Source organism: Oryx dammah, unplaced genomic scaffold (genome assembly GCF_014754425.2).
Source record: "Oryx dammah isolate SB20612 unplaced genomic scaffold, SCBI_Odam_1.1 HiC_scaffold_2, whole genome shotgun sequence".
In the NCBI taxonomy this organism is placed as follows: domain Eukaryota; kingdom Metazoa; phylum Chordata; class Mammalia; order Artiodactyla; family Bovidae; genus Oryx; species Oryx dammah.
This window is the reverse complement of record NW_024070186.1, coordinates 175,157,837-175,302,015: the sequence shown is the minus strand read 5'-3', so window position 1 is coordinate 175,302,015 and position 144,179 is coordinate 175,157,837. Positions and strand designations below refer to the sequence as shown.

Genomic DNA, 144,179 nt, shown 5'->3' with positions numbered 1-144,179 from the left:
GAGCTTTGAGATTAATTAGAACAGATTTCATTGACCTGGCGTGAATAAAGGAAGATGGAAGATGTTTCAGGATGCAGAGTTGAGTCCAGTCTGTTATCACCTACACAACTCCCTGTGAGGATTCTGGGAGCCTGTTTGGAAGCAGATGGTATGTTCTTACCTCATAGTACATGAAGAGGCCTATGGGCCTGGTGGGCTTGATCCTGATGCCAATGTTTCCTTCCGTGTTGGGAGGCTGGATATTGCCCTTGTCATCAATGATCTGGAGCAAGAGATCTGTGAATCCCACCCTGCAAGGATCACCAACAGTCCTGCCCCACGCAAATATTGCCTGGCTTATTCATGTGACACAGTAGGGGTAACTGGGGAAAGGGGTTGTGATGGAGAAGCCCTCTCAGAAAATAATAAAACTGTCAGAAGTCATTGAAGCCAGCAAATGGTGAAATCCAAGTCATGGGTGAATCTGTTTGTTTCATAGATATATACACATCCCAAATGTGTCTTCAAGCGAGAAAATATGGATCAGGAAAGGCTAAAAGCACCAGTCGTGGAGAGAGCCTCCAGTGCCAGGATTTCTACTCTTTCTGCAGGCTGGGTGAGCAAGGCTTCTGGCCGTCCTGGCAAGCTGCACTCATGCCCAGAACATTGCAGTTCTCAACAGAAACCTCCCCAGGAAATTAGAGGAAATGTAGGCAGAGAGTAGAAAGGACAACTGGGATGCATGGCTGGTTCTGTCATCTCATGCCACACAATGGTCTAATCTTAGCCAAACACTAACTTCTCTCTGCCAATATCTTCCCCATCAAACCTGAATGTCAAAGGGTGGGATGGCCTTCCCCATGGAACCTGGCTTGATCTTCATCCCCCGGAGAGTGCCACAAGTTATTCCCTGTTAATAAAAGAAGAGAACTGGGGTTGGCCAAGAGTCTAGGCTGATCACAAAGCCACAAGAATCAAACACAGCATCCACGCTCACAAATGTCATTTAATGCTTGTGGGGAAGCTGGAAGGCATTGACCCAACTCTAGTCAGCAGGCATTCACTGCATCTGACATGAACTGGGACTGAGCCTGATGCTGAGTCCGATTCCAGTGGGAGAGGCCAAGAAGAAGCAGAAGAGTAAGCTCCAGGCTGGGGGCATGTAATGTAGGGTGTGGAGTTCACACTGTATGCTGGACACGTGTCAGTGTGCCAGGAGAAGGCCATGGATCCATTTAACAAACATTTACTTGGATCTGCCTCAACTTTTTCAGAGTTGTGTTGAAGTTATTCACATTGTTCATGTTGTTCCCTTTGCACTGCCCCACTGCTTCAGTCTTCCTGATGAAGCTTTTTCCTTCTTAACAATTCTCTAAAATATCATTCAGGCTTCCCTGGTGGCTCAGAGGTTAAAGTGTCTGCCTGTAATGCGGGAGATCTGGGTTTGACCCCTGGGTCAGGAAGATCCCCTGGAGAAGGAAATGGCAACCCGCTCCAGTATTCTTGCCTGGAGAATCCCATGGATGGAGGAGCCTGGTGGGCTACAGTCCATGGGGTCCTAAAGAGGTGGACAAGGCTGAGCGACTTCACTTTCACTTTCAAAATATTATTCTTCCTACAGTTAAGAGCTTTATATCCAGATAGACCACAGGTTGAATCTTGACTCCACCCTTCACTAGCCATGTACCAATTAATCCCCCTTGATGTCCTCTCTGTCAAAAGAGGATAATTATAACATTTATCACTTTGAGTGCTTTTGAGTGTGTGCCAGGCATATAGCAAGTATTCAATAAACAACTACTTCTAACTATCATTCAGGTCCCAAGAAAAGTAAGTTGGAAGACTCTCTTTCTGTAGTATTTTCCCCTATACTTCCATTGTTGCCAATAGGGCATTATATATTTTTTTGTTAGTCTGTTTCCCTCAGTAGATAATGAGCATTCAGAGAATAGAGATGGCCCACCCATTTTGCACCCCCAGCATCTGAATACAATAACTACCTAAAAACCAACAATGAAAACCATAAACGCAGTAAGAGTTGGGCACTGTGCCCAGAGATGTGTATAGTTTCTTTCATTTACCTTATCGCAACCTGGCAAGATTGGCATTGCATTTCCATTTTAGAGATGGGAAAGTTCAACTCTGCAAGACTCGGTAATTTGCCTACAGTCTTGAAACCTATACCTGGAAGGCTGAGATCTGGACAGAGGTCTGAGCTCCTGGAAGAAGAAGCATTTTCTCCTCTGCTGTCACTGCTCACACTATGGGCGTGTAGAAAATGTCGCACAGATGCGTGGACAGGTGTGAAAATGTTTGGTGAAATAAAGCACCATCTAGGTATTGGACAGTATTCTGTTATGAGTCATTGAGAAAAAGGGTCAAGTGTTGTGAGTGTAGTTGTGTAGTTCTAACCTCATTCTCCCTGTCCGAATATAAACTGTAAACCAGCAAGGACATACCTGGAGTCTTAACATTTCTCGGACCTGGAAGCAGACCCCCAAACTGATTATTTAATTTTTGTTTTGGAAAATAATGTCAAACAAGTGAATTGGGTCTAGAACATCTATTTTGCTACAGGTCCTGAGATGACAGGCATCCCTCGATAGGGAGGTAGGGGGAAATTGCTTGGTCCAGCATGGGAAATGGATTGAGAAAGTGTTGGAAGAAAGGTACTTGCTCACACTATCACGGATAAAGTCCTTGAGGTTAAGACACACATGATACTATGCACACCCTGCCCACCTGACTGGTCAGTGATCCTTTTGGGGATTACATTGTGTGTATATGGGGGTGTACATAGAAGTCTCTCCCCATGCTAGTGTCTCACAATCCAAGCTTTATGTTCTTTAAACAGGCAGAAATGAACTAGTGAACTTCTAGTACCAGTTCCTGCCTGCTCCTCTAGTTGCTGCCTAGGAAGGGATGGTGAAGTGGACAGGAGCTGTGGTGGTGGCCTGCATGTTTCTGGAGAATGCCATCTATCCAGCTGCCCCTCCTGGGCTCCCTTAAACCAATTATCACAGGTACAGTGACACCATGTCCTTAGACCCTTCTCTAAGTTTCCATCCAGTAGTTTTCAGCACGTTGGTCTTTTGACAAATGGATGGTCTGCAAATTGTCTGTTCTGTCAATTTGTTTGGGATAAATTAGCTAAGAGCTCTGGAGCCTCCCAGTGGCTTTGAGCAATGCTTGTACACATTGGTGCCTCTGCACATCCTCAGCATGATTCAGCTTATCTCCTGAGCTCAGTGGATAAGCACATCTTGACTGGTCCAGAAGGGACATTTCACCTACCGTTTCTGACTGTCCATAGGCCTGGTAGAGCAGAACACCTGTCTGTCTTTTCCACTGTTCTTGCTCCTCGGGCAGCAGGGCTTCCCCACCAGTACAGCAGTGTTCCAGAGTGGGGAACCTAAGACTGAGGGGAAGGCAAAGTGTCAACAGAGGCTCAGATTAGGCTTGGGTGCTCTACTTTAGGCCCAAGATGTTAAGAGAACACTGTCATCTGGATCATTCATCCTTCTACTTCTTCACTTTCTTACTTGCCTTCTGGGCATTTTACTAATGGTCAAATCCAAGTGGAAGGCACTCATTTCCGTTTGGTCCCTGTTAACTCCTCTAGAAGAAGGTAAGTGGTGATAGTCGTGAGTCTAATGGGTTAAATCACAGAGATCAGGATTGAATTTGGATGTTGATCTAATGGGAGTGGGGAGTGTGCTTAGGACTCATTCTAAGCATTCTGTGTAGCTAAAAGGGATATTTTATAAACCATAAGGATTGAGGAATAAGACCCCAAGTTTATGCTAGGATGATAATAAAACTATACTGCCTTCAGTGGACTTATATGAATTGAAGAGTTTTTGTCTATTCTCTGGCTGAAGAACACGAATTAGGGGTTGGAAATGAATTACTCAGGACATCAGGAAGATTGAGCTTTCTGTAAGAAAAGAAAAGGATCACAGGTAGCAGCCCTGAAGGAAGTCTGGACTGAACAGAAATGTCTGCTGTGAACATTTGCAGTAGTTTGCCAGGTACGTTGTGTGTGAAAATCCTCTCATCCATTTCTCCATGAAAATGTCCATAAATAACAGAAACTATCACAAAATGATGGATTCCCTGAAGGAAGTGGGTAAATGTGATTGAGGTCTTAGGACCAGTTGGCATGGTGCTGAGCTGGGACAGCTTCTAGGGATGAGGGAGGTGGCAGACTCCCTTATCACTCTCTCTTGGTACCAACACAGCCAGTACTAATGGACAGGATGACTGGTTTCATTGAGAGCATGTTTCTCATTCTTATTGAGCTTTATCCCAAATAAATAAAATGGGCAGAGTGTCCAATGGAGTCAATAGTTAAGTCCTGGTTGAATTTTAACTAGGTTTGGTCACCTTCTCAGGGTTGTCACAAGAAGAGACTGTAATATAAAATTTGAAATAAAGTTGGAAACATATTTCAACCAGATTGAGGGTTTGTGAATAAAATCAAGCTGTATTTCAGTTAACTTAATAAACTGAACTCCTTAATATTTTAACTCTTATGTCTAAAACATATTAGCTCTGATTTTGAAGTAGCCATTTCACTTTCAGAGTTATGTAAGTTAAATAAAAGTTATATAAATGACCGTAAGGTTCAAAGAACAGATTTCGAGTTAGTTAAAAAATAATCCACAAACATGTGGAAATGCAAAAACAAAACCAGAGAATACAAACACATTAGGTTGGCAAAATTTAAAACTTTGACAATAACTAATACTACCGAAAATATGAAACAATGGGACTTCTCCTACCCTCCCAGTGGGAGCATACATTGGTTCAATACTTTGGAAAACATAGTAGTAGCGTGTGATGTCAGTGTGACCTAACAATTCCTTTCCCAGAGAAGTTCTACAGAAATGTGTGTTTATGCATCACTATACATGTGCAAGAATTCGATGTAGCATGAATCAATAGCCCCCAAAGGAAACATATCCAAATGTCCATCAAGAGAATTCATTTAAAATGTGGTACTTTTATCAAATGTGATATTTTACAGTAATGAAAATTGACTCCACTATCAGGTAACAACGCAGACACATCTTAGAAACATAACAGTGAAAAACTAGGCCAGATACTGTAGAATAATGTACAATTACATGAAGTTCAAAAGCAGGTAAAATAGAACAATTTTTATGGGGATATTTCCTTAGGAGGACTTCTAAGGGAAAAATAAGGAAATGAACACCATAAAAGCCAAGATTGTAGATTCCTTTAGGGGAGATGGAGAGGCATGAGAAGGCTTTGGGGTGCTGGCAATGTTCTTTTTTTGTGACTTCAGTGAGTAGTTACACAGATGTTTTGTTTTCAACAACTCATTAATCTGTAAATGTGTATCTTATGTATTTTTCTGTATGTTTATTTCACAACAAAAATGCTTAAAAATGAAAAAGAAACAAAATGATGAAGGTTCACTGAATGTTTCATTTGGTTCTCTGAGTCCTGTGTAAAGAACTAAGTAGATTGGCTGCTAATTATCACCCCCAACACTTACCATACAAACACACGCACACAGAGTATCTGCAAAGAACCATAGTTAAAAACAGACTTCAGTGTATCAGAGTACCTAAAATGGTACCCAAATATTCTTGTCACCAGCCACAGCCACTCCTACCTTACCTGGTGAATTTCTGCTGCAAAATCATTCGATATACAGAGGGTGCAGCAAGGCATTGGGTAATTGGATATTTGAAAAATGTCTAGAAAGTGAGGAGAGAAGAAACTTTATTTTCACAGTTAAGATTTAAAATACAAATCTGTTATTAGCATTTTAATTCTGATCTTTCCTCTAGGGGAGCCCATTTATTCATTTGTTAATTCTTTCAATATATAAATTGAGCATGAATTTCATACATGGCACGTATCAGGTACTACTGGGGGAACACAAGAAAGCCTAAGTTGAGGTGTTGGTGAGAGAATTGATGGAGGGAAAGTTCTGTTTTGTGAATTTGAATAGTAATTTTTAAATTTCATATCTTTCATTTTAGTCACGATCTCCCATCTTCAATAAGAGAGATTGAAACTATTAATAAGTAAATTCAAAAGCTTATTATTAAACGTTCATGAAAGTAACAAGTATAAAATATAGTAAACAAACTTTCAAATGCAGTTTGGAGTAAATTTGTAGAATTAATACTTTGAAATAATTCAAGTCTAAAATATACTGAGACTTTAGGGACACCCCTTGTAGGGAAAGGAGAATTGGACCTGGTTGGGGAAGAGGAAAGGTAATAGATTCAGGTCGTTTGTGGAGATTTATGCCTCAGAGACTGGTAGAATGGAGACAGAAAATAATGAAGGAGAGGTAGATATTGATATAGGATCAGGGAAGGAGAAATGGAAGGTGCCGTTTCAGGTGCTGAAGGGATGATCAGATAGACCTAACCAACCAGCAGAAAGATGTGGTGAAACTCCCTGGGAGAGAAAAGACGAGGTAATTTCGAGAGCCACCTGAGTAGATGCGCCTGCTGGAGAAACTGAAGTGAAGGAAATTACTTGGAAGGGAGGGAAAGCTGAGGGCAGAGTCTTGGAAGAGTGCAATGTTCAGGAGTAAGCTGGGTAAAGAGGCTGTGGCTGTCGCAAGTGGAGAATGTTCCATGGAATAGTTTGACATTAAGGAAGGAAAGACAGGGTTGGTCCAATGTGTACCAAGGTGAAGGGAAGATATTTTTAGGATGAGGCACTTTGAATATGTTTATTGACTGAGGGAGTAGCGTCAATGAACAGCAAAAGATTGAAAATACAGGATAAAAGGTTTAGTGAGTTTAAGATTAATAGAGAGGGGCTCCAAATAGAGGGCAGGGAAAAGAACAAGGCCAGCAGCAGGTGTCAAGCGGGAGCTGGACTTTGAGAGGTGAAGAGGCAGGTCTGCCTCTGAGATATAAAGCAGGGGAGTGAGTGGAGACACAATTTTCAGGTGAAGAGAAATACAGTGAAGCTGTTCATGCAGGTGACCTCGATTACCGTCATAATGTATACTTAACAGCAACTGCTACCATTTATTGAGTATTTTCTATGTGCTACTTTCAGGGCTAAGCACACATAATCTCAGTATTCCCAACAATTTTGGAGATAGCAACCACTAAAACTCCCATTTTACAGATAAGTAAACTGAAGCTCAGAGTGCCACTAATAAATGTCAAACATGGGATAAGTAACTATATCTGCCACATTCCAAGACCTCTGTTTCTAAACACATCATTAAATTGAGTACACACACACACACACACACACACACATGCAAACACATACATTCACACTCCAGCTACCTGGCCCTGGTAGAGCCAGGGTCTATGAAACCTGAGCTTGCTTTCATTTCTCAGAAATTATATTCTGGTTTTCAAGTCCACAAAGTCTGATCCATAGGTCTAGGGAAAGGTTTGGAATGTGTGTTTTCTTCAAGGTTACATCTTGATGTAATTCTGATACAATGATTGATTTAGTGCTTCACACTTTAAGAAACCCAGAGCCAGGGTTGTGTTAAGAGACTTCTTTGCTAAATAAAATATTTCTCAATTGGGTCCAAATTTTGAGCTTGAAATGACTTTCTTCTGGGAGTTTGTTGATGTTGAAAGGTTAATTTTCTTACCTCTATAATGACCTTTGAGTCAAACTGAGGCAGATGATGAGCAAAGACTGTAGACCCCGCGGTCCATGGTTCAAGCAGGGACCCCATGGTAGCCAGAATCCAGCCTGTGTCTGACAGGCACCAGAAGACATCAGACATCTTCAGCTGCAACAATTTCCTGCTATCTCCAAAATACAGTTGGCTTCAGATACTATTGTGACTACTATCCTCCCCTTCTTTCCACCCTCGTTTCTCAGGATTTTGCTACTCAGTTTTTATCATTAGTACAGATATCAACTGTCTCCAAAAAGCCTTCTCCTCCCCTGGTTTGGTTGAAAAGTTAGAAAATATATAGAACATGGTTTGGTTTGAATATTATTAGTTGGAGGAGGGGAAGAAGAGGGAGAAGAGTTTGGTTTAATATTGATTAAATAGTTATCCCTGCTTCAGCTCTGTGTTTGTTCCAGACTAGGGAAGTGGCTTAGTGTGGCTTAGTTTCAGATATTATTTTCCCTAAGAGCTCATGATTGGGCTCCATGCCCAGTTTGTCCACAGTTGAGGAGGGAGAGGATCTGTCCCATAAGGTCACACTGCTGGAGCATTTTATCTTTCCCACCAAACCCTGGAGCCACTGACAGGGACACAGAGGCTTGTCATTTGTGTGGTTTTCAGAATGCTTTCTGTTTTCGCTCACTCCTTTACATCTCCTCTGAAGGTGCTTAGGTAGGACCCAAAGGTTCCTCTTTTGACGTTCAGAGGTCTCTGTCAGCAAACACTCATACCTAGCCTATACTCACACCCACAGGGGTCTGAACCAAAGACAGCAAAAAGAATAAACAGGATGGGGTCAATACCACCTAGAGTTCCTTTCCCAGTACATACACATGCACACTCCACCCCATATCTGTGGCCCAGCTTATAAGTTGGTGCCCTCTTTCCTACCATGCAGGGAAATAGGATCGTAAAGCGAATCCATGGTTGTGCTTTGCCATCTTGGGGAAGCCCGTGGTCCCACTAGTGAAGAAGATGACCATTGGGTCCAGGGTCTTTGACTTAATACAGACATGATCTGGGGAGGCTGATCTGCAAAGGAATTCAATACAAAAGGACAGAAGTCATGTTTCTTACTTTTTCATTCTCTGGGGAAGCAAAAGAAACAATATGAGGCTTTGAGTTAGAAAAATGGGGTTTGTAACTCCCAGTATTAGGCATCAAACAGTTTATGGGAGGCTCAGATAGGTGACCTGACATTTCTTCATTTAAAAAAATGGGGAAAATATGATGGATTATTTCTTAATTTAACAAACATTGAAATAGTATTGCCTATGATTCTGGACAAGGCTCTATATGATTTACAAGTAAGAATTCATTCACTATTCAGAGCAACCCTATGAGGTAAGTAATGCTTTTAGGCACCTTTTGTAGATGAGGAAATGGAGGCTCAGAATGATTAGGTAACTTACCTAAAGACATATAGCCAGCAAGTTGCAGAGCCAGGGTTCACTCAGTCTGATCCATACACTGTGCTTTCAGTCGCATTGCTAACCTTGTTTTTTACACAGACTAGCTTTGTTGCTGTTTAGTAGCTAAGTCCCATGTGTGCTCAGTCGTGTCTAACTCTTTGTGACCCCATGGACTACAGGCCACCAGGCTTCTCTGTCCATGGGATTTCCCAGGTAAGAATATTGAAGTCAGTTGCCATTTCCTTCTCCAAGCTATCTTCCTGACCTAGGAATCTGACCCATGTCTCCCTGAATCTCCTACTTCGCAGGTGATTTCTTTACCACTGAGCCACCTGAAAAGCCCCACAGACTACCTTTATAGGAATTTAACCTCATAAACTTGGTGTTGAGGGGTGGGGAAGAAAAAGCTAGGGAGAATGGAAGTTATATATATATATATATGACCTGGCATGAGTTTGAGGTGGTTGGGGTTAGGGCTAGGTTTAGGGTAGGCAGAATCTGTGCTGTGTGCTTAGTTGCCCAGTAATGTCTGTCTCTTTACAACCTTATGGACTGTAGTCTGCCAGGCTCCTCTGTCCATGGGGATCCTCCAGGCAAGAATACTGGAGTGGGTTGCCATCCTCCTCCAGGGGATCTTTCTGATCCAGGAATCAAACTGGGGTCTCCTGCATTGCAGGTGATTCTTTACCAGCTGAGCTACCAGGTTCCTTCATATCCCACATATCACTGCTTTGATATGTGGGAACTTTTCCTAGACTGAGAGTCTCTTTCTTGAGCATATTATGATGGTAAATGAAAGTTTCCTTGCAAGTATTCAATCAGAGAGACTGCAAGTAATCCCAGTGCTGGGGGAAGGATCCCACTGGCTCTTGTGGAGAAATGATACCATACTGACTTTGGGCAACTTAGGGGAGTTCAAATGAATATTCTTTGTTTAAGCTATTTTCATCTAATTTTCTTTATAATCTAGCATAAGATGTGATTTCACTAGTATATTTGCCTTGTGTGGTTGAAGTAAAGAGCTTTAAAAACTGTGGAGTTACTTTAAGAAAATAAATCCAGCATGATTTGTGTGTGATATGAAAAATGCCTGAAGGCTTGCATAATCAGTTTTGAGGGAGTCTTTGTTACCTCCAACACTTCCCTAACTTTTCCCTCAAGGTGTCCCTATTGGCACCTACCCTAAGAGATGGAAAGTGTTTGCTCCCAAAGCTGCCTGTCAACCACAGCCTCATTCTTCACTGTCTCAAGTTTCACCTTAAAAATTCATCTTAACTTTTCATTCAACTCCTGTAAATGTTAATCTTTATATAAAAATAATGTTTCAGATTCTCCACCTATAAGGAAAATGAAACACAATAACCCTCTGACGCTATGTATCTCTTTTGCACAAGGGTATATATTATTAGTATATATATATTGGTGAGAGAGGCCTAGAAACTCAATTTCCCTATTTTATAGATAAAAACACTTGCAGCTAAGAGAGGCAACTGAACTAACTGAGGGCTGCTTAGCAAATCAGTGACATAGCTGGGGAGAGAAGCTCAGACCTGGTGAGTTTCCTCCCACTGGCTGATTCTCTACCAGCACTTGGGAGTGAGTGGCCTTCTGCCATTCTTCAGAAAGTACATTTGTCAGAACAGAAACTTACTTAACCAGTGATCTGAAGTCCAGCCACCCTTCACGGCTGTGGTCAGACACCAGGAGCTTGGTTTTCAGAGAAGGACACTCAGATGACACAGACTCCACCTCTGGGGCAAGAGTATCTGTGGTCACGATGGCTTTGGCTCCAGACATTTGTAGTCGGTAGAGAATGTCCTTGGCCTTCATCTGGGTGGTCCCTGGCATGAAGATGATCCCTAGGTACGAGATATGAGAAGGAAACTGCTTGTTTCTGTTCCGCTTTCACAGCTTCACAACCATGGACTTCAGGCCTGGTTTATCTGCATAGAAATCCGCTAGCCTCTGTTATGCAAAGTATGGTCTAGAGTATCAATACCACCTAGGACACAGAATCTGACACCCCACCCCAAACTTACTGACTCAGAATCTGCATTTTAACAACATCTCCAAGTGACTTCTATGCACATTAAAAATTTGAAAAGCCTATCCTAAACTTTTCTACTGCAGATGCATCTAGCCAGTAGAGTCCTTCTTTACACAACTATCCATGCGATCTGGGAAAGATACAAGTGGACGGTGTCCCTGGTGCTGCATCTCTGCCCCCATTTTTTTCTCCTTTCCTTTCCTTCTCTGTCCATCTCTTGTGTCATCTTGAATTTCTTCTGTTTCCTTCATTCCTCATACCCTAAGTTAACCGCACTGTCCTTTGAACTTTCCTACCTTCCCTCTCCCATCATCAACAATTAATTCAAGTTTTGTGTGCTTCTATTGGATTCTAATTTTTCCACCAGGGGCCCTTTTCTGAGTCTTCCTACTACTCACCTTCCATATTACTAGCCTGTTTATGTTCCACAGAGCACTGACTTTTTCCCCTTCACAATTCTTCTCTTTGCTAACACCTGTGCTCTCTCTCCAGGAAGACCCTCTTCTCGTCATCCTGACATTGGAGTGAGCACTGCTCACTCTTCATCTTTCTCTCACACAACTCTATTCTCTATTTCAAAAGGACCATTCTTCATTTAGGCTACTCCTGACTCTTCAGTATTTTCATGTACTATGCCTCTTAGAACTTTCATCCTTTACTTCTAATCTTCTTTAATTCTTTTTATCCCAGAGGTCTCAACTCATGTCTTGGATTTCTCATGTGTGGGGAGAGAGCAAATTAGCCAAGACAGTGTGTTCAGGCTCTCTCGCCCCACGTTTTGTAAATAATGACTGTGTAGCAGCTGAGATCATTTATAGCATGGCACATGTGCGTCACGAGGTACCCTCTTGGTCAGGGGTTCAGTGCTGTATGCAGATAGGAGTTCCACCTAAAAAGCAGCAGCATTACTGCTGGATCACGGCTGTGTCCAGAGGGGTCAGCCATGAGAGGAGAGAAATTACATGTCTGCTGCTACAGCTGCTGTGCCAGGCAGGAGAGAGGTTGTGTTGTGTTAGGTTATGCTATGGGTGCTGCGTCAGCCAGGAAAGAATAAATGTGTCTGCAGTTCCTATGGCTCCTCGAGTCTCCTTCCAGCCTCAGCTCGTGCCTTGCCTACCCTAGGTTCACGGAAAAGTGTGGACAGTGTGAACAGGATCAGATATAAATCATGGAACATCTCTTAACAATACAGATGGCATGGCATCTCCAGACTCACTCGGCCATTGCTGTTAATTCTTGATCTTGATGGATTAAACAACTATTTGTGAGGAAATACGAGAGAGAACATATGAACGAGCATGACATACTGCATGAGCACGCATGACAGAACTGAAGTAGATTCAAAAAAGAATCCATGAGTCTCCTACTAATTATATAGGTCAATGCATAGACAAGCATTAAAAGGAAAGGAAAATCTCTACAGAAGAGTGCTGGCTAATAAGTGTAAAGGGTATGATGTAAATAGAAATACCTAATATAAAACCATCATTAAAATATTTAATTCAGTCAAGACTCATCAATGAATTTTCAAAGCATAAACCGAAAGACAGTTGGGGAAAGGATATTCACATAGTCCCATATTACATGACAGATTACTTACTAACTACAAAGGGAAAATGCACCTTTACAAAGGTGGATGCTACCTTTCTAAAGTGATAAAACAATGTCATTGATGTTAGGACAAACCAACTGCATCTATCCCCAATGTGGTGCACCAAGAAAGACACAAGTCCTTCTAGTACTTGTGCTAAGAATGTTCATCCTGAATATAATCATAAAGAAGGAAACAGAAATACAAAATCTGAGGGATATTCTGCAACAATCTGGCTTAGGCACTTCAAACTGTCATTGCATTGTCACAGAGACAATATAGTATGTAGAGAAACATTCTATATTAAAGAAGGCTGCGGAGAGACAACAACTAAATGCAACACATGACCCTCAATTGGATTTTATACAGTTGTTTGAAAAACAAAACAAAAACAGTTGGCTGTGTGGGATCTTGGTTCCCTGAAGCCATGACCCCTGCATTGGAAGCATGGGATCTTAACCATTGGACTTCCAGGAGAAATCCTGGGTTTTTGATTTAAGCACAAAAATAATCCTATAAAGGACATTATTGGGATAACTGAGGAATTTTGACTCTGGATGTACATCAGGTAACTATATTGAATCAGAGTGAGACTTCTTGTGTGGTTATGTGAAAGAAATGTCTCGAATCTTAGCAGATACATATTTCAGTATTTTTCTCGTGTTTATGGGTGTCACAGTATCTGCAACTGACTCTTTAATGACTCCCTGGGAGAGAGGGGATCCAATAAGGCAAAATGTTAATAACTGATGAATCTTATAAGGAAGTAAGAATGTCTGAGACTGTGTAAGAGAAAGTGTGTGTGTATGTGTGTGTGTGAGAGAGAGAGAGAGAGAGAGGAAGGGAGAATTATGACATTGTGCTTGATAAAGTGTGAGTATAAGGGAAACAGTGAATGAGAAGGATTAAACTAGTATTTAAAGGAATTTGACAGAAGCAAAGACTATTAAAAAGAAAAAAGTTAGGGGAAGAGGAAGCACCTAATATTTCAGGACCCATTAGCTCTAGGCCTATCCTAAGGTCTCTTTGGGTCACTAACCTGTTCGGATGCAGCCCACAGACACAAGCCACCACTCAGGCACTCGAGGCAAAATCAAGGCTAGACGGTCTCCCATCTGAAGGCCGCAGGTCTGTGTGAAGACGTTGGCTGTGCGACAGGTTAAGTCTGTCATCTCGCTGAAGCTCCACTTCACTTCATCCCCTTGATCATTCACCCACCACAGGGCTGGATTTGGACTTCTCTTGCCCTCCTGGTTAAGATCATATACCACATGTTAGTTCCTGCTTCAAAGGAAAAGGACACAAATTTGGTCAATTCACTACCATAGTCATATTCCTGTGTGAGTGTAGCTCAGGGTCTGAGACCCCATGTTAAAACATTTATAGAGCCAGGAGAAGTTGCGGGGACATGTGATCTGCCAACTCCTGGTCGACTGCAACCCTCTCCTCTTAAATCACATAAAACCATGAATAACCTTCATGTCACTTATTGAAGACTAAAAATTTTATTCTCCCATGTGTCTGCCTTTGTTCCACATGGACAGTAGGTTACTCTCTGTGCCTCAGTTTTCCCTTCTGTGGAAAGGGTAGAATAATACTACCCAGAATATAGTAAAGTTTAAATATTTTAGAAGGAAAAGTGCCTGGCACATAGTATGTGCTCAATAAAATTTGTTGTTGTTTAGTCGCTAAGTTATGTCCAACTCTTTGTGACCCCATGGGCTGCAGGGTGCCGGGCCTCCCTGTCCTTCACTATCTCCTAGAGTTTGCCCAAGTTCATGTCCATTGAATTGGTGAGGCCATCCAACCAACCCTAAACTTCATTACCCCTAGACTGTCCCTATAAGAAATGCTAAGAGGAGTTTAAGTTGAGATGAAAGAACTTTAGAGAGTAACTTAAATACAAAAATATAAAATTATTTAATAAAGATAGATATATAGACAACTATAAAAGAAGTATTGTTATAATTTTGGTTCATAGCTTCACCTTTTATTCTTTCACCATATGTAAAACACAAAGGCATAAAAAATAATTATAAACTATGTTAATGGGTACACAATATGTAAAGATGTCTTTTGTGAAGTCAGTAACATAATATGGGAAGGTGTAAGGGAACTGGAAAACAGTAGGGTTTTGGATGTGAATGAAGTTAAGTTGCTATTAGTTTAAAATAAATTGTTATAATTTAGAATGATATATACAGTCTCTGTGGTAAATAAATTATCTACAGAATATACACAAAAGGAAATGAAATTCAAAACATATCACTACAAAAAATCAGCTAAACACAGAGGAAGGCAGCAATGATAAACGGAGGGACACAAAAGCTGTGATATCAAGGTAACAACAATATAATGACAGTAAGTCATCTTTATCTATAATTACTTTAAATGTAATGAATGAAATGCCCCAGTCAAAAGATTTAGGTTGGTAAACTGGATAAAAAAATAGAATTCAGCTGAATGCTGTTGACAAAATTGTTATTTCTATGTAATGGGATATGATAAAACCAATAAAAAATGCTTTCAGAATGTTTCTGCAGTAAAAATCATACAATATAATATCAATTTAGAAAAGTAAGATTATATTTACATTGAGTCTAAAGTTCTATAATAGTATCCATCCTTTCATTCATTCATTTACTATATATCTGCTAAGTTCTCATTGTTTCTTGGGCACTGTTCTTAAACCAACATGATACAATGGTGTACAAGACATCCATCTGCACATGTAAATGAATGGTTTTAAGTGTTTATGGATAATTTTCATTTTCTTGTTTAAGTAAAATCTTAAATTTTACCTAAGTAAAATGATTTTTTAAGTTTTTTTAAATTCCCCAAAGAAAACACGTTCGGAGTAAAAGTTCAGGCAACACATAATTTTACTAAGAAAAATTTCTTCAAATTCCTTATCACAATTTCAGTTCCTGAATGTCAACACTGAAAACTGCTTGATGTATAATCTTCCAGCAATTCTTCCCACATAAGTGCAAACCTGATCATATCAGCTTTGGCTCATATACTTGGAACAATACAGTGTGGCTCACCTGATATTGCTTCGTATATTTCTTCTTCATTAATTTTTATTGCTGAGTTAGTAGGTTTCTTAAAAATCGATTTCTCAATTTCTCTTGGCTTCAAATCTCACTGCATAAAGTTTTAAATCTCATGTAAAGTTTAAAGGCTGTGTTTTATCTTCTTGATAACATGCTAATCTTAATATCATATTATCAGATTAATTCTGAGCACAAAACCCCACAACTGTTTAATCAAGATCTTCAAGTTGCTAGAATTCAGTCTGAATTTCTGTCTGAATTAAAACAACTATTGTTTTCACTTTGATACCCCAGAATTTTTATTATTTTATAAAATCTTACAGAAATGTTACATACTCTGTTCCGCTTATACAGAGAATGCACAACTAGTCATTTATATTTGCTGCTGCTGCTGCTAAGTCGCTTCAGTGGTGCCCGACTCTGTGTGACCCCATAGACGGCAGCCTACCAGGCTCCTCAGTCCCTGGGATTCTCCAGGGAAGAACAGTGGAGGGGGTTGCCATTTCCTTCTCCAATGCATGAAAGTGAAAAGTGAAAGTGAAGTCGCTCAGTCGTGTCCGACTCTTCGGCGACCCCATGGACTGCAGCCCACCAGGCTCCTCCGTGGGATTTTCCAGGCAAGAGTACTGGAGTGGGGTGCCATTGCCTTCTCCAAGTGATCGCAAATCAGTGGCTACCTGGGGCACCAGGTAGAGGCGGGTGGGTGTTGATTAGAAAAGGACAAAAGGAAATGGTGGTGATAGAAATGTTCTAAAACTTATTAAAATCTCATTTAAAATGTTTGAATTATATTATAGGCAAATAATAGATTAAAAGAGTTGATTTAAATAAATAAAAACTTACTCCTTGTTAATCTCTAACTAGAATATAATTTGAATAAGAAAATAGGAAAGGTAGACCAATTACTCATGTGATTGATGAATGATATGATTCTTTCTGAATGTTAAAACACATGAGTTTACTGACTATAAAAAGACTTGCCTCAGTTTTAATTAGAATAAAATAAAAGTGGAATTTATATAAATTAATGATAGACTGTGATAGATTTCATAGAATTTGAATCCTAATTCATATAGATAATACATTTCCCCAACAATGATATAGTTTACATTTTCTTCCATTGCCTTTGGAATGTTTACTAACAACCAGAAATTTCAAAAGTTTGAGTATGTGGTTTGACCACAATGGAATTTAGCTAGAAATCATTACCAAGAGGAGTAGCGCATCTCAACTATCAGGAAACTAGCCAATAAAAAGGCAAATAAAAATAGTCTGACCTAATGGTAATGAAATATGCCATATCAAAATTTGTATAACGTACCCCAAAAGAGTGTGATTAGTGGGAAATTTATATTTTAATGTATATATTAGAAAAGAGGAAGGCTGAAAGATAAGGACATAATCTTCCAACTCAATAAGCCAAAAAATTTAAAAAAGGAATAGAAAATTAAATCAAGGGAATGTACATGAAAAGAAATAATAAAGACAAGTGTAAGTATCAATGAAATGGAAAGGAAATACACAATACAGAATACCAGTAAAACAAAACCTGGTTTTGAAAAGATTAATAAAATTGGTAGATTCTTAGGAAGACTTGTCAAGGAAAAAAGACCATAAAAATATTTAAAATAACTAGGAATAAAAAGTGCACATTATTACAATAATTATAAGACATTAATATTAATATTTATAACCTCACATCTATTTTAAAAGTTAAATACATTACCAAAAGCTTTCTTACAATGAAAATCCCAGACTTTATGTCAAAATATTTTGCTATGCATATTAGTGTGTTAAGATTTTGACTTGAAAAACTGCTGCTTTTTGTTTTTTTAAGAAAACAGTGATTATTATATTTCAATCTTATCTCAATAAAACAACAAAAAATAGTGATGTTAAATTCTTTATCAAAGCACTTAGAAGAGCATCTGGTATAAAGCAAATGTATTGAATGAATAAATTTAAAAAAATTCTGGAATATAAATAAAGAATAATGAGGAATTCCAGGGTTAAATTAAATCTAAAGATGACCACAGTCAACAGTAGGCCAACACCAACTCCAGGTACTCCCTGTTGGGCACCTGAAGCTATCCCAGGATCCAGGCTGACCCACCAGTGTGCCGAGATCAGCCCTGGAACATATTAGGTCACATGGCTAACAACACCAGGAAACAGCTTTGCCCACCGGTTGGCAACCACTACATGTTACAGGCAATGTCAGCCAACAAGTCTAGGGGCCAACCTTGCCTACCAGCATACCTACAGTAGTTTGCCATGCCCACATGGCCCACAGAGGGGAGAACCACACCACATATCACTCTAGTGACCAGAGGGGAGTGTGCTGCTGAGGCCATAGGAAGTTTCCTACATTAGGTCACCAAGCGCAGAAACCATTTGTAAAGGTAGGCAGAAGGTTAAAATTCCATCACCTCCACTAGCTGTGTTCAAAGTAATGCTTCCTAAAGCATAGTTGACTTTACACTCCAAGATATCTGGCTCTAGTTGAGTGACCACACCATCATGGTTATCCAGGTCATTAAGATCTTTTTTGTATAGTTCTTCTGTGTATTTTTGCCACCTCTTCTAATCTTTTATGCTTCTGTTAGGTCCATACTGTTTCTCTCCTTTATCATGTCTATCCTTGCATGAAACGTTTCCTTCATATCTCCAATTTTCTTGAAGAAATAGATCTCTAGTCTTTCCCATTCTATTGTTCTCTTTTAATTATTGGCATTGTTCATCTAAGAAGACCTTCTTATCTCTCCATGCTATTCTCTGGAACTCTACTTTCAGTTGGGCATATCTTTCCCTTTCTCCTTTGCCTGTCACTTCTCTTCTCAGCTACTTGTAAGGCTTCCTTGGACTACCACTTTGCTTTCTTGCATTTCTTTTTCTCTGGGATGGTTTTGTCACTGCCTCTATACAATGTTGCAAACCTCCATCCATAGCTCTTCAAGCCCTCTGTCTACCATATCTAATTCCTTGATTCTATTCATCACCACCACTGTGTAATCGTAAGGGATTTGACTTAGGTCATACCTAAATGGCCTAATGGTTTTCAATACTTTCTTCAATTTAAGCCTGAAGTTTGAAATAAAGAGCCATGGTCTGTGCCACAGTCAGCTCCAGGTCTTGTTTTTACTGACTGTATAGAGTTTCTCCATCTTTGGATGCAAAGAATATAATCATTCTGATTTTGGTATTGGCCATCTGGTGATGTCCACATGTAGAATAGTCTCTTGGGTTGTTTTGAAAACAGTGCTTGCTAGATTGTAGCATGTTTTCTTGACAAAATTCTCTTAAACTTTGTCTAGCTTCATTTTGTACTACAAGGCCAAACTTGCCTGTTATTCTGGGATACACACACACACACACACACACACACACACACTCACACATGGAATATTACTCACCTATAAAAATAATGAAATCTTGACATTTTGACAAATAGATATCTAGGGTATCTTACCATAGTCGAAGAAAGTAAATACCATATGGTTTCTCTTACTTGTGAAATCTTAAAAAAAAGAACAAGTAAATGGCAAAAAAATAACAAACATAAAAAAACTCACTGATGAAGAAAACAAACTGATAGTTGCCAGTAGGGGTGGGGACGAATGAAATACTTGAAGGGGATTAAGAGCCACAAACTTCTAGCTATAAGATAAATGAGTCACAGGGATGAAATGTGCAGCATAGAGAATATAGTTTATAACATTGTAATAGCTATGTATTGTGATAGGTTGTAACTAGTCTTATCATGGCGATCATTTTGTAATGTATGAAAATGTTAAATCACCTATGTTGTACAGCTGAAACTAATATAGTATTGTAAGTCATCTATACTTCAATATAATATCTAAATATAAGATTAGACTTTATTTCTTTATATAAAACATAATTTATTTTTTAAAATTTCACAGCAATTAAATTTTCTGTAGGTAGATTATGGCAAACTTTATTTTAAATATTGTTACATATCAGATTGATTGTAATTTAATACACAAAGAAGGTGGTTTAAGTATAATTTAAAATCATAAGTGCCATGTTATACTTTTGTAAATTGTTGTTGACAATAAGTATGCAATGAGTATGCCCCTTACAGACTCATCAAATGATCAATATATGATGTGATATGTCAAACTGGAGACACAGTCATGGAGTATCAATTTCACATGCATTAACAAATTGATTGATATACAGACTTTAAACAAATTTATAAAAGAAGATTAAAGTTCTGGAAGTTAAACTTTTTGCATTATTTAATTTGGAAATAATATGTATTACATCAGTAATATTTAGATAAACTGAGACAATCATGTTTTTATCCCAGAAGTTGTAAACTCAGAGCCTATAGAAACTAAACAAATTATAAATGAGATAAGTCTGCCAGATTCCTCTGGGGCAAACTGGAGAGCCACGTGTCTCCCAAGGAGGCAGTAACCATTAGTTCTATGATTGCTGCCATATAGGAATGAAGGCTTTGTATTGTTAAAAAAAAAAAAAAAAAAGAACAGAACTTCAATTAAATAGAGTTAAGAAACCAGCTCTTTTGGGCTTCCAAGGTGGCACTAATGGTAAAGAACCCACCTGCCAATGTAGGAGACATGAGATGCAGGTTCCATCCCTGGGTCAAGAAGATACCCCTGCAGGAGGGCATGGCAACCCACTCCAGTATTCTTGCCTAGAGAATCTCTGGACAGAGGAGCCTGGTGAGCTACAGTCCTCAGGGTTACAAAGAGTCGGACACGACTGAAGTGATTTAGCATACACACAGGTAGGAGACGAGACAGGGGAGCTCTCAAATGCTGCAATGATAAGAGAGTCCAAAAGGGAAAAGACAGACTCTTCTTTCTTCACAAGCACTCAGCTGAAGCCATGGACTCTTTCTTGCTATAACCCTATAAATCCTTTTCCTCTCTAAAAAAGAATTATCTTCCCTTGCTGTATGGGGGCTTGCACACAGAATTAAATTAAAGGGCCAGAAAACATAGACTTACTGGCTCAAAAAAACCCCCCAAAAACAAACTAGGCAAACATGACCATAGTATATTAAGAAATTTAGAAATTTCTTCAACACTTAATTTATTGGGGGAGATATTATAGGACAAAGAGCCAGACATTATGTGGCAATAACACCAGGTGTTGCTTTCTTAAGCTTTGTGGTTAATAGATATTTGAGAATATTTCTTGAGCAATGTGCTTAGTTGCTCAGTCATGTCTTTGCATCAGGAGTTAGTAGGAAGAATTTGCTCCTGTCCTGATTTTGCCCGAACAAACACAAGTCAGTGTTGTAGATGTTGTATTCATCTCTCCTGAGACATGATGTGGAGAGTCATACTATCAAAATAGGAATGATGGAGAGGTGTATGTTGTTTACTTTTCTATCTGAATACATGATTTTGGACATGAATGTGATCTCTCATGAATAGACCTGGGAGGCTGCTCCAGCAATCAACTGGAATGTAATATCCTAGGACCCTAGAGAAAGATAGTAATATAAGGTTTAATTTCCAAGGATAGTCAGGAGTTATAAATGGTCTGAATGTGACTATATTCCATTAATGGACCTATGTTGCCTGACTTAGGCTAAAAAAAATTACATTAAAATGTTGGGTTTTTTTAAAATTTAAATTTATTTATTTTAATTGGTGGTTAATTACTTTACAATATTGTATTGGTTTTGCCATACATCAACATGAATCCGCCATGGGTGTACACGTGTTCCCAATCCTGAACCCCTCTCCTACGTCCCTCCCCATAAAGAAAATACCAATACAGTATACTAACGATAAAATGTTGGATTTCTAACAACATTTTTATAAATAAAATGTGTTGAAAATTGAGTCAAGTTTGCCGAAGAATTGGTGCTTTTGAATTGTGTTGGAGAAGACTCTTGAGAGTCCCTTGGACTGCAAGGAAATCCAACCAGTCCATCCTAAAGGAGATCAGTCCTGAGTGTTCATTGGAAGGACTGATGCTGAAGCTGAAACTCCAATACTTTGGCCACCTGATGTGAAGAGCTGACTCATTTGAAAAGATCCTGATGCCAGGAAAGATTGAGGGCAGGAGAAGGGGACAACAGAGGATGAGATGGTTGGATGGCATCACTGACTCAATGGACATGAGTTTGGGTAAACTCCGGGAGTTGGTGATGGACAGGGAGGCCTGAGTCAGACATGACTGAGCAACTGAACTGAACTGAAGTTCTGTCAATTTGTTGTGGTTTGGGTTGTGTTGTTGATTAGGCTATGGATCAGATTCTGAGTGATGCCTGTTAAGTTGTAAAGGGAGGCCCAGGAAGCCAGAGTGAACTGTAGTGACATGAAAGAGACTGAAAGAGATGGGAATACCAGACCACCTGACCTGCCTCCTGAGAAGTCTATATGCAGGTCAAGAAGCAACAGTTCGAACTGGACATGGAACAACAGACTGGTTCCAAATTGGGAAAGGAGTACATCAAGGCTGTATACTGTCACCTTGCTTATTTAACTTATATGCAGAGTACATCATGAAAAATGCCGGGCTGAATGAAGCTCAAGCTGGAAACAAGTTTGCCAGGAGAAATGTCAATAACCTCAGATATGCAGATGACACCAGCATAATGGCAGAAAGTGAAGAACTAAAGAGCTTCTTGATGAAAGTGAAAGAGATGAGTGAAAAAGTTGGCTTATAGCTCAACATTCAGAAAACTAAGATCATGGCATCTGGTCCCATCACTTCATGGCAAATAGATGGGGAAACGATGAAAACAATGACAGACTTTATGTTGGGGGGCTCCAAAATCACTGCAGATGGCGACTGCAGCCATGAAATTAAAAGATGCTTGCTCCTTGAAAGAAAAGCTATGACCAATCTAGATAGCATATTAAAAAGCAGAGACATTACTTTGCCAACAAAGGTTTGTCTAGTCAAAGCTGCGGTTTTCCCAGTAGTCATGTATAGATCCAAGAGTTGGACTATAAAGAAAGCTGAGTGCTGAAGAATTGATGCTTTTGAACTGTGGTGTTGGAGAAGACTCTTGAGAGTCCCTTGGACTGCAAGGAGATCTAACCAGTCCATCCTAAAGGAAGTAAGTCCTGAATATTCATTGGAAGGACTGATGCTGAAGCTGAAGCTCCAATACTTTGGTTACCTGATGCAAAGAACTCACTCCTTAGAAAAGACCCTGATTCTGGGAAAGATTGAAGGCAGGAGAAGGGAATGACAGAGGATAAGATGGTTGGATGGCATCACCCACTCGATGGACATGAGTTTGAGCCAGTTCTGGATATTGGTGATGGACACGGAAGCCTATTGTGCTGCAGCCCATGCGGTTACAAAGAATCGGGCATGACTGAGTGACTGAACTGAACTGAAGAATATCAGCAAAAAACTTGAAAAATATCTATTATTTAAATGAGGTAAAAAAATTTTTTTTAAAGCAGTTACTTCAAATGAATAAAAAAAAATATTTGGATGGTTGTTTAAAATGGGATAAATAAAATAGACATTAATGTGATTAAACAAGATTTGATATTACCTAACTGAGCCAAGAGTGACCTCCTACTGATCCCCAACATTAAAAGCCAAACAAGTCTATTATGTTTAAAGTTCAAAGTTATGTATTTAAGGGTTAGAAAAATTTAACCTGGGTTATCTGACCAACAGTTATATTTGGACTGTTAGGTCAAAGGCCCTGACTTCCTCAATTCTACTCAAATCTGGGGATCTCAGAGCACTTTATATAAAAGTAGGTAAAACAAACAGGGAACAAAAAGAAAAAGCTTTCTAAACTCTTGAAGGAGTCTTGGGGCCTAGAAAAGAAAACAACAGTCTCAAGGGTCCTTGTTGAATCATCTAACTTCAGAGAAAACAAAACCTGAAATTTAGGTACCGGCCTGATGCTCCAGGTTGTATCTCTCTGGGACTTATCACCCCCTGCCCAGAAGGCTTATCACCCCCTGCCCAACTACAAATGCCATCTCAGCTAAAGAATATCCAAAACATCCCACCTGACTTATCCCTTATCGCTTCCATAAACCTCCCTTTAAATCTGAAGCCTCCCTGATCCCTCTTGCAGTCAGCCTGATCATTAGGCTGACTGCCGCCCCTCCTTGCCTAAATAAAAGTAACCTACTTCCGTTGATGTCATCTCTCCTTCCTTTCTGCCTCGGGCCCGAACTATACCTTACAACTCTCCCATAAGATCAAAAGTTGTTGATTGGATCCTTAGGAAAACTAAAGTTTAATTTGGTGGAATTTAGATAAAGGTATATCAATTGATATTTTTAAATGGGTTTTCTTTAAGGTGGTTACAATTCTTATTTAATTATACTGTGGAATAAACAAGTGCTTAGATTGCCACTAAGGAAATATTAACTAAATGTACTGAGGAAACCAATAGTTACCTGAGTCATACAAAATAAGTAAACGGGGAACTAACATACAAAGATTAATTTAAAAACTAGTGATTTTGCTTTGGTTTAATTTATAAACTCAGACAGGTCTTTGCTAAATGCCTTGTACAAATCTTTGAAAACATGATAGATTAAAACTCTAAAGTTACAAAACATAGAACTTTGTAAATTAAATTTCAGTTTGATTAAAAATCTTGCCACTGATTTTAGTAACTTTAGGTGACAAAACTGTTTTTTGAAAAACTTAGCAACTGCCTTTGTCTCACAAATGTCTAAACCAGAATATGAATACAGGCCTTTAGGAGCTGAGACTAAGCCCAATTAAACAGGCAAGACCTGGGAAACCTTAAAAAGAGGGGGGGTGGGGAACGTGGCAGTTTTAAATCAAAACCGCAGAGAATGTTCCTTCAGCCAAAACTTACAGACAGTAAGCCATAATCATCTGAACAAGCAACTTTATCGTATTCCAACTGTTTGTTAACTGGCGACTTTACATCAATACTGTACTTCCTGGTTCATACCTAGTGAGTGAAAGTTGCTCAGTCATGTCTAACTCTGCGACCCCATGGACCACACAGTCCATGGAATTCTCCAGGCCAGAATAATGGAGTGTGTAGCCCTTCCTTTCTCCAGGGGATCTTGCCAACCCAAGGATAGAACCCAGGACTCCTGCATTACAGGTGGACTCCTTACTAGCTGAGCCACGTGGGAAGCCCAAGAATACTGCAGTGGGTAGCCTATCCCTTCTCCACCAGATCTTGCAGACCTAGGAATCAAAACGGGTTCTCGGGTTCATATTTAAGCTTTTAGTAAAGCTGTTAGGGGAAGCACACTGATTGAAACCACCCACCCTAGCCAGGCACTATAGTAACCATTTGCATGAGTTGTTTTATGACAGGAGGTCCTAGTAAGGAACACAGAACTAATAAACCTCCACCAACCAGAAGAGTTTGGAAAACGTCAAAAGGAGACACCACTTGTCTGACCACCTCCCAGAATCCTTCTCTCTGGCATCCATCTTGACTGAACAAGGCGTGCACCGCTGGGAAGGACTCTGAGTCAGAATGATTGGCTAAATATTACCCGGAAACTAATCCCATCACCATAAAACCCGAGACTGCAAGCCATGTGAGAGAGCTCTTCTCCTGGGTTCCCTTACCTTACTGCTCTCCAGCCAGGTGCCCTTTCCCAATAAAATCTCTTGCTTTGTCAGCACATGTGTCTCCTTGGACAATTCATTTCCGAGTGTTAGACAAGAGCCCAGTTTCGGGCCCTGAAAGGTGTCCCCCTTCCTGCAACAAAGCCATAAGGTCTCCAATTTGCTTATGTTTGTATACACATTATTCATATGAGATATCTCTACTTCTAAAAAATATCATTAGAATTGAATTTATAAATAACTCTACTTAATTTTAATAAAAATCACTACATTTAAAGAAAACTGGCCAGATGACTTTCAGGTTCAAGTGAACTGGAAAATATTCACTGTTAAGCTGATACCTGATATTAATGTTTAAGTTTGTGGATCTAAATTAATATAGATATCATGGGCTTCCCTTATAGCTCAGTCAGTAAAGAATTTGCAACCCATTCCAATATTCTTGCCTGGAGAATTCCATGGACAGAGGAGCCTGGCAGGCTACAGTCCATGGGGTCACAAGAATTGGACAAGACTTAGTGACTAAATCACCAGGAGTCATCAAAATTAAATATAATACTCTATGTTACCTAGGTTTAATAAAGACCTTACTAATCTCTTGCAAGAGAATAACTGGACATGATGAAGATTCAAGGTAAACGTAAATGAGATTAAAAACTTTGGGATAAAAGTTTTAAAGTAATCATATTTTAGAAATGTTTACTTAAAATGATCTTTCCAGTTGTTTGGTAACAAGATTCTAAAGCTGTGCTGATTTAAGCCATGTAATGAAAGTTTATTTAAAAAATACTGAGACATTAGTTACTAGATAGAAAAATTAAAGGTATTTGAAAATATGAATGAAAATGGTATTACCTAAGATGTTTTCTATAAAAAAGAAATGTTTTAAAAATTATTATTGATGTTTAAGCTCACCAATTTATAAAATGCCAATGTAAAGACAGTGCATAATTGCTTACTTCTTAGTTTTACTAAAATTAAGGTTTTAAGAGTTGAGCATTCTAATTTAAATTTGAAATTAAGGCTATTAGAAATAATACTCTAACTTTTCAGAATACAATAGGAAAGATAAGTTTTCAATAAAGAAGATATGACAAGTGGAATTACAATTTAGTGAGGAAAAAGGAAAATTGAGCTGGTTAATTTTACTTGGATGAAAAAGGAGAGACAAGCTGGACACAAAAAGGGATGAGAGATTATGAAAAGAACCCTGAGAAAAAAGCTTTACACATAGTCAAGAATTAATGAAATTTAGACTGATGTTAACTAAGTGTTAGGTAGTTAGAATAGGAAAAAGGAGTCCAGAATGGTGGTGGCTAAAAGACAAGGAAGGGAAAAGCCCGAGAAAATAGAACAAAGGAAGGTCCAAGGACCAGAGTGAGGACCTCAGGTAGAACAAAAAGCAGTCCTGGCTAGCCCAATTTACATAGGACAGACCCGAGGGGGAGGAAAAAACATATAAAAAGAGGAGTCAAAAGGCAGGGGGTCTCTCTCCTGTGCTCACACGCCCTCTCTGTCTCTCTTTCTCCCTCTCTCTCTCTTCTCTTTTAGTTCTGCATGCCCTCACACCTTGAAGATGTATTTTCATATTATTTTCTAAATAAAACTGAGCTGTTACATGGAGCTGTAACACTGATCTGTCCGGGAGCTATAATACGGTCTGTCCAAGAGCTGAGAGCTGTAACGTGAACTGTCCAAGAACTGTGACGTGCCGAGGGCTTTAACATCCATAACTTCAAATTTTTGTTGTGACGAGACAGAACTGAGGAAATTACATGCTCCCCACACATTTATGTTGCCTTGACTCTGATTTAACCTGGCTGAAACAACCTCTGCATGGCCCCCGGCAAGGAGGAGGCCAAGCACAGCAGGAGCCCGACTCAGCAAAAGCTCCCACGGTGGAAGCAGAAGTGAAGAAAACCCAGCACAGGGAAAGTAACAAGAAGCCCATTGTGCTGGAAACTGGGACAGTGAAAAACTAACTCAGGAAAAAGCTTACGCAACTCAGTCTCAGATTTGAGAAGACCTCCGGTTTAGTTAGGAGGTCCTCGCTCTTATGGGTGGAAGGACATATGCCTAATGAAATTTTAACTCCTTTACAATCTCTCATTTCTTGTTTCCTTGAACGCCTGGCAAACAGGAGAGTGGCCATGGGCAAAACTGAGGGACTCTGGAGAGGTTACTCCTCAGTATGTCCCAAAGGCACTATCTGCTGAGCCCCAGTAGCTGTTGCCCAAACTGGTGGGGGTTCTTCTGTCCTTAATCTTTGTGCCAAGGACCAGGCCAATGAAAATTCTGAGCACAGGTCAGGTATTTAGCAGATTTTCTGGCAGGCTATGAAGGGGATTCCTTGGCACATTTTGCCCACTGCTTTTTCCTCCTGTCCTTCAACTCCCCTCTCCTGGGACTTGAGCCCAGCCAAAACCCATGATGCCTGGCTTCAGGACCTAGTGAAGCTCAGGCTCTGATGTCTCATTACAAAAATTAAGTGTGAGACACAGTAATAGGTAAGAGGTGGATTTGCTAGGATTCAGAGAGAAGCACACTCTGCAGGGTGTGTGCCATTCCAGAGAGCAAGGGCTTAGGCCATGGAGTAAGCCATGGAATGTGGTCTGGCTAGGTTTTGTAAGTGGGGTGGTGAATTCATATGCTAAGGAGTAGGAGGATCATTTCAACCACTGGGGAACAACCTACTCTGTCTTTTTGACAGTGCCTTGGAACAGTTCTGTCATATCTGGATGTGTCATTTAGCTTACATATCAGAGCTGACTTGTCATCTTGGACCCAACTGATTTTAATTGGTTTATATTATGCCTTTGTGCTGGAGAAGGCAATGGCACCCCACTCCAGTACTCTTGCCTAGAAAATCCCATGGATGGAGGAGCCGGGTAGGCTGCAGTCTGTGGGGTCACAAAGAGTTGGACACGACTGAGCGACTTCTCTTTCACTTTTCACTTTCATGCGTTGGAGAAGGAAATGGCAACCCACTCCATTGTTCTTGCCTGGAGAATCCCGGGGATGGGGGAGCCTTGTGAGCTTCCGTTGATGGGGTCGCAAAGAGTCGGACACGACTGAAGCGACTTAACAGCAACAGCAACAGCAACAGCAACAGCATGCCTTTGTGCTGTGTTATTCTTTCAAAAGTTGTACTCTGCCCCATTCCCTCCTGTTTCACACTCTTTTCCTGAGCCCCGTCCAGGCCCCCAGTGTTGCCTCTACAGTCTTCTGGGGGGACAATCAGAAAATAGCTGGCCCTTGGGAGGGATATACTGTGGAATAGCCAATCCTTTTAGATATTCAGGCCTTCATCTTCCATGTTTCCTACAACATGTGCAACATCAGCATCTCTCAGTGAACCCACTAGGGCAGACGACAGGCACACAATGTCTGCCAGAAGTCTATCAGTTGGCATCCCTTCAAAGGCAATTGGTTTCTGGGGATAATATTTGCCACTTTGGGAGTTGGCCCTGCAGGCCGCTTGGGCCAAAACCCTTAGAACCCTTCTCTGAAGGTTACAAACATACCCCAGGATCAAATCTCCACTCCACTTTTATAGACCATGTAATCTGTTGTCTCTTACCAATTTGTTCTTGAGACACTTACTAACTCCTACAACCAGGACCCTGCCCCCTTGTAGGCAACATTGCTCCATCCAGCCTATTATTAAAACACTTTAATGCCCCTAATAGGGCCAGATAACCCACTCCTTTGTCATTGCTTCTGTTATTACCTAAAGTGGGCCTATGACAATGAAATGTTTACCATTGGAGTCACCCTAACCTGACCTTATGGAGAACTAGGGGAGGAAATCAGAGATTTACAATCCCTTAGAGCAGTAAAAGGATAAGGCTTATGACCGCTTTACCAGGTTCCCAGTCTCAGGGCACAGGCTTGGATTGCTTTACATCATGATATCTGTTCCCATCTGCGGTGAACAAACTGGCAATGAGTTAAAATTACAACCCCTTAATGGCATGGACGTGAGTCTGAGTGAACTCCGGGAGTTGGTGATGGACAGGGAGACCTAGTGTGCTGCGATTCATGGGGTTGCAGAGTCGGACACGTCTGAGCGACTGAACTGAACTGAATCCTATCCACCACTGGTCACGCAGGAGACCTTGGGGACGCCCAACTCCAGTCATGGACTACCTTGATCTGCCTTGACCTGCCTAGGTATCTGGTCCTTGAAAGTTTGTCATGCCTCAACCTGCTCAGGGATCTGGCCAGTCCAGGGGTCCCAGAAGATCGTCACGCCTTGACCTGCCCAGGGACCCAATTCTCGGGAACTGGGCTGACCTACCTCAACCTGCCCGGAGATTCGATCTCCAGGAGGCTGTCGTGCCTCAGCCTGCCTGGGGATCTGCACCCTGACCTGGGGTCGCCTGATTCTCCAGTTGCAACAGTACTGGGTAGGATAAGCTTCAGAAAGACTCACCCCTAAGGAAGTCCACCCATGGAAATAGAAGGAAGCCTATTACTTGTGGGACTGTGCCCCTTCTCAGCAGTATCTCAGGAGCCCAATGAGAACCCCATTGCCTTTCTGGAAAGGCTAAAATAGGCCCTCCAAAATTTTACCAGTCTGGACTTAGACTCTTAGGAGGGACAGGTGGTTTTAAAGGACAAATTCCTGTCCCAATGTGCATCAGATATCAGAATAAAGTTACAACAACTACAGTAGCAGGACCCTGCTTCCTATTTAGATGAGATGGCCCAGACAACTCCTAATACCTTTTATAACAGAGAACAGGAGAAGGAGGCCAAGGCCCAGGAGAGGGAGAAAAGGAAAGAGACAAGGCATGCCCAGATGCTGGCCATCTTCCAGGGAAGCCGTATGGCAAACCCCGAGTCCTTGAAGGGCAAGGCACGAGCAAATGCCTAATCTGTAGACAGGGGGAAATTGGGCCAAAGAGTGTCCAAACTGTGACAAGCCTCCTAAAACGGCTTGCTATAATTGCCATCAACTGGGACATCAGGCAGCACTCTGCCCTCGGGATCCAAGAGCCTCAAGATCAAGCACCAAGCCTACCCTCACGATGGTTCAAGAGGACTGAAGCGGCCCGCTCCAGCCAGCCCACCTGTCACAGATAACCATCATGGGGCTGGAGCCAAGGGTGCAACTGGATGTGGCAGGTAGGTCCGAGAATTTCTTGGTTGACACGGGGGCTACCTACTCTGTCTTGATCTCCTACTCTGGAGCCTTCTCCTCCCAAGCCTGTACCATTTTGGGTGCTACAGGAAAAACAACAACTAAAAGATTCACCCGAGCGCTTCTTTTTTGCTGGGATGGACAAATATTTTCCCCACCAGTTTTCTGGTGGTCCCCAAGTGTCCTACTCCCTTATTGGGAAGAGATATACTCACTAAATTGGGGACCACCCTTGTGATGGGAAGCTTTTCAGCTCCTAGAGCCCTACAGCTTCTGGTTACTACTGAAGAACCCATTACACCCTCTCCAATAGAGAGGGACTAAAAACTCTGGGAAGACAAAATTAACCCCAAGGTGTGGGACCAGGGGACTCCTGGACAAGCCCACCAAGCTGAACCGGTCATCATTGTCCTCCAAGATCCCACTTGGTTTCCTAACCAGAAACAATATCCCCTCAGAAGAGAGGCTCGGGAGGGACTACAGCCTTTAATAAATACATTCCTTGCTTGTGAGCTATTGGTGCCCACCAATTTGCTATGCAATGCCCCAATCCTCTCAGTAAAGAAAAAGGATGGAATCTGGTGAATGGTTCATGATCTCTGGATCATAAGTGAAGCTGTAGTCCCCCTCCATCCCACAGTACCCAATCCCTATGTAATCTTGGGGGAAAAGCCCACCCAGTGCCAAGTGGTTTACAGCCTTGGATCTCAAAGATGCATTCTTTTGCATACCACTGGCTAAAGGATCCCAATATCTTTTTGTCTTTGAGTGGGAGGCCCCAGAAGAAAGACACCAACAGATAACTTGGACAGTATTACCTCAGGGGTTCAGAGATAGCCCCCACCTGTTTGGACTGGCCCTTAGCCGGGATCTCCTAGATCTGGACCTGGGATCTAATGGGAAAATAGTACAACATGTAGTTCAGTTCAGTTCAGTCGGTCAGTTGTGTCCAACTGTTTGTGACCCCAGCACGCCAGGCCTCCCTGTCCATCACCAACTGCCAGAGTCTACCCAAATCCATGTCCATTGAGTCGGTGATGCCATCTAACCAGCTCATCCTCTGTCGTTCCCTTCTCAATATATAGATGACCTACTAATCTGCTCTCCAGATGAGAAAAAAACCCAACAATGTGCAATTCAGGTGCTAAGCTTTTTGGCAGAGAGGTGATATAAAGTCTCCCGTGCTAAGGCACAGATGGTCGAGACAAAGGTCACTTACCTGGGAGTTCAGATTACACACGGGTCCAGGGGAGCTGTTCTCTGATCCGGTACAAGGAATCCTCCAGTTGCCCTCCCCCAAGACTCGAAAACAATTGGGAGCTTTCCTGGGGCTAACTGGGTATTGTAGAATCTGGACACCCAATGTATGGTCTAATTGCCCAGCCCTTATATGAAAGCTTAAAGCGACAGGATGATTCAATCCCACTCATGTGGGGAACTCAAAAGAAGGCAGAGGTTACACTAAGTTCAGTTCAGTTCAGACACTCAGTCATGTCCCACTCTTTCCCACCCCATGAATCGCAGCACGCCAGGCTTCCCTGTCCATCACCAACTCCAGGAGTTCACTCAGACTCACATCCATCGAGTCAGTGATGCCATCCAGCCATCTCATCCTCTGTCGTCCCCTTCTCCTCCTGCCCCCAATCCCTCCCAGCATCAAATTCTTTTCCAATGAGTCAATTCTTCGCATGAGGTGGCCAAAGTACTGGAGTTTCAGCTTTAGTATCACTCCTTCCAAAGAAATCCCAGGGCTGATCTCCTTCAGAATGGACTGGTTGGATCTCCTTGCAGTCCAAGGGACTCTCAAGAGTCTTCTCCAACACCACAATTCAAAAGCATCAATTCTTCGGCACTCAGCCTTCTTCATAGTCCAACTCTCACATCCATATATGACTACTGGAAAAACCATAGCCTTGACTAGATGGACCTTAGTCGGCAAAGTAATGTCTCTGCTTTTGAATATGCTGTCTAGGTTGGTCATAACTTTTCTTCCAAGGAGTAAGCGTCTTTTAATTTCATGGCTGCAGTCACCATCTGCAGTGATTTTGGAGCCCCCCAAAATAAAGTCTGACACTGTTTCCACTGTTTCCCCATCAATTTCCCATGAAGTGATGGAACCGGATGCCATGATCTTCGTTTTCTGAACGTTGAGCTTTAAGCCAACTTTTTCACTCTCCTCCTTCACTTTCATCAAGAGGCGTTTTAGTTCCTCTTCACTTTCTGCCATAAGGGTGGTGTCATCTGCATATCTGAGGTTATTGATATTTCTCCCGGCAATCTTGATTCCAGCTTGTGTTTCTTCCAGTCCAGTGTTTCTCTTGATGTAGTCGGCATAGAAGTTAAATAAGCAGGGTGACAGTATACAGCCTTGATGTACTCCTTTTCCTATTTGGAACCAGTCTGTTGTTCCATGTCCAGTTCTAACTGTTGCTTCCTGACCTGCATACAGATTTCTCAAGAGGCAGGTTAGGTGGTCTGGTATGCCCATCTCTCTCAGAATTTTCCACAGTTCGTTGTGATCCACACAGTCAAAGGCTTTGGCATAGTCAATAAAGCAGAAATAGATGTTTTTTTGGAACTCTCTTGCTTTTTCCATGATCCAGCGGATGTTGGCAATTTGATCTCTGGTTCCTCTGCCTTTTCTAAAACCAGCTTGAACATCAGGAAGTTCACGGTTCATGTATTGCTGAAGCCTGGCTTGGAGAATTTTGAGCATTACTTTACTAGCATGTGAGATGAGTGCAATTGTGCGGTAGTTTAAGCATTCTTTGGCATTGCCTTTCTTTGGGATTGGAATGAAAACTGACGTTTTCCAGTCCTGTGGCCACTGCTGAGTTTTCCAAATTTGCTGGCATATTGAGTGCAGCACTTTCACAGCATCATCTTTTAGGATTTGAAATAGCTCAACTGGAATTCCATCACCTCCTCTAGATTTGTTTGTAGTGATGCTTTCTAAGGCCCACTTGACTTCACATTCCAGGATGTCTGGCTCTAGATGAGTGATCATACCATTGTGATTATCCGGGTCATGAAGATCTTTTTGTACAGTTCTTCTGTGTATTCTTGCTACCTCTTTTTAATATCTTCTGCTTCTGTTAGGTCCATACCATTTCTGTCCTTTATTGAGCCCATCTTTGCATGAAATGTTCCCTTAGTATCTCTAATTTTCTTGAAGAGATCTCTAGTCTTTCCCATTCTGTTCTTTTCCTCTATTTCTTTGTATTGATCACTGAAGAAGTCTTTCTTATCTCTTCTGGCTATTCTTTGGAACTCTGCATTCAGATGCTTATATCTTTCCTTTTCTCCTTTGCTGTTTACTTCTCTTCTTTTCACAGCTATCAAGCACCTGCGTTGATATTGCCAGACCCAGAAAGAGCATTCCAACTTTTTGTCCATGAAAGAGAGGGAATAGCCTTGAGAGGGTTAACTCAAAGCTTGGGATCTGAGCCCCAGGCTGTAGCTCACTTATCCAAGAGACTCAGCTCAACCACCCGAGGCGGGCCTCCCTGCCTTTGAAATCTTGCAGCTATTAGAATCCTGATAGAAGATGCTTTAAAACTCTCTTTTGGGTGCAAACTAATTTTTTACCAGCCACCAAGTGAAACAACTCCTAAATGGGAGAGGCCATTTATGGATGTCTGATCAAAGAATCCTCAGGTATCAAGTAGTGCTGATGGAAAAATCCAGGCCTCACTATATCCGCTTGTGAGGTTCTTAAACCAGTCACCCTCCTGCCTACCCTTGAGGGCTCTCTCCCCTTTCATTCTTGCCTAGAAACCTTGGACCACTGGACAAAACTCCGAAAAGGATTGTTGAAAGATCCTCTGACCAATCCTGAGGAAATCTGGTACACTGATGAAAGCAGCTTTGTCTTGGATGGAAAAAGAAGAGCTGAATATGCAGTAGTCTCCAATTTTGAGACCACAGAGGCTAAGCCTTTGCCACCAGGTACTTCAGCCCAATTAGCTGAGCTCATAGCCCTGACTCAAGCTTTAGAGCTGGGAAAAGGAAAGAGAGTAGCCATTTACACTGACTCCAAGTCTGCCTTTCTGGTGCTATTTGCACATGCTGCTACATGCACATGCTGCTATTTGGAAAGAAAAGGGCCATTTGACCACCCAAGGGTCCCCAGTGAAATATGGTGATCAAATCCTTAGACTCTTGGAGGCAGTCCATCTGCCTGCTGAGGTTTCAGTCTCCCACTGTTAAGGACACCAAAAAGGGAGCACAGAAGTGGCACGAGGGAACCAAGCAGCTGATCAGGCAGCTAGGAGAGCAGCATTACAGAACAATGACCTAATAGGGATTGCCACCTTAGTTCTACAGACTAATTTGCCAGAAACTCCTTCATATACTGAAGGTGAGACTCTTAAAGCTAAGAATGAGGGCTTTCAAGAAGATCATATGGGGTGGTTCCAAAAGGAGGGACTCCTTTTTCTGCCTGTGAACCTCCAGTGGAAGTTGGTTAACTTCTTACATGCCACCACTCATTTAGGGGAAAAGGCCCTCCAGAGATTATTAGAGAGGTCCTTCAGAGGAATAGGCCTCCAAACGACTATAAGGCAAGTGGTCACCTCTTGTCCCACTTGCCATTTAAACAACCCCCAAAGAGCTCAAAGACCCCAGCTGGCCCAGCCTGTCCAATGATGTGGGACTTACCCAGGAAAGGACTGGCATATGGACTTCACCCAGATGCCAGTTTCTCAAGGGTATAAATACCTATTAGTCATGATAGATACATTCACAGGATGGATTGAAGGCTTTCCCACCCAGACCAAGAAGGCTGTGGAGGTGGTTAAAAAAACAAACAAAAAAAAAAACTGCTCTATGAAATCATTCCGAGATTTGGTCTGCTCAGGTCATTACAAAGTGACGATGGGACATTATTTACTTCTAAGGTCACCCAGTTCAGTTCAGTTCAGTTCAGTCGCTCAGTCTTGTCTGACTCTGTGACCCCATGAATCACAGCACGCCAGGCCTCCCTGTCCATCCCCAACTCCTGGAGTTCACTCAAACTCATGTCCATAGAGTCGGTGATGCCATCCAGCCATCTCATCCTCCGTCATCCCCTTCTCCTCCTGCCCCCAATCCCTCCCAGCATCAGGGTCTTTTCCAATGAGTCGACTCTTTGCATGAAGTGGGCAAAGTATTGGAGTTTCAGCTTCAGCATCAGTCCTTCCAATGAAGACCCAGGGCTGATCTCTTTCAGAATGGACTGGTTGGATCTCCTTGCAGTCCAAGGGACTCTCAAGAGTCTTCTCCAACACCACAGTTCAAAAGCACCTTAGGGGTCTCTAAAGCATTGGGTATTACTTATTATCTCCATTCTGCCTGGAGGCCTCAGTCTTCAGGAAAAGTAGAAAGAGCCACCCAATTCTTAAAATCAGGGATAAAACAGATAACCCAGGAGACCTCCCTGGGATGGAAGGAGGCTTTACCAATAGCTCTCCTCTGCACCTGTATTGCCCCTAAAGAACAGGTTGGTCTTAGTCCTTATGAGATGCTATATGGGAGACCTTTTGTTTATGTCAATGACCTCTTCCTAGATCCAGAGGCTCATACCCTCCAGTTTCATACCATGGCCATTGGGCAATTCCAACAGGATATACGCTTGTGGGGTGTGAACCAGTACCCAAAAGATTCTAAGGGGTCACCACTATATGCTCCAGGGACTCAAGCCCTAATTAAAGTCTGGAAAGATGGGTCCCCAAAGGCTCAACTCCAGCCCATGTGGGAGGGCCTCTACCCTGTTAATACTTTCTACCCTCACACCAGTTAAGGTACCAGGACATGATCCCTGGATTCACTACTCATGAGTCAAGCTGTGGAAGAAAACAGAGGAAGACACTCAATACACCTATGAGCCCTGGGAGATCTCAGATGCCTATTCAGAACAACAAATGAGTGCCATTCCAATGAGCACCCCCAAAATCTAGTTTCTGTGAATATTTCTCAGGATAACTCTAAAGAGCCAACACAGCTTGGCAGGGGTTGTACTCCAAAACAGACAGGAGATAGATCTTCTGATCCCCGAACAAGGAGGGACTTGAGCCATCCTGGCAAAGGGAATTTGGAGTTGGCTAACGCCCTTACTTGTCCTTGTTATGCCATATTGATGCTGCTTATGATTGCTCCATATATTATCAATTGTCTAACCTGTTTTGTCTCTGCCCAGGTCAACAAACTACAACATGCAGTGCCAGTTCAAGCAAGGATATATAAAACTACAAGTGACCATAGAAACTAACACTCATCCGTAGATGGACACCACTATAAGGACTCTGCAGCCTGAGACTAGCAAGAGGGGGAGGCCCAATGCCCCTCGCTGTACCAGTTCAGTAAGAAGTAGCCAGAAAGACCTCAAAGCCCCTATTCCCAAAGAATTGGGCCTCCCATCTCTTGAAGGGGGAACGTTAGGTAGTTAGAATAGGAAAAAGGAGTCCAGAATGGTGGTGGCTAAAAGACAAGGAAGGGAAAAGCCCGTGAAAATAGAACAAAGGAAGGTCCAAGGACCAGAGTGAGGACCTCAGGTAGAACAAATAGCACTTCTGCTAGCTCAGTTTACATAGATCAGGCCAAGGGGGAGGAAAAAACATATAAAAAGAGGAGCCAAAGAGCTGGAGTTCTTTCTCCCTTGTTCATGTGGGCTCTGTATCTCTTTTTCTCCCCCCCTCCATTCCTCCCTCCCTCCCTCTCTCTCTCCTCTTCACGTCTTTTGGGTCAGCATGCCCTCATGCCTCGAGGATGTATTTTCCTTTTATTTTCTAAATAAAACTGAGCTGTTACATGGAGCTGTAACACTGATCTGTCCGAGAACTATAATAGTGTCTGTCTGAGAACCAAGAGGTAAAGCATGGTCTGTCTGAGAGCTGAGAGCTGTGATGCGCCGAGGAATTTAACGTCTGTCATTTCAAATTTTTGTTGTGACAAGACAGAACTGAGGAAATTACCCATTCCCCTGACAAAAGTAAATTGTCTTGTTAAGTGAGCTAATGCAAGACTGGAAATTTTATTCCTGTTATAAATGTTCCTTTTGATAACAGGTTGTGTGAGTTTCTGTGCCCCTAAATGTTCTATATTTATTTTCTTTGTGACCTTCGTTAAATGAATAGGTATTGTTTCAGTGATCTGTGATCCTGTGTTTTAAAATATTTTTTATATTTCTAACAAATTTCCCCAAATCAAGATATAACTATGCTTTTTAGCCTCTAGCTGACTCTGGGATGGATTCTTCAAAGAAATTTCTCTGAGGAACCTCAGAGATGAATGTTAAGCTAGCTTATTTGGTATTTTTGATTGAAAAACATTGTCAAGTGATTAAAAATGAACTTTAATCTTTTAAACTTTTAAACTTTTTGAACTTTCCAAAAATTTTATGGAATCCCTTACATCTGATATGTCCTGATATAATGTTATCAGCCATAATTCTAGTGATTATACTAAAGTATTATATGTTACAGAAATACCCAGTGGTGTTGGAGAAGACTCTTGAGAGTCCCTTGGACTGCAAGGAGATCCAGCCAGTCCATTCTGAAGGAGATCAGCCCTGGGATTTCTTTGGGAGGAGTGATGCTAAAGCTGAAGCTCCAGTACTTTGGCCACCTCATGCAAAGAGTTGACTCATTGGAAAAGACTCTGATGCTGGGAGGGATTGGGGGCAGGAGGAGAAGGGGACGACTGAGGAAGAGATGGCTGGATGGCATCACGGACTTGATGGACCTGAGTGAACTCCGGGAGTTGGTGATGGACAGGCAGGCCTGGCGTGGTGCGATTCTTGGGGTCGCAAAGAGTCAGACACGACCGAGCAACTGCACTGAACTGAAGTTTCCTAATTATGCTGTACTCAAATCTTTAACCATGCAGAAGGGCCATGGCACAATCAGTAGTGAAATTTAGAAACAGTGATTTTAGAATGAGTGATTCTCTTCTGGATAATCCCTTTTAAACTGCATAGTGACAGAAGGACCAGTTTTGCTGGACAAATTGTTAAGGAAATTTGGCTGATTATGCAGAATTCCATTGTGCTTATCACCCCTAGTCTTCTGGGTTAGTGGAAAAAACAAATGGAACAATTCAAACTCATTTGGCTAAAATAACAGGTGCTTCTTCCTTGGCCTAAGGCTCTTCCATTGGTTCTCCTCAGCATCAGAGCCACTTCTTTTGGCAAACATCATTGTCTCCCTTACACGGAGACCAATGAGATCCTGTATTACTTAAAAGAGACATATTATTACAAGTGTTTAACCAAAGTATTGACAAGGCATTCTAAACTTGTTTCTGAAACTTAACTTAGTATGGAATAGATTGGGTCAGAGACCAGAAATATACTGGCTGGCACCTAATGGGACTCAATGGCTTTGTGGGTCCAGTCTATGGCCTTGGCTTCTGCTGAGATGGCTAGGAAGGTGAACTTTAGGATTCCCTTGGGCTCAAGGCTAGTTTTGTACAAACAAACTTAGATGTGACTCCAGCAAATTTACCATCAATATGAACCTGATGGACCAAGAGATATGTACTTCACTGATATGATAACTTAGCAGATATTTTTGGGCCTTCAATAAGATTGGAAAATATTATTTCTCACATTAAAGCCTTGACAAAATTCACTCAAAAGGCCTTAAATGATAGCAACAAGGCTAATTCTGAGGTCTTTATGATGTGAAAAGCTGAATTGCAATATCATATGGCCCTTGATATCCTTACAGCATCTCAAGGGGGCAACTGTGCTATAATTCAAACTAAATGTTGTGTTTATATACCACAGTCCTCTAATGTTATGCATTTAATGACTCATATGAAAAATCAGATTGCTGCCTTAGATGATCCACTTCTTAGATTTGGTGATCTTTTAGGAAGACAATTTGGTTCTGAAAGGGTAACAGGCAGGAAGTCTAGAGGCCCCAAATGGAAGAAATAGGCTGCAAGTGTCAAATATTTTTTAATCTCTCTCTTAAGCGGCAGGAGGAAACAAACTACAAGTGTCAGATTTTTTTCCCTTCTCTCTACAAATTTAGAAGGAGGTTTCTTTTAAAATTCTGTGTTGCCATGATGACACCTGGTTCCACCTGAACTTAACTTTTCTCAAAGTTAACCTAAGGTTTCTCAAACCTGTGGCTAACCAATGCATTTTTCTTATGGATAAGTTTTTCTTAAGCTATGTTAATGAACTATGTGTTTACCCTAGACTCCGTCTTTCTTCAAGTTGGTTCCACCTAAGACTCAAACAAATGTGTATGTTTTACTCATGCAAATAATCTCTTAAACTATGTTCATGAGACTATGTCTTTGCTTAGAAACCTGCTTTTCTTCAAGATTCATGTCAATCGTTTTATGGCGTGGGACAACTCACCTTGTGCCAATGTTAGGTCAAAAAGCATGTTGTGGGTGAGGGGCCTGGTGCCAGTCTTTGAGTTCTTAGACATTTCCTTTCTCTAATTAGCAGACTGCTAGTAGCTGTATAACATCCGGCTAAAGACTAGCAGGGGGGCACCCTTTCTGCCCCCTTCTGATGTCTATGTCAGAAGCTTTCTCTATCTCTTTTATACATTAATAAAACTTTATTACACAAAAGCTCTGAGTGATCAAGCCTCATCACTGGCCCTGGATTGAATTCCTCTCCTTTGGAGGCCAAGAATCCCAGTGTCTTTTATGGCTTAACAGCAACCTTTCAGTTCTGGAAGCTTATGGTTTAAGTCTCTACTGGTAACTAACATTATTAGCTGTATTGCTTGTAATTTGTTTATTTTATAAAGATTGTTGTCTCTTGTGTTACATGATGTATAACCAGGCCCCTGGCCAAATTAAAGACAGATAAATATCTTGAAGAAATAGACCACATTTATAACTGAAAATAATTGTAATAGTATGAGTCTAGGTATAAGAAGAAGCAACAAGGGAAATATCTCCTGTTAGGTTAGAAGATAGACGATCCAGATCCATTTATTATCTATCAATGGGCCTAGTCTGGAAATTAACACCTGGAGTGACATATCGATAAAGAACTTTCACCTGATCTGAGATGAGCCTCCAAGCACCATGGGACAACAAGAAACAATGGTCATGAAATGTCTCCCAATAAGGTTTAACTTCTGACCACAGGGAGGGATTGTAAAATGAATTATTTTCTTCTCTGTGGTCTTCTAGTAAACAAGCCTTTTCCAAATGCAAATTTAGGAGCCCCAGTGAAACAAAGCCATCTATTTGGAAGCTGTCAGATACTTCCTTCCTGGTAAGCGCAGAGGAGCTGGGGGATGTGAGAGACAGCCATCTGTCACGTTCACCATCTCTTGTGGTAAACAAGAAATTTGTATGTTAACAATAAAGAAAATAGGATTGGCCCCAGAGAGCTAGATGCATATAAAAGAAATGATTCCAGCAAGCCTGGACACATAGAAGATTGCTAAATCTCTTCATGTGAGAGATTTAGTTTTTTCTTAATTAACAGTGTTTTTCATATTCAAACTTATGCAAATTATTCAGACATATGCAAACTTGTATATAGCCTGGCTCCTCCCCTGCCTCCTTGAAGCCAGCTCTTTCAGGGTCACCTTCCCACGAAATAAAATCTAACTCCCAACTTTTAGGTTGTGTGTATTTTTTTAGTTGACAATATGCTGCTGCTGCTAAGTCACTTCAGTCGTGTCCGACTCTGTGCAACCCCATAAACGGCAGGCCACCAGGCTCCCCCGTCCCTGGGATTCTCCAGGCAAGAACACTGGAGTGGGTTGCCATTTCCTTCTCCAATGCATGAAAGTGAAAAGTGAAAGTGAAGTCGCTCAGTCGTGTCCGACTCTTCTCAACCCCATGGACTGCAGCCTACCAGGCTCCTCCATCCATGGGATTTTCCAGGCAAGAGTACTGGAGTGGGGTGCCATTGCCTTCTCCGAGTTGACAATATAAAACCCAGCAAAGATGGGGCGTTCTCTGGGCAAATATTTACATGGTGATAATCTCCATGGGTTGATGTGTGAACTAACAAGGAATTTGTGAAGATAAATGCAGAATAAAAACTATGACATTTCCAGCCCATCTTGTGATTCAAAAGATCTTAACCAGATTTTTGATCTGGGCAGTGATGAAAGTCAGTTTGTAGTCTGAAAGCAGAGATGTTTTGACATCATCATCTCATGAGACCAGGTTAAAGAGTGGCTTATAGATTCAGACAGTCTGAACCCAAATCCTGATCCTCCACTTATTAGATAAGCAAATTCTGTAGGTTTTTGAACAATTGTAACCTCAGTTTCCTCATCTCAAAAATAGGGATGATTAAAGTGTCCATTTTATCAGAATAATAAGCACAAAGTGCTTGGCATAGCACATAAACAAAAGGGCTTTCCAAAAGTGAGGGCTCTATTTTCCTTGGAGTTTTTTTGGAAATTCAGAAAAAGGAAAAAGATGGAGGTAGGATAAAAGTCCTCATAAAAGGCATATAAGTTCTGAATACTAACATATTGAGAGTTTTAACAGTCAGGTGGGAAGGCCAGAGCTCCCCAAGCAACAGGAGGAAATAGACTGCAAGTTGCAGACTTTTTTTCTCTTCTAATCCTGTGTTGCCATGAGCACACTTGGCTCTATCTGAAGGTAACCTTGAGCTGCTAATGGCTCAGCAAACCAATGCATTTTTCTTATGGAAATGGTTTTCTTAAGCGACATTAATGAAACTATGTATTTTCTTGGAAATCTGCCTTTCTTCAAGATTCATGTCAATTGTTTTATGCCTGGAGATGACTCCCCTTTTGCCATTCTATCTCAAGATGCATGTTGTGAGAGAGGGGCCTTATCTCTCTCAGTAAGTCTCTCAGTAACCATAACTCTCAGTCTTGAGGCATTTCTTCTATCAGGTTAGCAGCTTGCTAACAGGTATATAATGCCTTGCTAAAAACTAGCAAGGTGTTATCTTTTCTGACCCCTTCTGATGTCGATGCCAGAAGCTTTCTCTATCTCTTTTACACTTTAATAATATGTTGCTGCACAGAAAGTTCTGAGTGATCAAGCCTCATCTCCAGCCCTGGATCGAAATCCTCTCCTCCAGAGATCACGAGTCCCAGCATCACTCACAGTAGCCTTAACCTTTGCAGCCTTAACCTTTCAGTATGAATGTATGCTCACGGTAAATTAAAAATACATCAACTCTTTAACTCCATATCCTGTGAATTCTTCTGAACAAATACAGTGTTGAGTGGGCTTTCACAATGTGGAAAATGCCAGCTGGAACTTTGTAGCTGAAACACCCCCCATTGTCTACCCAACTCCTAGTGTCACCACTGTGCCTCTCTTGGGAAAAGAGAAACCAAGAATGTGCATTTTTTGCAGAGACCACTGGGATGGGTTTCTCTGGATATACCCTAAAGCCACGTTGAAGTAGGTAGTTGATAGGGAGGACTCCAGCTGTACCTGCCATCCTCATAGGAAGATAGACAACTTGATTTAGTTACATGTGTCAGATGGTCATGTGCACAATCAAGGTTACACTCTCCCTCTGGGTGTAACCTAAAGTCAAGCCCATGCTTTATGAGATGAATTCAAGTTAGACTCACAGTCTCATTAGTTGAAGATGAGAATTCAGACCAACACCAACTTGCTGACCTGTGATTAGAACTCGACATTTGGTCATGATTACCTGACTGAGTACCAGATACTTTCACCTGCTATCTTGTTTCTTAAATGAGATTATCCTCATTTCACAGATAAAGCCACTGGGGCTTAGAGAATAGAGGAAGTGTCCAGGCTGAGAATTGAACCCCCAAACATAAGCTTTTCCCATGAAAATTGTAAACTTAGTCAGAAGCCCTTTTAGTTCTGTGCCCCTCTTCCTATTAGGAGAAGGAGGTGAATCCTGTTCTCACATCCAACACAGAGGCCTCCTTACCTTCTCCATTTGAGTCCAGTGGTCCAGTACATCACTTGCAAAGTTAAATTCCTCAGGTCTGTCGTGTTCATTCCATCTTAGGGTTCCAGCTCCTGATAAAGATTGGCAGCGCAGGTGCTGAGGGGCATGGTGGAAGCCAGGGCAGGACACGTGGATGCCCCTCAGGACTCGAAACTTCAACAGCCTTTGCATAGTGGAACAGTCCTCAGGAAACAGACACAGAATTCTCAGGTCACTACCTGCCTTGAGAAGAGATGGTTAATATGTTGGTCATTGGAGCAGAGATTCATTCCACAAAATGAAGGCACATTGCTGGCTAATTACTAGAGTAATAGCTTTGTTTCAGTTCACTGGAATTTGGAAGGCACAACTAACAGCTCACTGAAATGTGAAGGCATAGCTAAACTGACTTAGCTGGGAATTTGTCTTCCCAAATGAAGAATCACAAGGTATGAGCAGGGGTTATAGCTACTAGATGAGATAGGCACATATTCTTGAGGGTCTTCTCCTTCTCTTTTAAACCCCAGGAATGGAGGCCATGTGACCACCCTTTTTTGGTAGAAACAGTATTTTCAAAGTCCTGTATGTCATGCTATCCTTGCTAGGGAAAAATCTCTTTCTACTGAGCCCAAATATGTGGTTCTCATGAAAACTGTCATAGTTTTAGATGATCCCACCACATTCAAATTTGATTGGTCGATCATTTCCCATGATATATATATATATATTTAAATACAAACTGGGCTAATCATTATCCCTCTCCAAAAGTATGTGTGTGTGTGTGTGTGTGTGTGTTACCAAAGCCTTAGTGGAAGCCGTGAAAATACACACTTCGGAAATTGTCAGTGGCTATAATTCCTGTAATGTGGAGATAACTGCTCAGCATAAGAGAGGAGAACTTGAAAAATTTCAGGGACATGAAAATAAGGGGTAGAGAGAATCTTGGAGGCATGCAAGTCTCTGGTTCATAACTATTGCTCCTGAGGCATGTCTGCATCTCTACCCTTCTCTTGTTAATATCCTGTCCAGAATTCTATGGACCAACAATTTTTCCTGTCTGAGATTGTGTTTCTGTCACTTGATATTATAAGAATATTGACAAATATGCACCACCACACTCAAACAGAGGAGGCTAATATCACAGCATTCTCCCTACTAAACAGGGATCTGGCCTCAAGGTCTTCCCCAGGACAGCATTCAGGTACCTATTACCAATCCATCATTTGACCTATGAAATAAAATTTTTTTGCCACTCCAGTTCCAACAAATGCTTCTGACATGGGGATAGAATGCTCATTTACTAGGATGCTTTTTGAAGTTTGATGGTGGAAATTGGTTTAAGCAAGAACTTCTGACTATAAGCAGAAAGCCACTTCACAAATAGTTTTGAGGTTTAAGCAGTTTATCCCTGCAAATAATTAAGCCCTCTCCCCCTCAGTTACAGCAACAAGATAATATTGTTTGATGATAGATCCATGAAAGAAATCAATAAAACATGATTCCATATTCCACTTGTAATAACCTAGCCCCAATTAATTTTGGTGCTGCCTTCAGAACCCTGCTACTGTCTGCAGAGAAGAGTATTGACTTAAAAAATAGTCACAAACTAAAAGTTGAGAGTTATGTTTTATTCAGTGGGAATTTTTAGGACTTCAATGACAGCATCTCAAGTGACTCTGAGAGAACTGCTCCAAGGAAGTGAGAAGAGGAAACAGGTTAAAGTTTTGCAACAAAGGATAGATAGACTGAACATCAGAAGACTATTGTTAATTAAAGGAAGCAAGGTAAAGTTCACTTTCAATCACTTGCCAAATCTTTTGAATGCCAAATAAACTTAGTTTAACATTCCTCTCTGAGATGTCTCAGAGGTTTTTCTTCAAAGCATCCCAGAGTCAGCAGGAGGCTAAAGAGCTTTAGTTAGATTTTGATATTTGAGATGTTTGTTAGAAACGTCAACAAAGATTTAAAACACAACAGGATCATAGGTCACTGAAACAATGCTTATTTACTTAACCAAAGTAAAAGAGAAATCAAATTCCAGTTTCTTATTAGCTTACTTAGGCAAATCCATTTATTTAACTTCAATCTAAATTTAGTGAACCTTGACTATGCATAAAACTTTTTCCTCCTCAGAATTCCTTTTCACAGTCTCTCATCACTTTCTGTATCTAGTCTCATTTTTTATACAAATAAAATCAACAAGCTCATTCCTTCTTTTTTCTCAATAAAATTGCAATTTTATTCCTCACACTGTCTTTACTGAAAACACACATTTTATTTCCTACTGTATACTATACTAAAATGTTACTGTATTATTTCTAATAGCTTTAACTACATATGTAAATTAGAAATTTCAACTCTTAAAACCTTAATTTTTAGTAAAAGATAAGAAGTAAGTAATTATGAACTGTTTTTTACATTGGAATTCTATAGATTGGTGAGCATAAACAGTAGTGATAATTTCTAAAAAGCATTTGCTTTCTTATAGAAAACATCTTGGGGTGACATCAAGCATTTTCATTAATCTTCCTAAATATTTTAGTTTTTCTCTTTAGTAATTTATATCTCAACATCTCATTAATGAAATTATCTAGTTACTCAATAAACTTTTATCATTTAACTTAAATTAGCCCAACTTTAGAATTTTAAGTTATCAAATATCTGGAAAGATTATTTTAAATAGATTTTTCTAAAATAGAAAAGAGTTTGCCTCAAAGCTATTATCTCATTTACATTTATTTTAAAGTTTCATTGTATCAATAAAATATAAATCAATGGTAGTGGTTTAGTCGCTCAGTCATGTCCGACTCTTGTGACCCCATGGGCTGTAGCCCAGCAGGCTCCTCTGTCCATGTGATTCTCCAGGCCAGAATACTGGAGTGGGTTGCCAATTCATTCTCCAAGGGATCTTCCTAATCCAGAAATCTAACCAAGGTCTCCTGCATTGCAGGCAGATTCCTTACAAACTGAGATAGCAGGAAAGCCCTAATCTGCCTGTGAATCTGCCTGCAATGCAGGGGACCTGGGTTCGATCCCTGAATTGGGACAATCCCCTGAAGAAGGAAAGGCTACCCATTCCGGTATTCTGGCCTGGAGAATTCCATGGGTCCATGGCGTCACAAAGAGTCGGACACAACTGAGCGACTGAAATGAACTGAACTGAACTAAGCTTAAAATTTTTGCCACAGGGCCAGATTCCAAGACGGATAGGGATTTCCGCAAAGTTGCGAGGCAAATTTAGTAGCAGAGATCATTCTCAAATCCTGCTCCTCCTTCCATTTTTTTCCAACACGTACCTCTTTTCTCACGCATGAACCCACCGGAGCAAGAACACCAGACTCAGTTGCTAATTTTATACACAGGTGTTTACATGGCCACAGGATTGTCCTTAAAATACTCAAGGACAATCCATACAACCCCTTAATAAGTGGCTAAAACCAAGACAAGAGAAAGAGAAATAATGAGGAAATTAACTCTTTAATATGGACTGAATTGTGCCCCCTCAAAATTTATGTGTTCAAGTCCTAACACTCAGTGCCTCAACATGTGACTATATTTAAGACAGAATCTTAAAAGAGGTGATTCAGTTAAAATGAGGTCTTTAAAGAGTTAATTCAGTTAAAATGAAACTTAACCTCATATGACTTGTTCAGAGTGCCTTGATGAGTTCTTACAACAGAACTTTGATTTTACAAGCGTTTGGACCAAAAAAGCTATTCATTTTATGAGGCAACATTTTTAGTGCATTATAGAGGATTACAGAGCCAGGTTTGGCTCCATTTGGTACCAGGTGAATGATCTTGGCCATCATTTATGTCTCCAGACTTGGAGGGCATAGTAATAATACTCACTGTGTACACTGAGTAAAAATACTATGCTTTCATAAGGATTAGTGAGATAATCGATATAGTCAATTTCCCAGTGCTATGTCTGATACAGAATAAGGGCTTAATAAGTGTTGAGGTGTCTTCTAACTCCCAGAAAATACTGAAGCCAATCCCTACCATGTTAGATATTTTAAAAATATGTTGTTAATAAAAGGCATTCACCTTAAGTGATTTGAACAAACTTTCACATAATGGAGTTTTTTTCTCAATGTTTTAACTTCTAGGTCTTTTTTACTCCTCTTGGCACCCTCCTCCCACAGCCTAGCACATTCAAATATCTAACATTAAATCAATCATCTGTATACCAGTCATGGTGCTGGGCATACCATGTATTCCCTCTGATCCCCTTCTCTCAGTTTCACCATCTTCACTTTGCAACAAAGGAAATGAAGTGTCAGAGAAGAGACTTGCCCCAGGTCTGTAAGTGGCATTGCTAGAATTTGAAATTGGGGCTTTAGATTTCATGTTCATGGCTCTATATATACTTTACTGCCTCGTGGCAGACAAACACACACAGACACATACACCCAAAGAAGCGGTCCCTTACCTGGTACTGTCTAGGAAACGCTTGGGTTACGTCTTGGATGGGGACTTTGCAAGTTCAGTTCTTTTCTGATTAGAAGTTCAGTTCTCTCTGTGTTTATACAACAGAACTTGGTTCCTGATTACAGCTGGGGTGGAGAACTTGGCAGGAATGGAATGATTCAAAAGGGGGAGGAGATTCTCACGTGTAACAGGGCAGAAAGCAATCATAAGCCCTCATAGAGAGAAAGCCAGTTAGAAAAACAAGCTATATAATGTAATTCCCAATTATTGTGGGCCTGCCTTGTGGTTTGAATGAACAAATAAAGCCAAATGGAGCACTTTCACAAGTTCTCCGTGGATAACCGGCTCCCCTTTCCCGGTCTTATGTCCCCAGTGTTCTCATTAAAGTGAGAGCCAGGTGGCAGCATCACCTAGTAGTTAAACCTGTGCTTGGTTAGGGGCAGGGGGAGTAAGGTTCAAGATGGAAGGGATATATATATATATATATAATATATGATCTAATTGTGACTGATTCACGTTGAAGTATGGCAGAAACCACCACAACATTGTAAGGTAATTATCCTCCAATAAAACTGCAAGGAGATCCAACCAGTCCATTCTGAAGGAGATCAACCCTGGGATTTCTTTGGAAGAAATGATGCTAAAGCTGAAACTTCAGTACTTTGGCCATCTCATGGGAAGAGTTGACTCATTGGAAAAGACTCTGATGCTGGGAGGGATTAGGGGCAGGAGGAGAAGGGGACAACAGAGGATGAGATAGCTGGATGGCATCACTGACTCGATGGATGTGAGTCTGAGTGAACTTCAGGAGTTGGTGATGAACAGGGAGGCCTGGTATGCTGCAATTCATGGGGTCACAAAGAGTCGGACATGACTGAGCGACTGAACTGAACTGAACTAAACTGAAAAGACAAACACATTTTAAGAAAGCCTGTGCTTGGAGGCAAAGAGATTTGGGCTTAAGGGTCAGGGCCTGCCTCTTATCCTTTCTCTGACCTTTTTGGACATCCTTTTCCTACACTTCAGTTTCCTTATCTATGAAATGGGAGTGCTAATGGTGACACCTCTCTCCTATGGTTTCTCTTTGTGGTTGTCAGTGTTAGTATTAGATGAAATAATTCATGAAATATGTTGGCTGCTTTTATTAACTTAGGATTCTGAGAGAAATAGCTTAGTGTGCTAGCAAGATGTAAGGTCCTTGGAACCTCAAAGTCTTGAGCTTAAATCCTGGCACAGCCACTTATAAGATGGTCCGTGGCAGCAATTTATCTCTTCTAACATCTCAAAGGTAGAGGAGTTAGTGGTTGTCAGTAAGATTTATCCCACGAAATCTTTGAAAGTTTTGCACAATGTAAAGTGTGTAGAGTGCCTGGTCCAGGGATGTAGAGTCTGGTTTGATACTGCTGTTGTACTGGATAAGCATGGATTCTCACAGGTAGTGTCTTGTTCTGTTAGTTTTCCTCTAGAGCCATTTTGCGGGGTCATTAGGGAACAAGGGATGTCTAGTATCCTGGCCCAAATTTCCCAGCACTTTTTCCCTCCCAACCTCCGTTGAACCAGGGGGGAAAGATACCTCTGCTCTAAGCCACCGCCAAAGACTGCCAGAGACAGCTAGAACACTCTGATAGGCTGGAGGGGAAAGCCTGGCTTCTATGAGGTGGGTCTTGCTCTTCCTGGCAGATGCACTGATGATGAATCCTTGCTCAGGATTAACTCTCATTTTATGGAGAGGAGGAAATAAGACTGGCCATAGTAAGCTAAATATTATGAAGTAAAAAATACCCTATTACTCAAGCAGAAGAGGCAGTCACTTTTGAGGATAGAATGGGGACAGGAGGGTCAGTGCACAAGGCAATCTCTGGATCTCAGTGTATCTCCCATGTGGAACTATAACACTAGTGTTGTGGTCAAAAAGACAGGTGCTGGGACAGTGCTTGGCAGTCTCAGTTTGAGGCTAGCTTTTACCAGTTACCAGCTCTGGGACACCGAGTGGGTTTATTAATCCCTTTGTACCTCAGTTTTCTCATCCTAACAATGGGTGAGTGGCAGAGACAGTAGAATTCTCAAAAGATTCCATATGCACATTTCTCCTTCTCCAGTTTCTTCTGTAGTTAGGTTGAGGCCATTGAATTCCACTTTAGGACAAGGAACTCCAAGTGGAAGTGATATAAAGTCACTTCTGGTCTAGGGCATTTAAGAACTGGTTTGAGTCCTCTGTAAGCTTCTCCTGACTCAGTAGTCCTGGGAACCACGTGGGAGATAGTATTAACAGCATCAAAATATGGCAGAAATTCTATCAGCCATTTCTCTGTAAGGTTCTTTCTGCATTAAAGGTTTCAGATATCACATTCTTTCATAGCTTCTGTAGGGCTTTTTCTGGGATATCTGGACCTCCCAAATCAATTGTGGGGCAGGCTCTAGATCCGGCTCACAGCCTCAGGGTCTGCCACTTAACCCTCTTACTTACTTGCCTATTTCTCTTCTCTCAGGACCCTCTTACTTTCAGAGTACCTGGGCCCTGGAGGGACATGGACAATAGAATAGTACTCATGAGGGGGTAGAGAGGAATGACTGAAAAAAACCATGACTTCATCAAAAAGCTAGATGTTAGATTCTGAAAATAGTCTTGCTTTTCTGAGCAAATGCCCTTTCTCTGCTCTTTTCTTCCCTCTATCTCTTCAACTGTAGGCAGACTGGTTCTTTTGGTGGACTGAAGATTTAGTTGCTATTTAGCTGTGAAATCGTGTCTGAATGTGTCCTCATGGTGTCACTAGGCTTCTCTGTCGTGCGATTGTCCTGGCAAGAATACTGCAATGCATTGACATTTTCTCTAGGGCATCTTTCTGACCCAGAGATCAAACTCATGTCTCCTGCATTGCAGGCTGATTCTTTACCACTGAGCCACCTGGGAAGCCCAAAGATTTAGTTAAAGATAGTTAAAATTAAACACTAATGCTAATCTGCTCTTGCATTACTCTCTTCTACCTTTCTGTTATCACATCCTACCTTTTCTGAGTCTTCTTTCTCAATATTGATCATCAGATTTTCTCCCTTTTCTTCTCTTAATATATTATTGTTCTCCAAGGACTCATCCACAGCTAATAGCTCTTCTTATTCTATTTATTCTCTCTCTCGCTGTCTCTCAATAATTCCCTAAACACATTAAAAATGTTTACTTCCCTCTAGTTCAAATTTCGGAGAAGGCAATGGCACCCCACTCCAGTACTCTTGCCTGGAAAATCCCATGGACGGAGGAGCCTGGTAGGCTGCAGTCCATGGGGTTGCTTGGAGTTGGACACGACTGAGCCACTTCACTTTCACTGTTCACTTTCATGCACATATCCAGCTGATTACTAAAATATGTCCTAACCTCAGTATTTCATAGATAACATGGATAAATTAATATGACCACAACTGAATTCTGTGTCCCCACCTTCAAACCATTCCTCTCAGAAAACCTTACAACCACCTACCCCAGTTTACTTAATCGAAAGCTTAGACATCCTTCTGTGCTCCCTTACCCTTAACCTGATCTGCCTTATTTAGTCACTAAGTTACCAAGTTCTGTGAAGAAGGAACTTTTCTTCTAAGCATTTCTCAAATTCTCCTTTGATACATTTACCATTCAGCTACCAAGGTAATCATTTAGAAATAAATTGCTGACTCAATTCATTACTGGCAAGATAAAGTCCAAACTTTTTATCATGTGATATAATGACCATCCCTTCTAATATTTTGCAACCTGAACCTGATGTTGAAATAATATTGAATTTAAGTGATATGACCCTGTCCTTTTTCAGGTAAGTTCTTCCTTCTATCTACAGAACAGATAATTGCCACAATCTGGGGCAACCTATGCCATCAACACAAAACAAGAATACTCTGTATTCTCTTAAGCTAATGATTGTCCAGGAAAGTTATGCACAATCTGTACTGGGTCACAGGGACTTGATAGCCATTACTTCTTGGTTCTGAGGGTTACTGGGGCATCTTAAGGACTTTGACTAGACAAAGGCATGAAGGATGAGGTAGTATATTTTCATCTCATCTTGAACAAAACAAGAGACAGTGATGTCCTTGTGCAGGCACATCTTGAAGATATTGCAAGTTCAGTTCCAGACTACTGCAATAAAGTAAATATTGAGATAAAGTGAGTCACACAAATTTTTCTTGGTTTCCCAGTCCATATAAAATTTACATTTATACTACACTGTTACATATTGCAGTAACAATATGTCTTTAAAAAGTACATAATTTATAAAAATGTGTGTGTGGGTGTGTATGTACTCAGTTGTGTCCAGCTGTTTGCAACCCCATGGACTGTTGCCCACTAGGCTCTTCTGCTCATGGAATTTTCCAGGCAAGAGTACTAGAGTGGATTACCATTTCCTCCTCCAGGGGATCATCCCAACTCAGGGATCAAACCCGCATCTTTTGTGTCTCCTCCATTGACAGGTGGATTCTTTACCACTGTGCCACCAAGGAAGATCCAATTTAAAAATACTTTATTGCTAAAACAGCTAACCATCATCTGACAATTCAGAGTTGTGCAATCCCCTCAATTTTAAAAACCACAATATCTGTGAAGCACAGTGAAGTGAAACAATAAAATGAGATATGGTTGTAGTTACAGTGAGCCAATCTGAAAGTACTGGCTTAATATTGTAATTTCTATATACAAGCCAAGTGGAGAAGGAGATGATGAGGAAGGAGGAGAGGCAGATTCTGTACTTTAGATAAGTCGTAGATTTTCCCTAAAAGTATGAGATCTCAACTTCACTTATTCCAGAGCCTGGAGAAGCATGGGACATGCACTGAGTAAGGAGATATGATCAAAATCATTCTCACAATAGGATAAAGAACAGCGAAAGTGTTGGAATGATCAATCTACTGGATTTAAAATTTTTGGAAGCTAAATGATGCTCCTTTTGCTCTTTGATTAGCAGATTGTGTTTCTCTACTAGGGCAAACATAAAACTGGTGAATTTTAGGGCACTCTAGGAAAGGAGTAACTCAAAGTATATTCACATTCTGGTGAATATTTTATTATAGAGTTGTAATTAAAATATAATATTATATTAGTTTCAGGTGTACAATAGTGAATTGATATTTTTATACATTATAATATGATCAACAGAATAAGACTAGTTAACATCATCAACATGCCACACTGTTACAATATATTGACTCTGTTTCCTATATGTACATTACACCCTTGTGACTTATTTATTTTATACCTGGAATTTTGTACCTATAATTCTCTTCACCTGTTTTGTTCATCCCCCACCAATCTCCATCCACTCTGACAACCATCAGTTTCTTCTCTGTATGTATGAATCTGTTTCTGCTTTGCTTTGTTTGTTCATTTGTTTTGTTTTCTAGATTCCACATATAAGTGAGATCATGTGGAGTCTGTTTTTTCTCTGATTTATTTTACTTAGTATAATACCCTCTAGATCCATCCATGTTGCCACAAATGGCATGCTTTTGTGCTTTTTATGGTGAGTAACATTCCATTGTAAAAAAAAAAATATTCCATTAAGTCTCATTTGCTTATTTTTGTTTTTATTTCCAATCCTCTGGGAGTTGAGTTATAGAAGATCTTGCTGTGATTTATGTCAGAAATTTTTCTGCCTGTGTTTTCCTCTAAGAGTTTTATAGTTTCTGGTCTTACATGTAGATCTTTAATCCATTTTGAGTTTATTTTTGTTTATGGTGTTAGAAAATGTTCTGATTTCATTCTTTTACATGTAGTTGGCCAGTTTTCCCAGCACCACTTATTGAAGACACTATCTTTTCTCCATTGTATATTTTTACTTCCTTTATCAAAGATAAGGTGTCCATAGGTGCATGGATTTATCTGTAGACATTATGTTTTGTTCCATTGATCTATATTTCTGTCTTTGTGCCAGCACTATACTCTTGATGACTGTGGCTTTGTAGTATAGTCAGAAATCAGGAAGTTTGATTCCTCCCATTCCGTTCTTCTTTCTCAAAATTGCTTTGGCTATTTGGAGTCTTTTGTGTTTCCATACAAATTGTGAAATTATTTGTTCTAGTTATGTGAAAAATACCTTTTGTTGTTTGGAAGGGATTGCATTGACTCTATAGATTGCTTTGGTTATTATACTCATTTTCACTATATTGATTTTTCCAATCCAAGAACATATTTGTGTTCTCCATCATTTCTCTATCTATTTGTGTCATTTTTTATTTCTTTCATCAATGTTTTATAGTTTTCTGTATACAGTTCTTTTGTTTCTTTAGGCAAATTTATTTCTAAGTAGCTTATTCTTTTCATTGTCATGGTGAATGGGATTGTTTCTTTAAATTTGCTTTCTGATTTTTTATTGTTAATTTATAGGAATGCAAGGAATTTCTGTGTATTAATTTTTATATCCTACAACTTTAATATATTTATTGATTGATGAGTATTCGTTGATTAGTTCCAGTAATTTTCTGGTAGCATCTTTAGGGTTTTCTATATAGAGGATCATGTCATTGCAGTGAGAGTGTTACTTCTTCTTTTCCAATCTGGATTCCTTTTTTTCTTTTTCTTCTCTGATTGCTGTGGCTAGGACTTCCAAAACTATGTTGAATAGTAGTGATGGGAGTGGGCATCCTTGTCTTGTTCTTGATTTTAGAGGAAATGCTTTCAATTTTTCACCATTGAGGATAATGTTTGTGTGGGTTTGTTGTATATGGCTTTTATTATGTTGAGGCATGTTCCTTCTATGCCTACTTTCTGAAATTTTTGTCATAAATGGATGTTGAAATTTGTCAATGGCTTTCTCTTCATCTACTGAAATAATCATATGGTTTTTACTTTTCAATTTGTTAATATGGTGTGTCACATGGACTGATTTGCAAATATTGAGGAATCCTTGCATCTCTGGAATAAAGGTCACTTGATCATGATGTATCTTTTTAATATGTTGTTGGATTCTGTTTGCTAGAATTTTGTTGAGGATTTTTGTATCTGTCTTCTTGAATCAGTATTGTTTTCTTCAGATAAATACCCAGAAGTGGAATTGTTGGGTTGCATGGTCATTCTCCTGGCAATCTTGATTCTGGCTTGTGATTCACCCAGCCCAGCCTTCTGCATGATGTACTCTGTGTATAAGTTAAATAAGTAGGGTGACAATATACAGCCTTGATGTGCTCCTTTCCCAATTTTGAACAAGTCATTTGTTCTACAGCCAGTTCTAATTGTTGCTTCTTGACCTGCATACAGGTTTCTCAAGAAGCAGGTGAGGTGGTCTGGTATTCTCATCTCTTTAAGAATTTTCTACAGTTTGTTGTGATTCACACAGTCAAAGGCCTTAGCATAGTCAATGAAGCAGAAGTAGATGTTTTTCTGGAATTCCCCTGCTTTTTCTATGACCCAACGAATGTTGGAGGCTGGATGAATCACAAGCTAGAATCAAGATTGCCAGGAGAAATTTCAATAACCTCTGATATGTAGATGATACCACCCTTATGGCAGAAAGTGAATAGGAACAAAAGAGCCTCTTCATGAGGGTGAAAGAGAAGAGTTAAAAGTCTGGCTTAAAATTCAACATACAAAAAACGAAGGTCATGGCCTCTTGTCTCATCACTTCCTGGCAAATAGACAGGAAAACAATGGAAACAGTGATAAACTTTATTTTCTTTGGCTCCAAAATCACTGTGAATGGTGGGTGCAGCCATGAAATTAAAGGTCCTTGCTCCTTGGGGGAAAAGCTATTATCAACCTAGATAGCATCTTAAAAAGCAGAGACATTACTTTGTTGACAAAGGTCCATCTAGTCAAAGCTATGGTTTTTCCAGTAGTCATGTATGGATGTGAGAGTCAGACTATAAAGAAGGCTGAGTGCCAAAGAATTGATGCTTTCAAACTGCGGTGTTGGAGGAGACTTTTAAGAGTCCCTTGGACTTCAAGGAGATTCTACCAGTCCATCCTAAAGGAAATCAGTCTTGAATATTCATTGGAAGGACTTATGCTGAAGCTGAAGCTCCAGTACTTTGGCCACCTGATTCAAAGAGCTGACTCATTAGCAAAAACCCTGAAACTGGAAAATATTGAAGCAGGAGAAAAGGGGGATGACCGCAGATGAGGTGGTTGGATGGCATCACCAACTCAATGGACATGAGTTTGAGCGAGCTCTGGGAGACAGTGAAGCACAGGGAAACCTAGCAGGCTTCAGTCCACAGGGTCCCAAAGAGTCAGACATAACTGAGCGACTGAACAATATCAACAACAATAGTCTTTCTATTTTTAGCTCTTTGGGGAACCACCATGTTGCTTTTCTGTAGTGGCTCTACCAATTTACATTCCCACCAGCAGTTCCTGAACATACCCTTTTCTCCACATTTTTGCCTGTTTCTTGTTTATTTGAAAATAGCCATTCTGACAGGTGTTGGTGATATTTCATTGGAGAATTGATTTTCATTTCCCTGATGATTAGTGATACTGAGTACCTATTCATGTGACTGTTGAACATCTTTAAGTCTTCTTTGAAAAGATGTATATTAAAGTCTACATCCCATTTTAAAATCAGGTTTAAACTTTTTTATATTGAGTTTTATGAATTCTTTATATATTTTGTTTGTTAACCCTTTACTGCATATATCATTTGCAAATATTTTCTCCCATTCAGTAAATTGCCTTTCTAATTTTGCTAGTGGTTTCCTTTCCTGTGCAGAAGTTTTATAGTTTGATGTAGTCCCAATTGTTTGTTTTTGCTTCTATTGCACTTGCCTGAGGAGAGAGGTGCTAAAAATATTGCTAAGGCCAAAGTCAAAAAAGCTATTGCCTATGTTTTCTTCTAAGAGTTTTATGGTTTCTCATCTTACATTTGAGTCTTCAATATATTTTGAGTTTATTTTTCTATTATGGTGTAAGAAAGCTATTGAGTTTATTCTTTTGTTCTGTCCAGCTTTCCTAATGTCATTTATTGAAGATTGTCTTTTCCTATATTGTATATTCTTGCCTCCTTTGTCATAGATTAATTGTCCACATGAGAGTGGCTTTATTTCTTGACTCTATGTCTCTTCCATTGACCTCTCTTTTTGTGCCAATATCATACTATCTTGATTACTGTAGCTTTGCAATAAAATTCCAAGTCTTGGAGTATAATATCTGTAGCAACTTTTTTTCCTCAAGATTGCTCTGGCTAGTTGGGGTCTTTTGTGTTTCCATAAACATTTTAAATTATTTATTCTAGTTCTGTGAAAAATGCCATTGGTATTTTGATAAGGATTGTATTGAATCTGTAGGTTTCTCTGGATAGTATAGACTTTTTAACAACATTGATACTTTCAATCAATGAGCACAGCATATCTTTCTATTTTTTTCAGACATCTTTAATTTCTTTGTCAAATATCATAGTTTTCAGAAAACAGGTCTTTCACCTCCTTTATTAAATTTATTAAGTAAATTTAATATAATTTAATGAATTTATTATATTTATAAATATATAATAAATATTGTATTATAAATTCATGAAATTATAAGCAAGATTGCTTTTTTTTTTTGCTGAAACTTTGTTATTAGTGTATAGAAAATCAAGAGATCTTGGTGTATTGTTTGTATGTTGCAACTTTACTGAATTCATTTATTAGTTCTAATAGTTTTTTGACGGCATCTTTGAAGTTTTCTAACATTTTGTTGAGGATTTTGTGTCTCTGTTTATCAGGGATTTGGGCCTGTAATACACACACACACACATACACACACACACACACATTTATATAAAACATTCCTTCTAAAACCAGAAAAATACATATTCAAGTGCACACGGAACATTCTCAAAAACATGATAGACCACACACACACAATCCCACTATTTTTAAGAAGATTGAAATCATATCAGGCATATTTTTTGGCTATAAATGTATGAAACTAGATATCAACTACAGAAAATACTGGGGGAAAAAACATAACCACACAGACAATAAATGACATTCTTATAAACAATCAATGTGTTAATGAAGAGATCTAAAGGAACTAAAAACATCTGGAGATAAATGAAAATAGAAACAGTAAAAGAAGTTCATAGTGATACTGGACTTCTTCAGGAAAAAAAAATGCTGAATAAGGAATGTAAATATACATTTGAAGGACTAGAAAAAAAAGAAACAAAGACCAAAGTCAGTAGAAGGAAGGAATTAAGAAAGATTAGAATAGCAATAAGTGCAATAGAGACTAAAAACACAATAGAAATGGTCAATGAAACTACAAGTTGATTCTTGGAAAAGATAAACAAACTCAAAAAATCTTTAGCCAGACTTATCAAGAAAAAAAGAAAGAGAGACCAAATAAATAATATTAGAAAGGAAAGAGGACAAATTACAACTGACACTGCAGGAATACAAAGGATCATAAAAGAATGCTAAAATAATCATATGCCAACAGATTAGACAGTCTGGAAGAAATGGATAAATTCCTAGAAACATTCAATTTTCCAAGATTAAATCATGATGAAATAGAAAAACTGATTAGGCTGATTATTAATAACAAAATTGAATCAGTAATTTTTTAAAAATCCAAAAACAAAAGTTCAGGTGTAGATGACGTCAAGGGGAATTTTATAAACTTTTTAAAGAAGGGTTAAAGCCTATCTTTCTCATATTACTACAAAAAATTGAAGAGGAAGGCATAATTCCAAGCTCATTTTATGAGGCCAACGTTACCCTAAAACAAAAACCTCTCAAAGAGGATTTCACCGCTGCCTCAGTGGTTAAGAATCCATCTGCCAATGCAGGAAACACAGGTTCAATCCCTGGTCTGGGAAGATGCCACATGCTGGAGCAACTAAATCTGCATGCAACTATACAACTATCGAACCTGTGCTCTAACAAGGTCTAATGTGTCATTTAAAACCAGTATTTACTTACTTATTTTCTGTCTGAATGATCTACCCATTGATGTATGTTGGATATTAAAATCCCCACTATTATGGCATTGTTGTCTATTTCTCTCTTATTGCTATTAATACTTTTTATTTATTAATTACAATATTGTGATGGTTTTTGCCATACATCAACATGAGTTGGCCATAGACGTACATGCATCCCCTCCCTTCTGAACGTCCCTCCCCCTCCTTCCCCCCACCTCATTCCTCTAGGTTGTCACAGGGCACCAGTTTTGGGTGCCCTGTGTTATATATCAAACTCCCACTGGCTATCTGTTTTACATACGGAAGTGTATATGCTTCAATGCTATTCTTTCAAATCATCCCACCCTCTCCTTGTCCCACTGAGTCCAAAAGTCTGTTTATTATGTTTCAGTGTTCCCATGTTAGATGCATGAAGATTTATAAAGGTTACATCCTTTTGTTGGACTGACCTCTTTATCATCATGTAATGCCCTTTCTTGTTCCTATTACAGTCTTGTTTGAAAGTCTATTTCATTTAACCCAAGTATCGTATCCCAGTTTCCTTTTATTTTCCATATACATAGAATATCTTTTTCCATACCTTCACTTTCAGTCTATGTGTATCTTTATAACTGAGAGGTGAGGTTCTCATAGGCAGTATATACATGGCTCTTGTTTTTTGTTTTTGTTTTGTTTTTAATATCCTTCCAGCTACCCTATGTCTTTTGATTAGAGCATTTAGTCTATTTACATTTAAAGTAATTATTGATAGATATGTACTTATTGCAATTTTGCGAATTGTCTCTCAGTTGTTTAGTAATTCCTATTTCCTTCTCTTGGTCTCTTCCTTGTGGTTTGATGGATTCTTTTAGTCTTTTGTTTGGATTCCTTTCTCTTTATTTTTGTATATCCATTGTAGGTTTTTTTGTTTGTGGTTACCATGAGATTCATCTGTTTCAACCTGCATATTTAACCATCTGTTTTAAGCTGACAGTTGGTTAAATTCAAAAGCATTCTAAAAGCACTACCTTTTTATCCCTCTTGCATACTTTATGTTTTTGATGTCATATTTTATATTTTTTTATTTTGTATATCCCTGAATTACTTACTGTAGTTATAGTTGATTGTATTACATTTTTGTCTTTTAAACTTTGAACTAGATTTTTAAGTGGCTGATACATTGCTTTTATTATATATTTGCCTTTACCAGTGAATTTTTCTTTTTATATATTTTCTTATTTCTACTTGTGATCTTTCTTTTCTGTTTATAGAAAACCTTTTAACACTTTTATAAGGCCAGTTTAGTGGTAATAAACTCCTTTAGTTTTTGCTTCTCTGGAAAACTCTTTATCTCTCTTTTAATTTTTAGTGCCAACCTTGCCAGTTAAGAGTATGCTAAGTTGAGTTTCCTTTTCAGAAATTTAAATATATCTTGCTTGTAAAGTTTCTTCTGAAAAATCCACTGATAGTCATGGGGTTTCCTTGTACATGATTAGTTGTTTTTCTTTTACTGCCTTTTAGATTCTCTCTTTATGTATGATTTTTGCCATTTTAATATGTCTTACTATGGATCTCTTTGGATTCATTTTGTTTGGGATGCTCTGTTCTTCCTATATCTGGATGTCTATTTCCTTCCCCAGGTTATGAAAGCTTTCAGTCATTATCTCTTCACGTAAGTTTTCTGTCCCTTTCTCTTTCTCTTCTTTTGGGACCCCTATAATACAAATGTTAGAATGCTTGAAGCTATCTCAGAGATCCCTTAAACTCTCATCATTTAAAAATTTTCTTTCTCCTTTTTCATATTCTAATTGAGGGATTTCCACTATTCCATCTTCCTGATTTTTTATTCATTCTTTTGTATTATCTACATTGCTATTGATTACCTCTAGTGTATTTTAAATTTCAGTTATTGTATTCTTTGTTTCCGATTGGTTCTTTCTTATATTTTAAGTCTTTGTTGATGTTCTCACTGAGGTTCTGCAATCTTTCCTAAGTTTGGTGAGCATCCTCATGATGATTTCTTTGAACACTTTATCAGGTAAATAACTCATTTCTGTTTTATCTAAGTTTTTCTGGGGTTTTATTTTGTTCTTTCATCTGGGACATGGTCCTCTGTCTCCTCATTTTGTTTGACTTTTGTTTCTGTGAAATAAACAAAAGATACACCTCTCTTGTTCTTTAAGGAGTGGCTCGTGTGGGAACATCCCTTGTGTAGACTACTTTCACGTGGCACCTATCACAGGCCAGCTGGAGCTATATTTGACCTAGGCCAGAAAAGTCACTGCAGAATGCTAAACCCAAGGTCACCTTGGTAAGGTGACTAGAGCTGCAGCAGAGCATGGTTAGGTATAGTTCCTGGGTCAAGGCTGCCTTGGCAAGTGGCTGGAGCTGGAACAGGCATGGGTCACAGGGAGTCATAGGAGCAGTGGTGCTTATCAGCACCTCTGACCCTGGAGAGGGCTCCAGCTGTTTCCTGTCATTTTGGCTGGTGGCTCAGATGGTAAAGAATCCATCTGCAGTAAAGGAGACTCAGGTTCAATCCCTGGATCAGGAAGGTCCTCTGGAGAAGGGAATGGTTACCCACTCCAGTATTCTTGCCTGGAGAATTCCATGAACAGAGGAGCCTGGTGGGCTACATTCCATGAAGTCACTGAGAGTCAGACATGACTGAGATATTAACACTGTCACTTTTCATTAGTTTTAGCAAATGGGTTTCCTTCTTATATGGTCTAGGAGGCCCTTAAACTATTTTCACTGTGTCCCAGGGAGGATAAGTTTGCACTCGGACCCTTCAGCAATATTGCTTCCTACTGAAGATTGCTGTGATAGGAATGAGATTCCCGTGTATACCATGTCTCCATCTCTCTTATCTATTTCTATGTGGTCTGCCTATGTGCAGTAGTTATTCAATCAGTCCTGAAGTATTCTTCAAGAGGAATTGTTATATGTGTAGGTATATATTTGGTGTGTCCCTGGCAGGATGTGAGCTCTAGATCTTCCTACACTGCTAACCCCTCTCTCTAGGGAATATTTAAAAGATTACTTTAAGAGAAGTAAGGCTTAGAGAAGAAGGCAAGCAAAGGGATGCATAGACATTGTAAGCAGATAGGCCTGTGTTTGAACCTGATGCTGTCATTTACCAGCTACGTGACTTTGCAGAATATCACTGAATCTCTCCAAATCTTAGGTTTTTTTCCACCGTAAAATGGGAAAAAAATATAGAACTTGAACTGAAAAGTGAGATTAATATATGTGTATCTTGCCATAGGGCCTGACACTTGGCAAGTACTTTATAAATAATTGATATTATTATTAATCTTGTTGTTATTATTACTAAGTATTCTTAAGAAGAAGAGTCATAGACTCTCAGAGACCCTTTGCTTTCTTCTTCAACTCACTTTAAACTTTAATCTGCTAGGAAGATTCACCTTCCATCTCTTAGTTATAGGTAAAGCCCTCATAGTCCTTACCCCTCTTCTGGATCCCTGGCTCTGGGATCCAGAAGTCTCAGGAACTGACTCTCTGGTTTATTCTTCAACAAAACTTCTTTCTTTTCCCCAAAGATAACCCTTAGGGTCTTCACTTTAAAATGATTTTATTATTGATTCTAGGAAGATTAGATAACAAAAAAAAAAGAGAGACAAAAGCTATGGGAGAAGGGCCACCCTTTTGAGGTGCCTGCACTATTCTCATAGCCATGATCTGAAATCTGTAGATGCCACGTTGAGATAAGACATGATAGTATTTGTGAAATGGCTTGCACGGACAGTGCTTTGCATGTGGCAAATGCTCAATAAATGGTGTTTCCCCTCCTCTGGTCATGATTGCCTCCAAATTTGAAGTTACTTGAGGGTGATTATAATTTTCCAACCACACTCACAAGCCTCTCTGTATGGAGATTTTGTCCTAGGAGTGTGACGGGGTGTTATAGCCTTTTGTTTCCTAGCTAAGATTCAGGTTTCTTCATGATTCTTGTCACTATCTATTTGTGGGAGAACACTAAAAATTTCCTTCTCTCCTCCCTTTCTCCCCTTCTTCCTCTCTCCCATCATTTTTCTTTATTATTTTCTCTTAGTATTGATATTTTATTGAGTTCTGTCTTTTGTTTTTTCCCCTTTCTACCTTCCCATCTTCTTTCTTTCCTTCATTTCTTCCTTTCTCCTCTTTCTTTTTTTCTTCTTCCTTCTAATTATTTCCATCTTTCCTCCAGGCCTCCATCTTATGATCCCTCCCTCTTTTTCTTATTTTTCAATTTCTTTTTATTGCTATTTTAATTTCTCTTTCTTCTTTCCCCACTTTTTTTTCTGTTCTCCTCTCCTTTCTCTCTTTCTCATTCCTCCTTTCTTTTTCTTTTTTCAATATCTAACATGGTAATATTTTGAAATAATAACCAAGGAAAGACAAAAATCAGATCATGTTTTGTCATAAAGAATCTCATATCCCCAGAGGAAGGCAGATGACCCAAACAGAATTAAAGGGGAAGAAGGGCAGGATCCAACGTAAAGCACCTTGCAGGTATCACTAGACTCCGAGCTGCTCAGACTTTTTCCACTCCTTGTCTCGAAGCTTTGCCCGCTGAATTTTCCCTGTGTTGGTCTTGGGCAGATCTAAGACGAACTCTACCTGTTGAGAAAAGATCAGTTCAAAATGGGTTATTTGTGACCCCAATAGGGTTGGATTTTTCAGAGGAATTGCTATAGAGTGAGAGGAAACTCTTGAGGCCAAAGGCTCCAGGTAAGTGAGGACAGATCCTGGTTAAGTCCCTTGGGAACCCCCTTGTGTGATAAAAATCTTCAGAAAATGTTCTGGGACAGGACAAGAGATTAAACATAAAGATTAGTTAGCTGGTCTCTGACATTCTCTAGAAGAGTGAAGATGCAGCATGATGGATGCAACATGACACAGTAAACAGCCATCTGAGTTTTTACCTCAGACTCTCTGGGCTTCAGCCTTTCCTTTACCATGTGCCTGGCTTTGGTCAGGTCACTTAGTCTTTCTGAGACTCAGTATTCCCACTGAATAGACTGAAGGATAACAACTTCATTGAGTTGTTGTGATAAGAAAAAAGTGCAATTACACAGACTAAATTCTTGCATGAGCTTATAGGGGAAGAAAATTTGCCAGCTCAAAATGTGCCTCTTGGGCGTGAGGATTAATTTAGGCTTATTATTTTTAAGAAATAGAGGAGTCAGGATGCTTTTCTTGTTACTTACCCCTTAACTGCTTAAAATGTTTAGATAGTTTGTTCCTGAGATATCTCTGCAAAGAATGTGGTCTAGGGTGTGGGGAAGATTCAACAGGGCCTAGACATCAATGTCCATCTGTGACTCACTGTATCTGTACAGCTCAGAAAACATTTATTTACCAAATATTTGCTTTCCCATTTCCATTAGAATTGCCTAACACCCTTTTGAGGTCCCCAAACCACTACTCCCAACATCATGTTTTGTCTTCAGCTGAACATGGTATTTCAGGTGTGGGTTCTGACTCTTTTGGTGAGTTACTGAGTTTTCCTGAGACTCTCCCAAGAATACATGTGACTAAATTTGTGTTTGATTTCTCTTATTAATCTGTCCCATACTGCTTTAATACTTAGACCAGCAGGAAGAACCTAGAAAGGCAGAGGAAAATTTCTTCCTCTCCAACAGGGTAAACAGTCAAAAATATTAGGTATGGCTATTAATGTAGACCAGAGAGAATAGGTATCTAAGAGTTACAGGGTCTGGTTTTGAATTCCATCTCAGTCATTTCCTATTTGTCCTTGAAAAGGCAAAATGGTTGTCTGAGGAGGGCTTACAAATAGAATTAGAAGATAAGGCAAAGGAGAAAAGGAAAGATATAAGAGATAAGATAAGATATAAGAGATAGGATAAAGATAAGAGATAGGAGATAAGAAAGCCTTCCTCAGTGATCAATGCAAAGAAACAGAGGAAAACAACAGAATGGGAAAGTCTAGAGATCTCTTCAAGAAAATTAGAGATACCTGGCTGCTACCAGCTGCACTAAGCGCAGGTGGCTGCTACTGGTGCACTAAGTGAGGCTGAGAGGAGCTATCCCACGTCCGAGGTCAGAGGCAGAAGCTGGGAGGACTCCATGCCCGAAGGGCGGTGGCCAAGAGGAGTTACCCCACATCCAAGGTCAGGGGCAGCGGCCGAGAGTGCCAGACTGCAGGAACGGCTGAGAGGAGCTACCCCACGTCCAAGGTCAGGGGTGGTGGCTGGGAGGAGCAACCCCATGTCAAAGTAGCAGTGGCTGTGTGGGTGCAGAAGGGCCTAGAGGAGCTATCCCACGTTGAAGGTCAGGAAAGTCTGCAGTGAAGAGATACCCTTTGTCCAAGGTAAGGAGCAGTGGTTGTGCTTTGCTGGAGCAGCCGTGAAGAGATACCCCACGCCCAAGACAAGAGAAACCCAAGTAAGATGGTAGGTGTTGCAAGAGGGCATCAGAGGGCAGACACACTGAAACTATACTCACAGAAAACTAGTCAATCTAATCACACTAGGACCACAGCCTTGTCTAACTCAATGAAACTAAGCCATGCCTGCAGGGCAACCCAAGACGGGCGGGTCATGGTGGAGAGGTCTGACAGAATGTGGTCCACTGGAGAAGGGAATGGCAAACCACTTCAGTATTCTTGCCTTGAGAACCCCATGAACAGTATGAAAAGGCAAAATGATAAGATACTGAAAGAGGAACTCCCCAGGTCAGTAGGTGCCCAATATGCTACTGGAGATCAGTGGAGAAATAACTCCAGAAAGAATGAAGGGATGGAGCCAAACCAAAAACAATACCAAGTTGTGGATGTGGTGATAGAAGCAAGGTCTGATGCTGTAAAGAGCAATATTGCATAGGAACCTGGAATGTCAGGTCCATGAAACAAGGCAAATTGGAAGTGGTCAAACAGAAGATAGTAAGAGTGAATGGGGATCTTTCTGACCCAGGGATGAACCCGTCTCCTGCATCGGCAGGTGGATTCTTTACCACTGAGCCACCAGAGAAGCCCCAACAACAGGGATCCCCTGGAGAAGGAAATGGCAACTGACTCCAGTATTCTTGCCTGGGAAGTTCCATGGACAGAGGAGCGTGGTGGGCTACAGTCCATGGGGTCGCAAAAGAGTTAGACACAACTTAGAGACTAAACAACAATCCTGTTTGTTATTCTTTGCATTAAACCCAAGACCCTGTGACTGCTAGACCAAAGCGCTGGCAAGCTGATCCATATAGTGGGAGGTCAGTTCAGTTCAGTTCAGTCCCTCAGTCGTGTCCTACTTATGGGAACCTTCCATAAAGTAAGACTGACTTTGTTGAAGGAGTTTGTTAAAATCACAATGGAATATAGCAGGAGCTGGCAAACTATAGTCTTTGGGCAAAATTCAGCCTTCCTCTGTTTTTGTAAATGAAGTTTTATTTAAACACATCCCCACCCATTCATTGACAGTCATCTCTGGCTGCTTTCACAGTATCAGTGAAGAGTTGCAATAAAGACAGTGTGACCTAAAATATTTAATGTTTGGCCACTTGGATGTAGATGGGGTAGAAGGAAGTCTCAGGGGAGATCTGGGTTTAACGGTAAGAAGAAAACCACTCTGCATATCATGAAGAAGGAAGCAGAAAGATATAGTCACCAGAAGGAGGGAAGAAGTGGAAAAAATCTGCTGCCCAGGGCATTCTAGATGAGAAACTCAAAAAAGGAGACATATCTATTGAATAATATAGTGTTATACTGTGGGATAGTACCACTCCACCTGATCCTCCAAGATACTGTTACAATTCAAAATTTATATTATGATTGGATTTCTAGTTTCCTTTTTAAAATACTTATGAAATATTTACTAATGTGCTGGTCACTCTTCCAAATGCATTATGCCTTACAAATATTAATGTTAACTCGTCTTAACAACTGTGAAGGTGTAACACCGCTAGCCGAGTTTACAGATAAGGAAATTGAGGCACAGAGTAATTGTTCAGAAAAGTAATGGAGATGAATTTTGAATGGAACAGTCTGATTTCAGACTCTGGTGTAGTGCCTCACTATCAGTTTGAGGTTGAAATTCTGTGTGGTGGATTATTTGATGTGCTACTCAGATCCCCCTGCATGAATGAAAGACTTACTCCCTCACTGCCAAACCACCTTGGGGAGTGCAGCAGTAAAGGAGAGTTATCTCTTCCCAGGGCAGCCTGCATCCAAACCCAACCTACATGAGCATAGAGACCCTTCTCCCTGTCTTCCCCTGGGAAAAGTTATCCTAGCTTCAGAACTCCTCATGGGGTTGGCTGAAGCCCTTATTAAGACTACATAACAGTGCATCTCCACATTCTGCCCTGGAGTTTGAGGATAAGTCTTTCTCTTGGGTTTGAGCTTCTACTCTCCTTGTGTTTTGAAGCTCCTCAGGTTTTATTCAGGTTCTACTTAAAGGTTTCATCCTTTCTAGTTAAGGCCTTGTTCTGTGTGCGGTTGCTCCATTGAAACTTTAGCCTGATAGTAAAATTGGGCTGTCCCAGTTGGAACCGTGCTAACCTTTGTCATGATTCTCTTTGAAACCAGGACTGTTTCTCCTAGAACTGACTGGACTTGAGCCTACTTCTTTGGGAACAGGGGTTAGTTAATCATAATTGTGCAGACTCAAACTTTGACCCAATCCTTTAGGAATAGGGATTGTTCTATTGGAACTGCACTGAGCTGCTTTTGATGTACCTCCTCTGGGACCAGACTGTTCAGTTCAGGGACCAAACTGTTCCTCAAAACTGGGCTGGCATTAGGCCTCCAGGTAACTAAGATTGTTTGAGTTGTTCCAACTGTTTGAAAATTATTCTTTCCTAGAGAAAAACCTCTGGGAAATAGAATTCCCAGTTATCTAAGTATTTTCACCTTGCCCCTCCCACACACCAAGGACCCTCGTCTAGTTTATGTTTGAAAACCACAGTCTTCATTCATGCCAATTTCTAACTATATAAATTGACTTAATCAAAGACAATTTAGAATATCAATGGTTATTATGGGGAACTTTTGAAAACCCTAAACTTATTTTTCTTAAAACCAAATTGGACAAATACAGCTCTAAAATTTCCAAAACTGAATGGAACATCTCTTTCAACTGGTGTTTTAAGACTTTCAAATGTTAAATTACCTCTTTGCAAAATCAGATTTTAAAATTAACTGAAGCAAGTAAATAAAGAAAGATAAAGTCCCCTTTGAAGCCTAAGTCTCTTCTTCCTTGGCTATTTTGTCCCAGTCTCAATCTCTGGGACTGTCTTATTGCTCTAACTCAGTCCCTCCTCCTCTGGCCCCACTTACAGCACCATCTTCCTCCTTCCCGTCTATGTCTCCCACACCTCCTCCATATCTTCAGTTCCCCCTTGCTAATTCTCTCACCAAACTTTCCTTTTTCCCTAAAATTCTCCCCACCCTATTTTCCTCTGAATAAATCAATATCTGCTCCTTCAAAATTAAGCCTTCTGAGGATCCAGAAGCTAAACCCTTAATTTCTTATATTCCTTGAACTAAAGCGGAACTATAAGCCATAGTCAAAGATTTTCCCAAAGTAACCAAAGATCCTCACAAATTTGCTGAGTAATTTAATATAGTCACTGAAACTTAATCTGGTTTCTCCAACTTATATCAGCTCATCAGTAAATGCCAAGCTCAGTATTGGATGAAAACTGTTAATAGGGAAAAGCTTGAATGTTCTCTGGGTCAGGAAGATCCCCTGGAGAAGGGAACTGCTACTCACTCCAGTATTTTGGCCTGGAGAATCCCATAGACAGTGGAGCCTGGCAGGCTAAAATCCATGGGGTTGCAAAGAGTTGGACATGACTGAGGGACTAACACTTCCAGTCCTAACTGACACCGGAGCCATACTCTAAGTTCTCAGTCACACTGCTATAAAACGTCTTCTGTCTTGGAGTATTAAAAGGGATCTCTAATGAATGTCAAGAGATTCTTCTCTCTGAATCCATTTCCTTTTATTCAGGCTGATTGAGAAATAACATACACTTTTCCCCTTAGTGCCTCCACCCCTACCCATTTATTAGGCTGATACTTCTTAGAAAAGTATCATGTCAGAATTTCTTTCTCAAAAAAGGGAACCAATAATTCTAGGATTTGACTGTAGTCATCAAAGCAGCCAACTATGTGAATGATTTATTTGCTCCGTGTCTGATGGTACTACAGCTAATTCTAGAAACACAGATCATCTGTCCCTGTTGGATTGGTTCCCAACTTTCTAATGAGCAAAATCTCCATCTGATATTGGCAAAATTCACAGTGCACCTCCCATCAAGATTCTAATAGATCCCTCAAAACCTCTTCTCAGAATTAATCAATATCTAAAGTAAAGAAGCTATGCAAGACATAATGTCTGAATAGAAGATTAAAAGGTTCAAAATCACATTATCCTTGGACTGCTGCTGCTGCTAAGACGCTTCAGTCGTGTCTGACTCTGTGTGACCCCATAGACAGCAGCCCACCAGGCTCCCCTGTCCCTGGGCTGGATTCTCCAGGCAAGAACAATGGAGTGGGTTGCCATTTCCTTCTCCTTATCCTTGGACTAACCCTTGCATATTTCTATTTTACCATTGGAAAAACCTGAAAGTGGAAGGCAGAGATTTGTCCAGGACCTCCGAATAATAAACAACATTATTATTCCAATACCCTATAGTCCTTAACCCTCATCACTACTAATATCCATTCCCACTGGGAGCAAAGTCTTCAATATTTATGCAGTCCATTCTTTAGTATTCTAGTTGATGAAGCCAGCCAACACCTTTTGCCTTACCTGGGAATAAAAGTAATTTACCTGGACCATATGACTCAGGATTTTACTTTGGATTTGTCACAAATCCTGAAGGCTGATGTGGATGATATCAAGTTCTCTAAATGTTCTGCTCTTGTGGTTCAACAGTCTTGTCCAACTTTTTGTGACCCCATGGACTGCAGCATGCTAGGCTCCTCTGTCCTGCACTATCTCCCAGAGTTTGCATAAATTCATGTCCCTTGAGTTGGTGATGCTATCTAACCATGTCATCATCTGCCACCTTCTTCTCCTCTTGCCTTCAATCTTTTCCAGCATCAAGGTCTTCTCCAATGAGTTGGCTCTTCATGTCAAAGGCCAAAGTATTGGAGCAGTCCTTCCAATGAACATTCAGTCCTTCCAGTGATATCATTTAGGATTGACTGGTTTGATCTCCTTGAAGTCCAAGAGACTTTCGAGACTCTTCTCCAGAACCACAATTTGAAAGCATCACTTCTTCACCATGCAGCCTTCCTTGGGCTTCCCCGGTGGCTCAGATGGTAAAGAATCTTCCTGTCATGCAGGAAATCTGGGTTTGATTCCTGGGTTAAGAAGATCCCCTGGAGAAGGGAATGGAAACCCACTCCAGTATTCTTGCCTGGAGAATTCCATGGACAGAGGAGCCTGGCTGGCTACAGTCCATGGGTTGGCAAAGAGTCAGACACGATTAAGCAACTAGCACACACATAGCCTTCTTTACGGTCCAACTCTCACATCTATACATGACTAAGGGAAAAACCATAGCTTGGACTATATGGGCCTTTGTCCGTAAAGTGATGTCTCTGCATATTAATATGCTATCTAGGTTTGTCATGGGCTTCCTGGGTAGCTCAGCTGATAAAGAATCTGCCTGCAATGCAGGAGACCCCAGTTCCATTTCTGGATTGGGAAGATCCCCTGAAGGAGGGCATAACAACCCATTCCAGTATTCTTGCCTGGTGGATGGAGGAGCCTGGCAGGCTACAGTCCATGATGTCTCAAATAGTTGGACACGACTGAGTGACTAAGCATAGCACAGGTTTGTCACAACTTTTCTTCCAAGGAACAAGCATCTTTTAATTTCATGGCTACAGTCACCATCTGCAGTGATTTTGGAGCCTAAGAAAATTAAATCTGTCACTATTTCCACTTTCCCCCATCTATTTGCCATGAGGTGATGGGACTGGATGCCATGATCTTACTTTTTTGACTGTTGAGTTTTAAGCCAGCTTTTTCACTGTCCTCAAGAGACTCTTTAGTTCCTCTTCACTTTCTGCCATTAGAGTGCTATCATCTGCATATCTAAATTTGTTGCTATTTTTCCTAGCAACCTTGATTCCAGCTTGTGATTTATCCAGCCCAGGATTTCACATGATGTATTTTGCATATAATTTAAATAAGCTGGGTGACAATATACAGCCTTGGCATACTCCTTTCCCAATTTTGAACCAGTCTGTTGTTCCATGTCCAGTACTAACTGTTTCTGCTTGACCAGCAAACAAGTTTCTCAGGAGACAGGTGAGGTGGTCTGGTACTCCCATCTCTTTAAGAATTTTTACAGTTTGTTGTGATCCACACAAAGTCTTTAGCATAGTCAATGAAGCCGAAGTAGTGTTTTTCTCTTGTTTTCTCCATGTTCCAACAAATGTTGGCAATTTAACCTCTGGTTCTTCTACTTTTTCTAAACCCAGATTGTACATTTGAAAGTTCTTGGTTCACGTACTGTCGAAGCCTAGCTTGAAGGTTTTTGAGCATAAACTGGCTAGCATGTGAAATGAGAGCAATCGTACAGTAGTTTAAACATTCTTTGGCATTGCCCTTCTTTGGGACTGGAAAGAAAACTGAACTTTTCCAGTCCTGTGGCCACTGCTGAGTTTTCCAAATTTGTTGGCATATTGAGTGCAGTACTTTCACATCATCATCTTTTAGAATTTTAATAGCTCAGCTGAAGTTCCATCACCTTCACTAGCTTTGTTTGTAGTGATGCTTCCTAAGGCTCCCCTGACTTCACATTCGAGGGTGACTGGCTCTAGGTGAGTGACCACCATTGTGGTTATCTGGGTCATTATGAACTTTTTAGTACAGTTCTGTGTATTCTTGTCACCTCTTCTTAATCTCCTCTACTGCTTCTGTTAGGTCCCTACCATTTCTGTCCTTTATCATGGCCATCGTTGCATGAAATGTTCCCTTGATCTCTCCAATTTTCTTGAAGAGATCGCTAGTCTTTCCCATTCTATGTTTTCCTCTGTTTCTTTGCATTGCTCACTTAAGAAGGCTTTCTTATCTCTCCTTGCTATTCTCCCAAAATCTGCATTCAATCTACATTCATCTTTCCCTTCTCCCTCACCTTTCACTTCTCTTCTTTCCTCATTTGTAAAGCCTCCTCAGACAATCAATTTGCCTTCCTGCATTTCTTTTGCTTTGGGATGCTTTTGCTCACTGCCTCCTGTACAATGTTACAAACCTCTGTCCATAGTTCTTCAGGCATTCTGTGTATGAGATCTAGTCCCCTGAATCTATTCATCACCTCCACTTAGAATCATAAGGGATTTGATTTAGGTCATACCTGAATGGCCTAAATGTTCCCTACTTTCTTCAATTTAAGCCTGAATTTTGCAATAAGGATCTCATGATCTGAGTCACAGTCAGCTTCAGGTCTTATTTTTTTTATTTTTATTTTTTTACTGTATAAAGCTTCTCCATTTTTGGATGCAAAGAATATTATTAATCTGATTTCAGTATTGGCCATTTGGTAATATCTTTGTGCAGATTTGGCTCATGTGTTGGAAATTGGCATTTGCCATGACGAACATGTTTTCATGATAAAACTCTGTTAGCCTTTGCCCTGCTTCATTTTGTTCTCCAAGGCCATACTTGCCTGTTACTCCAGGTATCTCGCGACTTCCTACTTTCGCAATCCAGTCCCCTATGATGAAAAGGACATCTTTTTTGGGTATCATTCCTAAAAGGTGTTGTAGGTCTTCATAGAACTGTTCAACTTCAGCTTCTTTGGCATAGAGGTTGGGACATAAACTTGGTTACTGTGACGTTGAACACTTTGCTTTGGAAATGAAAGAAGATCATTCTGTTGTTTCTTGAGACTGCACCCAAGTGCTGCATTTTGGACTCTTCTGTTGACTCTGAGTGCCACCCCATTTCTTTTAAGGGATTTTTGCCCACAGTGATAGATATAATGTTCATCTGATTTAAGTTCACTCATTCCCATCCATTTTATTTCACTCATTCATAAGATGCCTATCTTCAATCTTATTGTCTCCTGCTTGACCATATCCAATTTATCTTGATTCATGGCCTAACATTCCAGGTTCCTATGCAATATTATTCTTTAAAGCATCAGACTTAACTTTCACCACCAGACACATCCAGAGCTGAACATCATTTCTTTTTTTTGGACCAGTCATTTCTTTCTTACTGGAGCTATTAGTCGTTACCCTCTGCTCTTCCCCAGTAGCACATTGGACACCTTCCAATCTGGGGGTGCTCATCTTCTGGTGTCATATCTTTCTGCATTTTCATACTGTTCATGGGGGTTCTCCAGCCAAGAATATTGGAGTGAGTTGCCATTTCCTTTTTCAGTGGGCCATGTTTTGTTAGAACACTTCACTATGATCTACCCATCTTGGTGTCCCTACACAGCATGGCTCATAGCTTCATGGAGTTACACAAGCCCCTTCACCATGACATGGCTGTCATGGTCCAAAGAGTATTTCCCCAAATGATAATTTAGAAAAAACTTGCTACAGAAGCCAAATAATTGGCCTCATAAAAGGAAAACAAGATCAAAAACTCAAGAATTATTGGTTTGATAAATAGTGATAGCTCTGATCTGAACTAAATAACAACTCAGTCCTACAAGAGCCTCTAAAGCTCTCATAATAGCTTCCCTTTCTTGTCTTTCAATTCTATCTTAATTGAGGTTTCTGTTTATTAAATCCATATGTTGGGGAGTGGTCCTGAGATGGCAGAGGAATAGAATGGGGAGACCACTTTCTCCCCCACAAATTCACCAAAAGAACATTTGAAAGCTGAGCAAATTCCATAAAACAACTTCTGAATGCTGGCAGAGGACATCAGGCACCCAGAAAGGCAGCCCATTGTCATCAAAAGGAGGTAGGACAAAATATAAAAGATAAAAAGAGAGACAGAAGAGGTAGGGATGGAGATCCGTCTTGGGAAGGGAGTCTTAAAAGAAGTTTTTAAACACCAGAAAACACTCTTACTGGAGGGTCTGTGGGGAATCTTGGAATCTCAGAGGGCAATATAACCGGAAGGAAAAATAAATAAATAATTAAAACTCACAGATTACATGCCTAATGGCAACTCCCAATGCTCGCAGCCACCACCAGCAAGAGGGGGCTGAGCAGGGAGGCAAGGGCTGCATTGCTTAAGGTAAGGACCAGGCCGGAATGCCCTGAAGACAATCTGAGGGAACTAACGTGAGATAGCAATCCAAACTGTGGGATAGCCAGAGAGAGAGAGAGAGAGAGAAAGAGAGAACTATCCTGTGAAAAGCCCTAACCTGAGGCACTGCCAGGGCCGCTCATAGAATAAAGGACTGAGCAAATACCAGAGGAGAGCTAGCAGGTTGTGGACTGGCCCATCCCCGCCAGTGACAAGCAGGCATGGGGTGGGGGGTGGTTGGGAGGCAGCCAGAGCTGGAAAGGGGCAATCATGACTCCAGAGAGGCATCCTTTACCAAACTGCAAACAGGCTCCATTGCTAACCAAGAGTTCTTGGGATTCTGAATGGTTGACATCCGCCCAGAGGGTCACAGCCAGAGATCAGCTCCCCAGAAGAGACACACGGCACACCTGAGAAGGCACGCCCATTGTACACCCAGAAAACCAAGTGGCTGGGATGGGGGAGGTGATAAGACCCACTGCCCACCTGGGTATGACTGTGCTTGGCAAGCACCTGGTCACCTGAGCTGCTTGGACCTGGGAAGGGCACAAAACGCAGGCCCAGCTGAATCTGCACCTTTAGGGAGTACTCGAGAACCTGAACCTGAGCAGCTTAGGCTTGGAAAATGCACACAACTTAGGGCCCGCCTCAGACAGTTTCCGGCAGAGCAACCTGAAGCCTGAGCAGCGTAGACAAGGAAGGCACACACACCGTGAGTGGGGGCAAACCCGGTGTGGCTGAAACACTGCAAGGACTCCCCACACATGCCAGTGAGATTTGTCTGCAGTATTCCTTCCTCCCCACAGCATGACTGAACAAGTGAGCCTTGTGTCAGGGCAGAAATTAAACACTGAAGAGACCAGCAAACAGAAGAAGCTAAAATAAACAGAGGGAACAACTTTAGAAGTGACAGGTGCAATAGACTAAAACCCTGTAGTTAGCACCAACTTCATTAGAAGGGGTCTATAGATCTTGAGATGGAGAAAGCAATGGCACCCCACTCCAGTACTCTTGTCTGGAAAATTCCATGGATGGAGGAGCCTGGTAGGCTGCAGTCCATAGGGTCGCTAAGAGTCGGACACGACTGAGCAACTTCACTTTCCCTTTTCACTTTCATCATTGGAGAAGGAAATGACAACCCACTCCAGTGTTCTTGCCTGGAGAACCCCAGGGATGGGGGAGCCTGGTGGGCTGCCATCTGTGGGGTCGCACAGAGTCAGACACGACTGAAGCAACTTAGCAGCAGCAGCAGCAGCAGCATAAATCTTGAGAAGTATAAGCTGGATCAAGGAACTGTCTGAAACTGAACTGACCCCACACTGTCCACAACAGCTCCAGAGAAATTCCTAGATACATTTTTACTACTATCATTTTTAAATTAATTAAAAAAATTTTAAGTCATCTATTACTCCTTTAATTTTCATTTTTATAATCTATTATTACCTTGCAAAAAAGGACCCTATTTTTAAAGCAAACTTCTTATATATATTTTATAATGTTTGTGACTTTGTTTTGTTTCTTTAACATTGTATTTTTGAGAGTCTAAACTCTACTCTAGATTTTTAATCTTTGCCTTTTGGTATTTGTTATCAATTGTGTACTTTTAAGAACCCAATCTTCAGTACCCATTTTTACTTGGGAGTGTGATTACTGGCTTGATTGCTCTCTCCCCCTTTTGACTCTCCTTTTTCTCCACCAGGTCGCCTCCACCTCCTCTCTCCTCCTTCTCTTCCCCACCCAACTCTGTGAATCTCTTTGTGTGTGCCAGGCTGTGGAGAACACTTAGGGAACTGATTACTGGCTGGATCTGTCTCTCTCCTTTTGATTCCCCCTTTTCTCCTTCTGGGCACCTCTGTCTCCTTCCTCCCTCTTCTCTTCTCTGTGTAACTTTGTGAACATCTCTGAGGGGTCTAGACTGTGGAGAGCACATAGGAATTGATTACTGGCTAGCTTTCTCTCTCCCCTTTTGATTCCCCCTCTTCTACTCCTGGTCACCTCTATCTCCCTCCTCCCTCTTCTCTTCTCCATGTAACTCTGTGAACCTCTCCAGGTGTCCCTCACTGTGGAGAAACTTTTCATCGTTAACCTAGATGTTTTATCATCAGTGCTGTATAGATGGAGAAGTCTTAAGGCTACTGTAAGAATAAGACTGAAATCCAGAGGCAGGAGGCTTAAGTTCAAAACCTGAGAACACCAGAGAACTCCTGACTCCAGGGAATATTAATTCATAAAAGCTCATCCAAAAGCCTCCATACTTACACTGAAACAAAGCACCACTCAACAGCCAACAAGTTCCAGAGCAAGACATACCACACAAATTCTCCAGTAACCCAGGAACATAGCCCTAAGCTTCAATATACAGGCTGCCCAAAGTCACACCAAACCCACTGACATCTCAAAACTCACTACTGGACACTTCATTGCACTCCAGAGAGAAGAAATCCAGCTTCACCCACCAGAACACCAACACAAGCTTCTCTAACCAGGAAACCTTGACAAGCCACCTGTTCAACCCCACCCACAGCAAGGAACCTCCACAATAAAGAGGAACCACAAACTGCCAGAATATGGAAAGCCCCCCAACCCCCAAACACAGCAATATAAACAAGATGAAAATGCAGAGAAATACTCAGCAGGTAAAGGAATAGGATAAATGCCCACCAAACCAAACCAAAGAGGAAGAGATAGGGAATCTACCTGAAAAAGAATTCAGAATAATGATAGTGAAATGATCCAAAATCTTGAAAACAAAAATGGAGTTACAGATAAATAGCCTGGAGACAAGTATTGAGAAGATGCAAGAAATGTTTAACAAGGACCTAGAAGAAATAAAAAAGAGTCAATATAAAATGAATAATGCAATAAATGAGATAAAAAACACTCTGGAGGGAAGTAACAGTAGAATAACAGAGGCAGAAGATAGGATAAGTGAGGTAGAAGATAGAATGGTAGAAATAAATGAAGCAGAGAGGAAAAAATAAAAAAGAATTAAAAGAAATGAGGATAACCTCAGAGACCTCTGGGACAATGTTAACGCCCCAACATTCGAATCATAAGAGTCCCAGAAGAAGAAGACAAAAAGAAAGACCGTGAGAAAATACTTGAGGAGATAATAGTTGAAAACTTCCCTAAAATGGGGAAGGAAATAATCACCCAAGTCCAAGAAACCCAGAGACTCTCAAACAGGATAAACCCAAGGCAAAATACCCCAAGACACATATTAATCAAATTAACAAAGATCAAACACAAAGAACAAATATTAAAAGCAGCAAGGGAAAAACAGCAAGTAACACACAAGGGGATTCCCATAAGGATAACAGCTGATCTTTCAATAGAATCTCTTCAGGCCAGAAGGGAATGGCAGGACATACTTAAAGTGATGAGAGAGAAAAACCTACAATCCAGATTATGGTACCCAGCAAGGATCTCATTCAAATATGAAGGAGAAATCAAAAGCTTTACAGACGAGCAAAAGCTGAGAGAATTCAACACCACCAAACCAGCTCTCCAACAAATGCTAAATGATCTTCTCTAGACAGGAAACACAGAAAGGGTGTATAAACTCGAACTCAAAACAACAAAGTAAATGGCAACAGGATCATACTTACCAATAATTACCTTAAATGTAAATGGGTTGAATGCCCCAACCAAAAGACAAAGACAGGCTGAATGGCTACAAAAATAAGACCCCTATTTATGTTGTCTACAAGAGACCCACCTCGAAACAAGGGACACATACAGACTGAAAGTGAAGCGCTGGAAAAAGATATTCTGGCATATAGAGACAAAAAGAAAGCAGGAGTAGCAATCCTCATATCAGATAAAACAGACTTTAAAATAAAGGCTGTGAAAAGAGACAAAGAAGGACACTACATAATGATCAAAGGATCAATCCAAGAAGAAAATATATCAATTATAAATATATATGCACCCAACATACATACAATATGTAAGGCAAATGCTTACAAGTATGAAAGGGGAAATTAACAATAATACAATAATAGTGGGAGACTTTTATACCCCACTCACACCTGTGGATAGATCAACTAAACAGAATATTAACAAGGAAACACTAACTTTAAAAGACCAGTTAGACCTAATTGATATCTACAGGACATTTTGGAGAAGGAAACAGCAACCCACTCCAGTATTCTTGCCTGGAGAATCCCGGGGATGGCGGAGCCTGGTGGGCTGCCATCTATGTGGTTGCAGAGTTGGACATGATTAAAGCGACTTAGCAGCAGCAGCAGCATAGGACATTTCACCCCAAAACAATGAATTTCACCTTTTTCTCAAGTGCACATGAAACCTTCTCCAGGATAGATCACATCCTGGGCCATAAACCTAGGCTTGGCAAATTCAAAAAAATTGAAATAATTCCAAGCATCTTTTCTGACCACAGTGCAGTAAGATTAGATCTCAATTACAGGAGAAAAACTATTAAAAATTCTAACATATGGAGGCTGAACAACACACTGCTGAATAACCAACAAATCACAGAAGAAATCAAAAAAGAAATCAAAATATGCATAGAAACAAATGAAAATGAAAACACAACAACCCCAAATCTATGGGACACTGTAAAAGCGGTCCTAAGGGAAAGGTTATAGCAATACAGACTTACCTCAAGAAATAAGAAAAAAGTCAAATAAACAACCTAACTCTACACCTAAAGCAACTAGAAAAGGAAGAAATGAAGAACCCCAGGTTAGTTCAGTTCAGTTCAGTCGCTCAGTTGTGTCCGACTCTTTGCGACTCCATGAAACACAATGTGCCAGACCTCCTGTCCATCAACTCCCGGAGTCCACCCAAACCCATGTCCATTGTATCGGTGATGCCATCCAACCATCTCATCCTCTGTCGTCCCTTTCTCCTCCTGCCCTCAATCTTTCCCAGCATCAGGGTCTTTTCAAATGAGTCAGCTCTTCGCATCAGGTGGCCAAAGTATTGGAGTTTCAGCTTCAACATGAGTCCCTCCAATGAACACCCAGGACTGATCTCCATTAGGATGGACTGGTTGGATTAGTAGAAGGAAAGAAATCTTAAAATTAGGGCAGAAATAAATGCAAAAGAAACAAAAGAGACCATAGCAAAAATCAACAAAGCTAAAAGCTGGTTCTTTGAGAAGATAAATAAAATTGACAAACCATTAGCCAGTCGTCAAGAAACAAAGAGAGAAGAATCAAATCAATAAAATTAGAAATGAAAATGGAGAGATCACAGCAGACAACACAGAAATACAAAGGATCATAAGAGACTACTATCAGCAACTATATGCCAATAAAATGCACAACTTGGAAGAAATGGACAAATTCTTAGAAAAGTACAACTTTCCAAAACTGAACCAGGAAGAAATAGAAAATCTTAACAGACCCATCACAAGCATGGAAATTGAAACTAATCAGAAATCTTCCAGCAAATAAAAGGCTAGCACCAGACAGCTTCAAAGCTGAATTCTACCAAAAATTTAGAGAAGAGATAACACCTATCCTACTCAAACTTTTCCAGAAAATTGCAGAGGAAGGGAAACTTCCAAACTCATTCTATGAGGCCACCATCACCCTAATACCAAAACCAGACAAAGATGCCACACACAAAAAAGAAAACTACAGGCCAGTATCACTGATGAACATAGATGCAAAAATCCTTAACAAAATCCTAGCAAACAGAATCCAACAACATATTCAAAAGATCATACATTATGACCAAGTGGGCTTTATCCCAGGGATGCAAGGATTCTTCAATAACCACAAATCAATCAACATAATACACCACATTAACAAACTGAAAGATAAAAACCATATGATTATCTCAATAGATGCAGAGAAAGCCTTTGACAAAATTCAACATCCACTTATGATAAAAAGCCCTCCAGAAAGCAGGAATAGAAAGAACATACCTCAACATAATAAAAGCTATATATGACAAACCGACAGCAAACATTATCCTCAATGGTGAAAAATTGAAAGCATTTCCCCTAAAGCCAGGAATAAGACAAGGGTGCCCACTCTCACCATTACTATTCAACATAGTTTTGGAAGTTTTGGCTACAGAAATCAGAGCAGAAAAATAAATAAAAGGAATCCAGATTGGAAAAGAAGAAGTAAAACTCTCACTGTTTGCAGATGACATGATACTCTACATAGAAAACCCTAAAGACTCCACCAGAAAATTACTAGAGCTAATCAATGAATATAGTAAAGTTGCAGGATATAAAATTAACACACAGAAATCCCTTGCATTTATACACTAACAATGAGAAAACAGAAAGAGAAATTAAGGAAATAATCCCATTAACCCTTGCAATGAAAAGAATAAAATACTTAGGAATATATATACCTAAAGAAACAAAAGACCTATATATAGAAAACTATAAAACACTGGTGAAAGAAAACAGAGGACACAAATAGATGGAGAAATATGCTCATGGACTGGAAGAATCAATATAGTGAAAATGAGTACACTACCCAAAGCAATCTATAGATTCAATGCAATCCCTATCAAGCTGCTAATGGTATTTTTCACAGAACTAGAACAAATAATTTCACAATTTGTGTGGAAATACAGAAAACTTCGAATAGCCAAAGCAATCTTGAGAAAGAAGAATGGAACTGGAGGAATCAACCTGCCTGACTTCAGGCTCTACTACAAAGCTACAGTCATCAAGACAGTATGGTACTGGCACAAGGACAGAAATATAAATCAGTGGAACAAAATAGAAAGCACAGAGATAAATCCACGCACCTATGGACACCTTATCTTTGACAAAGGAGGCAAGAATATACAATGGAGAAAAGACAATCTCTTTAACAAGTGGTGCTGGGAAAACTGGTCAACCACTTGTAAAAGAATGAAACTAGAACATTTTCTAACACCATACACAAAAATAAACTCAAAATGGATTAAAGATCTAAATGTAAGACCAGAAACTATAAAACTCCTAGAGGAAAACATAGGCAAAACACTCTTCGACATAAATCACAGCAGGATCCTCTATGACCCATCTCCCAGAATATTGGAAATCAAAGCAAAAATAAACAAATAGGACCTAATTAAATTTAAAAGCTTTTTCACAACAAAGGAAACTATAAGCAAGGTGAAAAGACAGCCTTCGGAATGGGAGAAAATAATAGCAAACGAAGCAACTGACAAAGAATTAATCTCAAAAATATACAAGCAACTCCTGAAGTTCCATTCCAGAAAAACAAATGACCCAATCAAAAAGTGGGCCAAAGAACTAAACAGACATTTCTCCAAAGAAGACATACAGATGGCTAACAAACACATGAAAAGATGCTCAACATCACTCATTATCAGAGAAATGCAAATCAAAACCACACTGAGGTACCATTTCATGCCAGTCAGAATGGCTGCGATCCCAAAGTATACAAACAATAAATGCTGGAGAGGGTGTGGAGAAAAGGGAACCATCTTACACTGTTGGTGGGAATGCAAACTAGTACAGCCACTATGGAGAAGAATGTTGAGATTCCTTAAAAAACTGGAATTAGAAATGCCATATGACCCAGCAATCCCACTGCTGGACATACACACAGAGGAAACCAGAATTGAAAGAGACACGTGTACCCCAATGCTGATCACAGCATTATTGATAATAGCCAGGACATGGAAGCAACCTAGATGTCTATCAGCAGACGATGGATAAGAAAGCAGTGGTACATATACACAATGGAGTATTACACAGCCATTAAAAAGAATGCATTTGAATCAGTTCTAATAAGATGGATGAAACTGGAGCCTATTATACAGAGTGAAGTAAGCCAGAAAGAAAAACATCAGTACAGTATACTAATGCATATATATGGAATTTAGAAAGATGGTAACTATAACCCTATATGTGAGACAGCAAAAGAGACACAGATGTATAGAACAGTCTTTGGACTCTGTGGGAGAGGGTGAGGGTGGGATGATTTGGGAGAATGGCATTGAAACATGTATATTATCATATGTATAATGAATCGCCAGTCCAGGTTTGATGCATGAGACAGGCTGCTCAGGGCTGGTGCACTGGGATGACCCAGAGGGATGGGATGGGGAGGGAGGTGGGGAAGGGGTTCAGAATGGGGAAAACATGTATACCTGTGGCTGATTATGGCAAAACCACTACAATATTGTAAAGTAATTATCCTCCAATTAAAATGAATAAATTTATAAAAATAAATCCATATGTTATCAAGGTCATAGAAACTGAGGCTCATTTGAAATAGTATGTCATCATCAAAGGTTTGGTGACAATCTTCTACCAGACCTGGTCCAAATATCTTGGGAAAGCTTCTTATCAGATGTCATTTGCAGTAAAGGTCAATTCCAGTAAATCTTTACCTTCCTTTTCTTGCCAATGAAGATTGTCACAACTCAGCCAATGAAAAAACACTATACTTTGAACTTTCAGTTCCTTCCCTGGATACTCTGTTTACTATAGCCTTGCCAATTTCCCTTTCTTCTCTTCAAAAGAGACCTTTCCTTGCACATGGCTTGCCATAGTTCAAGACTCTGAATTTCAATCTTTGCTGCTGTCAAATAAACCCATTTTTGCTTGACAGTCTGGGGTTAAAAAAAAAAAATGGGAAAAACTAGAGATCTCTTCAAGAAAATTAGAGAAGCCAAGGGAACGTTTCTTGCCAAGACTGACAAAATAAAGGATAGAAACAGTATGGACGTAACAGAAGCAGAAAATATTAACAAGAGGTGGCAAGAATACACAGAAGAACTATACAAAAAAGGTCTTCATGACCCAGATAACCATGATGGTGTGATCACTCACCTAGAGCCAGACATCCTAGAGTGTGAAGTCAAGTGGGCCTTAGGAAGCATTAGTACGAACAAAGCTAGTTGAGGTGATGGAATTCCAGCCGAGCTATTTCAACTCTTAAAAGATGATGCTGAGAAAAGGCTGCACTCAATATTCCAGCAAATCGACAACTCAGCAGTAGCCACAGGACTGGAAAAGATTAGTTTTCATTCCAATCCCAAAGAAGGGCAATGCCAAGAAATGGTCAAACTATCACACGATTGCTCTTGTTTCTCATGCCAGGAAGGTAATGTTCAAAAGCCTTCAAGCTAGGCTTCAGCAGTACGTGAACTGAGAATTTCCAGACATATACATTAGGTTTAGAAAAGGCAGAAGAACCAGAGGTCAAAATGGCAACATCTGTTGGATCATGGAAAAAGCAAGAGAATTCCGGAAAAACATCTACTTCTGCTTCATTAATTACACTAAAGACTTTGACTGTGTAGATCACAACAAACTGGAAAATTCTTGAAGAGACAGGAATACCAGACCACCTTACCTGACTCCTGAGAAACCTGAATGTGGGTCAAGGAGCAACAGCTAGAACTGGACATGGAACAATGGACCAGTTCAAAATTGGGAAAGGAGTATGACAAGGCTGTGAATTGTCACCCTGCTTATTTCACTTATATGCAAAGTACATCATGCGAAATGCTGAGCTCGATGAGGCTCAAGCTGGAATCAAGATTGCTGAGAGAAATATCAATAATCTCAGATATGCAGATGACACCACCATAATGGCAGAAAGCAAAGAGGAACTAAGAGCCTCTTGATGAAGGTGGAAGAGGAGAGTGAAAAAGCTGGCTTAAAACTCAACATTCAAAACACAAAGATCATGGTATCTGGTCCCATCACTTCAGGGCAAATAGATGGAGAAAAAATGGAAACAGTGAGAGACTTTATTTACTTGGGCTTCAAAATCACTGCAGATGGGGACTGCAGCCATGAAATTAAAAAACACTTGCTCCTTGGAAGAAAAGCTATAACAAACTTAGCCAGTGTCTTAAAAAGCAGAGACATCACTTTGCCAACAAAGGTCCATATAGTCAAAGCTATGATTATTCCAGTAGTCATGTATGGACGTGAGAGTTGTACCATAAAGAAGGCTGAGTGATGAAAAATTGAGGTTTTTGAACTGTGGTGTTAGAGAAGACTCTTGAGAGTCCCTTGGACAGCAAAGAGATCAAACCAGTCAACCCTAAAGGAAATAAATACTGAATATTCATTGGAAGGACTGATGCTGAAGCTGAAGTTCCAATACTTTGCCCACCTGATGTGAAGACTCACTGGACTCATTGGAAAAGACCCTGATTCTGGGAAATATTGAAGGCAAGAGGAGAAGGGGATATCAGAGGATGAGATGGTTGGATGGCATCACTGACTCAATGGACATGAGTTTGAGCAAACTCTGGGAGATGGTGAAGGACAGGGAAGACTGGTGTGCTGCAGCCCATGGGATCATAAAGAGTCGGACATGACTGAGCGAATGAACAACAGCAAACACCTCTCTCTTCCCTTCTGTTTCCTTCCCCTTGTGTTGATCCCAAAGCACTCCCTAATAAACCTTAGCATGTTAAGTTCCTTCCCAGAGTTTGCCTCTCAGAAAACCCACCCATGATAATTAGCCTGTGTTGACAAAGCATCAGTGAAAATCTGGATTACCTAAGAATCTGAGATGTGTAAGGCTTACCACTTAAAAATTATAGTGTCTTGTGTGTGTGCATGTGTGTGTGTGTGTGTCTACCCCAAACACATAAATGCTTTTTTCATTCCCTCCAGCAAGCTTCTATCTTGTACCCAGCTCCAAAACCTGGGATACCCACTTCTACATCAATCTCCATGCCTTAGTTTCTCGCCCCAGTGTAAAAAAAAGCTGAAAACAGGGAGAGTGTATTCTATGTTCTTTACCTTTCCTGGTAAGAGCAGTTTCTTTTTATTATGGTGAGTTCACTGAGTCCATATCAGGGGGGTAGGGCAGCCCTCTCTCCCATCCTTCTTGTACTTGCTCAGGGCTGACTATATGACTCAGAACTGGCAAATCAGAGTGCCAATTCCTCTGGTTACAAAGATTGGTTTAATCATGGGCACATAACCTAAACTGGTCCAATGAGAATGAACTTGAAGACTTTTGCTGGTGACTTTGAGGGAAAAGATGCTTTTTTTCCTACTGAGATTATCTAAGCTGCTAAAACTGTTTGTTTGGAGCTCCTGGGGACTATCTCACAGGGGGCACAATTCAAGAAATGAAGCGAATACAGAAAGAAGGAGAGTTAAGGGATTAAAAAAGACATCCCTGACCACACCATCTTAATGATTGGTATCAGCCACAACAAAGCTTCCCCAACCTTGGACTTTACAACTGTGTGAGCAATACACTTCAGATTGAATTCCTGTCACTTGCAAATGAGAGAATCTTGAATAATATAGCAAGACTTCGATGCCAAGAGTAGGGATATGGACCAGATATTGGCTAGAACTTGTTCCCATGGGAGAATCTGAGTTTCAATTCAGAGTGAATTAAAGGCCAATTTTCAGACATCTAGGCAGTTACTGGATTGTCTTTTTGGATTTTCTTGGTCATAATCAGGCAAAACTTTAGAGTAAAGGCTTGGTCCTCACCCTGAAAAAGAGAACTACAAGAGGAAAACCATATCTCCATCCCTAAGTAAAGGGGGAAGGACATGGAAATCCAGAGGCCTTACCTTCCTTGGGTACTTGTATGGAGCTGTCACTGACTTCACATGCTGTTGCAGCTCCTTGGTGAGCTCGTCTGGGTCATGGGACAGAAAGTGTGGGGCCAAAACCACAAATGCCTTCACTACCTACAGCAAGGATGAGGGCCCAGAGAATGATCAGAGTGCATCGTCATCCCCTGGGATAATCAGTGTCAAGACTTCCACCACAGCCACCACCTTTATATCCCCTCATTTGCACCTCCAGATATCTGGGGCAAGGGAAAAGTAGGACCTGGGGACAATCATGGCCAAGATTCCAACTTTGTTTCAAGTTGTTTATTGATGAGCAGGTAAGACTGTAGACTGAGACCAGGATTACCTCATATCTCAGGGACAATAGAGTGTGATGGGAAAAAGCTAGTTAGAAGAGAGGAAAATAAAGGCTGGGAACAATAAACCTAAAAGATTTGTTTAATCTCTCCAAGCTAGTTTGCCAACCTATAAAACAGAGATCCAACTTCCATATTTAATTCATGGGAAATAAAAAGAAATCATATACAGTATGGCTTAGCTCAGTGCTTGGCACCCAGGGTTTTGAGCCTATGATATTTCCCACACCTGCCAGGTGTATGATATTATCAATTTTCACCCTGGACATCAACCCATGTCTTTCCACCTTAAATTTTCCTTCACATACACAAGCTCTTCTAGATTTCATCTGGGCTTATTTCATTAACCTTGGCATTATAGGGGCCTTTCTTCCTCTCTTCCTCTCACTAAAAACCGCCTGCCTCAAAGGCTCTATCTTGGCTTAAATTCCTCCTCTGTTCTAGTCAGGGAATAGATTCTGATTCAAATGCCAAACAGGATAGAATATCTGCAGCCCCAAATGATAGACTTTGTATAGTACTTATTACAGGTCAGACTTTGTTTCAAATATTAACACATTTAATATTAACACATTTAATCCTCACAACAGCTTTGCATCTTGCATATGGTTAAACTGAGACAGAAAGGTTAAATAACTTGTCCAGGGACACACAGCTAGTAAGCAGCAGGGCTAAGGTTTGGGCCCAGACTGTCTAGCTCCAGAGTTCATACTCTTAACTACCATCTGTACACCCCACCAGGCCACAGTTCCCCCATCACCTCTCCTCGAATGGGATCCGGGCTGCTTACTACAGCTGTCTCAACCACAGCAGGGTGCTCCATCAGTGCGTTCTCCACTTCTGAGGGCCCAATCCGGTACCTGTAGAAAAACCTATCTTTCAGAGAAGATTGGACACTCAACCTCTAGCTCAGTTCAGAAGTCTAGAATCAGACAGAATATAGAACTGGATTACCCTTTTCCTGCCCTGAAACCAAGCTTACCCACTAGAGTTAATGATATCATCTGTTCTTCCCATGAATCGGAAATATCCATCTTGATCCTTGATTGCCCGGTCTCCCAGGACCCAAAAATCCCCTCTGATGTTGGCTTCTGTCTTCTCAATATTGTCCTGGTGACCACAGAAAGACAGTCATTATACCTGCAAAGCCTAAATCCTCTGCCCTAGGCCTGCCATCACCAGAGTGCAGATTGTTCATTTTACAACTTGAATTACTATGCATGGTAAGACTTCCCTGAACAGGTGGAACTGGCACTTCTCCTTTTATTTATTCCACCCAGAGTCTCTCACTTACTCCTCTGGGGTCTAGTTTGATGGATAATATTAATGAATCCATTTGCCCATGCTCTAGGGCCTTTCCCCCAATGGATTCAACCTTTCCTTTAGTGGTCAGCCTAACCCCTGCTCCACCCCATGACAACATTCAAGGGCATCAAGATTTATTAGACATTTTTCTTGGGTCCAGATTGTTAGATATAAAAGTTCTAGAGATACACCAGCAAGCTGTCTGGACTTGGGTCAATGCGCATATTTCTGTAATGGCTGAACCCCTCTGTTCAATTGAAGTACCTGTTTATGAGCAGAGAGAACAGTTGAGGTTTGCTCCTTGTCAGAACATCTCTATATTTTGTTCAAGGGTAGGGGTGTGAGCTTTAGAGTAGATGTTTGATCTCTGGGTTAAAAGGTGGCATAGGGAATTCGTAGCCTAACTCCTTCATTTGGAAGTTAGGGGTAGTAAAGATCTGAAAAAGCAAGAGGAATCTGAGGAAATTGAGGTGTGAGAGATCAGTAACTTGTCCAAGATCACACAGCAATTAGTAAGGCAGTATTTTAAACTCAAGTAATTTGGGCCCAAGGACTTCGAGGGGTAATTGAAAGAATTAAACAAGTTTAAAGTATATAAACTTCTTTAGGAGAGTGCTTGCCATGTGGTAAGCTTGCAATAAATGGCAGCAACTGTAACTTTTGGATTATTTACTTTATTATTTAATCATCTTGGTGTCAGAAGTCCCTGCCCATTGTTCACTGTGGTGGACTTGAATGAATCTTGTAAACTCTGACTTCACCATTTTCACCCATAGAGTGGGGCAGTTGGATCTGAGGGTCACCTATTTTTAATATTTCAAGATCTGAAGATAGGAATGCTTCTAACTTATGGTGAAGTCTTAGTGTAAAGCATCTTGCCTGGCTCTAGAGGAGATCATTGGCATAGAGCAGGGCATAGTACTTGAGAGAGGGGGCAGTACTGCCCTTGGAAGAATGCTGCCCTATGTAATTCAAGGACAATAAACTTTCTGTCATAAAACAGCTCTTGGAAGTGGAAAAGGGTTACTGTGAGAAAGACAATTCATCAACTGGAATCTTAACCATAGGCTAAGAAAAGCAAGAGTGAATAACTAGGCTTTTTGCTAGGCAAAGTGCTCATTCCTAGACAATTTTTGTCCTTTGCCCCTTTGTCCCTATTTCTTACCAATGCTTCTTGGGAGGTGGGAACTCCCCTCATGCCTCTCAGAACCCACTATTTGCACTAGGAGACAGAGGGGGATGAGCAAGCTTTCCTCACCACATAGCCAGAAAAGATGCCTATAGGTCTGATGGGTTTGACTCTGATGCCCACATCTCCTTCTGTGCCAGGTGGCAGGACATTGCCCTTCTCATCTATTACCTGGAGGAAGAAGCAGATTGGAAGAATGGTTTGCATAACAATAGACAGCTTGAATGGCAACATGAAAGAGCTGATCAAATAGATCATATTATTCTAGTGGTGACTGAAAAGAGTTGGAAACCAAGAGAAGCCAAGAGCTTTAAGCCCAAATCTTTAATCCATTTGCCTGAAACAGTTTAGGTACAACCCCTTAGTGAGACTGGACCAGATGATCTTGGGAAGATACTTGTAGTTTTAGGAGTTCATGAAGTATAATGGCACTATACTTTACTTCTTATATATTAGTTTTGAGGCTCACAGACTTGGACATCAGTTAGATTAAAGTTCGAATTATGACTCTGATACTTTATTAGTTGACTTTGTGTTACCTAAGTTCTATGTCTCAGTGTCTTCATCTGTGAAACAGAGATAATAATAGCTTATTTCACCAAATTATGTGAGAATTAATTAATATACTAAAAAGCAGTCTTCATAAATGATTATCATAGATATCAGGGATCAGGTAATTATACATAACGCTGACTAGAATGTAAATTGTTATACTTTAAATACATATGCATATATATATATATATATACACATATAGATAAGCTCTATATCTTAGAATTTAGCCCAAAGAAATAAGAAAGGATAGAAGCAAAATTTTAGCTATGGCATATTCATTGTAGTGTTGATTTTACTAGCAAAAATTTTAGAAATCATCTATTAACTAACAAAAGGCATTAAGAGTGGTGGAACCATACTATCTATTGCTATGTGGTAATTAAAAATTATGCTGTAGATAGGTATTAATTGACCTGAAAAGATGGCCACCCAAGATTACTCAGTGATAAAATTAAGTCACAAAATTGTATGTCAAAATTCACCCCTATTTTTGTTTCAAAATGAGTATATTTATATAACTAACTAGCTAACTAATTTTTCAGCTATTCAAAGTGGTTTTTCATCGATGATTAGAATATGAATAACTTCCTTTCTCCCCCATCCCTCCCTTCCTCCCTCCTCCCACACTCCTTTTTAAATATTATTTTAATATATTTATACTCTATTATTTTTGGACAATGTAATAAGTAAATTGCTGAAAAAATATATACATATATGTACCTTCCCTCCTTAATACCCCTAACAAACCTGCACATCATAATGGGGAATTGCAGTTCCCAGGTAGCCAGGTTTGATTTTCATTGTCTTGGAAACTCTGCAAGTGAGTCCCTGTGGAAAGTAGTAGACAGATTGGTAAAAAGATTCAGCAGAGCAGGTCCTGACACAGTCCTGTAGTTGGTTCATGTTTGGTAGCTCCCTCTCTCCCTTTTCTCTGGTTTGTTCCCTTTTCCTGGAACCTCCATCCTAGAGGTTTCACTAAAGTATTTGAAAAGCTTCTGATTGACCTTGCCTCAGGGAAGAGGAACTAACAACTAGTAATTAATGCATTGCAATCTCTTCAGAGGGATCATACTTTAATAAGGGACTATGGATACCAAAATCCTTTAATTCAGTGTAGGATTAAATTCTCTTCCATAAGAAGGAGAGCTCTGCTTGAATCCTGAGATGAATATTCTCCTATGGAGATCTTGGTGTCCAAAGGAGCATCCCCAGACATGGTCTCCTGTGAATTGCTAGAAGCCCAGTTGTAACTCCATTGTCCTCACCCACACTTGTAACGTTCTTCCACATCACAGTGCTGCCATGAGCCCTCTCAGGAGCTCTAATGGTTCAGGGGACCCATTAACCATAAAAGGATGTGGATAGAAGAGTATAGAGGAGGAGGCAATAAGTACTGAGAGTCAAAGTAAGAACACTGGGGAAAAGAGTTGGGGGAAGTATTCCCCAGGTTTTTTTGATAAGTGGCATAGTATGGAGCAACATGAGTCCACATTGTGCTCAAGGGACCCCAAAAGTTCCAAGAAGATATCTAAGCAGATGAGATGGGGGTGGGGGTCTTAGTGGGTTCTCTTCTCCATCTCTTACTTCAGTCTGACCAGCTTGAAATTTGCTTGACACATGTAATAAACTCAAGTCTCCGCCAAAACATTCCCCGGCTATAGAGGACTCTCCTGATGACACCACCTGAAACACCAGGCCATTATCCCACCTCTCTTCACCTTACCTGCTTCACCTGTCTCTGTAGAACTTTTCACCATCTGGCATGTCATTTATCTGTTTATATCTTTCTCCCCCATGATCGCTAGAATGTAATCTCCATGAGAGCAGGAACTTTGTCTGTTTTATTTCTGCTGAATTGCCAATATCTCCCCCATAGTAGGTGCTTAATAAATATTTATATTTATTGAATAAGTATATGATAAATGGTGGCTCATATCTTTATTATCAAAGAGCCTTTGAAACTCATGAGTTTCACCAGCCCATGGTTTCCTAGAGCAAGTTTCCTACCGTTTCTGTCTGGCCATAGAATTCTAGGATGTCCAGTCCTGTTTGGATCTTCCATTTTTCCAGAGTGTCTGGAAGGAGGGTCTCCCCGCCACTGAAGCAACACTTTAGATGTGGGAACTTGTAACTGAGGAAAGGAAGAGAGATCAGTGTTCTCCTGAGCCTCCCTTGAACCAGACTTTGCTTAAGCCTACAGCTGGATTCTAGGTGCTTTGACACTGAGGTTGACTTATTGGGGGCTATGCATGCTCAGAGGGTCACATAAATACACATATGAGTATGTCACAGAGGCAAGGTATGGCCAATAGACCAGAGGCTCTTAACCCCAAAATCCCCATCACCTGGAAAGGTCCTGTAGTAGCAACATCCGATAAACAATGGGTGCGCCTATCATGTAGTTAATTGGATAGCTGGACAGAACCTGGAAGAAGAGAGTTGAACTTCATCAGTAGCACAGAGGTTATGGGTATGGTCTATGAAGCTGTAGACTTAAAGCTTAGCTTCTTTAATGCGTCTACTTCAGGCCAAATGAACCTGATTTTCATGAACCCTCAAACCAAAAATGGCAGATAAATGATTGCAGTTTTTTATTATAGAAAAAAGTCGAGCACAGTTGTTTTTTGTTTTTTGGTCAAATCAGGCTTCTTCTTCCTGGCAATTGACTGGCTTGTCCCTATGAACTCACCTCTAGAATTATATAAACCTCCAGTCACCAAAGGAGGATCAGCTGCTATTATAAACCAACCATGTGGTCTTAACTGGTGGAGGTTAAGTCTTGAAACTCCTTAGACCAGTTTTACAATAGGCTAATGATCTCTGTTCATTTCCAAGGCAACCCATTCAATATCACTGTAATCCAAGTCTACGCCCCGACCAGTAATGCTGAAGAAGCTGAAGTTGAATGGTTCTATGAAGACCTACAAGACCTTCTAGAATTAACACCCCCAAAAGATGTCCTTTTCATCATAGGGGACTGGAATATAAAAGTAGGAAGTCAAGAAACACCTGGAGTAACAGGCAAATTTGGCCTTGGAGTACAGAATGAAGCAAAGAAAAGGCTAATAGAGTGCTGCCAAGAGAATGCACTGGTCATAGCAACACCCTTTTCCAACAACACAAGAAAAGACTCTACACATGGACATCACCAGATGGTCAACACCAAAACAGACTGATTATATTCTTTGCAACCAAAGATGGAGAAGCTCTATACAGTCAGCAAAAACAAGACCGGGAGCTGACTATGGCTCAGATCATGAACTCCTTATTGCCAAATTCAGACTTAAAATGAAGAAAGTAGGGAAAACCACTAGTTCATTCAGGTATGACCTAAATCAAATCCCTTATGAATACACAGTGGAAATGAAAAATAGATTTAAGGGACTAAATCTGATAGACAGAGTGCCAATGAACTATGGACGGAGGTTTGTGACATTGTACAGGAGACAGGGATCAAGACCATCCCCATGGAAAGAAATGCAAAAAAGCAAAATGGCTGTCTGAGGAGGCCTTACAAATAGTTGTGAAAAGAAGAGAAGTGAAAAGCAAAGGAGAAAAGGAAAGATATAAGCATCAGAATGCAGAGTTCCAAAGAACAGCAAGGAGAGATAAGAAAGCCTTCCTCAGTGATCAGTGCAAAGAAATAGAGGAAAACAATAAAATTGGAAAGACTAGAGATCTCTTCAAGAAACTTAGAGATACCAAGGGAAAATTTCATGCAAAGATGGGCTGAATAAAGGACAGAAATGGTATGGACCTAACAGAAGCAAAAGATATTAAGAAGAGGTGGCAAGAATACACAGAAGAAAAGTACAAAAAAGATCTTCATGAGCCAGATAATCACAATGGTATGATCACTCACCTAAAGCCAGATATCTTAGAATGTGAAGTCAAGTGGGCCTTAGGAAGCATCACTATGAACAAAGCTAGTGGAGGTGATGGAATTCCAGGTGAGCTATTTCAAATCCTAAAAGATGACACTGTGAAAGTGCTACACTCAAAATGCCAGCAAATTTGGAAAACTCAGCAGCGGCCACAGGACTGGAAAAGGTCGGCTTTCATTCCAATTCCAAAGAAAGGCAATGCCAAAGAATGCTCAAGCTACAGCACAATTGTACTCATCTCACACAGTAGCAAAGTAATTCTCAAAATTCTTCAAGCCAGGCTTCAACAATACGTGAACCGTGAACTTCCAGATGCTCAAGCTGGGTTTAGAAAAGGCAGAGGAACCAGAGATCAAATTGCCAACATCTGCTGGATCATCGAAAAATCAAGAGAATTCCAGAAAAAAACATCTATTTCTGCTTTATTGACTATGCCAAAGACTTTGACTGTGTGAATCACAATAAAATGTGGAAAATTCCGAAAGAGATGGGAATACCAGAGCACCTGACCTGCCTCTTGAGAAATCTGTATGCAGGTCAGGAAGCAACAGTTAGAACTGGACATGGAACAACAGACTGGTTCCAAATAGGAAAAGGAGTACGTCAAGGCTGTATATTGTCTCCCTGCTTATTTAACTTCTATGCAGAGTACATCATGAGAAAGGCTGAACTGGATGAAGCACAAGCTGGAATCAAGATTGCTGGGAGAAATATCAATAATCTCAGATAAGCAGATAACACCACACTTATGGCAGAAAGTGAAGAGGAGCTAAAAAGCCTCTTGATGAAAGTGAAAGAGGAGAGTGAAAAAGTTGGCTTAAAGCTCAACCTTCAGAAAACAAAGACCATGGCATCCAGTCTCATCACTTCATAGCAAATAGGTGGAAAAATAGTAGAAACAGTGGCAGATTTTGTTTTTGGGGGGTTCCAAAATCACTGCAGATGGTGACTGCAGCCATGAAATTAAAAGATGCTTTCTCCTTGGAAGGAAAGCTATGACCAACCTAGACAGCATATTAAAAAGCAGAGACATTACTTTCCCAACAAAGGTCCATCTAGTCAAGGCTATGCTTTCTCCAGTAGTCATGTATGGATGTGAGAGTTGAACTATGAAGAAAGCTGAGTGCTGAAGAATTGACGCTTTTGAACTGTGGTGTTGGAGAACACTCTTGAGAGTCCCTTGGACAGCAAGGAGATCTAATCTGTCAATCCTTAAGGAAATCAGTCCTGAGTGTTCATTGGAAGGACTGATGCTGAAGCTGAAACTCCAATACTTTGGCCACCTGATGCGAAGACCTGACTCGTTTGGAAAGACCCTGATGCTGGGAAAGATTGAAGGCAGGAGGAGAAGGGGATGACAGAGGATGAGATGGTTGCATGGCATCACCGACTCAATGGACATGAGTTTGAGTAATCTCTGGGAGTTGGTGATGGACAGGGAAGCCTGGCATGCTGCAGTCCACAGGGTCGCAAAGAGTCAGACACAACTGAGTGACTGAACTGAACTGAATCCCAGCCTTATTTTCCACAAAATATTTTTTGGGACATAATTCAGGTAGAAAGTGCTTTTTAAAGTTAGAAGCACCTATAGACTTTACGGAAGTGCTATGAAAAATAAGGTACTACTGAATACTTGCTAGGCCCTGTGCTCTCTCATTTAATTCCCACTATAACATGATGGAGTTTGTATTATCAACCCTCAACAACAGAGGGTTGAGCAACTTGCCTGAAGTCACACATCAGCAAATAGCAGCACTACCATTTGCAGCCTATACTTTTTAGTAATACCACCTTCATGGATTTTCCTGGTGGCTCAATGGTAAAAAATCTACCTGCCAATGTAGGAGACAGAGGTTTGGTCCCTGGGTCTAGAAGATACCCTGAAGAAGGAAGTGGCAATCCACTCCAGTATTCTTGCCTGGGAAATCCCACGGACAGAGGACCCTGGTGGGGTATAATTCGTGGGGTTGAAAAAGAGTTAGACACAACTGAGAGACTAAACAACAACAATAATACCACCTTCATTCCATGCTTTGCTTTGTATAGAATTTATTACAAAGAATGGGTTAGACAAAACATCTTAAAAAATTGCTAATGTTAACACACCATGTGATTATTTCCTCTGGGTGCTTTTGATGTACTGGTATAAGAGATGAAAATTATATCACTTCCCTTATTGCCTTGCCTTACAGGAAGCTCAACATGCAATTATCTACTTATTTGCTTTACCCATTTACTTGCAATTACCTACTTATTTGCTTCCTTTCCTTAGTCTTCCTGTTCACTCACCCCACATCTTCAGCCTATATTTTCCTAACAGGCTTTATAATTTTACATTTGTTCCATACTTTTTTTCTATTTATTACTCTATACAAAAGCTACTTCAAATCTTTTTGTGGAAGGAGACAGAATAAGAATTTGTTTAAAACAGAAAATGACAGAATCATATAAAGGGAATCTCTTGAGAGACTGCAGAACTTGCCTGGTCTCTTGACCTTTGAAGATGTCATCTATGCCTCAGTTTGCTCCTGGTATCTCTGCTGCCAGCCAAACAGAAATCTGAGTCATTAACTGCTACAGAGATATGGAGGCCCCAGGGTGTTAATTGCCCACTCTGTCACAAATGAAGTCCAAATAGATTGTGCCTTTGCAAGCAAAATGAGCCTATTTCCATTGCTTTGTTGCTCCAGGATCATGCAGTTTGTAGATTTTATTCAATGGTTACCCCTTCAAGTTCCACAGGAAAAACTCATTTATTCTTCAAAATTCCTCATAGATAATAATTCCAGACTGAAAATGACCCTAATGTCCACCAACAATAGGGTGATAAAAGAAACTGTGATAGATCCACAGAAGGGAACATTATACAAACTTCTAATATGTGCAGTAATATGGACAGTATTCACAGAAAATATATTGAGTGAAAGAAGCCAGACACAAAAGATTACATGAAGTTCCAGAAGAAGCAAAGTAAATCTATGGTGATAGAGGTTAACAATGAATAATCTATGGAGTGTTAACAATGACATGAGGGGTATGGCCTCTTTCTGCAATGCAGGTAACATTTTATATCTTGATCTGATGGTGATTACATGGCTACCTGTTATGGACTGAATGTTGTGTCCCCACACAATCCATATGTTGAAGCCCTAACCCCTGATGTGTTGGTACTTAGAAGTAAGTCCTCTAAAAGACAATTAGGTTTAGATGCAGTCATGAGGGTGGGTCCCTCATTGTGAGATTATTGTCCTTATAAGAAAAAGAAGAAATACCAGGGCTCACTCTCTTTACCATATGAGGATATAGCAAGAAGGCAGCCTCGAAGAGAGTTCTTACCAAGAACCCAACTATACTGGCACCTTGATCTCAGATTCCCAGGATAATGAGGAAATAATTGTTGTTTAAGCCACCCATTCTATGGAATTCTGTAAAGCAACATGACTGATTAATAAAATGTCTAACACAGGTAAATCATTTCCAAGCTACACACTTAAAATGGCTACACTATAGGCAAACACATACACAGACATGCACAAAAACGGCATCATCTCTAGTAGTCCATCCCTCTGTTTTACACTCAGTTCACTGTCATCCATCTGACACTTCATACCAGAGCAAGGGCCCATTAAATATGTGTTAAATGAAGGAATGACCCATGATGCTTGTCTCCTGAATATAGTCCTTTTAATTGTGTATGTGTCTGTCTCCTTTCCCAGACCATGAATTGCATGAGGGCAGGAACCATTTCCATCTTGCTTACTGAACACTTTCTATCTGCATGGCCAAGGTTAGTGAAAATTAGAGGAATTGAAAGAAACTTCAAGATGGGTTCACTCTGACCATCTGGTGCAAACTGGATCTTCTCTTACCTTTAGAATGATCACTGGATCAAACTTTGGCAAGAGATGGATAAATGTGCATGCTCCTGATGTCCAGGGTTCCAAAAGTGAGCCCAAAATGTTCACTATCCAAGCTGTGTCTGATATAGGCCATATTATGTCAGAGGCTTGCAGGTCTGTCCATTTTCTGACAACATAGAGGAAAAACATGTGTGAGTGCATGTGGGTGTGGATGGAGCATGAGTATGTGTATACGTGGGTAGAGGTAGGTATGTGTGCAGAGGAGTGTGTGTACCTGGATGTTTGCGTATGTTTATAGGTATGTTAGGGTATAAGCAAGCAGGGGAAAGGAGAGTTGTTCTATCCACACATCCTATCTCAAGTTCAGTTTAGTTCAGTCACTCAGTCGTGTCCGACTCTTTGCGACCCCACGAATCGCAGCACGCCAGGCCTCCCTTTCCATCACCAGCAGGTGCCTATTCAGGTGTGACTCCAGCTCCCGTGACTGAACAGCTAACTGGGTCTCATTTCCATTTTAACTCCAGTACTGAGTACAGCTTTTGGCCTGTGGTAACCACTTAAGAAATGTTTACTAACAAAAGGCACCTAAGTAGATATTCTAAAAAGTGGCCTTGCCTGCAAATTGAACTTTGGCTGCATAGACTGTGGTTGGTTCTCTTTTTTTGGAGCATCATGAATTGCCTGAGCACAACTGAGGGTCTCATGCAGAGTGACACTTGTAACCTTTCTCTTTTTAGGCCAGAATTTAAAGTATTAAGCTTGTCTTAAAGCAAAAATACTTGAACTGTGAACTTCCAGATGTTCAAGCTGGTTTTAGAAAAGGCAGAGGAACCAGAGATCAAATTGCCAACATCTGCTGGATCATCGAAAAATCAAGGGAGTTCCAGAAAAACATCTGTTTCTGCTTTATTGACTACCACAAAGCCTTTGACTATGTGAATCACAATCAACTGTGGAAAATTCTGAAAGAGAGGGGCATACCAGACCATCTGACCTGCCTCTTGAGAAACCTATATGCAGGTCAGGAAGCAACAGTTAGAACTGGACATGGAACAACAGACTGGTTCCAAATAGGGAAAAGGAGTACGTCAAGGCTGTATATTGTCACCCTGTTTATTTAACTTATATGCAGAGTACCTATGAGAAAGGCTGAACTGGATGAAGCACAAGCTGGAATCAAGATTGCTGGGAGAAATATCAATAACCTCAGATATGCAGACGACACCACCCTTATGGCAGAAAGTGAAGAGCAACTAAAGAGCCTCTTGATGAAAGTGAAAGTGAAGTCGCTCAGTCGTGTCCAACTCTTTGCGACCCCATGGACTGTAGCCTATCAGGCTCCTTCGTCCATGGGATTTTCCAGGCAAGAGTGCTGGAGTGGATTGCTATTTCCTTCTCCAGGGGATCTTCCCGACCCAGGAATTGAACCCAGGTCTCCTGCATTGCAGGCAGATGCTTTACCATCTGAGCCAAGAGGAGAGTGAAAAAGTTGGCTTAAAGCTCAACATTCAGAAAACTAAGATCATGGCATTCGGTCCCATCACTTCATGGGAAATAGATGGGGAAACAGTAGAAACAGTGTCACTCTTTATTTTGGGGGGCTCCAAAATCACTGCAGATGGTGATTGCAGCCATGAAATTAAAAGACGCTTACTCCTTGGAAGGAAAGTTATGACCAACCTAGACAGTATATTCAAAAGCAGAGACATTACTTTGCCGACTAAGGTCCGTCTAGTCAAGGCTATGGTTTTTCCAGTAGTCATGTATGGATGTGAGAGTTGGACTGTGAAGAAGGCTGAGTGCCGAAGAATGGCTGCTTTTGAACTGTGGTGTTGGAGAAGACTCTTGAGAGTCCCTTGGACTGCAAGGAGATCCAACCGGTCCATTCTAAAGGAGATCAGCCCTGGGTGTTCTTTGGAAGGAATGATGCTAAAGCTGAAACTCCAGTACTTTGGCCACCTCATGCAAAGAGTTGGCTCACTGGAAAAGACTCTGATGCTGGGAAGGATTGCGACAGGAGGAGAAGGGGACGACAGAGGATGAGATGGCTGGATGGCATCACTGACTCGATGGACGTGAGTCTGAGTGAACTCCGGGAGTTGGTAATGGACAGGGAAGCCTGGCGTGCTGCGATTGATGGGGTCGAAAGAGTCAGACACGACTGAGCAAATGAACTGAACTGAACTGAACTGAACTACTCCTTGGAAGGAAAGTTATGACCAACCTAGATAGCATATTCAAAAGCAGAGACATTACTTTGCCAACAAAGGTCCGTCTAGTCAAGGCTATGATTTTTCCTGTGGTTATGTATGGATGTGAGAGTTGGACTATGAAGAAAGCTGAGTGTTGAAGAATTGATGCTTTTGAACTGTGGTGTTGGTGAAGACTCTTGAGAGTCCCTTGGACTGCAAGGAGATCCAACCAGTCCATTCTGAAGGAGATCAGCCCTGGGATTTCTTTGGAGGCAATGATGCTGAAGCTGAAACTCCAGTACTTTGACCACCTCATGAGAAGAGTTGACTCATTGGAAAAGACTCTGATGTTGGGAGGGATTGGGGGTAGGAGAAGAAGGGGACGACAGAGGATGAGATGGCTGGATGGCATCACCGACTTGATGGGCAAGAGTTTGAGTAGACTCTGGGAGTTGGCAATGGACAGGGAGGCCTGGAGTGCTGTGATTCATTGGGTCACAAAGAGTCGGACACGACTGAGCGACTAAACTGAACTGAACTGAAAGCAAAAATAATTTAAGCTGCATATAAAGAACTTCCTTGTGGCTGGGAATTACCATAGAATATGTCCCATCCTCAAGATGATTGTTACTTTCACCCACAGCCAGCTCTGTAGAGAAATTAGGTCTTAGCCAAATGGAATCAAATTTTGGATGGTGAGTGGGAATATAATATATTAGCTACATTTATTTATCTTTCCATTTTTTGAAACTATTTTTTTCTTATTGTAGCTCTTCTATCAAATAATTTCTATGAAATTTAATTTTCTGAGGCCATAGGTTCATAGATAGGACATTTAAGTTTTTGAGGGTTTTTGCATTAAAGCATTTTTCTAGTTCTAATAATAAAATTAACATGGCAAGCAGCATCAACTGAAAAAATCAAGATCTCTGGTTATCATTTCATGACAATCTTAGCACACTGTTTTCTGACTCCACTGATGAGATTGATGTAGAGTGAAAGAAAAGCCTAAATTTGAGATCCAAGATATAGAAATTCTGAGATCTCAGTTCCCCTGTTTAATGAATTTGAAAAGTAATTTGCTACTGACAAAACAGGCTCTTGGAATCTGGACAGCATCAAAGAAAATCACTAACATTCCAAAGGACAAGATAAAGATCAGTCTTGAGAAAAAATGCATATAAACCTCATGCTAAGCACTCAAGCTAGTAGAGACACTGCTCAAAACACTGAAGAGGTTTTGTGATCCCTTGTTATCTATGACAGAAATGTTCTACCACGGGTCACTGGATACCCAGCTTGCTAAGCCATGTTCCCTCTTGCCCCACTTCCCAACTCTGTTTCTCAGAAGTGCCACATGATAACCTATTTATTTCAAGAGAATTGAATTTGAGATCAGAAATATCTCAAGGCCTGGTCATGTAGTTTCCAGAGAGAAAGGACTCTTCTTACCCAGCATCCATCTTGGCCTTTATTCCTAGGCTTGAGTGGGAGTGTTCCGCCATCTTAGGAAGGCCACTAGTTCCACTGGTGAAGTAGATGGCAGCTGCTTCTTGGCTCCCAGTCTCCACAAAGCAATGGGTAGTAGATGCTTTCCTGACAACAGTGACACAGATTGTCACCTAATAAGATCTGCCCAGGACCCCAGATGTCTTAATGACTCATGCCTTCCCATCTCCCCTCATATTGGAGAAGCAAGTCAGCCGACCCACTCTAGAAGGGAGGCTTAGGAGTGGATAAGATTGTGAGACTTTGAGTCAGTCAGACTTGGGTTTGAACACCACTCAAGTTTGATACTTTGTTAACCATGTCACTCTAGATTATTTATTTAACTTCTCAGAGTCTCATTTTCCATATCTGAGATCTATATCTATATCAATATAACACCCATCTCAGAGTTATCAAGAAAGTTAACTTTAACACAAAGGAAAGGGTAACTTGCTTTGAGAACTCAGTGAATGTTAATTTGCTTGTTGTTGGAAGCCACAGCATGACAGCAGGTGCATAGGAGATGCTCAATTAGTGTAAATTCTCCCAATCTTCCCTCTTCTATTCCCTAGAAGCATTTACTCCTCTTTGGAGTCGCTCAAAACTACTGTTATGTTGTCTATTTCCCTTACAGTTATATTAAAGACTATAACATTAGAAAGAAAAAGCTTACACTCTCCCTAGGAATTTCCTAAGGTATTGTTTCTAGTGTGGAGATTTCAGACATATGAAAGGGAGATTCATTCTTCTGGCCAGTCATGTTATAGACTGCTGGCAGCCTCACTTAGGGATGCAAAAGATGGGAAAGGAGTCTATAAACTCTGTGTATCAGCCATCTCCTGTGTTTTACCACATACCCTCTTAGCTTTACCTCTTATTTGACACAGTAAAAAGCTCTGGGTGAGTTTCAACCAACTTGCTGTTGCTTCTACTGCGAGCCACACTGAGGTGAGGCACTCTGTGCCTCTGGCCTTCATTCTCTGTCACCACCATGGCATGGGACTCTGAGCCTATCCTGCACGCGTGTACATGCAGCCTGGAGTGTGGGGTAAATAATATCTCTGGGCAGCCCTCTAAGAATGGAGGTTAAGTGCTGATGGGTCAATGTTTGTCAGTCCTTTAGTAGACAATCCTGAGAGGCATTCTGTGTGTTCCTCAAAAGGTCCCTGCAGGCCAAGGCCCACTTATGCTGTGCAGTGACTCAATAATACAGATAATAAACTCTGTATTAACTCTTACTTCTTTCCTGCTTAACTCTCCCACATCTTACACACTGCTCCTCAGACTTCCCAAATAAGGAATCTGCACATAAGTGCAGGTTTCCATTTTTGGTAAAAGCTCTGGCTAAGACAGGTTGATGGGTTTCCCTGGTGCCTCAGTGGTAAAGAATCCACCAGCCAATGCAGGAGATGTGGGTTCTCCTGGGAAGATCCCCTGGAGAAGGAAATGGCAAACCACTCCTGTGTTTTTGCCTGGGAAATCCAATGGACAGAGGAACCTGATGGGCTATAGTCCATGGGGTCACAAAAGAATTGGACAAAACTTAGTGACTAAACAACAGGATACATAGATACTCACCACAGTAGTGTCTTGAAGTCCAGCCACCCATCCCGGCTTTTCTCAGACACCAGTAGTTTCGTTTTCAGAGAAGGGCACTCAGGTGCCACAGTGTCCACTATCTCAGCCACCTCATCCCCAGCCACAATGGCCCTGGCGTTAGACACCTGCAGCCTATAGAGAATGTCTTTGGCTTTCATCTGGATGGTCCCGGGCATGAAGACAAGGCCTGGAAAAAGTCAAATGGCTTAGAGCGAGAACTGGAAGGGATGGTTGATTTCTCCCCTAGAGAATTTTAATATGAACAGCCAATGGGGAGAAGCTGGGTTAGGGGAGGTAGGGGTGGTGATAACCAATGGGGAGTACCAATAATAAAGGAACTGGGGACTAGAGACTGATTTAAACACAGATGTCCCTGGGGTTGTCAGAGCTGTAAGGAGTCTACTGAGACAGAGAAACCCAATTGCTGGATGTTACACCATTGGTAGTCTAAGGCCACTAACACATACACACACACTGCCCTGTAGAAGTTTGCTATATCCAAACAATCATATGTAGTAACTAAAATATTACAGCCTTAAAAGAACTTGGAATCGTCCATGCGATACCACGGTGCTCAAGGTCCTGACTATCTCAAGCATGGGACACTGAATTTTCTTTGGGAAGAGCACTCCTCGGCTTTTGTTTTCTATCTTGATGAGAATTTTATGACTTTGCTTTATTCTTCTGGATAATAATTAGACTGTTTCTCACCTTTCATAAAGCTGCTTTCACATGCTCTTCCCGGTTATCAGTTTCCACCTCTGGCTTACTCTTTCCCACTCTCAACACTTCAGGATCCACACTGCAGACCTGTTACCACCTCAACTGCCCCTCATCTCCCGCTCTGAGTTCTCCTTCCCTTCAGACCATTATCTGTCAGTGGGTCAGTTTGTGTCACTTTTCTCTCACGGCCTGCTCACTCCTTCCATGGGCTACCTGCTTCTATAGCTGTGTTCAGATTCCTCTGATAACTCTTACTTTTTTTTTTACCACAATCACATTTTCCTCCTTACTGATGAGAATGCTTGTTGTGTGTGAAGAAGGCCAGGAAAGATAAGTTGTAAATGAAGGATACTGGTGTTTCTTGAGGCTCTTCCACTTCTCATCTCTTATATCTAAAAATTGATAATTCTTAAATTTCTGTCTGCATCTCAGATGTTATGCCCTTAAATCCCAGCCATTCACTTCTCATTCCTTCCTTTTTATCCTTATATTTAAAAAATTGAGATATAACTGACATACAAGAATTTATTTATTTGAAGTATACAACTTAATGATTTGATATACCTATATACTATAAATGAATACCACAATAAGTAAATAATAAATAAAAATAAATAACTAATAAATACTACCTTATGTCATCTATCACTATACATGATTACACTTATTTTTTATCTTGTGATGAGAATGTTTAGAATCTACTCTCTACAATACATATTGTTAACTATAGTGATCGTGTTTTATATTATATACCTAGGACACATTTATCTTATAACTAGAACTTCTCCCCACTTCTTGAACATTACTTGGGTACCCCCAACTCAACAGCTCCCAAATTGAACTTGTCATCTTTCCCTGATACCCCATAGCTGCTTCTCACTGTGAAAAAGACCACTGCATCCACCCAGTTGCCTGAGTGACTCTGACTTCTCCATCTCACACGACTTCTTCCTCTACCTTATGTCATTCATCAAAAAAATCTTGCAATTAGTTTTCTCAAATCCAACCACTTAACTCCATTTCTATCTCCCCATCCAAATTGAAATCACTATCACTCTTTGTCTCCTATTGAATTCCCCAACCCCATTCTTTCCCTCCTTCATTCCATTCTCCATGAACCATCCAGAGTTACCATCTATATACAGAAAATAGTCATGTCATGCAATCAGTTTATGGTTTCCATTCCTCACTGCATAAGGACCCAGTACCCTTCCCTTGCCATGGCTTACAAGGTTCTGCCAGTTTAGCACCTGTCCATCTCTCCAGACCCATTTGCCTTTACTTTCTTTTTGCTGCCTGGGCTGTAGGCACCCAAGTCATCATTCCAGGTTCGTTCATAATTTTCAGGCTTCCCTCGCCTCTACTCTTCCCTCTGCTTAGAGCACTCCTCCTCTCTTCCTCCTTTCCTGATCAAATCCTACTTGTCCTTCCACTCTCAGACTAAATACTACTTCTACTAAGACTTCTGTAAACCTCTCAGATTAGTCTATTTGGGTCTCTTGTTACAGCAAAGATCAGCAATTTTTTTCTACAAAAAGCCAAGCAAATATCAAATATCTTAGGCTTTATGTGCCAGAGGCTCTCTGTCCAAACTATGTTAGTCTGTTATTATAGTTCAAAAGCAGTCACAGATAATATACAAAGAGGGCATGACTGGGTTCTAACAAAACTTATTTATAAAAACAAGCTGTGGGCTGGATTTGCCCTATAGGTCATAGTTTGACAAATATTTTGTATAGGTTCTTATAGAATCTCATGCCACTTATCAAAACTGTGATTTAATAATTGTATATGCAATTAATCATTTAAAGCAGCTGTCTTTCTCCAGAGACTTGTGAGTCCCATACATAGACTCTGTTTCGTTTACTCTGTATTAGCAACCTCTTAGCATAGTGCTTAGGGCATTGTTTGCTTAAATAAATGGAAGAAGAGTGGTGTCTCTATATGACGAGGGACCACATGATAGGTGGAGGGGGCATCTTTTGGGAGGAATGATTGCAGTTTCTTTCACAAGGGAGATGGTGCCCAGCTCAGGTGGTCAATCACCAACCTGCTCGCATGCAGCCAAGGATCACCAGCCACCACTCAGGCACTCGGGGCAGCACCACTGTCACACGATCCCCACGCTGCAGACCACATGGCCCTGTGAAGACGTTGGCTGTCTGTTGACTGAGTTCACTCAGTTGGCTGAAATTCCACATTACCTCATCCCCACTGCCACTCACCCACCACAGGGCTGGGCCAGGGGGTCGCTTGCCAGCCTGAAGAAAGAGAAGGCCTAATGATTAAGGTGGGCTGGTACACAGGCATGTAAAATAAATTCCCATCTTGGAACTGCCGCAGTGGTGCTTAATAAGCTTTTTGATCCCAGGACTCCTATACACTCTTAAGAAGTATTACAATCCTAAAGAGCTTTATTTATAAGCGCTTTATTAATATCTCTCAATGTTTGTTAGAAATTAAACTGAAAAATTGTATACATGTGTGAATAGGTCCATTATTGTTGTTGTTGTTGTTGTTTTTGCTCAGTCGCTAAGTCATGTCCAACTCTTTGTGACCCCATGGACTGCAGCACGCCAGGCTTCCCTGTCCTTCACTATCTCCTGGAGTTTGCTCAAAGTCATGTCCAGAGTTGGTGATGCCATCCAACCATCTCATCCACTGTCATCCCCTTCTCCTTCTGCCCTCAATCTTTCCCTTTATCAAGATCTTTTCCAGTGAATTGGCTCTTTGCATTCGGTGGCCAAAGTATTGGAGCTTCAGCTTTTAAATATAACAGTAATAAGTCCATCATATATTAACACAAATAAGATATGTTTTATTGAAGAAGTAAGTATACTTTCTAAAACAAACAAAGTATAATGAGAAGAGTGGCATCATTTTATATTTTTGCAAATCTTTTTAATATCTTCCTTAATAGAAGACATTTGGATTCCTTTATTTTTCTCTATTTACTTCATTGTAGCCTCTGGAAAATGACACAGTATTCTTATGAGAGAATGAGAATTAAAAAGGCAAATATTATCTTATATTTATTTATCTATCTCTATGTATTTGTTTATTTTTTACTGTGGTAAAATATGCTGTGCTTAGTTGCTCAGTCATGTCCAACTCTTGCAACCCTATAGACTGTAGCCTGCCAGGCTTTTCTGTCCATGGGGATTCTCTAGGCAGGAATACTAGAGTGAGTTGCCATGTCCATCTCCAGGGGATCTTCCTGACCCAGGAATCCAACCAGGGTCTTCTACATTGCAGGTGGATTCTTTACCAACTGAGCTACCAGGGAAGCCCATGGTAAAATATACATAACATAAAATCTACCATTTTAGACATTTTTAAAGTACACAATTTGGTGGCATGCGTTTATTATACTGCTGTGTAATCACAACAATCATTTGTCTCCAGAACTTTTTCATTGTCTAAAACTGAATCTGTGTATTCATTATACAATGACTCCCCAGTCCCTCATTTCCCAAGTCCCTGGTAGCTACTATTCTACTTTTTGTCTCTGAATTTGATTACTCTGCTGCTGCTGCTGCTGCTGCTGCTAAGTTGCTTCAGTCGTGTCCAACTCTACGCGTCCCCATAGACGGCAGCCCACCAGGCTCCCCCGTCCGTGTGATTCTCCAGGCAAGAACACTGAAGTGGGTTGCCATTTGATTACTCTAGGTACCTCATATAAATGGAATTGCACAATATTTTTCCTTCTGTATCTGGCTTAGTTCACTTAATGTTCATCTATGATGTATCATATATCAGAATTTCATTCTTTTTAAAAAAATGTTGTGTAAATATGCCAATTTTATTTATCCACTAGTCCATTGATAGACATTGGATTGTTCCTACATTTTGGCTACTGTGAATACTACTACTATGAACATGGGTGTATAAATATCTCTTCAAAACCCTGCTTCTAATTCTTTGGGGTACATACACAACAATGGAAAAACTGGATTATACAGTAACTCTATTTTTAATTTTTTGAGGAAATATATTGTTTTCCACAATGGCTGGACCATTTTACATTCCTACTAGTGTTGCATAAGAGTTCCAATTTGTCTTAGTTTTGTTTTGAATTGTTTTCATTTTACATATTTCCCTGGGAAAAGTCTCAGGAATCCTCAGGGTCTCCATATCATAGTTTGAAAGCACTAATGTCAAGCCAAAGAGAAAATTTGTTTGTAATTATATTAGATATTTCAAAATTCCTCTTTATAAAGGTTGACTCTTTTTGCACTTTGATCAGTACCTGTGTCTATTTCCTCATAGCTTTGTCAACAGAGTATGTTGACAAAACTTTTATATAACTAGTAGGTAAGATATATTATTTCAGTGAAGTTTTCATTTGTGTAACTATTACTATGAGTGAGGTTGAGCATTTTTTCTTATATTTAAGGGCCTTGTGAGTTCACTTTTTTGTGAATTGTTTTTATATATTTGCCCATATCTATTTTTGATTGCATCTTTTTATTCTTAATTTCTAGGAGCTCTTTTTGCATTAGAGATATTAACTCTTGGCTCTTTTATGAATTCCATATCTTTACTCTGATTGTCATTATTGTAAAATTTTGCTGACAGCGTGTTTTTCAATGGAAAATTTTTTTTTTGAAATGTACATATATTTAGTAAATTACTTATTTTGTGAATTCAAGATTTTGAGTCATGTTAGTAAAGACCTCCTTCATTATTCTAAAGAAGTATAACTTCAAAAGAAAAGCCAGAAATCTAAATTTTTATCTGAAAAATTTCAACTTTAAAATGTTTACCAATTTTTTGTTTTGTTTTGTTTAGAGAGCCCTGCACCATGGGCCATGTTTAGCCTAGAGGCCTGGCATTTGCCATTTCTGTACTACAGTTATGTCATGGTGTTAAGACATCACAACATCACAACTATGATTCCCTTTGATCATCATTCTTTTAAGTCCATGCTAACAAAACCACCTCTTCTGCTACCCTAGCCAGGATGAATCCTTTCATCTTCCATAAAGGTACACTGAACTCAGGTAAAGTCAATCACAGTGTCAGCAATGAATGGGGCAGAATTCTGGAAGTCCAGGCTAGGAAAGAAAATTTAGGAATTTTTGCATCACTCTCTTCTCTGATGTCTCATGTTGCAATCCTTTTGACACTCCCAGCCTAATAATCATTCTACTTGTGTATCCCTAATGACAAGGACACATAGCTTTCTGAGAAGACCCACTCAGTCTTTGGTTGATGCTGATTTAACAAGAGAACGCTGATTTTTCTTTTATTAAATACAAATTTACTTTCTCTATGACTCCAACTCGCTAGTCCTTGTTTCACCCTGGGAGGTCACAAGAGAGAATGTGGAGTATGTTCAGGTTGGCTGTGTGTTCAAGCTGCCTGAGGTGTGGTGGTTCCCAGATTGCTCCACTATGCATCAGTTTCCTGAACCCTTCTTCCTGCCAAGCTCATGTTCTCTTGTTCCGACCCTATGCACCTTAAAGGAAAATGGACATCTTGTTCACAGCTCATTATAGTGCCTGACACATAATAAGTACTCAATAAACACTTATTGAATGAATGGATGGACTAGTGAACTCAGCCAAATTTTCCAACTGTGTGCCTCTTTTCCACCCCATTACCTTCTCCATGCCAGCCCAGTGATCTATCACATCAGTAGCAAAGTTAAATTTGGCAGGAACTTCCTGGTGTCCCCACTGCAGGGATGCCAGTTGCCTAGTATGAATGCGGATAGTGTGATTGGACATCTGAGACCTCCATAGGATGCAAAGTGCCTGGAGTTGCCGCCGCCAATACATGTTCAAACCTATGAAGGAAGGAAAAGACAGAGGTGAGTCTTTCTGTACTGTCAGCAGTTGCTTAAGGAGCCCCATTCCAACCTTACAGGGTTCTTCCAGAAATTAATTTGCTGTGATTATGAGTGAACCAGAAGTCAGCATCTATCTCAGTCACCTTCTGATGTACCATTCTCTGAAAACACAGCACCTGCTTTAAATCCTATTTTTCCAGCACGTCTGACAGTTTTGTGAACACCCAATTCCACATAATAAATCCTTTTGTGCTTAAGACACAGCAGTGTGGTAGATTGGATTGTTATTACCAGCAACTCCGTGTGCATTCTGGAGAAGAATGTGTATGCACCTCTCGTTGACTTTGGCTTGTCCATAGGATATGCTTTGGAGAATGAGATATGAGTGGATGTGCTTGTGTACTTGGTCAGAGACTCTTGCATTTATGCCCTCTGCCATGAAAATGGCTTCCCTGGTGGCTCAGATGGTAAAGAATCCTCCTGCCAATGCCATGAGAACAGCATATCCCAAGTGAGCCTACCTCCAGCCTGGGTCCCAGAAAGCATGTGGACTTGAGCTGAGCCTAGTATAGCCACAGATAATTTCCAGACTCACAGGAAAATATTTTTGGATATGAGCATCTGAGATGTTCAGGATGATTGCTATCATGGCAAAAACTGACTAACACAAGCAGCATTTGTTTTCTTTAACTGATACTTGACTGAGATATCTTGAGTACTATGTATTCAGCACACAGGACCTGACAAACAGAATCACTTTAGAAATTATAACTGTTGTGATTTTCATTTCTATCTCTGCATTGGCTCTAGGCAAAGTAGTTCAAAAGCTACTGGTCTCTGATTTCCAACATGTGCATCTTGATGAGGGCTGCAGAATTTAAGTGTAATGATCTTTGACGCAAGGAATCCAGCCAGTAGTTCCTCCAGCTGGTCAGATTCCCTCTTTTTCTTGTTTGGGCAGGAGCAGTCAGAATGCTTAAGGTCTCTTAAAGACCTTCCTCTCTTATTTTCTAAAAGAACAAAAAGTGAAGATTTCCTTACCAGCTCCTAGGCAGGAATTTTTTTTTGCCTTTCTACCTGCTGATTCCTCTCTCTTTCCATACCTGGCTCATTCTCATTCTTCTGGCCTCACCTCCTCTTAGAGGCCTCCTTCCCTGACTACCACCCAACTTCCATCCCATTTTGACCACCCTTCTCCCAGCCACCCCAGTCCTTCCCTTTTGCTGTGCTAAACGCTCCCTTTTCCTTTGCCCACTGCTGCCTCCTCACTAAGACCTGGCAGACCTTTCTTGGTCCCTAGAGATTGCAGACTACTTTTCCTGGTGGATTGTTATTCTACTCACCAGTCGTGACTTCTAAAGATTGGATAGCGCCATCATGAAGCATGACTCCATCTATTCATTCCTCACAATGTGCTCACCTGCCAAGTCCTTTCAAGGAAGTCTCTCTGGAGATCTCTTGGCCTACTCCCTCCTGAACAGACAGCACCAGAAACCCTGTCGCCTTGGAGGATGGCACAGCTAATCAAGATAGCTCGAGAATCCCTACAGCCTTCAAAGAGGGCACAGCTAATCATTAACTGAGGCTAACTCGAGATAACACCAGTCCTCCTAGTTATGTTTATGGATTTCACAGTCCTACAGCCTTGGAGCCAGCCAGGAACTAGTCTTTCAATCTAGGAGATGAAAAGGAGATTTATGCACAAGACTGACAGCAGGTTCATGCCCCAACATGAACAGGAGCTCCTGACAGGAAGGTAGGAACAAAACTCACACAGAGTTGATGTACATCCTGCCCTCTCATTTCCTTTAGCCCTTTCCTTCACCTGATTTTCCCCTTATTCTTGGTCCCTATTGATGATTCCTCTTCATCTCCTTTATTCACAATTGGTGCATGATTCTATCCACTATCATAGCTTGAAACCCAACTGCCTCGCTGATGACCGTTCATGTGTCTCCAGCCTAGATCTCTCTCCTGCACACTAATCAGCTTGACCTCTCTCCTCAGATGTCTAACAGGCCTGTCAAACATGCTTTGTTCAGAGCTGAGCACCTCATCTTCCCTTTCTCAGTGAAGTATCCCACTCTGCCTGCCACCTTGTCCATCTCAGTGAATGTTTGTGCTTATGCAGCTGTGTTTGAGTCAGAGGGCCAGAAAAACAAAGACCTTTCCAGATCATTGAGTAGATAATATAAAAACTCAGAATGGAACAGTAACTTGCTTAAAGCTCTGCAGAAAATCAGTCTCAGGCACAGGTCTGGAACCCTAAACTCAAACACACTCAGGCTGCTGACTCACAGTGAATCCTCAGGGCCTGAGATTAGACCTGGAAAACAGGAGACTCTGAGATGCTGAGACAGTCTGTTTTCCAGGAATACCCTCCAAAGGAAAAGTATCTCCAGCCACCTTGGCTTCTGTATCTTCTCAGATCTTCCCTGATGCCACAGAGCTTTCTCACCTGCTCCCCTGTATCCTATGCCCACTCTGAGTTATTTCTCCAATGTGCTGGCTACCAGCCACCCATCTACTAAAACAGCCCCATGACAGGCAGGGATGGGAGTTCCCTAAACATGGATGTCTCTGTTGGAGGCTAACAGGCCAGGGGCAAGACTAGGGTGCCAGTTACCTTGCAATGCTGAGGGCACAGGTGACAGAGACCCAAATCAGGGGATAACTAGGGGAGCCAGAGGGGCTTAAATACCTGCAGAGCCAGGGTATAAGGTCTGGGGAGCATTGTGTGCTGTGCTTAGGTGCTTAGTCATGTCCAACTCTTTACCACCTTACGAACTATAGCCCACCAGGCTCCCCTGTCCATAGGGATTCTCCAGGCAAAAATGCTGGAGTACGTTGTCATGCCCTCTTCCAGGGGATCTTCCCAACAAAGGGATCGAACCCCGGTCTCCCACATTGAAGGCAGATTCTTTACTCTCTGAGACACCAGGGGAATGTTAAAGAAATCAGATAGAAGTAGTCTCGTTCAGGCTTCAGAGGCAAAACAGCAGAGCAGGCCTCTGACCTTGCTTCTGATGTACCTGGCCACGGCCCTGACTACTGCTGTGGGTGTCAGCCATACCTGCTGTGAGTGTCAGAAGAGAGGCACAATAGAGAGATAGGAAGTGGATCATGCAATTTGTTAAGTTCCTGGTGGAGGTCTGGACAACCATTCCCTGGATTTAGCAACATTCCAAGATTTACAGACCAAAACAAACAGCATTAACATGAAACTAGAGCTGCAATTTGCTCACAGATTGATGATACCAGTTTGCATCCTGGGATTATAGGTGGGAAACCAGAACTACGATCTTTGAGATCTCACCCAGGGAGCAGACACACTGCCTGGGACCTTTGCTCAACTGGCATTCCAGATGTGTTGTGACACAGGGTTTCCCAGTGCTGTTTGAGTCTGAATGTTGGCAAAACCCAATTTGGTGATATGTCCTCTGCTGTTTCTGTTTCTCTTTTCTTTTAATGCTAGTAATATTGAAAGTAAGCTAGATAAGTCTCTAATAAATATTGGTATTATTTATTTGTCTATAGCAAATGGCTTATTTTGTTAACAAATTCTTTGAACCCAAGATAATTATGAAAACTTTTAGCAAAACAGGGAGAGAAGAGGAGATATACCTTGAGAGGATACCCAAAGCAATTTGCTTTTCTCTGGGAAAGCCTAGAAATAATTCATGTAGAAAAACCTGCTAATATAGAGAAGCAACTGTGTCCTGGGAAGAGATACCCTTTCTGGAAAAATTCATAGAATTGCGCCACCTAGCCCTCAAGCCCAGTCCTGAAAGTGTCAACCCTTTCTTAAATACCCTGCGAAAAGTACTTCTGAATGTCTCAACATCACAGTCATGAGACTCAGTTCTCTTCCAGGAATTCTCCTCATTGTATGTCCTAAAGCCCTCTTACTGTCACTGCTCTGTGCCCTCTTCCTACCTACCAACAGAGAAGTTTCAGAGCACCAAGACCATGAGGACAGCTGTGCATGTCCTTCCCTTCTTTCCAGTCACTCCCTTTACTTTGACTTATTTGCTATAAACAGTAGGAAAATACTTGGAGTGGAGACCTAGATTTTGCAGAGTAAGACACCTGAGTTGCAGTCCCTACTAAGGCTCTGTAAAGAAATAGGTGAATCTGCTTAGAAAGGGAGATAAGGCTTTCTGAAGGAATTTGATGGCAAGACATAAGGATTACCTTGTCATCAGTGCTGGAAGTCTCCTGAGAATGTCAGGCTCTCTCTAGCCACCAAGAGTCTCAAAATGATCAGCTATTTCCCCTGTTGTCTTCTCTCCTTTTAAAGGCTCCCCACTCTGTCTTGAATGTCCATCAGAGACATCAAGGCCTCTGCCTCATTTACTTCCGAGCACTGGGAAGGGGATGCAGACTTCACTGTAGTCCCAGTCCATTCCTGCTCACTGTTTTCAGTGCCTCAAATGCCTCTCTTCCTGAGACCAGATTCGTGTTTTCTTCTGTACCAGTCAACCTTTCTTCTGTGTACAAATACTCTTTGGCTCTTTATCTACAGTGGTTGGCAATCTCTTCATTCATGACTATACATTAAGATTCAAGATTAGGGATCAGGGGCCTAAAGTGTGTCTAGATCTGAATTTGGGCTCCTCCATTCCTGAGCTGTGTGATCTTGAAGAAGTCATGTTACCCTTGCCTCACCACAAGATTCAGTCTTCTCATCTGAAAACTGGGGATAAGGCTAGAGTACCTCTAAGGATTGAACTTGATAATGCACATCAAGCACCTAGCACATGACCAGGTTTACAAAACTTCTAGTATCAGAAATTGCTAGCCTGGGCTTCTTCTGGAGAGGAGAGCTAGTCTGATTTGAAATAGGTCTAAGTGGGCCTTTAAAAACATATATATTCAAATTTGAGTTTTTATTTAAAATTTCCAATAGCTAAAAAATGAACCAAGTGCATAGCACATAGTATGCACTTTGTAAATCACAATGGGAGTGATTTGAAGGGGTCTTTAAATTCACACAGCAGCCTGGGCAGGGGACCTGGGTGCGTTAACTTTCCTGCTGAATACATGGATGCAGCACAATTGAAGAATGAGAGTCGTGATCCTGGGAACAGCGATTGTTGTTGTTCAGTCCCTGAGTCATATCTGCCTCTTTTTGATCTCATGGATTGCAGCATACCACACTTCTCTGTCCTTCCCTATCTCCCAAAGTCTGCTCAAACTCATGCCCATCGAATTGGTGATACCATCCAACCACCTCATCCTCTGTCATCCCCTTCTCTTCTTGCCTTCAATCTTTCCAAGAATCAGGGTCTTTTCCAATGAGTCAGCTCTTCACATCAGGTGGCCAAAGTATTGGAGCTTCAGCTTCAGCACCAGTCCTTCCAATGAATATTTGGTGTTGATCTCCTTTAGAATTGACTGGTTTGATCTCCCTGAAGTCCAAGGGACTCTCAAGAGTCTTCTCTAGCACCACAGTTCAAAAGTATCAATTTTTTGATGCTCAGTCTTCTTTTATGGTCCAACTCTCATATCTGTACATGACAACTGGAAAAACCATTGCTTTGACTATATGAACTTTTATCAGTAAAGTAATATCTCTGCTTTTTAATATGCTGTCTAGTTTTGTCATAGCTTTTCTTCTAAGGAGCAAGCATCTTTTAATTTCATGGCTGTAGTCACCGTCTGCAGTGATTTTGGAGGCTAAGAAAATAAAATATGTCACTATTTCCACTTTTCCCCCTTTTATTTGCCATGAAATAATCGGACTGGATGCCATGATTTTAGTTTTTTGAATGTTGAGTTTTAAGCCAGCTTTTTAACTTTTTCACCCTCATCAAGAGGCTCTTTATTTCCTCTTCACTTTTTGCCATTAGGGTGGTGCCATTGGTGTGTTTGATGTTATTGATATTTCTGCTGGCAATCCTGATTCCAGCTTGAGCTTCCTCCAGCTTGGCAGTTCACTTGATAAGTTAAAATAAACAGGGTGATAATAAACAGCCTTAATGTATTCCTTTTCCTATTATGAATCAGTCCATTGTTCTATGCCTGGTTCTAACTGCTGCTTCTTGACCTGCATACAGATTTCTCAGGAACTGTAAGAAAAATCATTTGTCTTCCCAGAAATGAAGGCAAAATGACCTACAGGGTCATTTGGTTTAGACATTTTGAAACCAAATTACCCAAGATAAGCCATTCAAACCCTGTCTTCCCTGGAAATATCTGTCCCTGTCAATTAATCAACAAATATTTATTAACTGCTGCTCTCAGATGGAAACAGAGTAACCTAGCCAGATCTCTCCCAGTGTGGATGTGAAACAACTAATAACATGTAAAATGATTAGGTTCATTTTAAATACTGTTAAAGGTAGGTCAGAGGTCAGATAGGCCACAGGTCTACTCAGCACTACCAGTGATTTCCAATTTCATGCAGAAGAAATGTCAGTGTTTATTATGCCATTCATCAGGAAACCCTGCCCCTCTGCCTGATGATTAAATTAAAGGGCCTTTGCTCAGCTCACAAAGAGGCAATCTGACCCTGCCCATTTGTGAATGCAGAAAAGAAGAAATTAACACATCCCCTCCCCAGTGCTAACTAAGCAGTGAAATATTTTGCAAAATAAATGGCCTTTCCATTTTCTCATTGCTTCTCCCTCTCTGATTCTATGAAAGAAATTGACATCCAGACCCCAATGAAATGGTTATTTTGGGACACTAGTCTGCCATCTTCTCAGTCAGCCAGCTTTCTTAATAGTTGGTATGAAACCATTCACCTCAGACTGGTACTTGAACCCATGTACCAGGATGCAAACCTGGTCAAAATCCAGCTTGGGACTCTAACCCATGTAGCTGGTCTTGAACCCAGCCAAAACCCATGGTCTTCCAAACCGAGCTTACTCACCTGATTTCAGGACTTAATGAAGCATAGGTTCTTGATGTCTCATTGCAGAAGAAATGCCGTGAGAGACAAAGTGATAAGTAAGAAGTGGATTTATTTAGAGAGAAACACTCCATAGCCATGGGTCGGGAAGATTCCCCTGGAGAAGGGAATGGCAACCCACTCCAGTATTCTTGCCAGGAGAAGTCCATGGATATAGGAGTCTGGAGAGCTACAGTTCACATGGTCGCCAAGAGTTGAATACGAATGAGTGACTAACACTTCCACTTCCATATGCCATAGACAGAGTATGGGCCATCTCAAAGGGCAAGAGTGACCTTGAAATATGGTATGGTTAGCTTTTATGGGCTGGGTAATTTCATAGGCTAAAGAGTAGGAGGATTATTCCAACTACTTCAGGGAAGGGACAGAAATTTCCAGGAATTTGGCCACCCACCACTCATTTGTTGGTCTTTGATAGTCGACCTTGGAAGTGTCACTGTGCCTGGGGGTGTGTCATTGAGCTTTCTGATGTGTTACAATGAGCTTGATAACTGAGGCTTAAGGTCAACAAGTGTGTACTGAGGCTCAAGTTCTTTATCTGCCATTTTGGACCCATTTGGTCCTAATGGGTTTATTTCCTATCCTCAAGCTACATTTACAGTTTGTGCCCTGCTCCTTTCTCTCCTCTTTCATTTCCACCTCAGAGATTTTGCTCTCATATTCTTATGGGAAGTAGAAGGGTGATTGTCCATCTGCTTCAAGGCTGAGTAGGGGCATTGACCTTGCTTGTGATAGGTTACATTGAACAGTGTCAAATTTGTGCTCTCAGAAGGAGAAAATTTCACTTTGGGATCAAAGACACAGCTTCAGTCACTCAGAGATTTGTGTGGTAAAAGTTCTATTAAAGTGAGAAGGGATAGAGAAAGCTTCTGACACACATCAGAAGGGGACAGAAAGAGTGCCCCCCTCACTAGTCTTAGCAAGGCCTTATATACTTTTTCAATTGGCTACTAACAATAGATCAAAAAAAAAATCTCAAGGTTGTAAAGGTCTTACCAGATCCACTTCCACAACATACAGCTTAAGATAACAAGATTAGCCAAAAGGACAGTTCAGTTCAGTTCAGTTCAGTCGCTCAGTCGTGCCCGACTCTTTGCGACCCCATGAATTGCAGCACACCAGGCCTCCCTGTCCATCACCGTCTCCCAGAGTTCACTCAGACTCAAGTCCATCAAGTCCGTGATGCCATCCAGCCATCTCATCCTCGGTCGTCCCCTTCTCCTCCTGCCCCCAATCCCTCCCAGCATCAGAGTCTTCTCCAATGAGTCAACTCTTCACATGAGGTGGCCAAAGTACTGGAGTTTCAGCTTTAGCATCATTCCTTCCAAAGAAATCCCAGGGTTGATCTCCTTCAGAATGGATTGGTTGGATCTCCTTGCAGTCCAAGGGACTCTCAAGAGTCTTCTCCAACACCACAATTCTTCGGCGCTCAGCCTTCTTCACAGTCCAGCTCTCACATCCATACATGACCACAGGAAAAACCATAGCCTTGACTAGACGGACCTTAGTCGGCAAAGTAATGTCTCTGCTTTTGAATATGCTATCTAGGTTGGTCATAACTTTTCTTCCAAAGAGTAAGCGTCTTTTAATTTCATGGCTGTAGTCACCATCTGCAGTGATTTGGGAGCCCCCAAAAATAAAGTCTGCCACTGTTTCCACTGTTTCCCCATCTATTTCCCATGAAGTGATGGGGCTGGATGCCATAATCTTCGTTCTCTGGATGTTGAGCTTTAAGCCAGCTTTTTCGCTCTCCTCTTTCACTTTCATCAAGAGGCTTTTTAGCTCCTCTTCACTTTCTGCCATAAGGGTGGTGTCATCTGCATATCTGAGGTTATTGATATTTCTCCCGGCAATCTTGATTCCAGCTTGTGTTTCTTCCAGTCCAGGGTTTCTCATGATGTATACTGCATAGAAGTTAAATAAGCAGGGTGACAATATATAGCCTTGACGGACTCCTTTTCCTATTTGGAACCAGTCTGTTGTTCCATGTCCAGTTCTAACTGTTGCTTCCTGACCTGCATACAGATTTCTCAAGAGGCAGGTTAGGTGGTCTGGTATGCCCATCTCTTTCAGAATTTTCCACAGTTTCTTGTGATTCACACAGTCAAAGGCTTTGGCATAGTCAATAAAGCAGAAATAGATGTTTTTCTGGAACTCTCTTGCTTTTTCCATGATCCAGCGGATGTTGGCAATTTGATCTCTGGTTCCTCTGTCTTTTCTAAAACCAGCTTGAACATCAGGGAGTTCATGGTTCACATATTGCTGAAGCCTGTCTTGGAGAATTTTGAGCCTTACTTTACTAGCATGTGAGATGAGTGCAATTGTGCGGTAGTTTGAGCATTCTCTGGCATTGCCTTTCTTTGGGATTTGAATGAAAACTGACCTTTTCCAGTCTTGTGGCCACTGTTGAGTTTTCCAAATTTGCTGGCATATTGAGTGCAGCACTTTCACAGCATCATCTTTCAGGATTTGAAATAGCTCAACTGGAATTCCATCACCTCCACTAGCTTCATTCGTAGTGATGCCTTCTAAGGCCCACTTGACTTCACCTTCCAAGATGTCTGGCTCTAGATTAGTGATCACATCATCATGATTATCTGGGTCATGAAGATCTTTTTTGTACAGTTCTTCTGTGTATTCTTGCCACCTCTTGTTAATATCTTTGGCTTCTGTTAGGTCCATACCATTTCTGTCCTTTATCGAACCCATCTTTGCATGAAATGTTCCCTTGGTATCTCTAATTTTCTTGAAGAGATCTCTAGTCTTTCCCATTCTGTTCTTTTCCTCTATTTCTTTGCCTTGATCGCTGGAGAAGGCTTTCTTACCTCTTCTTGCTATTCTTTGGAACTCTGCATTCAGATGCTTATATTTTTCCTTTTCTCCTTTGCTTTTCGCCTCTCTTCTTTTCACAGCTATTTGTAAGGCCTCCCCAGACAGCCATTTTTCTTTTTTGCATTTCTTTCCCATGGGGATGGTCTTGATCCCTGTCTCCGGTACAATGTCAGGAACCTCATTCCATAGTTCATCAGGCACTCTATCTATCAGATCTAGGCCCTTAAATCTATTTCTCACATCCACTGTACAATCATAAGGGATTTGATTTAGGTCATACCTGAATGAACTAGTGGTTTTCCCTACTTTCTTCAATTTGAGTCTGAATTTGGTAATAAGGAGTTCATGATCTGAGCCACAGTCAGCTCCCAGTCTTGTTTTTGTTGACTGTATAGAGCTTCTCCATCTTTGGCTGCAAAGAATATAATCAATCTGATTTCAGTGTTGACCATCTGGTGATGTCCATGTGTAGAGTCTTCTCTTGTGTTTTTGGAAGAGGATGTTTGCTATGACCAGTGCATTTTCTTGGCAAAACTCTATTAGTCTTTGCCCTGTTTCATTCCGCATTCCAAGGCCAAATTTGCCTGTTACTTCAGGTGTTTCTTGACTTCCTAATTTTGCATTCCACTTACCTATAATGAAAAGGACACCTTTTTGGGGTGTTAGTTCTAAAAGGTCTTGTAGATCTTCATAAAACCGTTCAACTTCAGTTTCTTCAGTGTTACTGGTTGGGGCGTAGACTTGGATTACTGTGATATTGAATGGTTGGCCTTGGAGATGAACAGAGATCATTTTGTCGTTTTTGAGATTGCATCCATGTACTGCATTTCAGACTCTTTTGTTGACCATGATGACTACTCCATTTCTTCTGAGGGATTCCTGCCCACAGTAGTAGATATAATGGTCATCTGAGTTAAATTCACCCATTCCAGTCCATTTTAGTTTGCTGATTCCTAGAATGTGGACGTTCACCCTTGCCATCTCTTGTTTGACCACTTCCAATTTGCCTTGATTCAAGGACCTGACATTCCAGGTTTATATGCAATATTTCTCTTTACAGCATTGGATCTTGCTTCTGTCACCAATCACATCCACAACTGGGTATTGTTTTTGCTTTGGCTCCATCCCTTCATTCTTTCTGGAGTTATTTCTCCACTGATCTCCAGTAGCATATTGGGCACCTAATGACCTGGGGAGTTCCTCTTTTGGTATCTTATCATTTTGCCTTTTCATACTGTTCATGGGGTTCTGAAGGCAAGAATACTGAAGTGGCTTGCCATTCCATTCTCCAGTGGACCACATTCTGTCAGACCTCTCCACCATGACCCGCCTGTCTTGGGCTGCCCCGCAGGCATGGCTTGGTTTCATTGAGTTAGACAAGGCTGTGGTCCTAGTGTGGTTAGATTGACTAGTTTTCTGTGAGTATGGTTTCAGTGTGTCTGTCCTCTGATGCCCTCTTGCAACACCTACTATCTTACTTGGGTTTCTCTTGCCTTGTTTCTCTTAACCATGTCTTTTAAGTCTGTTACCATTTATAGATATTTTTGTACTCTGGTGCAGTTACAAAAAAAGTGCTTCCTCATCAAAGAGATTCATAGAAAGGCTATGGAAGCAGTTATAATAGTTCCACATCAAGAGGATGGCCGTGTGAGGATTCCAGCCCATTATTGTTGTTTAGTCTCTAAGTCATGCCCAATTTTTTTGGGACCCCATGGACTACACCCTGGCAGGTTTCACTGTCCGTGAGATTTACCAGGCAAGAATACTAAAGTGGGTTGCTATTTCCTTCTCCAGGGGATCTTCCTGACACTGGGATCTAACCTGCATCTTCTGCTTTGGTAGGCAGGTTATTTACCACTGAGCCACCAGGGAAGACCCTTCCAGACCATACTGACTTTAAAAAAAAAGACCTATCCTACCTCTGGGGTCCCTAGATCAGGAATCCAGAGATTTTTACTCCCTGACAAGTGAGAGAGCTAATTCTTAGGTAGGTTGATAAGGAGTCTAGGGCCCTTGAGGAAGAGGAAGGGACAAATGTTTTTTTCTACATTCCTCATCTTAGTCACATAAGACATTTTTTCTTAAGCTCTAAGTTGTTATGGTAACAATCTATTTCGCCTAAGACATATTTTCTTTAAGCCCAGCACTAAATTGCCAAAATCTGCTGGATCATCGAAAAAGCAAGAGAGTTTCAGAAAAACATCTATTTCTGCTTTATTGACTATGCCAAAGCCTTTAACTGTGTGGATCACAACAAGCTGTGGGAAATTCTTAAAGAGATGGGAATGCCAAACCACCTGACCTGCCTTTTGAGAAACCTGTATACAGGTCAGGAAGCAACAGTTACAACTGGACATGGAACAACAGACTGGTTCCAAATAGGAAAAAGAGTACATCAAGGCTGTATATTGTCACCCTGCTTATTTAACTTCTATGCAGAGTACATCATGAGAAATGCTGGGATGGAGGAAGCCCAAGCTGGAATCAAGATTGCCAGGAGAAATATCAATAACCTCAGATATGCAGATGATACCACCCTTACGGCAGAAAGTGAAGAGGACTAAAGAGCCTCTTGATGAAAGTGAAAGAGGAGAGTGAAAAAGTTGGCTTAAAGCTCAACATTCAGAAAACGAAGATCATGGCATCCGGTCCCATCACTTCATAGGAAATAGATGGGGAAACAGTGTAAACAGTGGCTGACTTTATTTTTCTGGGCTCCAAAATCAGTTCTGAATATTCATTGGAAGGACTGATGCTGAAGCTGAAACTCCAATACTTTGGCCACCTGATGAGAAGAACTGACTCATTGGAAAAGGCCTTGATTCTGGGAAAGATTGAAGGCAGGTGGAGAAGGGGACGACAGAGGATGATTGGATGGCATCCACCGACTGATGGACATGAGTCTGAGCAATCTCCAGGAGTTGGTGATGGACAGGGAAGCCTGGCGTCCATGGGGTCACAAAGAGTCGGACATGACTGAATAACTGAATCAAACTGATGTATAACATAACATACCAAATAACAGAGTTAAACATTTCTCTTTGAGTTACTGCAAGAGCCATCTAAAGCGTCCCCAAATTAGCTGGAAATCAAAAGAAATTTAATTAAAATTTGGTATGTGTGAAATTTGCCAAAAAGTTTTAAAAATTGGTCAAATAAAATCATAGGTCACTATGAGAGAATACTTATCTGTTATTAAAAGCAATCTTTCAATAAAACTCTGGAAGAAAGCAAATCCAGTCTTATCTCAACCCAGTCCCAACAAAATCCCTTTACCCAAGTAAATTTACCCAATCTTAGAAAATCCTGATCATTCACAACTTTTTTTGTATTTTTAAAAATTCCTCCCATCTTCATTTATTGAAAACACATCTTACTGAGGTAGACATTATTAGGCAGTTCCTACAAACTCTGAGACCTCGGCCTGTTTCAATAAAATTCCTACTCCATTAACCTAAAATTACCCTTTGTCCCAAATTTCTGTCTCTCAGAGGAATGTGTCCGTGGTCTGATAAATCAACAGCACTCAAATCCCAGAATGGGTAGTAATTAACTTCTGTTCCATATGCCTGAGGGAAAAACAACTAGTGATCTTTAATCTTTACCCCACACATCTGGTCCATTGTAAAATGGCTGGAGGGTCATGAGAAAAGGCTGTGGGATGGTGACTTAATGTCTAAGAAAACTAAGAATCCAAGGACCAGAAGAAGCAGTAAAAATGTCTAGGGGCAAAACTTGCACAATTATTATTCTTGCCTTGTTTTGTGCCCTTAACAGAGAAAGAAGTTAGGAAAGGAGGTTTTAAATCTATGAATGTGGCTTACTGTACTATGCTAATTGACTCAAACCACCTCACATTAACTCTCAAAATTTAAGACCTTTCTTTCAAGGGTTTAATAGACACAGGAGCTGATGTAACTATCATCACAAAACAGGAATGCCCCTCCCACTGGCCTTTAACAAAGGTCCATGGACAAATGTTAGATGTTGGGGGATTCCAAGAAGGTTATCAAAGCACCTTTCCAAAACTCTGTACAGATCCAGAAGGGCTGTTGCTATTAACCATCCTTATGTCATGAATATTCTTACAACTTTATGGGGATGAGATATATTACAACAGTATCAACTAAAACTGCAAACAAATTTATCCTAAGGGCTACTGCTATTATACCAGCATTACACATTATCTGGACTGATGGCCCCTCTGTCTGGATAGAGCAGTGGCCCATGACTAAAGAAAAAAGTAGGCATATAGAACAATTGGTTAAATAACAGTTAGATGCAGGACATATAGAGGCTTTCATGAGTCCATGGAATACTGCCATCTTTATTATCCTCCCAAATCAGGAAAATGGCTTTTAATTCATAATTTAAGAGCAATTAATGCTCAGATGCAACCAATGGGCTCATTACAACCAGGTATTCTAAACCCCCTCTCTAATTCCAGAAGATCATGCTATAATAATTATAGATCTTAAGGACTGTTTGTTTTTTTTTTTTTTTACCATATCCTTACATCTTGAAGATAAACAGAAATTTGCATTTTCAGTTCCTAAAATAAATAATCATTTTCCTTTACAATGATATCAATGGAAATACTTGCGTTTAGGTATGGTGAATAGCCCCACAATGTGTCAAAGATTTATAGATCTAATTCTACAACCATTACAACAACAATTTCCTGATGCCTATACTTATCATTATATGGAGGACATTCTTTTAGCTCACTTTTCACCACAAAAATTAACAGAAATTCTTCCTTCATTACAGACATATTTGAATTCACAGGGATTAATTATAGCTCCAGAGGAAATCCAATGCATGCCCCCATGGAAATATTTTGGCTTTCAAATTTTACAGAAAACAATTACTCCTTTACAATTTTCTTTCAAGGTTCCAGAACCATTAACAATTTATTCTTTACAGCAATTCTTGGGTCACTTAAATTGTATACGACCTAGCTTAGGCATCCCAACATATGCAGTGTTTCCTTTTTTTTTTTTCAATTATTACAGGGAAATGAAGACCTTATTTTACCCCGCTGTTTTTCTCCTCAACATTATGCTTTATTACAATTCAGCACTGCTTATGCTAAACATTTTCTTGACAGGTGTGTTCCTTCACATCCTTTTTCATGGATTCTTCTTTCTATAAAACATACTCCTACAGCAATACTTGCTCAAATCTTACCTAAAGAGATAAAAATCATTGAATGGATACATTACTCTAATCAACCAAAATACTGTATCCTTCCTTATCTGCAGGCAAGACTACATCTATTACAGCAAAGATGCTTACATCTCCATCGCCTTACTGGCTCAGATCCACAAACAATTTATATGGGATTATCTAGAGAAAATGTGGAATCATTTTATCAAACTAATGAACAACTTCAAATTTCCATATCAGATTTTATTTATTTATTTATCAGATTTATTTATCAGAATTTATTTACAACTTGCTGATGGATAAAATAATTTCCATTTTACAATACTATTATTTCTAAGCATCCTATTCCTAACCCTCTATACAAATGGCAATCACACTCACTTACCCTCTATACAGATGGCAATCAAGCTCGAGGAATAGTAACCTGGAAGGAAACCTCAAGATGAAAAAAAAATCTTTACCAGCCCCCAAACTTCCCCACAACGTTCTGAATTAACTGCTGTCTTGCTTGCCTTACAAACCTTCTCACAAAATTTCTTTAATCTCTTAACAGATTCCATTTATGTTGTCAATATCATTCGACAAGATGCCTGATTCTATTTTAAATACTTCAATAGATAAACTGTTACTCTCCCTTTGTTTCTGTTCAAACTCTTTTAACTAAATGATAACAGCCCTTTTTTATAGCTCATATTCGAGGACATACACAATTTCCTGGAGCTCTTGTTTTGGGAATCAGCTTGCCGATTCCTCTCTTCACCTTGTAGAATCATTGTTTACTGATGCCTTTCAATCACATCAATTCTTCCACCAGGGTGCCAAGGCACTACATAAACCATTTGCTCTAACCCTGCTGCTGCTGCTGCTAAGTCACGTCAGTTGTGTCTGACTCTGTGTGACCCCATAGATGGCAGCCCACCAGTCTCCTCTGTCCCTGGGATTTTCCAGGCAAGAGTACTGGAGTAGGGTGCTATTGCCTTCTCCAATGCATGAGAATGAAAAGTGAAAGTGAAGTTGCTCAGTCGTGTCCAACTCTTTGCAACCCCATGGACTGCAGCCTACCAGGCTCCTCTGTCCATGGGATTTTCCAGGCAAGAGTACTGGAGTGGGGTGCCATTGCCTTCTCTGCTCTAACCCTACAGGAAGCCAGAGAGAGAAGAGAAGCCTGTCCCACATGTCAATTATTAATTCCTTCTCTCCCTGCAGCTGGCATTAACCCTCACGGTCTTCTAATGAGTTATGGCAAATGAATGTGACTCATTATCTTCCATTTAAACCATGTCACTTTGTACGTATAACTACTGATACTTTTTCAGGCTTTTTGTGGGCTATTGCACAACGAGGAGAGCAACTACATCATGTGTGAGCCCGCCTTCTTGAACGTTTTGCTATTCTAGGGCATCCTCAAACCATTAAAACTGATAATGTGCCATCATATACATCTCACAAACTTCAGGATTTCTTTTGTCTATGGGATATTAAACATATCACAGGTATTCCTCACAACCCTACTGGGCAAGCCATTATTGAATGCGCAAATAGACTACTGAAATTATTTTTAAATAAACAGAAAAGGAAAGAATTAATGCCTCCTAGGGAATGATTATATGTTGCCTTATTCACTCAATCACTTGTCAGTTTCCAAAAATTCTTCACAATCAGCTGCTGCTAGACATTCTTCTCCTCCACATTCTCAAGAATACCCTCTGATACTTTCTAAACAACCACCCTCTCCTATTTGGCAAGGACCTATTAAGTTACTAACATGGGGAAAAGGATATGTTACTGTTTTGTCTTCATTAGGTTCACTTTGGATCCTTGCCTGTTGTGTGAAATCTTATCATGAGTTGGTGCCAAGGACTTCAAGATCCATTACCAGTTGTTTGTCTATTGACACCCCAATGACTTCTCCTGGCATGCCTCCTCCAAAAAGACTGAGGAATAATCATCCACCAGCTGCTGACATTCCTTGGATGATATTAAATGTCTTACTTGAAGAGCTGAAGTAGCTCTTGCTAATACTGGCACACCTATTATTCCTGAAAACATGTTGCTTTCCCTTCTAGACAATATAGCTGCTCACTCTGCCCACAAGGTATGGCTGTTTGGGGTTAGTTTTTACTTCTGTTTTTCACTAGGTTTACTGCTCTTACTTTCAGTTCAGTTCAGTTCAGTTGCTCAGTCGTGTCCGACTCTTTGCAACCCCATGAATCTCAGCACACCAGGCCTCCCTGTCCATCACCATCTCCGGGAGTACACTCAGACTCACGTCCATTGAGTCCGTGATGTCATCCAGCCATCTCATCCTCGGTCGTCCCCTTCTCCTCCTGCCCCCAATCCCTCCCAGCATCAGAGTCTTCTCCAATGAGTCAACTCTTCACATGAGGTGGCCAAAGTACTGGAGCTTCAGCATCATTCCTTCCAAAGAAATCCCAGGGTTGATCTCCTTCAGAATGGACTGGTTGGATCTCCTTGCAGTCCAAGGGACTCTCAAGAGTCTTCTCCAACACTACAGTTCAAAAGTATCAATTCTTCAGCGCTCAGCCTCCTTCACAGTCCAACTCTCACATCCATACATGACCACAGGAAAAACCATAGCCTTGACTAGATGGACCTTAGTCGGCAAAGTAATGTCTCTGCTTTTGAATATGCTATCTAGGTTGGTCATAACTTTTCTTCCAAGGAGTAAGCATCTTTTAATTTCATGGCTGCAGTCACCATCTGCAGTGACTTTGGAGCCCCCCAAAATAAAGTCTGCCACTGTTTCCACTGTTTCCCCATCTATTTCCCATGAAGTGATGGGGCTGGATGCCATAATCTTCGTTCTCTGGATGTTGAGCTTTAAGCCAACTTTTTTGCTCTCCTCTTTCACTTTCATCAAGAGGCTTTTTAGCTCCTCTTCACTTTCTGCCATAAGGGTGGTGTCATCTGCATATCTGAGGTTATTGATACTTCTCCCAGCAATCTTGATTCCAGCTTGTGCTTCTTCCAGTCCAGCGTTTCTCATGATGTACACTGCATAGAAGTTAAATAAGCAGGGTGACAATATACAGCCTTGACGGACTCCTTTTCCTATTTGGAACCAGCCTGTTGTTCCATGTCCAGTTCTAACTGTTGCTTCCTGACCTGCATACAGATTTCTCAAGAGGCAGGTCAGGTGGTCTGGTATTCCCATCTCTTTCAGAATTTTCCACAGTTTCTTGTGATCCACACAGTCAAAGGCTTTGGCATAGTCAATAAAGCAGAAATAAATGTTTTTCGGGAACTCTCTTGCTTTTTTGATGATCCAGCAGATGTTGGCAATTTGATCTCTGGTTCCTCTGCCTTTTCTAAAACCAGCTTGAACATCAGGGAGTTCGCGGTTCACATATTGCTGAAGCCTGTCTTGGAGAATTTTGAGCCTTACTTTACTAGCATGTGAGATGAGTGCAATTGTGCAGTAGTTTGAGCATTCTTTGGCATTGCCTTTCTTTGGGATTTGAATGAAAACTGACCTTTTCCAGTCCTGTGGCCACTGCTGAGTTTTCCAAATTTGCTGGCATATTGAGTGCAGCACTTTCACAGCATCATCTTTCAGGATTTGAAATAGCTCAACTGGAATTCCATCACCTCCACTAGCTTTGTTTGTAGTGATGCTTTCTAAGGCCCACTTGACTTCACCTTCCAAGATGTCTGGCTCTAGATTAGTGATCACATCATCATGATTATCTGGGTCGTGAAGATCTTTTTTGTACAGTTCTTCTGTGTATTCTTGCCACCTCTTGTTAATATCTTCGGCTTCTGTTAGGTCCATACCATTTCTGTCCTTTATCGAACCCATCTTTGCATGAAATGTTCCCTTGGTATCTCTAGTTTTTTAAAGAGATCTCTAGTCTTTCCCATTCTATTGTTTTCCTCTATCTATTTCTTTGCATTGCTCACTGAAGAAGGCTTTCTTATCTCTTCTTGCTATTCTTTGGAACTCTGCATTCAGGTGCTTATATCTTTCCTTTTCAAAGATGCTTATATTTTTTCCTTTTCAAAAACAATACCCAGTTGTGGACGTGACTGGTGATAGAAGCAAGATCCGATGCTGTAAAGAGCAATATTGCATAGGAACCTGGACTGTCAGGTCCATGAATCAAGGCAAATTTGAAGTGGTCAAACAAGAGATGGCAAGGGTGAACGTCCACATTCTAGGAATCAGTAAACTAAAATGGACTGGAATGGGTGAATTTAACTCAGATGACCATTATATCTACTACTGTGGGCAGGAATCCCTCAGAAGAAATGGAGTAGCCATCATGGTCAACAGAAGAGTCTGAAATGCAGTACTTGGATGCAATTTCAAAAACAACAGAATGATCTCTGTTCGTCTCCAAGGCAAACCATTCAACATCACAGTTATCCAAGTCTATGCCCCAACCAGTAACACTGAAGAAACTGAAGTTGAACGGTTTTATGAAGACCTCTAAGACCTTTTAGAACTAACACCCAAAAAAGATGTCCTTTTCATTATCGGGGACTGGAATGCAAAAGTTGGAAGTCAAGAAACACCTGGAGTAACAGGCAAATTTGGCCTTGGAATATGAAATGAAGCAGGGGAGAGACTAATAGAGTTTTGCCAAGAAAATGCACTGGTCATAGCAAACACCCTCTTCCAACAACACAAGAGAAGACTCTACACATGGACATCACCAGATGGTCAACACTGAAATCAGATTGATTATATTCTTTGCAGCCAAAGATGGAGAAGCTCTATACAGTCAACAAAAACAAGACCAGGAGCTGACTGTGGCTCAGATCATGAACTCCTTATTACCAAATTCAGACTCAAATTGAAGAAAGTAGGGAAAATCGCTAGACCATTCAGGTATGACCTAAATCAAATCCCTTATAATTATACAGTGGAAGTGAGAAATAGATTTAAGGGCCTAGATCTGATAGATAGAGTGCTATGGAATGAGGTTCATGACATTGTACAGGAGACAGGGATCAAGACCATCCCCATGGAAAAGAAATGCAAAAAAGCAAAATGGCTGTCTGGGGGAGGCCTTACAAATAGCTCATACGTTACCTAATAATAACTATACATACTGGGCTCACTTAATGAACCCCCCCCCTTAATTCTCTATTTTCACATGGGAAGATCCAGAAATTCCTATTTCTGACAATGATGCCACCATTACTAGTGGAGAATGGCTTTCTTCTCCATGTCCTTTATGTATGCACACCATAGATTCTCCTTGGACCATCAATGCATCGCATTGACCCTTGTGCATAACTAATTCAAAAAATGCACAGATATGTGCTTACACCAACACTCAGTGGTATATGAATAAGATGATAAGATCCCCCCAAATAGGATCTCGAATCCTTACCATTGAACATCAGACCTTTATGTTTACTGCTGGCTCCCTAGGAAACTTAACATCTGGAATGTCTCACCCTAAACCATCAATCCCATTATGTACTCAAGCCTGGGTTGATATGGGACAGTTTGACAGATTTAATTGGCACGTCTGCCTATCTTGCAATATTTCCCCACAGCTCCTCCTGACTGATAGTTATACTATAGAAAATTGGGGTCCACAAAGATATTAGTTCAAGATGGTAACAGAACTTGGCATGGTCAGATTTGGAATTGTTTCTTCCCTTTTACTATAACAAAGCTGATCTTTTATGGAATCCCAGATTTGCAGGACCTGTACTTCAATTAAAATATGCACCATTACAATGTGGTTTAGTTGCTGTCATGTCCAACTCTTGCAACCCCATGTACTGTAGCCTGTCAGGCTCCTCTGTCTATGGGATTTTCCAGGCAAGAACACTGGAGTGGGTTGCCATTTCCTTCTCCAATACTCTCCTACTAAGATCCTCATGTGGCATCTTGCACTTCCTTTCTTCTCACAGGTTTTATGACAAGGCCTTGCAACCTTTAACAACAGTCATTTCATTTGACATTTTACGGACTTGAATGCCCATGTTAATATCTGCACCACCAGACCATACATCTTTGCACTTGCTTATAAGTTTATCCTTTCTAATTTTTCCTTAACTCTACCATCTGGAACTGTTCTCACTGCATGTTATAACTATTCCCCCTTAGTTAATCACTCATATATTTTTATTCTGAAATGACAAGCCCAAACTTGGATACCTGTTACTTTAGATCAACCCTGCCATGGCGGTTCTCTCCTAGCTCAAATTGTTCAAACTCTTACTAATCTAGTTCAGCATAAAAAACATTTTTTAGGTGCTCTAAAAGTTTCTGTAATAGTTGTTAGAGTCAGTTCCTAGGTAGGTTGGTAAAAAGTCCGGGGTCCCCAAGAGTAGAGAGGGGTCTGGGGATCTTGAGGAGGAGATAGGGGTCTGAGGTTCTCAAGGAGGAGAAAAGGACAAACATTTTTTTTTCTTTAAGCCTGGAGCTGATGCTTACATAACAACACAACTCAGTTTAGGGATCCTCCTTGAGGACAGTTTCTCCTTCTTGAAAAGCTTATGGCTCATCTTGTTATCTTAAAATGTAAATTACGGGCAGCAGATCCAGCTTTTGTAGGCAGCGACTGCCTCTCAGGATCCTAGGTCTCAAGGCCAGAGCTCGGTATTCTGCTCACAAAAAAGATTGTGACAGGGCTTTCTGGCAGTATGAGAGACTTTTCCACCTCCCTTCCTGTGGCACGCCACCAAGTATCACTTCACCTCAGTCTGTTGGGGCCTTGGTTCAGGCTGCAGCCTACCAAGGCTTTGAAGGGCCCCAGAGGCCCTGAGCACGGGACCTGAGCTCTCTGCCTGAACTTCAACGTCTTCCTCGCCATCACCGTAATTTTGACTGCAGTCTAGTGAGTGCTAGGTGAGTCCTTGGGTTCCTGGCCCAGATGTCAACCCGCCCACAGGCCTGGCACAGGACGCTACACTGACTTAGTGAGGTGGCAAGGGGAGTGGAAGGAACTGCGAGCTTTTGTTGAGTGCCAGGGCCCAAGGCTGGTGTAAAAGCTCTGCTGTGGTTGCCACCTGTCCCAGCAGGACCAGTATCCACACCGTGTGGGGTCTTGGCAGCCCTCTGGTATTTGTTTTATGAGGAGCTGCTGGCAAGGCCCTGGTGGCCCCAGCCAGGCCAGGAGGAAGGGCTGGTGAGGCCCCAAAGGGAAAGTCTCGTGACGGGAAAGGGCAGCTTGACTGTGGAGAGGAGATGACACCTGAGGACCCTCTGCAGAGGGAGGTGGTCTTCATCCCTGAGGCCTCCAGCTGACGCTGGAGGGCATGGTTCCACGGGAACTCTGGTGTGATGGTGGTTGACACTAGATGTTGAACTTCTCTGGGTGTCCCTCAATGTGGAGAAACTTTTCATCTTTAACCTAGATGTTTTATCATCAGTGCTGTATAGGTGAAGAAGTCTTGAGGCTACTGTAAAAATAAAACTGAAAACCAGAAGCAGGAGGCTTAAGTCCAAATCCTGAGAACATCAGAGAACTCCTGAATCCAGGGAACATTAATTGATAGGAGCTCATCAAACGCCTCCATGCCTACACTGAAACCAAGCACCACCCAAGGACCAACAAGTTCCAGAGCAAGACATACCATGCAAATTCTCCAGCAACACAGGAACACACCCCTGAGCTTCAATATACAGGTAGCTCAAAGTTACTCCAAAAGAATAGACATTTCATAACTCATTACTGGACACTTCATTGCACTCCAGAGAGAAGAAATCCAGCTCCACCCACCAGAACTCCGACACAAGCTTCCATAACCAAGAAAATTTGACAAGCCACTCATACAACCCCACCCACAGCGAGGAAACTCTATAATAAAGAGAACTCTACAAATTCCCAGAATACAGAAAGGCCACCCCAAATGCAGCAATATAACCAAGATGAAGAGACAGAGGAATACCCAGCAGGTAAAGGAACAGGAGAAATGCCCACCAACCCAAACAAAAGAGGAAGAGATAGGGAATCTACCTGAGAAAGAATTCCGAATAATGATAGTGAAAATGATCCAAAATCTTGAATTCAAAATGGAATCACAGATAAATAGCCTGGAGAAGATGCAAGAAAGGTTTAACAAGGACCTAGAAGAAATAAAAAAGAGTCAATATATAATGAATAATGCAATAAATGAGATCAGAAACACTCTGGAGGCAACAAATAGTAGACTATCAGAGGCAGAAGATAGGATTAGTAAAATAGAGGATAGAATGGTAGAAATAAATGAATCAGAGAGGAAAAAAGAAAAACGAATTAAAAGAAATGTGGACAATCTCAGAGACCTCCAGGACAATATGAAATGCTCCAACATTCGAATTATAGGAGTCCCAGAAGAAGAAGACAAAAAGAAAGACCATGAGAAAATAATTGAGGAGGTAATAGTTGAAAACTTCCCTAAAATGGGGAAGGAAATAATCACCCAAGTCTAAGAAACCCAGAGAGTTCCAAACAGGATAAACCCAAGGTGAAACACCCCAAGACACATAATCAAATTAACAAAGATCAAACATAAAGAACAAATATTAAAAGCAGCAAGGGAAAAACAACAAATAACACACAAGGGGATTCCCATAAGGATAACTGCAGATCTTTCAATAGAAACGCTTCAGGCCAGGAGGGGATGGCAAGACATACTTAAAGTGATGAAAGAAAATAACCTACAGCCCAGATTACTGTACCCAGCAAGGATTTCATTCATATATGAAGGAAAAATCAAAAGCTTTACAGACAAGCAAAAGCTGACAGAATTCAGCACCACCAAACCAGCTCTCCAACAAATGTTAAAGGATATTCTCTAGACAGGAAACACAAAAAGGGCATATAAACCCAAACCCAAAACAATAAAGTAAATGGCAACAGGATCATACTTATCAATAATTACCTTAAACGTAAATGGGTTGAATGCCCCAAGCAAAAGGCAAAGACTGGCCAAATGGATACAAAAACAAGACCCCTATATATGCTGCCTACAAGAGACCCACCTCAAAACAAGGGACACATACAGACTGAAAGTGAAGGGTTGGAAAAAGATATCCCACGCAAATAGAGACCAAAAGAAAGCAGGAGTAGCAATACTCATATCCAATAAAATAGACTTTAAAACAAAGGCTGTGAAAAGAGACAAAGAGGGCCACTACATAAAGATTAAAGGATTAATCCAAGAAGAAGATATAACAATTATAAATATATATGCACCCAATATAGGAGCACCGCAATATATAAGACAAATGCTAACAAGTATGAAAGGGGAAATTATCAATAACACAATAATAGTGGGAGACTTTAATACCCCACTCACGTCTATGGACAGATCAACTAAACAGAAAATTAACAAAGAAACGCAAACTATAAATAATACAATAGACCACTTAGACCTAATTGATATCTATAGGACATTTCACCCCAAAACAATGAATTTCACCTTTTTCTCAAGTGCTCATAGAACCTTCTCCAGGATAGATCACATCCTGGGCCATAAATCTAACCCTGATAAATTCAAAAAAATTGAAATCATTCCAAGCATCTTTTCTGACCACAGTGCAGTAAGATTAGATCTCAATTACAGGAAAAAAACTATTAAAAATTCCAACATATGGAGGCTGAACAACACGCTTCTGAATAACCAACAAATCACAGAAGAAATAAAAAAAGAAATCAAAATATGCATAGAAACAAATGAAAATGAAAACACAACAACCCAAAACATGTGGGACACTATAAAAGCATTGCTAAGAGGAAAGTTCATAGCAATACAGGCATACCTCAAGAAACAAGAAAAAAGTGAAATAAATAACCTAACTCTACACATAAAGTAACTAGAAAAGGAAGAAATGGAGAACCCCAGAGTTAGTAGAAGGAAAGAAAACTTAAAAATTAGGGCAGAAATAAATGCAAAAGAAACAAAAGGGACCATAGCAAAAATCAACAAAGCCAAAAGCTGGTTCATTGAAAGGATAAATAAAATTGACAAACCATTAGCCAGACTCATCAAGAAACAAAGGGAGAAAAATCAAATCAATAAAATTAGAAATGAAAATGGAGAGATCACAACAGACAACACAGAAACACAAAGGATCATAAGAGACTACTATCAGCAACTATATGCCAATAAAATGGACAACCTGGAAGAAATGGACAAATTCTTAGAAAAATACAACTTTCCAAAACTGAACCAGGAAGAAATAGAAAATCTTAACAGACCCATCACAAGCACGGAAATTAAAACTGTAATCAGAAATCTTCCAGCAAACAAAAGACCTGGTCCAGACAGCTTCACAGCTGAATTCTACCAAAAATTTAGAGAAGAGCTAACACCTATCCTACTCAAACTCTTCCAGAAAATTGCAGAGGAAGGTAAACTTCCAAACTCATTCTATGAGGCCACTATCACCCTAATACCAAAACCTGACAACGATGCCACAAAAAAAGAAAACTACAGGCCAATATCACTGATGAACATAGATGCAAAAATTGTTAACAAAATCCTATCAATTAGAATCGAAAAAACATTAAAAAGATCATACACCATGACCAAGTGGGCTTTATCCCAGGGATGCAAGGATTCTTCAATATATGCAAATCAATCAATGTAATTCACCACATTAACACATTGAAAAATAAAAGCCATATGATTATCTCAATAGATGCAGAGAAGGCCTTTAACAAAATCCAACATCCATTTATGATAAAAACTCTCCAGAAAGCAGGTATAGAAGGAACATGCCTCAACATAATAAAAGCTATATATGACAAACCCACAGCAAACATCATCCTCAATGGTGGAAAACTGGAAGCATTTCCCCTAAAGTCAGGAACAAGACAAGGGTGCCCACTTTCACCACTACTATTCAACATAGTTCTGGGAGTTTTGGCCACAGCAATCAGAGCAGAAAAAGAAATAAAAGGAATCCAAATTGGAAAAGAAGAAGTAAAACTCTCACTGTTTGCAGATGACATGATCCTCTACATAGAAAACCCTAAAGACTCCACCAGAAAATTACTAGAACTAATCAATGAATATAGTAAAGTTGCAGGATATAAAATCAACACACAGAAATCCCTCGCGTTCCTATACACTAATAATGAGAAAGTAGAAAAAGAAATTAAGGAAACAATTCCATTCACCATTGCAACGAAAAGAATAAAATACTTAGGAATATATCTACCTAAAGAAACTAAAGATCTATATAGAGAAAACTATAAAACACTGATGAAAGAAATCAAAGAGGACGCTAATAGATGGAGAAATATACCATGTTCATGGATCAGAAAAATCAATATAGTGAAAATGAGTATACTACCCAAAACAATCTACAGATTCAATGCAATCCCTATCAAGCTACCAGCGGTATTTTTCACAGACCTAGAACAAATAATTTCACAATTTGTATGGATATACAAAAAAACCTCGAATAGCCAAAGCAATCTTGAGAAAGAAGAATGGAACTGGAGGAATCAACCTGCCTGACTTAAGGCTATACTACAAAACCACAGTCATCAAGACAGTATGGTACTGGCACAAAGACAGAAATATAGATCAATGGAACAAAATAGAAAGCCCAGAGATAAATCCACACACCTATGGACACCTTATCTTCGACAAAGGAGGCAAGAATATACAATGAATTAAAGACAATCTCTTTAACAAGTGGTGCTGGAAAAACTGGTCAACCACTTGTAAAAGAATGAAACTAGATCACTTTCTAACACCATACACAAAAATAAACTCAAAATGGATTAAAGATCTAAATGTAAGATCAGAAACTATAAAACTCCTAGAGGAGAACATAGGCAAAACATTCTCCGACAGAAATCACAGCAGGATCCTCTATGATCCACCTCCCAGAATACTGGAAATAAAAGCAAAAATAAACAAATGGGACCTAATTAAAATTAAAAGCTTCTGCACAACAAAGGAAACTATAAGCAAGGTGAAAAGACAGCCTTTGGAATGGGAGAAAATAATAGCAAATGAAGCAACTGACAAACAACTAATCTCAAAAATATACAAACAACTCATGCAGCTCAATTCCAGAAAAATAAACGACTCAGTCAAAAAATGGGCCAAAGAACTAAATAGACATTTCTCCAGAGAAGACATACGGATGGCTAACAAACACATGAAAAGATGCTCAACATCACTCATTATCAGAGAAATGCAAATCAAAACCACAGTGAGGTACCATTTCACACCAGTCAGAATGGCAGCGATCCAAAAGTCTATAAGCAATAAATGCTGGAGAGGATGTGGAGAAAAGGGAACCCTCTTACACTGTTGGTGGGAATGCAAACTAGTATAGCCACTATGGAGAACAGTGTGGAGATTCCTTTAAAAATTGCAAATAGAACTGTCTTATGACCCAGCAATCCCACTGCTGGGCATACACACTGAGGAAACCAGAATTGAAAGAGACATATGTACCCCAATGTTCATCACAGCACTGTTTATAATAGCCAGGACATGGAAACAACCTAGTTGTCCATCAGGAGATGAATGGATAAGAAAGCTGTGGTACATATACACAATGGAGTATTACTCAGCCATTAAAAAGAATACATTTGGATCAGTTCTAATGAGGTGGATGAAACTGGAGCCTATTATACAGAGTGAAGTAAGCCAGAAAGAAAAACACCAATACAGTGTTCTAACACATATATATGGAATTTAGAAAGATGGTAATGACAACCCTGTATGTGAGACAGCAAAAGAGACACAGATGTTTAGAATGGACTTTTGGACTCTGAGGGAGAGGGAGAGGGTGGGATGATTTGGGAGAATGGCATTGAAACATGTATACTATCATGTAAGAAACGAATCGCCAGTCTATGTTCAATACAGGTTACAGGATGCTTGGGGCTGGTGCACGGGGATGATCCAGAGAGATGATATGGGGTGGGAGGTGGGAGAGAGGTTCAGGATTGGGAACTCATGTACACCCTTGGCTGATTCATGTCAATGTATGGCAAAACCAATACAGTATTGTAAAGCAAAATAAAGTAAAAATAAAAAAAAAATTTTTTTTTAATGTAAATTATTGGAGTGGGTCTAGTAAGATATCTCAGACTTTATTTTTGGGGGCTCCAAAATCACTGCAGATGGTGACTGCAGCCATGAAATTAAAAGACACTTACTCTTTGGAAGAAAAGTTATGACCAACCTAGATAGCATATTCAAAAGCAGAGACATTACTTTGCCGACTAAGGTCCGTCTAGTCAAGGCTATGGTTTTTCCTGTGGTCATATATGGATGTGAGAGTTGGACTGTGAAGAAGGCTGAGTGCCAAAGAATTGATGCTTTTGAACTGTGGTGTTGGAGAAGACTCTTGAGAGTCCCTTGGACTGCAAGGAGATCCAACCAGTCCATTCTGAAGATCAACCCTGGGATTTCTTTGGAAGGAATGATGCTAAAGCTGAAGCTCCAGTACTTTGGCCACCTCATGTGAAGAGTTGACTCATTGGAAAAGACTCTGATGCTGGGAGGGAGTGGGGGCAGGAGGAGAAGGGGACGACCGAAGATGAGATGGCTGGATGGCATCACTGACTCGATGGACATGAGTTTGAGTGAATTTCGGGAGTTGGTGATGGACAGGGAGGCCTGGTGTGCTGCGATTCATGGGGTCACAAAGAGTCGGACACGACTGAGCGACTGAACTGAACTGAATTGGAAAAGTAAATAACTCCCTTTTCTAAGACTAGCAAGGAGGGCATTCTCTGCACACCTTCTAATGTCTATATCAGACGCTTTCTCTGTTTCTTTTCATACTTTAATAAAACTCTGCTACACAAAAGCTCTTGCGTGATCAAGCCTGGTTCTTGGTCCTGAAGCTAAATCTTCTTCTGAGATCATGAATCTGACATTATTCACCATAAGCTATCATTACCACAGCAGCTGCTATTGTAGCAACTGCTGCCACTGACCTTTCTATTTCCTTAAAAACTGTCAACCAGCTATAGACTCTTACAACTAATATAGCTTCTGACTTTACTGAACAAGTAGAAATGGATCAAATGGTTTTATCTCGACTTGCAGCTTTGGAAGCTGTAGTTTTAGGCTTGGTGAGCATCAGTGTGCTCTTTGGACTCAATCACAGTTAGACTGTGACAGCATGTTTTCTCATGTGTGTGTAACACCTTATTTTGCTCGTAATTATTCTGAAACCTGGAATAATTTGCATCAATGATAGATCCAAATTCAGAGGCTATACTTAATGACTTTGTCCTACATTTACAAGACATCCTTCATCAACAGTTCAATCCCTTCAACAACACTCTTCAGAGGTTACTATTCGAACCCTCTCAGATATAGCCACATGGTTCAACCTAAAAAACTGGCTCTCCTCCCTAAATCTAAAATCTTGTTCTTGTTTTTCTTTCATCTTATTCATAATATTGTTTTGTGTTTTATTTCTAGTCAGAGCATTGATTACCTTATTTTCTCAGCTCATCCACACTGAGGTGATGCTAACACTATTCCTCTGACAAGAAGATCAAAAAAGCATTCATTAAAGAAAACAAGAAGAGGGGAATTGTGGGAACCATGTGTTCTCAGAAATGTCTCCTGGTGGTCAGGAGGTAATCACACAAGAGTTGTAAAGAAAGGTCTTTGAAGATAAAGGGGTTTGTTCTGCGTGCATATTTCTCTGGCTGCATTCAGTCTTTTCAGTCATATCCCTGTTATTGAAAGCTAAATAAGCCAAATGGAACAAATCATTCACTGGAGTCTGAGGACCAGCAGATGCTTTCTAAATTTTGGGCCTGATGTCTGTGGCAGACTGGGCTATAAGATAGATAGCCAAAAGGGGCTATCCCTCAGGGGAGGAGGGCTCCAAATTTGTATGCTTCCTAAATATTTCTACTAATCTCCCTCAGAAGACAACAGGATTTTCATTTTGCCCTTGTTGGATCTCTTTCATTTTTTATAATTAATAGTTTACCATAAGTAAACTTTATCATAAGTTTCTTCATACCCCCTATTAAACAGTTAGTCATATGGCCCCATCTATCTCTATCAATAAGATTAACTGGTAATTCCATTGTGGGTTTGCCTCAGGGATGGCTTGTTCTGCACGCAGTGTACCTTGGTAGCTCAGACAGTAAAGAATCTGCCTGCAATGCAGGAGAACTAGATTCAATCAGAAAGATCCCTTGGAGAAAGGAATGACAACTCACTTCAGTATTCTTGCCTAGAGAATTGCATGGACAGAGGAGCCTAGTGGGCTATAGTCCATGAGGTCACAAAGAGTTAGACTTGATTGAGTGACTAACACTTTCTTTCCACCCAGTGTAATGTATAGTCCATAGGGTCTCTCCATAGAGTTAAAATGTTCTCTGTGTTGTTTCTTGAATTATCCCTCCAAGCTACACATGCCTTAAATTTCCCTTGGGTTCCATTTCCAACGTTACATGCAAGGTCATGATAATTTGGACATATAGTACCTCACTCTATTTAAATTTCCTAACTGATTGTGGTGAAATCTGATTGTATAACCTAATACTTATTTTTTCTTTTTCAATTCCTGTAGTTTGACTCTTCCCCCATCCTGGAGTATATGGTCCAGAGAGGTATTGGCCAGGATTGATACACTCTGATCCATTTTAGACCCAACCCTGAAGTGATGTCTCTAACTTCTGTGCTATCTAAAATTTCACTATTAATTCAAAATCCACTGTGCAATTCAGTCAAAATTTGTACTTACAATTTTAAATATTATCCTTTTCAAAGTAGTCTCCCAACCAGGTGTCAGTGCCTGAAATATTGTCACAAAGAAATGGCACAGAAGACGTTCCCAGTGGTGGTGATGATGAGCAGGAGTTGGTCTAGCTCTAAGTTGGAAATAAAGAGTCAGCAATTGTAAGGGTCAGAGGGAGGGGAATGAAAGCAATCAAAAAGTACATTTTGGTTGACACAGAGATCTTCTAGGGTTAAGGAAAGAAAGAAAGGAAGGAGGGAAGGAAGGAAAGAAAGAAGGAAGGAAGGAAGGAAAGAAAGAAAGCGAGCAGGAATGAACAACAATGCAAGAATGTAAGAGAAAAATCAGAGAGTCAAGTAGAAGAGTATAGAAAGTAACAGTTCTGTTCTGAACATACTGTTGGATATGCATAAGCATATGGAGTTGACTCGCTGGTCAAAACTGAGCAGACACTGGCAGAGTGTCCTCCGCAGTACACCTGGTTCATGACATCCCACAGGCCTGTTAAGGACCGAGACCTAACCCTACACCTTTTCTAACCTTATCACAGTCCCTTCGTGGTCATCAGCTGAAACTGTTTACCTCAGATTGGAACTTGAACCCACTTGACAGAGACTCACACTTAGCTAAGACCATCTTTCAACTGAGATCACACACTTGATTTAAGGACTTAATGAAGCTCAGGTTCTTGATGTCTCATCACTGAAAGAATTCAGATACTCCACAGACAGAATGTGGGCCATCTCAGAAGGTAAGAGTGGCCTTGAAATATGGCATGATTAACTTTTATGGGCTGGGTAATTTCATAGGCTAATGTGTGAGAGAATTATTCCAGTTATTTTGTGGAGAGGATGGAGATTTCCAGGAATTGGGCTACCCAGTGCCTGCTTTTTGGTCTTTGATAGCCTTGGAAGTGTCATGGTGCATATGGCTGCATCGTTTAGCTTGCTGACGTTTATGATAAGCATATACTGAGGTTCAAAGTGTAGTGGAAGTAGACGAATTGTCTTCTTTGACTGATTTGGTTCTAGTCAGTTTATGTCATGTCCTCAAGTTCTGTCATTCTTTTAAACTGTGCCCCCTGCCTTCTTCCCTCCTGTTTCAGTTATTTCTTGCCTCAAAATCTCATCTCCAAATGTATTGGCCTGTTGTGTGGCAAGCAGAGCAAGCTTGGACTTGATAATAATTCCTGCCACCATCAGGTTAGGTAGGGTACTCTGGGATCCCCAGAAGATTCCTACAGGGGCTGGTCCAGAGGAGCTTTACAAAAGAAATGACTTTAAAAGCTGAACCATATGTTCGGTTGAGCCCTCAGTAGAGGAAGAGGAAAAATGGAGAACAAAGGGAATTTTAGTGGGAAAAGGGCAGGGGCAGACTCTGAGGGGGAGGAAGAGGCTGTTAAAGGGAAAAAACACAGGCCCCAAATGGCATCACTTGTTTTAAAGCCATGATGCCAAACCTAGATTTAATACCTGGCCTAATTATAGTTTCAACCTTTACCAGAAATGTAATCTTAATCAATGAGTTTGAAAATTTTTTTTATCACACCAATGAGGTAATCTGATGGGCCTTCTATACCTGTCAGAGGAAGAAGAGGCATCTGCAGATAAAACTGAAAGGTTGCTGCCACAAGCCGTGAACACTTGGATTCGTGGCCTAAGGAGGAGAGGAATTCAATCTGGGGCCAGAGACAAGGCTTGATTACTCAGAACTTTTTGTGTAATAAAGTTTAATTAAAGTTTGAAAGAGATGGTGAAAACTTCTGAGGTAGACATCAGAAGGGGACAGAAAGAGTGCCCCCTTGCTAATTTTTAGCAAGGAGTTATATACCTATTAGCAAGCTGCTACTTAGAGAAAAGAAATGCCTCAAACCTGAGAGAGTGGCACCAATTGACTCACTTAAGGTGAGTCATCCGGAGCCAAAAGTGAATCTTGAAGAAAGGCAGATTTCCAAGCAAATGCATAGTTCATTAACATAGCTTAAGGAAGATATTTCCATGAGAAAAATGCATTGGTTAGCTCAAGATGTGAGATAAAGTTAAGTTCAGGTAGACCAGGTGTCACCATGACAACATAGGATTAGAAAACAGAAAGGGGAAAAAAAAAAGTCTGCCACGTGCAGTTTATTTCCTCCTGTCACTTGGGGACCTCTGTCTGGCCTCCCTACTGAGGCTATTAACACTCTCAAAACCCTTGCTTTTGCCTTTCCTTCTCCACTAAAAGATGTCCTGGTCTAAAAATAATCCTTTCTTCTCTTTCGTTAATAGCTCCCTTGCTCCTTCATTTTCCCTATAAAAACCTTCTGTTTTATGCTACCCTGGGAGTACCTTCCAGATTGCTAGATGATATTGTGCCCTGTTCATGAAATATTGAATAAAGCCAATTAGATCTTCAAATGTACCTGGTTAAACTTTGTTGTGGGGCCCTAAATGGGAAACCTTAAAAAGAAGGGCTAGCTTTGTAGCTTAGAGCTAAGATGGCGCCTGGCGGAAGAGATGAGGGCGCGGCCTAAGTTGTTTGTCAAAACTTTTGATTGGCTCTCTTGATTTCCGTGCACGTAGACAATGCGTGATCACCATAGACTCCTGTTATAATCATGGGACATGACGACTTGACCGTTAACGTGATTGGTGCAACTATGGAAAGTCCCTCGCAAACCGCCCCCCCACCCCCACCCCCGCTTGCCTTTATAAGCCAGGAGCTTGCGGCAATAAAACGGAACTGCTTAGACGGAACCCCTGTCGCGTCTGATTGCCTCTCACTCGCCGAGGGTCTGGGTTGGCGGACAGCAGGCTCACCTCTCCTCGGGACCCCTCGGCTTTGCTGAGGGAAGTTCCACTGCCTCTCTCTTTCTGCGGAGCGCCCCCCACACTTTGTATTTTAACAAGAATTTTAAAAGTCTTGTTTTCCCGCTGGAGAGGTTTAAAGGGATCTTGGCAGGGTTTCCCAATTCCTGACAGGAAAAGGGGTGGGAACAGTGAGGGGCTGCTATGCAACTATACAGGTTGCTATCCCTGTTGCTGGGAAAGATTGAAGGCTTGAGGAGGAGAAGATGAAAGAGGATGACATGGCATCACCAACTCAATGAATGTGAGTCTGGGCAAACTCTGGGAGATAGTGAAGGACAGGGAAGCCTGGCATGCTGAAGTCCATGGGGTGGCAAAGAGTTGGACATGACTGAGTGACTGAACAACTGGTCTCTGGTAGCTCAGCTGGTAGTGAATCCCCCCCCCCCCCCCCCAGTGCAGGAGACCTGTGTTCAATCCCTGGGTTGGGAAGATCCTATGGAGAAGGGGAAGACTACCCACTCCAGTATTCAGGCTGGAGAATTTCATGCACTGTATAGTCCATGGGGTCACAGAGTTGGACACAACTGAACAACTTTCACTTTTACTTTTCAGTCTCTGGACTGGAAGAAACACAAGCTGGAATCAAGATTGCTGGGAGAAATATCAATAACCTCAGGTATGCAGATGACACCACCCTTAGGGCAGAAAGTGAAGAGGAACTAAAAAGCCTCTTGATGAAAGTGAAAGAGGAGAGTGAAAAAGTTGACTTAAAGCTCAACATTCAGAAAACGAAGATCATGGCATCCAGTCCCATCACTTCATGGGAAATAGATGGGGAAACAGTGGAAACAGTGTCAGACTTTATTTTTCTGGGCTTGCAAATCACTGCAGATGGTGACTGCAGCCATGAAATTAAAAGATACTTACTCCTTGGAAGAAAAGTTATGACCAACCTAGATAATATATTCAAAAACAGAGACATTACTTTGCCGACTAAGGTCCGTCTAGTCAAGGCTATGGTTTTTCCTGTGGTCATGTATGGATGTGAGAGTTGGACTGTGAAGAAGGCTGAGTGCTGAAGAATTGATGCTTTTGAACTGTGGTGTTGGAGACGACTCTTGAGAGTCCCTTGGACTGCAAGGAGATCCAGCCAGTCCATTCTGAAGGAGATCAACCCTGGGATTTCTTTGGAAGGAATGATGCTAAAGCTGAAACTCCAGTACTTTGACTTCCTCATGGGAAGAGTTGACTCATTGGAAAAGACTCTGATGCTGGGAGGGATTGGGGGCAGGAGGAGAAGAGGACGACAGAGGATGAGATGGCTGGATGGCATCACGGACTCGATGGACATGAGTCTGAGTGAACTCCGGAAGATGGTGATGGACAGGGAGGCCTGGCGTGCTGCGATTCATGGGGTTGCAAAGAGTCGGACACAACTGAGCGACTGAACTGAACTGAACCTGTTAAATGGAGATTATAATACTTTCTTCTTAGGAGATTATAATACTTTTCTTTCTTTCATCTTATAATAGTTCAAATTGGATTGGATCACTTTTCCCAAAAGTGGGTTTCACAATGGGATTTTAGATGAGCAATTTTCATGGTCATGATTATTTTATTGTTGTTGTCAACTAACTACAAATTGGCACTTGCCAAGAGCATTTGCCATCTGCCCCTGTGGAGATTGAACCCTGTGCTCTTGTAGCTATTGACCTTCAACAAGACCTAGAGGGAATTCAAAGAGGCAACTAATCCTTTTGGAGAATGAGGCAACTAATCCTTTTGTCTTCTTACACCCAGAAATGTTACAGAAACCAGTAATTGAGAAACCAAGCACCACATCGAAGAGTTGGAGAATTTAGGCTTATTATGCCGGTGGGCCCAGAGGAGTTAACACTCTAAGCTCTGAGCCCTGAACAAAGGGGTTACAGAGTTTTTATAGACAGACTCTAGTGAGCCAGACTAGCTGCTAATAGGCTGGTTTAAACTGAGGGGTTTTGAGCGCAGGAGCAGCAGTCAAGATAGGGAGGGGGATGCCTGAGCTTTACATAGATAGACATGATCAAGCATGTTTGCAGGGGCTGGGCAATTGCAAAGAGCAGGACAAGGGTAAGTGAGATAAGCTCCAGTTCCTAGTATTGTAAGTCCCCACTTTCTGAGACTATGTGACCTACATGATCTAGACTTTGCAAGGAACAAGCTGGGTTACAGAGGCAGAATGAGCAGGATGTTATGTAAAATTTTAACTTTTCTTCTTCATTCCCCTCTCTTGATACTTCTACCACTCATTGTAGAAAATATCATCTCATGTTTTGGTAGGACATTCAGAGCTCCCCATCGTTTAGGGGGCTATATTGAGCTATTACCATTTGTAACTTTATAGATTCAATCCAAGAGGTTATGAACTGGGTAATTACATTGAGAATACAAGGGCCAAACAAGGGCGCTACAAAGAGCATGAAGAGAGGACCTGTTAAAGGGAGAAATGATGCCCAGCTCCAGACATTGTTCCAGTCACCCCAGGAATTAGCTAGTTTCTCTCTCTTTTTTATGATTTGTTCCCTT

At 40.7% G+C, this 144,179-nt stretch overlaps 2 protein-coding genes across 8 annotated transcripts in view; both read right to left on the bottom strand.

Moving 5' to 3' along the window:
• Positions 1-47,867, bottom strand: part of ACSM1 (acyl-CoA synthetase medium chain family member 1) — a 55,716-nt gene extending 7,849 nt beyond the window's left edge. Inside the window, exons 1-10 of one of the 6 annotated variants that reach the window (XR_005723988.1) lie at positions 47,740-47,867; positions 43,306-43,509; positions 13,717-13,927; positions 10,691-10,898; positions 8,519-8,659; positions 7,598-7,757; positions 5,629-5,708; positions 3,274-3,397; positions 809-889; positions 161-262 (exon numbers count right to left, since the gene is read on the bottom strand). Coding sequence is in view for 5 of the 6 variants with exons in the window: in XM_040257404.1 (XP_040113338.1) it covers positions 161-262; positions 809-889; positions 3,274-3,397; positions 5,629-5,708; positions 7,598-7,757; positions 8,519-8,659; positions 10,691-10,898; positions 13,717-13,927; positions 43,306-43,497 (1,299 nt within the window). In the remaining variant the exon portion in view is untranslated. Of the gene's footprint in view, positions 1-160; positions 263-808; positions 890-3,273; positions 3,398-5,628; positions 5,709-7,597; positions 7,758-8,518; positions 8,660-10,690; positions 10,899-13,716; positions 13,928-43,305; positions 43,549-47,739 lie in introns of all 6 variants that reach the window. The other 5 variants (XM_040257404.1, XM_040257430.1, XM_040257414.1 and 2 more) reach the window with 5 other exon arrangements.
• Positions 47,868-62,178: 14,311 nt separating this feature from the next.
• ACSM2B (acyl-CoA synthetase medium chain family member 2B) lies at positions 62,179-109,771 on the bottom strand. 2 transcript variants are annotated; one of them, XM_040257382.1, is made up of 14 exons: positions 109,671-109,766; positions 108,063-108,247; positions 104,507-104,717; positions 101,713-101,920; positions 100,099-100,242; positions 96,464-96,620; positions 91,056-91,135; positions 90,718-90,841; positions 89,458-89,538; positions 88,225-88,326; positions 86,644-86,771; positions 86,422-86,521; positions 85,300-85,419; positions 62,179-63,220 (listed from the first exon to the last, which is right to left on the bottom strand). In XM_040257382.1, the coding sequence occupies exons 2-14, from the start codon at positions 108,237-108,239 to the stop codon at positions 63,119-63,121; spliced, it is 1,734 nt and encodes a 577-aa protein (XP_040113316.1). In that variant the 5' UTR covers positions 108,240-108,247; positions 109,671-109,766; the 3' UTR covers positions 62,179-63,118. The 2 variants fall into 2 exon arrangements, with proteins under 2 accessions (XP_040113316.1, XP_040113324.1); XM_040257390.1 differs by lacking the exon at positions 85,300-85,419 and having other exon boundaries at positions 109,671-109,771.
• Between the last annotated feature and the right edge of the window lie 34,408 nt (positions 109,772-144,179).

What these genes read in the sequence shown, in the direction of transcription:
- ACSM2B (XM_040257382.1), bottom strand. Translation starts at nt 108,239, where the DNA reads ATGTATTGGCGGCGGCAACTCCAGGCACTTTGCATCCTATGGAGGTCT. An exon ending in CTACTACAGGACCTTTCCAG is followed by an intron (nt 90,842 to 91,055) that starts GTGATGGGGATT and finishes TCCTTTCCTCAG; the next exon opens with TTACAAGTTCCCACATCTAA. An exon ending in CATACAAGTACCCAAGGAAG is followed by an intron (nt 63,221 to 85,299) that starts GTAAGGCCTCTG and finishes TTTTCTCAACAG; the next exon opens with GTAGAGTTCGTCTTAGATCT.